General features: G+C 43.5%; 2 protein-coding genes across 16 annotated transcripts; both read right to left on the reverse strand.

Moving 5' to 3' along the window:
• Window positions 1-7,828: 7,828 nt before the first annotated feature.
• On the reverse strand, window positions 7,829-94,190 carry DCDC2C (doublecortin domain containing 2C). Of its 14 annotated transcripts, XM_053285930.1 has the most exons (16): window positions 92,468-93,484; window positions 84,823-84,874; window positions 81,290-81,366; window positions 76,977-77,108; window positions 74,822-74,959; window positions 61,898-61,946; window positions 55,203-55,238; window positions 50,667-50,838; window positions 48,689-48,789; window positions 38,387-38,449; window positions 35,835-35,876; window positions 30,167-30,230; window positions 14,718-15,125; window positions 10,836-10,935; window positions 9,453-9,556; window positions 7,829-8,356 (listed from the first exon to the last, which is right to left on the reverse strand). In XM_053285930.1, the coding sequence occupies exons 1-15, from the start codon at window positions 92,764-92,766 to the stop codon at window positions 9,547-9,549; spliced, it is 1,743 nt and encodes a 580-aa protein (XP_053141905.1). In that variant the 5' UTR covers window positions 92,767-93,484; the 3' UTR covers window positions 7,829-8,356; window positions 9,453-9,546. The 14 variants fall into 14 exon arrangements, with proteins under 14 accessions (XP_053141905.1, XP_053141906.1, XP_053141908.1 ...); XM_053285931.1 differs by lacking the exon at window positions 10,836-10,935 and having other exon boundaries at window positions 7,831-8,356; window positions 92,468-93,483; XM_053285933.1 differs by lacking the exons at window positions 10,836-10,935; window positions 14,718-15,125 and having other exon boundaries at window positions 7,832-8,356; window positions 92,468-93,481.
• A 1,207-nt stretch (window positions 94,191-95,397) lies between these two features.
• On the reverse strand, window positions 95,398-121,562 carry ALLC (allantoicase). Of its 2 annotated transcripts, XM_053285936.1 has the most exons (14): window positions 121,430-121,562; window positions 118,697-118,842; window positions 116,890-116,925; window positions 114,471-114,579; window positions 112,473-112,523; window positions 111,023-111,110; window positions 108,016-108,141; window positions 106,011-106,090; window positions 105,541-105,673; window positions 101,011-101,166; window positions 99,442-99,515; window positions 97,786-97,894; window positions 97,149-97,276; window positions 95,398-96,595 (listed from the first exon to the last, which is right to left on the reverse strand). In XM_053285936.1, the coding sequence occupies exons 4-14, from the start codon at window positions 114,558-114,560 to the stop codon at window positions 96,443-96,445; spliced, it is 1,188 nt and encodes a 395-aa protein (XP_053141911.1). In that variant the 5' UTR covers window positions 114,561-114,579; window positions 116,890-116,925; window positions 118,697-118,842; window positions 121,430-121,562; the 3' UTR covers window positions 95,398-96,442. The 2 variants fall into 2 exon arrangements, with proteins under 2 accessions (XP_053141911.1, XP_053141912.1); XM_053285937.1 differs by lacking the exon at window positions 116,890-116,925.
• Window positions 121,563-121,896: the final 334 nt, after the last annotated feature.

Genomic DNA, 121,896 nt, shown 5'->3' on the forward strand with positions numbered 1-121,896 from the left:
GGCTGAGGTCTGCTCTTTTAACAGCAGAAGTTGCCTTGCCTGCTCGGGCTGGGAAGTTTGCAGAGCTGGCCCTCCCTCACTATGGCCTTGAGTAGCAGAGTACCATCACCTGCTGATCCTGTTGCTGCTGCTGACCACAGTCTGAGTGCCCTGACAAGCATCAGCTGTGTGGGGGCTGTTCCAGCTGCCAAGCTCTAGAAGCCCACATGAGAAGGGGGGTCTGGGGGCTTTGGCTTAAATAGGGACCAGGGCTAGCCGGAGGTGCAGCTGCTGGCACAGGCCGCCTTCAGGAGGCCGCCGAAGCTGGCTAGAATTTGATGGCGGCCTTCAGGGGTAGGGCTGGGGTGTCGTAAATCCGTTAGCTCGGCTAACCCAACAAGATTTACAACCCCCTTCAGTACTCCCCCTGTGAGTTAACAGAAAGTAGCAGCGAAGCTACACAAAGGAAATAAAAGGCTCACAAAGAAAATAGTAAATGAATTAAGTCCCCTGAACTGAACTAGGTACCCCCCTCTAACAATAACTGAGTAATAACTGAAAAAGAAAACACAGAGCAAGGACTGAAACAAGAACGAATGACACCAGAACAAGGAATTAACAGAACAAAGCAGGAAAACGCAAACAAGGGCAAACTGGAACTTGGAAAAGTTTGGAATTCAAAATAGCACATGGTCTGCAGTCAGCGAAAGTTGCTAACAGCGTCTGAGCAATTGACAGACTGCTAAATAAATGGCTCAAGAGAACCAGCAGCCAATCAGGCTTCCCTGAGTCAGCACTTTTGCTTCCTCTCTTGTGATCTCCTGCGCCTGCATGACTCCCACTGAGCTTGCCTCTTGAGACATCTTCTCAAGACAGGTGAAATTCCAGCCTCTTCCTCATCAGAAATCATGTCTGGCAGCTGTTCCGAATCCTCAGCTCAAGTCTGGTCTCCCTGCCAAATCCTGTTGCTGTGCCTCTGAGCCCTCACTAGCAGGCGAATCCTCCCGTTCCTGCTCTGACTCTTCTGAGTCAGAAGTCTGAGCCATGACATGGGGCCAACATTTTTGGATCACTGAAAAGAGCCATGCTCACCTCATTGCTGTTAAGTTTTTAGTTAGGCTTGATACAGATATGCGTCTTGTGCTCCCCAGAGATGGGGAGGTGGGGGTGACCATGGGGCCACTATACCAGTGGTGGTGGGTAATCAACAAAGATTTGGTGTTGGTAGGCCAGCGGATTGTTATAGGGGAAGGGAATTAAGAAATTTAATTGCTATTACACCTTCCAGCAGGCCTACTACCTCTTTGACCTTGGAGAGCAATGCCAACCACTCACAGAACCTCACCTTATTACTCTGTAATGCCAGGTCAGTTCACAATAAATCTGAAGTAATGCATGACTTGATATGTATTACTGAGACCTGGTCTGGAGAGGCTAGTGGTCTGGTTTGGTCCCAGCTTCTCCCAGAGGGTTACTCTATGGTGGAGCAGGTGAGAGGATGTGGACGGGGAGGTGGGGTAGCTGTAGTCTATAAGAATACCATCTCCTTACCAGGATCCCTGTCAGGGATTTGGCCTATATTGAATGTGTGTACCTAAGTCTAGGGACCAGGGATAAATTGGGACTTCTGCTGGTATACCGACCACCCTGCTGCCCAGTGGAGCCCCTAATTGAGCTGACGGACCTGGTTGCTGAGTTGGCATTGGAGTGGCCCAGGTTGTTGGTGGTGAGGGACTTCAATGTTCATTTTGAGACCGGGTTGTTGGGAGTAGCCCAAGAGTTCATAGCGGCCATGACAACTGTGGGCCTGTCCCAACTGGACTTTGGACCAACACATGATGCTGGTCACACGCTCAATTTAGTTTTTTGCTCTGATCAGGGTGGTGTTCAGTGGGTGGAGACTCCTGTCATCTCCCCATTGTCATGGATGGATCACCATCTGGTTAAGGTAGAACTTACAGCCTCGGCCCACCTCTGCAGGGGTGAAGGACCTATTAGGTTGGTCCGCCCAAAAAGGTTATTGGATCCAATAGGAATCCAAGAAGCCTTGGAAGGGTTTAGGGTTGGCTCTGCTAGTGATTCTGTTGATGCTCTGGTGCAAACATGGAATAATGAACTCATTAGAGCAGTAGACACAATAGCTCCTAAGCGTCCTCTCCAACCTGCTTTAAAGACAACCCCATGGTATTCGGATGTTACAGGAGCTGAAACAGCGAGGTAGATGACTAGAACGCAAGTGGAGGAAGACTTGGCGCGAGTCTGATCGGGTACAACACAGAGCACATTTAAAAATCTATGCTCTGGCAGTGTGGGCGGCAAAGAAGCAGTTCTTTTCTGTCCACATTGCTTCTGCAAACTCACACCCAGCTGAGTTGTCTAGGGTTGTGAGGGGGCTCGTATGTAGCCCCTCCTCCTTGAATTTAAACTTGGAACCATCAGTTGCGCACTGTGACATTTTAAACAGCTTTTTTTGTGGATAAAATTTCTCATATTCGGGCCGAGCTGGATTCCATCGTTATTGCAGAGTCTACTGTGGAGGTGCCCAGCAACTCCTCTTATGGGATTAGATCAGATCATTTTCAGTTTGTGACTCCTAAGGAAGTGGACAAACTGCTTAGGACTGTGCGCCCTACAACCTGTTCTCTTGACCCTTGCCCAACTTGGCTTATCTCATCTGATAATTATATTATCAGAGAGGGTCTGGTAAATATTATAAATGCTTCTCTGAGAGAGGGCAGTATACCTCCTTATCTTAAGGAGGCTATTATCCAACCACTTTTGAACAAACCTGCACTGGATCCCTCAGAGTTGGCTAATTACAGACCTGTTTCTAACCTTCCATGGTTGGGCAAGATGATTGAGTGTGTGGTGGCCTCTCAGCTCCAGGCAGTTTTGGATGATGCAGATTATCAAGACCCATTTCAAACTGGCTTTTGTGTGGGCTATGGGGTTGAGACTACCTTGGTCAGCCTGATGGATGATCTCCAATTGGCTATCAACAGAGGGAGTATGACTCTGCTGATCCACTTGGATCTCTCTGCGGCTTTTGATACCATCGTCCATGGTATCCTTCTGGATCGCCTGAGAGGGTTGGGATTGGGTGGCACTGTTTTACAGTGGTTCCGCTCCTACCTCTCTGGTAGATTCCAGATGGTGTCGCTTGGAAACTGTTGCTCTGCAAAGCAAGAACTAAAGTGTGGAGTTCCACAAGACTCCATACTGTCTCCAATGCTCTTTAACATCTACATGAAACCGCTGGGAGAGATCATCATCAGGTTTGGTGCTGGGTGTTATCAATATGCTGATGACACCCAGATTTACTTTTCCATGTCAACCTCATTAGGAAACGGTGTATCTTCCCTAAATGCCTGCTTGGAGGCAGTAATGGTCTGGATGAGGGATAACAAACTGAAGCTGAATCCAAATGAGACGGAAGTACTGACTGTGGGGGGTCGGGGCCCGAGAGATGGTTTAGAACTGCCTGTTCTGGATGGGGTTACACTCCCCCGAAAGATCAGGTACGTAGCCTGGGAGTGCTCCTGGACCCAAAGCTTTCCCTGGATTCTCAAGATGAGGTGGTGGCCAGGAACTCCGATTCATCAGCTATGGCTGATTCATCAGCTACGTCCATTTCTAGAGGTGAGTGACCTTAAAACAGTGGTACATATGCTGGTAACCTCCAGACTGGACTACTGTAATGCACTCTACATGGGGCTGCCTTTGTATGTAGTCTGGAAACTACAATTGGTACAGAATGTGGCCGCCAGATTGGTCTCTGGGACAACACAAAGGGACCATATAACACTGGTTTTGAAAGAACTGCACTGGCTGCCGATATGTTTCCGGGTGAAATACGAAGTGCTAGTTATTACCTATAAAGCCCTTCACGGCTTGGGAACAGGCTATTTAAGAGAGCGCCTCCTCTGTCATGAACCCGCCTGCCTTTTATGATCTTCTAGAGAGGCCCGGTTGTGGTTGCCACTAGCTCATCTGGTGGCAACTCAGGACTGGGCTTTCTCTGTGGCTGCCCCAGGGCTTTGGAATATGCACCCTGCTGAACTAAGAGCATCTCCTTCTCTGTTTGTTTTCAGGAAGACCCTCATGACTTTCCTGTTCTTGCAAGCTTTTAATTAGAATTTTAATAATTTTAATAATTTTGTTATATTGTTTTTATCATGTTTTATGTATTTTAACCTGAGATTTTAATGTTGGGATTTGCACACCTCCTAGAGATTTACATATCAGGTGGTATAAAAATATGATTGATAAATAAATAAATATGGGTGAAAGCGGTCTGACAGGTACCTTGACCTTAAGCCATGTAGGGCTTTAAAGGTCAAGACCAGCATCTTGAATCTAGCCTGGAAATGGATTGATAACCAGTGAAGGTGCCACAAAATGGAAGTAACACTCATAAAGTAATTTGCACTCACGGGTGTCCTTGCTGTAGAATTCTAGATTAGCTGAAGCTTCTAAACCATCTTCAATGGCAGTCCTATGTAGAGTTCATTGCTGTAATCCAATATGCATGTCACCAAAGCATGAGTGACTTAGGTCTGGTCTGACTTCTCCAAGTAGGGTTGCAGCTGGCGTACCAGCCATAGCTGGTAAAACACACTTCTGCACACTGCCGCCACCTGTGCCTCTAAGGACAGTGTCTGCTCCAGAAGCACCCCCAAGCTGTGGGCTTTGTCTTTCACAGGGAGTGTGACCCAGCCCAAGGTTTAACTCACTATTCAGATGCATTTTACTAAACCAGAGCACTTCCATCTTATCTGGATTAAGTTCAGAGCAGAACAGCCTCCAAACCCTGGTTCAGAACATCCCGTTTAACTGTGGCACCTAAACTAGGATATGCAGAAGTAGTTATTTAATAAAATCTGTATTTGTCCCAAGCAACTCTGTTTCTGTTGTAACAATGTTACTTGTAAGGTAACCCCATTTACCCTCCTCCCCACATTTTCGGGCTGGCTCCTAGATCTAAAAACTTGGCAAAGCCTGATTTAAGGGATAATATATGCACATGCTATGTAAGCTCTCTGATTTAAGCATTGCTGAAGGGCTGAATCCACATATTCCCTTGGCTCCATAGAGTTAACCAAAATTTTACATAAAGGCTTAAGAATATTTGTTTATGCAAATTGTTTGGCAAACCATAACAAAAAATACCTTGTTTGTATGGGATATTTTGGTTCCTTTTTCTCATTCTTCCACATACCATCACATTACTTAGAAACAGCATGCAGAACTTCCCACTGTAGCTCAATGTCACAGCTATCAAAACTTCAAAACACTCTAATATGCAAGAGTGAGCCACAATTTCCAAATCAATTTCAGAAATCACTGGGAGGTGTTCTGATAAGTTGTTTCCTCTGGAACCCAAACTTCCTGCCCTGTTTCTCTGGGTCTGTCAGCAATTACAGCAGTGAGGCAGAAAAGTTACAAGAGAGAGACTTGTCTTCTTAACAGAGACAATGAGGCTGTTCTCACAAGCAGCCAAGCCTGGGCTGGGCTGCCCATGAGAACTGCCAGGATCCATGTGGATCCCGACAGTGCTGCGGCGCTAAACCCAGCCTCACAGCCTAGCTGTTAGTCAAGGTTAAGGGCGCAAACGCACGCTGAGCCCAGCTCCAAAGATCATGTGTCAGTGCGAGCTGCTTGCAGCTCATGCTGACACTGAGATGGGTGCTTAGAGCGCCCGTCTGCTGCGGGAATCCCCCCGTGCACTATTCAAGGCTCACAGGGAAAGCTCGATGCACTGTGGGATTCTCGGAGGCCAGGACGACGAGTGCTGGCCTCAGAGTGATCTGCAGTACTCCACAATGCACAGAGCAGGAGGGGTCGCGTGGGAGGATGTGCCGCGCTTCCTCCAGCTAAACAAGGATCATCAGGGAGAAGGCAAGGTTTGGGAAGCCTTCCCCCCCCCCCCATCCGGTAGGTCGTGTGAATGGCCTCAATGAATTGCTAAAAGCAATTCCAGGGGTTTGGGTAGGGCATGGTTTCTCAGCTGACTGTATGCCAGCTGTTGCTGAACTACAACTCCCATAATTCCCAGACAAAATTAAAACTGGGAATGATGGGAGTTGTAGCTCAGCAACATCTGGAGTACCACCAGTTGAGAAACCCTGGGATAGGGAACTACAGTATATGAGATATCAGCAAAGGTTAACCTGAACTTGGTGATCTGTGACTAGTCTGCATGATTTAATCCTTACCACAGGGCATCTCATACAAGACTTGATTTGGAGTTAGAATTCAGATGTGATTTGAAAACCTGAAAGATTAACAATTACTTGTTTGAAGCTCAGTTTTCAGAATAGGTTCATCAGATGGTGGCTGAGCGGGGGGGGGGGAGTCTCCCTTATTTCCCCAATCAAGGGGGGAATCCCCCCCCCGTTTAACAACTAACCTAGAATCCCCTGCATTATTGCTGAAATACTTCTCCTGCATTATTTTTGTACTTCTTTCTATAGTTGATGGACTATAAATATCTAGAACTCATGTTCTCCATCCAAACCTTATTCTAAAATGCAATTCTGCCTTGGCTTTGCACAGTCAGGACCTGGGGTCCTGATTCAGTGTGTGGGAGACTCTCTGCGGCAAAATGTACCGAAAGGGGATCCTGTTCCCAAAATTGATGTTTCAACTGCATCTGGGTTGTCTCTGAAGTCCACTGAAATCTCAGGGTTAGGGTTTCTGCCTCCGTTGGAGGCAGTAGGCTGTGCATCATGCCAAACATCAGTAGTAGTAAAGGTTCAAATCCATCTGAAGGGACATTAGGACAAAATGTGCTTGTTTTTTATATAACCAGCTGAAAGATCAGAGGGCCATTTCTGGATTTTAAAAGTGGTGGCTTGCATACTAACTAATGAAGTGTGTGTGGTAAGCAGGCATTATGGGGATGCGGAGAGAATGCACATCCCTCTGTCACAAGTTTCCACGGCAACAGTGGGTTTCAGAAGGAAGGGAGAATGATGCAGAAGGAGTCCCTGCTCACTCCATTGTGCAGCAATGCATGCAGAACATGGGCACATGGAGCAGACCATGTGTTCCTTCCACATCCCTGTAAGCCTGCTACTGCTCATGCTTCATTAGTCGGTATGTGAGCCATTCCTTTTAATTAACAAAAACCTATATACTTCTGTGTACTTAGGGAGTTTCCCCAACTGCCTTGTTTTTGGTTGCCCTGTTTCGCTTCCAAACTGATAATCACCTGAATTCACTATTAGAAGGAATGATAAAGAATTGGCCAGTGGAGGAAGTTTAAGTCTGGCTTTTCTTTCTAAGCGTATCTAGTGAACAGGGGAAACAACACATGGCCACTCACTTCATTTTCAAGATACCAAGAGATTTTGATAGCATGCTTGAGGAATAAATAGTTCCAAAAGCTGTTCTGCATCTGTAGCCTTGAGTCTGTTAGTTCTCATCTAGGATTTGGCTGGCTCTACATCAAATATTCGTATTTTATGAAAGAACAGCTACAGGTTCAAAAAAATAACACGCTATGTTTTGTTTTTTTTAAAGGCAAGAAGAAAAACACTAGTCCTTATCGTTAGGGAAAATATGGGTAGGAAAAGATCTGTTTTCTATGCCGAAAACAACAGATAATTCATGTTTCTTGCACAGAAGTCTGTCTCCTGCTGATAGGAATGCCAGGCAGCTAGCACACTTCAGATCCAGTTTAATAATTACATTTAGCAGCAAAATATGTTTTCTTATCAGGCTTGTGAGCTTTTTCTTCTAAACTTGGTGAATTATATTTTGTTCACCCCAGATCAAGGCTGGTATTTTTAATTTAACTGAGGAGAAATTCCTTCATTTTTCAAGATAATATAGTTAACTTTAAAATTTCTGTGCTATATTGTGAGTTGTGTGAAACTGGAATGTTTCTAAAACATTATTCTGTTCTTTAGTAAGGTCATCAAATTGCAGCAAAAGGATCAGCACGCCATCCTGCTTGGGTGTTTGAATGTTATTACTTCATTCTACCAAATTTAATCATCAAACTTACTCATCTCATGAGACGGTAATTTTCTTGCAAGTGCAATTATATTTCACAGCAGGCCTGCTGATTAGGCAGACACAGAGAAATAATTCATCAGGAAATCACAAAACGAATTAATCATCAACAACTTATATAGTAAAAATCACTATATGTGCCAGTTTCACTAAATATCGTAGCATTTTCATTCTCACCAAATCTTAATATGGAGCGTGTATACATTCACCAACAAATAAGCAGCATATATCCACAATTAAAGTTTATATTTCTAATTGTGCTGGAAAGATGACTTTATTCACTTCTTTTTTAAAAAGATGTTATAGAAGATATAACCAGTGGTAAACATGATATTTCATAAGTTGCATCATTAAAATCCTAAAGGGGGGTGGGGTGGAGAGAGAAAAATATCATATAGATTATTGCTAGTTATAATATGACTACTGTTATAATGATATAAAAATGACTGTTATAATAATTACAGATGTAATTGCCATAAAGTATACCCTTGGTACTTAAATCCCAGATGAGAAGGTGCTTTAAAGACCAGGACTAGCCTAATATCCTGAACTATCCTCTAATTGTTTTAGGAACAAGTGAATACTTCTTATTCAGGGAAGTCAGTGGTGAGGGCTGTATCTTATTGTACCACTAACAGTATCAATTTCTGTGTTATTTAAACAAAGTAAGTTTAGGTACATGTATTCTAGCTCAGGGTTCCTAACCTTTCCTCACAAGTGTATCCCTTCTGGCACAAACCTTCAACTCAAATACCCCATAGAAATTGTCTATGTGTATGCACACACAAATTTAAACATTACAGTTGTGGGACAGGTTACTCCAGTCACAGGCTTATATCCAGAGTATGTTGCGCATGAGTACTCCCACTGAAGTGAGTAAGACAAGTAGAGCCTGTCCCATTAATTTCAATAGGACTGTTTAAGAGTAACTTAGTGTGGGTGTGAGCCAGTGACTGACCAGTAGCCTGTCTCATCACCAACATTTAAATAAAAACTCAAATCTGCATGTTACAGTTAGGGAGACAGGCTACTCCAGTCATTGGCTCACATTCTCACCAAGATATTCATAAGCAGTCATTGAAATTAATGGGACAAGACCTATTAATTTCAATGGGAATACTCAGTACTAATTTTCTGAAGCCTATCAGGCTGAGGGGAGGGGTACACTGAGCTTCAGCATACACCCTCCTCCCTCCTCTTCTGCAGTGGACACATCACTGAGGACGTGTCAGCTTAAAGCTGGCAATCCTCAGAACAGGAAAAAAGAGCGTGGCTGCAGTGTAGGGAGGCAGAAGGACTCTTACCCCCTGAGAGCACTTCAAGTACCCCTAGAGGTACTTGTTGAGAACCCCTGGTCTAGCTCATTTTTGCAAGGTGCATGCATGCATGCATGGTATGTGTATGGGAGAGACTTATATTATACCTATAGAGTACAGTAAGGTCTTATACTATACCTTTATAACAACAGATGGGGAAATGTTTGAAATTGTCCTTCAGGGATAATCATATTCCTCATATACAGCTGATCCAGAATGACCTTTTCTATGTTTATCTGCTCCTATATATACATATATATATATGTATATTAAAAAAATGCAAAACAGTTCTGTGTTGTTTAAATATTAAAGCAAACACTATACATTGCATTGCAGTTAGCCTAATACTACTGTATTTTCACAAATATACCCTGCATATAGGTACACGCTGTACATGAGTGTAGCCCGCAGAAGACTGGCATCTGTGCTAAAAAAGAATTGTATATCCCACAGCCCTGTATTGCCTGCACAGGCAATAGTGCTTTGCATGAATCGGGTCATGCAACTGGCCAGTGTGCACGCGTGGAGGTCAAACAAATGGCCTCCATGCACGCACAGAGGCCTGAAATGGGCCGAAGGACTGAACCAGCACAAATCAGGCATGAATCAGGCCCTGGACACTATGTGGGGGGGAGGCCAGCGGGGGTTGGGGGAGCCATGGCTGCCGTCACCCCACGGCTGCTGTGAGTAACAATTTTAAACTTGCAATAAGGACTTTGAACCAGGCTCAAGCTGGCTCGGCCGGTTCAGCTCGAGATTGAGCCTTTGAGCTGAGCTGATTCGAGTTCAAGCTGGCTTGCACACCCCTAGTTTTCAGTGGAAACTTGTTTTTTGTGTAATGCCACCAAGACATTCCTGACTGAAATGAGGATCTAAACCTGGGCTTCTGTGGTCTAAGTGACCAAGGGCTTTTAGAAATTTGAGTTTCCCCCCTTTAGACAGCATAGCCTCATGCCACATCATAAACTGTTTTTCCTTCATTTCAAAAGGGTTGCACCTTGTGGCTTAAGAGTGCTGCTGTTCAATATGCACAACCCAAAAGCCCTCTTGGACGTATGGAAGTAGGCCTGTAACCAGACTGGCTCTCCATGGAGAAGGAGAGGTGGGATTTTAATACAGTTCTGCATGATTTTATTCAGACCTCTAACCTATGAACAGCAGCAGCAGCAGCAACCCTCCTGTTTGTACAGTCTCTTATTACATTTGCCAGTACCACACACATTCCAGCATAGTCAACAAATGAGGCAGAATTCTACAGCTGACAGCTCATTCATTACAATATGCTAATTCATTCCCAGGTTATTGTCCATACATTTTGTTGAATATTTCAGGGCTCCCATGGATGGGGTGAGGGGAAATGTGATCCTATTATTAAAGATATCATCACAACATGTATAGACAAGGAGAGTAGATACTGCATTGACTCCCTCTCCCGATTTATGTTTACTATTAGCATTCTTGTATTCTGATCCTAAGCATGTTTACTTTTAGATATGTCCCATGCATTTCAATGACACTTACTTTCTAGTAATTGTGCTTAGGATTGCAGCCTTGTAATATATTGGACAGTACCCTGGCTGCAACAAAGTTTTGGTTTTTATATTGGAGCCTGCCCCAATCCCTAGAGGAGAAAGAGACTAGAAGGAGAAATGAAATAAATAATATGTGCAAGTGTCAGAACTCAGTGGGGGTGGAGGAGGGGATGGATATATGCCTATTGGATAGAATGGGATTTTACACATAATTGCATTCCTCAAAATCACATAACCATTATTGCTAACATTTTCAGCCTGAGGCAGACCTAAAATTTTTCGACAACATGGCAACAGAAATGAAAATAAGGTCTTTGAATGTAAAGTGTTAGGCAACTTTACTGACCCAATATTAATACTATATCAGCAATATAAACAAAATAATAATACATGGTACTTACCTGCTAGCTCCTATAATTATACCTTTTCACTATGAGAAGCAACTGAAAGCAAGATGCATTTTGCATTATATTCACGATACCCGGAAATCTACCAAAAGCTAATCAACCAGGAAATGAAAGCTATATGTGAGAGGAAGGGTAAATAGCTGGGGGGTTTTGTTACATGATTTAGCAGTTCTAATATAGCAGTGAGAATTGGGTATTATAAAATTAACTGTGGGCTGTTTTAGCATCTCAGATCAAGTGTTTAGACATAATGTGCTCATTATCAATCCAAGAGAAATGTCTGGGAATGTGAAAGAAAGGCTGACAGTCAGAAAAGTTAAGTTCTATAGGGGAAGTGGGGGGCGGGGGGGTCCCATGTCCCAAAGACAATGAGTAGTCGTAGGGAATGAGCCAGTTCAGTTTGATGCAGGTGTGAAGGACATGCTCACACAACCAAGAACTGGAGTTGTGTTCCAGTCTACCCATCAGACAAGTATGTAAGGTGTGCAGCAGCATGTGCATTTCTAACAGGGCCATCAGAAAACACACAAAACAAAAACATGGGTAAAAACAGTCATCATCAGCATCATCAGAACTGTATTAGTCCAATGACCATCTGTGCAGTCCAGAAAACCACAACCATAGAACAAATATCAGAAAGCTCTCACTAAGACAGGTCTGGTCTTGATCACACTGTTTAAAAATTTGCCATTGACAATGTAACCAAAGAGTTATCCCTATTTTATTCAGAAAGGAAGTAAGCATTCATCAGATGTTCCAGGCAATGCCCTAATCAAAAGGAACAACAAATTCTCCCTTGTGTCTGAGTAGAATTTACAATAAAGAAGTATATATGAACCAAGAATTCAATCTCGTCCAACTCACATGGTCATAACCTTGTGACATAACCATGTAACATAACCACAATGCCTTCCAATGCCTTAAAATGACCATCAAGATGTTTGGATGGTATAACATTAAACCTAGCCAAAGAGAAAGCCCTTCTCTACTGACAAACTGAAAGAAATTTTGAATAGGATGCACTTTCATTATGGTTAGAAAAGATCAGCCCAAAAACCAATGGTGAGCAAACTTGATGGGCTAAAGTGAACATCTCCTATCTATTAATATCCAATGCGCTTGTCACTCTAGCATGAGCACTAACCATAAAAAGCAACATAGTAGGGCAAAAGCCCAGTGTTCAGATATTTTGAGACAAGAAAAACAAATAGATTGGCTAGACCAATGAAATGGGAGAAGTGCTAGAGTATGTGGAGCCCATGACTTATAGTATGTCTCCGGCCTAAATGCAACAAGTATAAGTCAATTTCTGTGATCAAAATGACCACTGAAACACATTTCCATAGTTCCAAAATGGATCTCAGGAAAGTTGCCTGAGAGCTGCGCAGCCCTCGGGGGCTTATTTTTGAGTGACACACAGGGCTTCCCGGATAAGGGAAGAATAAAAAATTGCCACTTGCCCACTGCACCAGTACAATTGGTTGGAAAGTGCTGTTAGGCTGCTCTCTTGCTTTGTATGTCAGCCACTGTTATTTGCTAGAAGCCTGTCTTGTTTCGCTTTGTTGTTATCACCCTGATCTAATGCATAGGTTAGCCCTTGGTCTAAAGATCCCATAGATACAATACTGTACAGATGTGGACAGAGTCTAGATCTAAAATAGTGCTTGGCAGATCTAAAACATGCCAAGATCTAAAACATCCAAAAAGCACAGATGGATAAGGGCGGAACCATAAAGACAAACATTTATTGAATAAGGGAGTGTTGGGAGTCGCAACGCGAGGACAAGGGGGGAGGGAAGAGACTTGTCCTTGGCGACAATCAGGCCCATCCGTGGCTATGCACAGGCTTCCCAGTGTCGCCCATTGATATTGTGGAAGCAGACCATATACATATAAATATATATATCCATGTATAACAATCTGTTCACACACACATCATGTAAGATAACTGCCCTGAGCCATTTTTGGATGGGCGGTATAGAAATGGAATGAATGAATGAATAATTCTGCATAAAAGTTATGTCAAAAGTTTTTTTTTTACTAAAATTACAATACAATAAATCTGATAACATTTACAATTAACCAAATATATGAATGTTTTAACACAACTATCAGTTGAACCTCCTGTAACAAATTTGCATACAATGATGAAACACACAAAATTTTAAAAGAGTTGTGAGAGAGATAATTTCCAATTCATAAGTCCCAAATGATGTTGCTTGAAGGTCAAATATGTCAACAGTTCCTTTGTGCATATAGATTGCCCACTGATATTGTGGCAGTTCACATGCCGGCCCTGGCAGCTGGCCATAGCCCCTTCTGGCCCTGTCAGGGTGGGGTAGGGACAGAGATGAGGCGGCAGGACTCGCGGCTCTTGCAAGAACTCACTATTAGTCCCAGTCAGGGCCCCGCCCTAATAAGAGTTGTAAGGCCTGTGTCAAGCTACTTAAGGGGAGAAAGGCCAATGATGAGGGATTGGAAACAGATGAGGGCTAAAGTGCTTACAAGCCCTGTGAATCTGTACCAGGCACGGTAGGAAGAGAGGAGAAGGGGACCCAGGTGGTGCAACCTCCCCTCTCCCTCTATTGGAATTCTGAGGCCACTGGGGCAGAAGTGGGCGTGCAGAGGAAGCCTGGGTATTCCAGAGTGGGGGACTTCACAGGGAACAATGGAAAACAGAGATGTAAGTAAGATATTCCCCTTAGGGGATGGAGCCGCTCTGGGAAGAGCAGAATGTCCTAAGTTCCCTCCCTGGCATCTCCAAGATTCCTGCCTGCAACCTTGAAGAAGCCACTGCCATTCTGTGAAGACAATACTGACCTAGATGGACCTATGGTCTGACTCAGTATATGGCAGCTTCCTATGTTCCTAACATTATTGCTCAAATGGGACCAAAAGTATCAGGTTTCAATGAGATAACAGCTGTTTGATTGCCTAGACCAATGGTTCTTAATGTGGGGTCTGCCAGATGTTGCAACTACAACTCCCAGCATTCCCTGCCACAATAAATTGAGGCCCATCTCAGTTATCCATGTCAATCCTGATATGCCATATTATCCATGAGATGTCAGTCCTTGTGCAAAGGATGGAATCCTGCTTTTATTATCTGAACTGTAAGGGATAAAAGATGGGCAGAAGATATGAGAGATGCACACTGCCCTGTTACATGGTTTCCAATCTCACACATAAGCGACCAGACTAAGCAACTGCACATAAGCAACTACATGATCACCTTACACCAGTAGCTTAGTGCAGCAAACCACAACTTACAGTGCTAGTGCCCACTGCATGCTGCCTGTACAAAAAATCCTAGTTCCAAATTATTCCACACAACTGCAAAGCAACTATGATGCTTCTAGTCTCTCTATAGCAATTAAGGACACACAACACCAGTGGTATCTCATATGTTCTCCTACATACAGCACGGCACAATATCCTGAACAACTTAGCACATGATGACTCACCATCCTGCCCAGCCACATTTAGGTCTTCACTTATCTTCTGCATCAGCTCAGGTTGCGGTGTGTTGTAGGTAGAGTCTAGAGCATTCTCTTGTTCATCAGTATGCCCTATCTTGTTCTTGGATACCAAATCTGGTGGTGCATCCTCTCCCTTTGTCTCTAGTGAATCAATGCCATCCATGCCTCCCTCAGTTTCCTCACTGTCATTCTTTGTAGACATAGTTTGGGGTACTTCAGTAACAGAGGATTGTAGTGGAGGGGCTGCACTGATATTACTGGCATTCTTTGTAGGCACATGTTTGGACACTTTAGTAGCAGACGATTGTTGTGGAGCAGCTGCATTAATATTACTGGCACTGCTATTACTTGATGATGTGGCTGTAGCTACACCAACTGCTACCTCTCGCCCATCTGTGGAAGAAAAATATAAGTGCATCCATGAGATGTAATCCAGACCCAAAGATAGCCACATGTAAATGCATAACCATGCAAGACTCTGGGTACCTCAACTCACCAGCTCATGATGATCAAGAATCGGCGTTAGCCAGCAGCCTTTCAGATGTTCCTGGCCCTCCTGTTATACAGAGGCAGGGGGCTAGAAGGCATTATGATCTCCAGATGCAACAAAGAAGGCTCCTTTGAGCCAATTCCACTTGTCCCCCCAATGGAGACCATCCAATGGAGCCTAGCTTCATTCAGAATGGCCAAGAAAGATGAACAAGAAACAAAGATCAGTCTGAAGTCACTGCTCTTAACAAGAGAAATCCTTGGGCTCCTTGGATTTCTCTAAATATGATTATGCTCTTGGCTTGGGGCCATGGGATATACTGGATAGGGAGATGTCTGCAGCTGGGGCCTATGCTGACTTTTCTATGATATGCTAACATACAGGACACAGACTCTTGGGCACATACCTTTCATAGGGTGGAACATCAGGAAACACAATGTCTTTGTTATTGCCATTGGCAAGCCAATTGTATGTGTTCTCCATCCTCAGTGGATTTAGGCCTGATCATTCAATGTACCTACAAGCCCTTTCATGCATGAGTGTTCACCTAGTGGCAGTGGGACACACAACTGATCAGGCAGGAGTGGGACACAAATGATGGTGTAGCATTGGGTATTTATGGTCAGAAAAGCTAGCCCCTGAAGCACATACAACCACTTCCTATACTGGGAGAAGAAATGTCAGTCTTGACAACATTTGCGCACAGTACCACAATAAACTATGATTGGCAATCACATGACTATAGCAGGATAGCAGTCACATTGTTGGGGTTTGTGATTATTTAGCAAAGCACCAAGGAAGCTACCACTCCAGTTACAGAATGCAGAGTTCAGTTGTTGCAGCTATTTGAGTAACAATTTATGGAGATCTTTGTAGAGTCTAAACTAAATTAGTTTATTGGTGAAGTGCATTTGAGATAGGAAAGACCTATCACATCTATCAGCTACATAATGAATAGGTAGGGAAAGAGAGAGATGTTTCCATCTTCTCTCTAGGAGGAAAGGAAGAGGACTGACTCAATACAGGAAGTATCTGAGAAGTCAAAGCAGGCGTCATAGAGCAGAGGAAAGCAGGGACAGGTAAGGAGACCCTCACTAGCTACCTCTACTCCCAATGCCCCTAGTGGTCATTAGGATAGTTGGAGCAAAAGGTCAATGCACTGGAACTCCATCTCCAAGACACATGACTGTTGCAGGATGCATAGTTGCTTATCCTATGGGGCTATTCACAAGCACAGGCAAAAGCAGGCTAAAGAAGCCCAGCCGGCTTTGCCAGCGCGTGTGAACCACCGGGAGCCATGTGGCTCCTAGTGGTGGCAAACCTGCTTAGGGAGCCCGCCACTTAGCCCGGGTTTTGGGTACGAGGGTGCCCTTAAACCGGGCTTAGTCCTAGTGTGTCAGTGCTGCGTGGCACCGACACACAAGTTGCCTCCCGGCCAGTGCCAGGAGGATCCCTATAATGCACCATGCTCTTGCGTGGTGCATGATAGGCATTCCGGGGGTTGGGAAGACACATCCCAGCCTGCAACCCTCTACACTGCCAGCAGTAGCTGGCAATCATCTGGGTGGGCGATCCATCCACCCAGGAAGGCACCCTCAATCGTCTGCTGAGGAGATACACATTTTATTGCTTCCTCCCCTGCGTATTGTAGCCCGTTCTCACTGATCGTGAGAAAGGGCTCAATGTTTATCCAGGATCCTGTTTGTCAGAGTGCAAAAATGTGACACTACATCTTCTTCAAGCATTCATTCATTCATTCATTCATTCATTCAATTATTTATTTATTTATTTATTTATTTGGCACATTATATATACCACCTGTAACTAGATCTCAAGGTGGTTTACAATTGATTAAAATATCTATAAACATTAAAACCAACAGTTATGCACCACAGCCCTGGGGCAACAACCAAAATGGCTCACCGCTGAGTCACCACCAGATGGTTAGTTGCCAGCGGGGTTCATGAGAATGAAGGCATTTTCTTTAATACCTTGGGTCCAAGCCATTAAGAGCTTTATACGTAATAACTAGCACTTTGTATTTTGCCCAGAAACATATCAGCAGTCCGTGTTCTTTTAAAACAGGAGTAATATGGTACCTTTACGTTATTTATTTATGTACTTAGTTCATGTAGCAATGGAAGCACTAGAACTACAGCTTCAATTGTCAATTTGTTCTTTCAATTTTGTTGCATGTTTTCCAGGACACTGTCCAGCACAGACCCAGTTGCATCTGTTGATGTCTGTTGGATGTCAGTGAAGTTCTTGAATAAATTGGTTCGATCACCACTAGATACAGGAGTATTGGTCGGCAACCATCATTCAGCCATCTCTCACATAGTCTTCTGTTTTTCTAGGTATTCTGTGCATTGGCTAGTAAATGTTGTGTGGTTATTAGCAGCAATCACCATTCCTCTCCACCTTGTGGCATACAAGTCTTGGCATATTTCTACTTTTCATCAGAATGTGGAAGATCTATTCTCCCTACGTTGAAGTAATGGCTCGTACACAACCAGTACAGGGAATCATGGAGGAGTGTGCTTTGATATTGTTATTGCCTTGACACAGTGAGCACTGTGCATGCAACAATGTGCCCAGTATCGCAACTGCATAGTATATTTATGATTGACAGGGAGAAGATGAATGTCTGAAACCATGGAGCATGGGTTGGATAATCCCAATGCCTTGTGACTGTTGTAGGGGTCACTACATCTAATTTGGTCTTCTCTTGTGTTCCAAAATATTGATAGAATGTTGATGATCAGTGATCTCATTTTATGACTGATTTCATGTTCATGTCAATGAGTCCATCTGTATTCCTAGGCAGCACAGAACTGCTGCTTTATTTGTGTAATGTTCACTATTGTCCAGGATTTCAGTGTTTACTTCCTACTCCTATTTCTTTCAAATTCAATATACTGCCTGTCTTAGAGCAAATATGACAAAGGGCCCAATTTTGTTTAGTTACCAGGTTCCCTGGGTCACAATTATTATGTCAAGGTCATATGTCAAGGACAAGATATATGGCCAGTGGACACATCACCATGGTTCACACAGCAAATACCATTTGTTACACTGCCACTGCAAAGCACTTTGCTACCTGCCATTATGTTATATATACACTTATAGCATTGGTCAGAGGCTGACACTGAAATTTACATGTACATGGCATTCAGCCCTCCCCTTTGCTGTCTTATATATATATACAAGCTGACCCCGCACAGAGCATCTGTGCGCTCTTTGGGGCCGGTTACCCCTCTCTCTCCACCCGCCCCCCGTCTCCGGCGGGGCCGAGTGCAGCCGCCACCGCCAGCGGCCCCAGTCCCGCCGTTGCCGCCACCATCGGGCCCAGTCGCCCCGCCGCCGCCGCCGCCACCCGCGGCCCGTCGCCCCGCCATCGGGCCCAGTCCCCCTGCAACAGCCACCATCGGGCCCAGTCGCCCCGCCGCCACCGGGCCCAGTCGCCCCGCCGTGGCTGCCGCCGCCATCGAGCCCAGTCCCCCCACCGCTGCCATTGAGCCCAGTCCCCCCGCGGCCGCCGCCATCGGGCCCAGTCTCCCCGCCGCGGCCGCTGCCAGTGGGCTGAGTGCCGCCTTAACATTCGCGGCTGGGCCAGGCGTTAATTCTCCTGGGTGCGCCAGCCAATCAGGTGCCCCCGCAGCCCAGCCAATCAGTTGGGCTGCCGGAACGCATTTTTGCCTGGCACACCCAGGAGAATTAAATATATAGATAATTTACATAGGACACCAAATGAGAGGGTTGAATGCCATGTACATGTTAAGTTCACACACACACACACACACACACACACACACACACACACACACACACACCAAGCTGGGTCTCACGATCAGTGAGACCAGGTTTTTGGAAGCTCAGAGGGGAGAGTGGGCTAAGCCCGCTCTCCCTGCAGACAATCAGGGCGGGAGCCCACATGATTGCCGGCTCCATGACAAAGCCAGTGGGGGCTGGGGAGTTCGGGGGCCATGCGGCCCCCGGAAGCTCCAGTATGCCCTGTGCGAGTGTGCAGGGCATACTGGGGAGACCCCTGAGCCAGGAGGCTGCTTTTCAGCCTCCTGCCGGAGGTCTACTCATGAGTAACCACAGCTACTCACAATTTTAAAAAACCAGGTTTGCAGAGTGCTCGCTCCACAAACCCGGTTTAAGGGGCGAGCTACTTGAGCGGGTTACTTGGCTCACAGCCAAGCCCGGTGGTTATCACAATTGTAGAAAATCGGGCTAGCAGAGGCTAGCCCGATTTTCTACAATCGTGTGTATAGTCTCATAAGCTAATAAAATATGAATATGATGGCTGATATACTGGGCAACAGTATGACAGCCTAGTAACATTGTGTTTGCCCATTATTTCCAATGGTTTTGTGTAATGCAATTTACACACATTTTGTGTTCGTAAAACCTGTGCAAATGCAACATTACTAAGCTGACATACTTGTGAACCACCCAGAGACACGAGTTTGGGGCAGTATACAAGTGTAATAGTAAGTAAGTAAGTAAGTAAATAAATAAATACTGTACAACACTATGTCAGCCATTTGTCCTGCCCTGACATTCCCATTATGAGACTTCACCTACCACACACCAAGTAGTTCATGGCCATGGTGAACCTACAGTGGAATGGGGACAAGCAGAATGCAAGGATTCAGATGCGTTTAGCTGTGCTACCCAGATGGTAGTTGTGGGATATAGTGCCTGTTGCATTCATGCATTATTGTATCCTGTATATGTCAACACCCATTACAAACCAAAGATTGGATCCAGAGAATTGGAAATGGTGCTCTGTTCATGGAACAGGATTTTCTTGCAGCCCCAGCACTCCTCCCCTGCCCTCACCAAAACTTGACACATGGCATGGGGGGCTGCTGACAGAGGAGGTAGTCAGTAGAAATCACACCTCTCACTGCACAATTAGAAGTGCCATTCTGCTTTTGCAGACCATTTTCAGGATCTAACCCTATGACTGCTTGAATTTGCAAGCTCATCAAAGATTCTGATCAGGGTGCCCTCACCTTCAGAAGCTAGGCAAGTAGCAGCCAGAGATGGCCTTCTTTGGATAGCACCCCTGTGGTGAAATATCATTCCCAGATAGAATTATATAGTGTTTATTCTGTTAACTTTTAGCACCAGATCAAGACAATTTTATTCTCCTGAGATTTTAACAGATTTATTTTGCACATTATCTGTTGCTATTTTATTCCTGTCTCCCTGTTGCTGTTGTTGCATTACTGCTGTACTAGATATTCTGGTGCCGTTTCAGGGGGGGGGAAATGCATTGTTTGAACTGATGGTTTTAATTTCATAGTTGTTAACCACCTTGGAAGATTTATGCTGAAAGGCCAGCTATCAGTGTCTTACATTCAGACCAAATTACTACTAAATAGTACTACTAAGGAGTTACTAAAGAACTATTTTATTTCAATAGGGTTTCTGTCAAGTAATTTATTCAGGATAGCAGCCATTATTTATAAATGCAATAAAAATTTATCCTTGCACAATTTGTGGCTAGTTAATGCCAACTGACAGTATATAATACAGTACAATAAAACACTGAAGTTGTGTCAAACATTTTCAGGGCAGAATGACTTTATGGATTGGACAGTGCTCCTCCTTGTCAAATTTGCCCAGGGGCAGGAGGGTGGGTGGATAAAATGTTCACAACATCAAATTAAAGGCTGTCACCAAAGCTTTTCACAGGTGGAAGTGAAGAGAAGGCCGGAGTTAAGCAACCAAACCAAAGGGAATGGCAATTTCAGGGGTCAGGTTGGGTTTGAACCCAGTGAAGCTTAAGGCTACCAGGGATGGGGAACAGAACAAGTATCTATTGTTGCTTCAGCAAAAATGGACAGCAATTCAAACCCTTTTGACAACAAGATAAAAGCTGTTTGTATCTTCCCTTCCACCCCTTTCTGCTACCCTTTTGTTGCTCCCCAACCTGCAAACCTCACTTAATTGATAATATTTTAATGTAAAGTACTTTTTCTTATTCTGCAGCCATTATGTTTATATTCATTTTCTGTATTTAGGTATATATTTCTTATTGTATGTTTGCTCTTTTAATCTCATTCTTGAAACAAGAAAATGTATTTAGTAAAATGTATGTGGGGGGAAAGGTGCTGATTAACATGGAAGGTTAGACAGTCTACTCTATAGCTGCATCAAACTGGAGGTTCTCCTATTTCCCTGAGGTTTTAAAAACTCTGGGTTGGAACAGGTTGTCATGGGCAAAGCAAAGCAAAGCAAAGCAGGTAAAACTGCAACAGTTCTGACACTGTCTAGGTGACATCATCAAAGTAGGCCCTGCCTGCTGTCAAGCAGGACCCACCATACAATAGACTGTCTGTCCTCCTGACTACTGTCCAAGAAATTGGACAAGTCTATACAATAATACTATCCAATAGAGATGAACATATAATACTATCCAATAGAGATGTACATATTAGATGGTATAGAAATATGATAGATAGATAGATAGATAGATAGATAGATAGATAGATAGATAGATAGATAGATAGATAGAGTTGAATAATGAAATCTATTCATCTAGCCAGGATGAACTTGTGTTTAGATAATTCCTGACACATTCCTGGAAGTGGAATACCGGTCTTCCAGAAGCAAGAATGAATTCCCTCCTTTGCTAAGCACACTTTGCTTTGTATTTGGATGGGTGACTACATGTGAGCACTGTCTGCTGAAAGATATTTCCCTTCAGAGATGAAGTCGTAGCTCAATGCAGGCAGAAGGTCCTAGCTTCACTCCCTGACATCTCCAGGTAGGGCTGGGAAAGATTGCTGCCTGAAACCTTGTAGAGCTGCTGCCAGTCAGTGTAGCCTTACACAGCTCAGCCTTCCTCACTGATTGGTTGTGAGGAAAAGCGAAAGGATATCACTGACTGGAGGGCAACCAAGGCATTGGGATGGGGGGTGGGGTGGAGAGCATGTACACAGAATCAAAAAAGAAGTATTTTGCACACCTTCAGCCTTCAAGCTGTTGTTGGACTACAACTCCTATCATCCCCAGCCACAATGGCCAATTGTCAGGGATGATGGGAGTTGTAGTTCAACATCTGCAGGAGGAATGAAGTTGTGCAGCCTTGATATAGACAATAGTGAACTAGACGGGCCAATGGTCTGACTTGGAATAAAGCAGCATCCTATGTTCCTGCCACTTTTTGTTGTGAAAGTGTTGTGAAATGCCAATGACATCTATCCCCTTATCTGTGTTCCTCATATTTACACTAAACATCTCTCACAGAGATACACCAGGAAGATCAGGCACCCCACAAAGGAAAAACCTGCATTTGTTCATAAAGCTAAAATATATATAAGTGAGAGTTACACACCCTCAAATGATTTATCAGGGTTTTATTAGTTAAAAATTTGCAGCCGTCTTTCCACAGAACTAGTTAACAAATACAGCTTCACTAAGACAGATGTGCATTTCTTTCTCTTTACAAATGAATACTGTCTAGGCTTCCAGTTGACAAAATGGATTTTAATAGCCATAACAAGAACAAAGATAATAATTCTCAAGACTGAATGAAACAGCTAATGTAAGACATGTTGAATAGGTTACCAGGCTTTAATACATTACCAGGGCGGGGGGGGGGGGGAGTCAGAAGAAATAAGCAATTTTTAGTGTCTGAAACAATATGGATTCCTTCAACAATACAATCTAAAAGGAAGCACTAGCTAATTTTGAGCTGCCTGTTTCAAGGTTTTCTGTCTCTCTTACCACTATAGAAGAGGCAAAAATGAGGTACAGCATATCAGCTGTTTACCTAAAGTTATTTAGTAATTTTTGGTTATTTAACATTTGTACTAACTTTTGCATTATCAAAGCTTTAGCAGGAATGAGACTTATGAGGAAGCGAGCGCTCCGCTAACCCGGGCTTTAGGATTGTGCATTGCCGCAGTGCGGCTCTGTGCCACAACTCACAAGTAGACCCCTGACCAGGAGGCTAAAAAGCAGCCTCCGAGCTCGGGGGTCTCTCCAGCATGCCCTGTGCACTCATGCAGGGCATGCTGGAACTTTCGGGGGCTGTGCAGCCCCCGATCCCTGCAGCTCCCGCCGGCTCCATGTAGGAGCCGGCAGTCGTGTGGGCGGCCGATCCGGCCACCCAGGGCTCTGCGGGTGCTTGTCTGCGGGGAGAGCGGGCTAAGCCCACTCTCCTCACTTAACCCCATCTGGCAGATTGTGGGAACCGCTTCAGTATAAAGCTGATGACAATTTTTAAAAAAAGATAAACAACATTTATTATGATCCCTTCCTTATAGTTCTAAACCTCATAAGGGCTGGTGCTACTTCCCTTCCAACTTCTTTGTCGAAAAACCAAGATGTACACTCTTCATTCTCTCATTAGCCAAAGTGGCCTGACACCACCACTCTCTCCTCTCTGTCCCTATCCAGAGTCATCATGACCCTTTGCTTAAATTTAAAAGAGCTCTTAAGTAATCCCATTTAGGTTTCTGTGGTCTGATGTCACAGGGGAATTGAGCTCCTTCAGAATTATCATTCCAAAACATGGAAATGATCTGATCAACGTTCTGTTTTCCCTAGCTGTCATAGATCACAAAGGAAAATTGAATCCAGGTGAGGTAGTTAAGTGTTGCCAATGTTTTACAGATGAAGTAACTAGGCTTGGGTCAAATTCTGTGCTCAATTACAATTCCATCAAAGTCAATAGGGATAATGATACCCATAAAACGTGACCCAGAATGACATGTATAGAGGCCCACTAGGGGTCCAAATCACTTTGAATATTCTGACTCTCAAGCTGATGCCCAGTGCTGCTTTACTATAGTCTGAATACCAGTAAATGTTATCTTGATTTTTACCATTTACAATACTGAAAGGTCCGAAGAACTTTATTTTAACAGTTGTGTACACAAAGAAACAAATCCTTTAAAAATGTAAAAAGCAACATGAGACATATTCTAGCATGTTGATCAACAGGCAAAACAGAAAAATGTAAAGGCACATAACTGATTTTGTTTACTAGCCTTGCAAGATTTAAAACAAAATCAGTTACATTACAAGCTTTTCATATATTATAAGATATCCATAGTAAAGAAAATGTTGATCAAAATCTTTAATTTAATCAGTCCTGCTGGATGCTCCCGTTATTACCAGACACCTGTTGTATATGAATATAATTACACATCTGAAATTTTATTGCCTGAATAATAATCACCAATCAAATAGGCTAATTCAGTTTTTCATTCGTACCATATATAGAGATTGTGAAAGTGCAGTTAAAAAAATCCTTTGCTATAAAGACATTGAAAAATCTAATGGAAAAATAATTAGCTAAAAATTGAAAGAGTTCATTACAGCGTTATTTTGAAATACATGAGTACAAGCAAGCAAAACTAAACACCAGAATTCTACCACCTTGTGATTAAGCTATACAAGTATAAAAGATTTTCCAAAGTAAATCTCTTACTATTAGAGATAACTTTTACTTTGGGAACAGTTTACATAATAACAGAGCTTGTTGATTATTTATATTCCATATCATACGAATAAGCATCTTTTTAAAAAAATTAAAAAGAAATTAACTTATTTTAGGTAAGTTATTGTATTGTTACCTAAAATAAGTTCCTCTCCTCCTTTAATTTCCAGCTTTGGATAGACTCCCCCGTGTTCTGCCTGGGCACTATCTTGATCTTGTCTTCATCGGGAAATGCCTGGACTCCGATTCCTCTACTATGGAAATTCTTTCTCTGATCATCACCCCATTTTCTTCAACACTGGACACAGTCCACCCTCCCCAACTCCTTCCTGCTCCTTCCATAATGTGCAATCTATTGATAAAGTAGCTTTGTCTGAAGCACTGCCACTCTGCTAGACCCACCTTAGGCTCTGCAGTTTCCACATTAAATTCTTCCCTATCCCCAAGACATTTATTTTAGTTTTTTCTTTATTTTTAAAATAATAAGCAATACAACTAAAATGCATAATACAATCACTTTGAAAAAGAAAAAAAGGAAAAATGCACATAACATACACATATAATTCCCCCTCCTAATCTGTTAGAGGGCTTGGAGGGGGGATTTCTTGATCTACCCCAGCTGCAGCGGAATTGCACAGGTAAGGAAAGCACTTCTAATTAATGAAACTCTTCTCACAATTTGTGAGAAGAGCTTCTGTCGGGTCTGCGGGGAGAGCGGGCTAAGGCCACTATCCCCGCAGACGCTCAAAGGGCAGCCCTGGGGTGGCCAGATCAGTCACCCACACGACTGCCGGCTCTGTCATGGAGCTGGCAGTGGCTGCAGGGATCAGGGGCTGCGTGGCCCCTGGAAGCCCCATGCTGCCCTGCGCAAGTGCGCGTGGAATCCTGGAGAGACCCCCAAGCCTGGGAGGCTGCTTGCAACCTCCCAGCCAGGAGTCTACTCATGTGTCGCCACGCACCACAGCGACACACGAGCAAAGAAATGAGGTTAGCAGAGCGCTCACTTATAAACCTCATTTAAGGGGAGGCTATTTAACCCTCATTAACCTCACCATTAACCTCATTTAAGGGGAGGGTGTTCTAGGCAGGCTAGCCGCCTTGGGAGCAACAGGCTCGCCCGGTGGTTCCCACGATCGATGGAAAGCAGGCTAAGGGAGCTTAGCCCGCTTTCCGTTGATCGTAGGAATAGCCTCAATGTCTGGGAGACATGAAGCCGGATCTCACGATCAGTGAGACCTGGTTTGTGCAGCAGAGTGGGGAGAGCGGGCTAAGGCCGCTCTCCCCGCAGACGATCAGGGAGGGAGCCCTAGGCGGCCAGATCAGCCGCCCACATGATTGCCGGCTCCGTGACGGAGCTGGTGGGGGCTGGGGGAGTGGGGGCCAATTGGCCCCCAGAAGCTCTAGCATGCCCTGTGCAAGCGCACAGTAATGAACTCTAGTTCATTATTCCAAAGTTCTTGTATATAATTAGTATCAGTCTTATCTATCTCTTTAAAGAAAAGTTACTGGTTTAGATACATCCCCTAAATGTTCCAGATCTAATAAAAGAGATCAAGTTACAGAGGTAGCAATTGCATCTGGATTGAAAAGCCCTGCTAACAAATGCTTAAGCTGAATAAACTGCCAATTTAGCTGCCTGTGATCATTCAAATATTCAACCCTCAAACTATCAGAAGATTTAAAAACAAAATCAGACGTAATAAGCTGATCCAACATATTAAGACTGCGGGAAGCCCAACTGACTTCCCTAACATGGGAAGGGCTTTTCGTGTACATAGCCTTAGTACCTTGCATAAGTGGAAGGCACTACTGTTCACACAAGCAAGGGTATTGGATTTCCAGTTATTCCCTTCCCCAGCTACAGCAACCTATGCCACACTGCATGCCATTATCAGGGGTCCACAATCCTCAAAAGAGACTGAACTGGAAAGGGGAATGGGAAAGCCTCCTAGCCCAGGCAGAACTCTGCTGGAGGCTTTACAGACAGGGCTTCTACCCCGAATCTCCTTCAGAAGAGTGTGTGTGCATTCACACAGCAGTCAAACCTACCCTGAAGTCCCTTCGAGATCCTTGGAACCACTCCACGCACAAATTGGGCTTTGTCTTGCGAATTCTAGCTTATCTCGAGGTATTTCTGGGTTTTTTAAACTCAGGTTTTAAGCTACTTTTTCTGAAAATGTGGAGCAAATAGGGAGAGGCACTGACGTAGAATCATTAGCATGATAAGAAGGATACTCTCTTTAGAAATGCAGATGTAGCTCTTTAGTACTCCCCACCCCAAATTGGCTAGAAGGAAAACAGAGGAAAACATGTGAACTTGCATCAAAACAAAACTCAAGAGCAGAGGGTTCTCTCAATGCTGTGAATGTGGTTCGAAGTTGTTTCGCTCAACATTTACCCCACAGCTTGAAGCCATATGCGAATAACTCCCTGGTGATACTTTAGATCAAAGCCAGGAAAGGAATACAAACATACACATGTTTTTTTTTCTTTGAAAAAAATGCCATAACATTATCCCTGCTAACTGAACCAAGAGGCACCTTTTTAAAATGATGATTCTCTTTATTTAGTAGTGGGAGAGCAACTGACCCTATCCATCCCCAGCACAGCATTCGTCCAGTGTCTGTTGCTGGTGTCTATCTTGTGTTCCTTTTTTTAGATTGGGAGCCCTTTGGAGAAGGAGCCTATTTATTTATATCTATGCAAACCACTTTGGGAACTTTGCTGAAAAGCGGTATATTTGTCATATAACATGAAATTCCAGAGTCCAAAATACCCAAGAAAATGTGCCAGATAAGTGAGAAGTGCTCTCTAATCAATTTAAACTAATTGGTAAGATAGCCTAGCAGACCTTCCTGGGAAGGATATGCCACAACTTGGACACAACTACTGTGAAGGTCATGTTCTGAATTATGCTGGATCACATTTTCTAAAAAGAGAAGGTCCAGAGCAAGGACCCTCCAGATAAAGGCAGAAAATGCAGAAAATGCTTCCTCCTGCCCCACTCTTATCAAAGGCTTTGCCCTGGCACAGCAATTTTGTCAGAATATTCTTTCTGCACTACCATTATCAAGTTCAACAAGATTTCCTGTGCAACAACTTTTGTCTAAATGATCGGAGTCTGCACAGGATCACTACTTGACTTATTGCATCTTTGATCAATAAAGTTCAATTTATATGCAAATGCAAATACAGATTAAGAAACAAAACACTTAGTTCAAAAAAGCCCTGAAAACAAGGAAACATATAATTCAACACTAAGGAAATCATGCTCACATTTACAAGCTCAAAAAGCAGCTAAAGATAATTGTGCTTAGAAGTCCAGAGACAAAATTTTAAATCTTATTAGTGACAATGGAAGTCACTAATTAGCAGATTCAAGCTGCAAAGCTTAGCATCTAAGCACATTAGGATCACTAGTCGAGGCAACTGGATCTTTTTAGCTTTGAAAAAGACAACTAGGGTCATATCACACGATTCACTTTTAGGTATGCATCTGATTTGTTTCAAAATGTAAACATACTAATATCCATATATTTAATCCCCGTAGACATGCCTCTGTGGGGATGTGTCCCGGCAACCCAGCGGATTGGCTGGGCAGCGGGAGCCGTTGGGATTGGCTGAACGAGCGGCAGGACAGGAGGCTGTTGAGTTGAGCTACAGCTGTGGGGGGAAATGGCGGCGGCTGCGGTGAGGAGGCGGTGGCGGCCGCTGCGGGCTGCTGTAAGGAGGAGGCGGCGGCAGCTGCAGCCCTAGCCCGGCCATCGCAGCCGCGGCCTGGGCTGGGAGGAGGCGGGAGACAGTGGGACAGACTGGCCCTGGAGGTGCCTGCAGGGGTGAGTGGGGAATGGGTGGTGGGGCGCAGCCCCCTCACCTGTTGCAGCCTGGGGCGGGAAGGAATTGAGCGGCGGGGCTTCCCTGTTCGCCGTCGGAGAGGAGGAGTGGCGGCGGGGCCCTTTTTGGCCGCCTGCAGCCCAGTGAGGCTCTATGTGTGGGGAGGGGGAAAGAACGGAAGGGAGGGAGGGCAAGAAAGCACGGGCCTGGAGGGAGGGGGGGAGAGAGGAGAGACCGGGGCAGGAGGGAGAGGGAGTGGAAAACAGCTGGCCCCAAAGTGCACAGATGCTCTGTGTGGGTCAGCTAGTAAAGTATGAATGCAACAAATATATATCATACAGGTACATCTATCCATGAGATATGACTGTCTGAAGCTTCATACTTAGTATTTATTTAGTAGCAAACCTAGGTTGCCTCTAAGTGAGAGCTGAAATTGCCTTATAGGAGGCATGATGGATTTAAAAAATCATGAGCGATATAAAGAAGGGAAAATTTATCTACTCATAACACAGAAAAAGTTAAAATCTTCTGATAAAACTAACAGGTAGAGGATTTAGGGCAAACCAATGGATTTTTTGTTTTGTTTTACATAATATATAATCATCCTGGGAAGCCACTGTCACCCATGCCTTAGTCGTGTTTAGATTACTGTGATGTGCTCTATGCGGGGTTGCCCTTGAAAAATATTCAGAAACTACAGATGGTGCAGAATGCAGCTGCCAGATTGATTTGCAGTGCACATATTATTCCAGTCTTGAAAGCTCTGCACTGGCTGTCAATATGTTACTGGGTACAATTCAAGGTGCTGGTTATTACCTTTTAAAGCTCTAAATGACTTGGGCCCCAAGTATCTTACGGACTGCCTGCTCCCAGCTGAATCTACGCACCTGACTAGACCAGCTGGGAGAGCTCTGCTGAGGCCCGTTTGTTGAGCACATGGGACAAGGCCTTCTCAGTTATTGCCCCCAGGCTGTGGAACTTCCTCTCAGCTGAAATCTGAATGGCTCTCTCTCTCCCTCAGCCTTTAGGAGGAAAGTGAAGTCTGCCCTTTCCATTCAAGCTTTTGGCCAACGAATTGCCCCTGCTCTCTTTTAATTTTAGCTGTGTTTGTTCTCCTTTTATACTTTTTTACTGAAATTTTATTATTGTTTTTATTTTGTGGTAAGACCCTGGGTCTTAGAATGAAGGGCAGTCTATAAAGATAAATAAATAAATAACCTCAATGGATATGGTGATGGTCACTGGTATAAATGGGTTTTAAAATATATTTGATAACTCCACAGTGGATAAGTCTGGAAATGATTACTAGCCCTGATATCAAGGGCATAATGTTCACATTAAGAGAGAATAAATTTCTGTCTTCCAGCTGCTGGGGATTAACCAATAGGACATGACTACTGGCATTGTGCTCTGCTTGAGCAATTCCCCTTAGCAGCTCTCTGGGTATCTTCTGTTGGCAAAAAGAACGATGAACTGGTCAGAGCTGTGTTCTGAACAAGTATGGCAACTCTTACATTCTCAGAGAAGTATTCCTACAATCCTAATTTGGTAACAACACTGACTGGTGCATTATATCTGTATTGTTGCATGTTTGGGTTGTTAAAAGGTATTTATGTTGCTGAAACAGAAAATACAACATACCTTTCTTCTTTGATTTACTGAAAAAGAATCCAAACATTTTTTTGAAAACGCCTTTTTTTTTCTCCTGAAACAGAAATCACTATTAATTAGGGATTTAAACTTTAAGCATAGAGAGCAAGTAAGATCATCACCATGAAGTGGTAAGATTTTGCAAACATTGCTAAATATACAGTACAGGATAACTAAGGAGAAAACACACTCTGAAAAATGCATCAAGTAAAAAGAAAAACCCACTCCATGCAAATATTCTGGAACTCTGAATGATGCCTATGAAGCCAATGGGTAGGGGTGTGCACAGAACATTTTTTGCATTCTGTTCCAAGTCTGTTCCGGACTCAGAAAGCACATGGAAAGCTTGGGACATTCCATCAAAGAGAGTGCGGGAGCCAGTCTCTCTGACAGAATGACCTGGCAAGAACGTTCCGGCCACCATTTTGAAATTCAAAATGACGTCTGGGACAATTTAAGACATTCTGGGCCAGAACAGGGTCGTTCTGTTCCAAGCTTTTTAAAGGGGGTTCTGTTCTGAACCCAGAATGCTCAGAACAGCCCAAAGTGGGACATTCTGCACACCTCTACCAATGGGGACTTTGTTTATATATTCAGAAGACAATTCAGCATAGAGGATGAAGAATTACATGCTTAAGACCACCTTCCCCTCATTGTACTAGATCCACTATCACACTAAAGTCCTGTTCAGGAGTTCAGAACAGTACTGAACACACTTAAAGGGCTTCAAATGGGTCACAAGTCCTGCCCGCTGCCTGTCACTCACCCTCCCAGCCCCATTCTTCACACTTACGGCAGTGTTCATCTGAAGAGACAAATGCTGTAAACATTATTGCACACCTTCCTGTGATCAGAAGACTGGATGCCTTTAGACCAATACTTCAGTAAGCATAAAGAGTGGGGCTGGGAGGGTGAGTGGCGGGAAGAGGGCTGAACATCCAACTCACTTCAAGCCCTATAAGCATGTTCAGTGACATTCTCCCGGATACCTGAAAAAGGCACCAGCCATTGCTTACTTTGGTGCAATTATTTGGGAAAGTTCCAGCAAAGAGGGCAAGCCCATTCTGCTCCCAGTATCAGATTCCTTCAAAATGCCAGCAACTCAGGCCACAATGATCCTTACCACACGACAAGGGAGTGGAACAGAAGTCACATCCCCAACTGAGGAGACATTTAAAAATAGACAACCTGTGCAGCATAACAATGAGTCAAATTAGAGAGGGTGTGTAGCCTACTGGCTAAAGGCCTGAGGACTTTTCCAGTCTGAGTTTCACCTTTGCCATGAACTCACTAGATGGTTTTGGGAGAGAAAACATGGAAACAGCATATCCCCATAAGTCAAAGGAGGTAGGGCGCAATAATATGGGCAGGAGATAGGGCAGGTTCATACAACTGCTGGCATGGCAGTAAGCGGTAACTTCTCTGTAAAATGTTGGGACATGAGAGCACGCACTCCTGGTGGGCATGACATCTGAACCCACCCAAATCTAGTTTTCATATAATGTTACCATCATTTTATTGTCTTCAAGCTGACTTCTTGACCAATTTGGTAAAATGTAATTAACACAGCGCAGAACATCAAATTCTGGGCAATGCAAGTCATTTAACAGTAAGACATGCTGTTCTGGTAGCTCCAGGTCTTAACACTCACATCAATTTTGGAGGATGAATACAACTGAAGGAAGCCCGGGCAGGTGAGCGGCTGGGGGACTCAGTCATGTGACTTGCCTCTGGGGACCCCCCCCCCAGGCAGTGGGCCCCCAGACAACTGTCTCCCCTTGCCCTATTATAGTTACGCCCCTGCTACCAAGAATCTACTGGCTTAGTGCCATGTGAACACACCCATTGTTTTAAAAACTATGTGGGTTAACCGTCATTAATCAGATATGGATTTCAAACCTACCTAAATGTATTAAAAGGTGGCATAATGTACCACCAGCTAGAACAATCAAGCGATTCAAATCCTACGAAATTTCAGTGTATTTCATAGATGTCACATAATTGCTATAATAAATACACTTTCATAAAGTGTGCAACGAGATGCAACTACTGTTTAAAAGTGTAAGATTTACTGTATAATAGTGCTGAATTTACTGAGGCATTCTTTCTTAGAAGATAACAGATAGCTGATGTATGTTTATTATGTAATAGTGAGACTCTGGTCTTCAAAGACCAATAGAATAACATAAGGAATTGAATAGGGAGACCCTGGGTTAGGATAGGGGTCTAAGAGAGAGATTGGACTGCGACTGCTTGAGAGCAATAATTTAAATTTATAATTATTAAAAAGGTGATGTGACCCATTCTGAACTCCAGGGATTAAACTTCTTTTTAATTAATTTCAGGTTGGCACATTATTTTTGTGCCCAAAGCACTAAAATGTGGGGTATGGATCCTTATTTCCTGCATCTGGTATATTAGAATTCCTATCCTATCTTTGACTGTGGGGTTATATAAGGAAATGTCGAATTAGAGAGCAAATAATATTTCTCAAATTTATATCATCGCTCATGATGAGAAGCCATAGTATATAAAGTCATTTTAACTAAGGTTTACAGATAAAGGCCTAAGCTGCAATCCTGTACAAAGTAAGGATGAAATCCCATTATTTTCCATTGCAAAACCCAAACCCTTATGGTTCACTGAAAGTTCTAGTCTAATCAGGATCAATCCTGTCTTCATGGAAGTTCTAAATACTTCACTTACAGCCACAGAACAGTATCAAGAAAATGAGTGGAGATAATAGCTTAAAGATATTATGTGGCCAATGAAGAAAATCAATACAGACTTGATTTTTTAAAACACAAAATTTCAAGAGGAAAGAAAATACTTCATCAAGCTATATGCAATTGATTGGCAAGTTTGGCATTATTAATTAAAGAGATCTCTGCTAGTTGCTGAAGTAATCAATAGTAATAAATTATTACTATAGATCTTTGCATATATTTAAATCCCATAGCTTGTTTAAGCAAATATTTGTAGCTCCTGTATTGTAACTGTTTCCACTGCAAATATCTGACATGTCATAACAATATCCTTTGCCAAACAGAAAAGAGTCTTTACCCAGAGCAGGCAATAAGTAGCTCAGCAGATACTGGTAGCTCCCAGGCTTATGAAGCCAGGCTCCATATCTGAAGTAGCTTTCCAGGCATTTGGGCTTCTTCTTTCCTTACCTTTCCAATCAGTACTGCAGAAGTGATTGGCTGGCTGAGTGAGAGTACAGCTATGCCATTTTTAATATCTTTCTTCAGGTACTCAGGGTTGTTTTTACTTCCTTTCCCATTAATTTCTCTCCCATCCCCCCTGCCCACCTACAAAGAAGCCTCTTCTGCTCCCTTCCCCTCATGCTGCAAAAGTTTCCTAGAATTCAGGGGTTGCGGTGTTGAAATTGTCAATGCAAATTTTTGTACAAGGGGCCATTTTGCAACTGGTTCTGTCTTCCCAAGCAGCCATTTTGTGGCTGGCTTCACCTCCCCAACCATTGTTTCATGTTGATAGCTTCCAAGCCTCTGCCCCCGCCCCGCCCCCAAGCAACCCAAAGCCTTAATTCTGCCCATGCCTTTTTTACCCCATTGCATTCAACTTTTGTCAGATTTAGCCCATTTAATACAGGGTAGTTATCCAATGGGCCCCTTAAGTGGTGCATCAGGGAAATGCTTGACTAACAAGCAGAAGGTTGCCGGTTCAAATCCCCCCTGGTATGTTTCCCAGACTATGGGAAACACCTATATTGGGCAGCAGTGATATAGGAAGGCATCATCTCATACTGCGTGGGAGGAGGCAATGGTAAACCCCTCCTGTATTCTACCAAAGAAAACCACAGGGCTCTGGGGCACCAGGAGTTGGAATCAACTTGACAGCACACTTTACGTACTTAGTTATCCAAAGTCCCCACATAACACTTGTACATAGTCTGCTGTAACTTTTTATATAACACTTGTTTGTTTATAGTAAACTCTTGTTTACTTATAGTAAACACCACTAGGTACTGGCTGACAGTCACACATGCAAGTGGCTCCATCCACATGGTTCCAATATTCACACCAGTATCTTGATACCTGCCTAAATGTAGTATTTTCAACTGCTTTGTTTTTATCATATTTTAATGTTTGCTGTATTTTTCAACACTGTTCTATCGTTCTATCTATCTATCTATCTATATGGCAGTTCACAAATATGACAAATTTAAAAATGTAAACAAAGTAGTTCCCCTAGTCAGAACCACCAGAAAATAGCATGTTCCCTGTCACTGAACTATAGCCCTTCTCCTAAAGAGAGGTATTTTACTAGAAAATCTGTCTCTCATAAATAGCCTATTTTTTATTGTACACTGCCCTGAATTCAGTCTTTTGGAAGAAATGCAGTATATAAATCTAATAAATAAATATATAAGAAATACTGCCCACTCACACTCTCCATGCACAAACCTTTTTGGAAACTATTTAAAAGAGGGCTGATATTTTGTTTCTCTTTTACATTTTCTATTAAAGAATAAGCACTTATTCATTGTGGCATCTCTGAGTCACCAGGCAATGGCCCTCATCACCCCAGGGACGTGAAACCCCAAAGCCTCTAGGTGTGGTCTACCTTGCTCCTGTTATGCCTGCTCTCTCCCCCTCCCACAGTCCAGGGAGAACTTTCTCTTCTTCATGGAGCAAAACTGAGCAGCCTTCTTCATCAGCCCCCTCCCCTTTCTTTTAAAGAAGAGGCTCCCATTCTCTGCCATCCAGGGCCTCACTTTGGGGAGCTGGCATCACTGTCATCAAGGCAACCAGTCCACAACTTGCTTGGCTGCTCACACTTGATGTTTCCTGGAGGTGCAGCCTGGCAGAGATGCTGCATGGCGGGCAGGAGCACCACGTTGTCTCTGCCGAGACTGGAACATCAGTGGGGAGCCTCATAGGTTGGCTGGGTCACAACCAAACAGGGCACAAGCTGGGAACTATTCCAGACATCCACCTATTGCCTCTACTCTATATGCTTTCGTTTGGATTGGGGAGACTAGGATACGTTAGTAGAGACAGGCTGGATGTGCGTGGGATGTTGACAGACAGTAGATATAGAGAGCAATAAGGCTGAGGGCAGATGGACACTCTTCTATTCCCCCATGCCACAAGACTTCCCCTAGGAACTTACTTTGGAGCATGGGGAAGACAGCAGCAGCAAACACTCCAGGCCTCCTCCGCTACTGCCTCCCTCTTTCCCCAGATAGGTTTTTGGGGAACCTGGGCAGAGGAGGCAACAGAGGTTTCTCCAGCCTCCCCTCCCCACTTTCACCTCTGCTCCAAGGTCCCAAAAACTTACTGTGGGGCAAGGAGAAGGGGAGGCAGTGATAACCAAACAGAAGTGTTTCACCCCGGTAGGAGTTGGACTAGGATTACAAGTCCCAATATCCCTGGTGAGAAAATGGTGTTCCAAATCAGAATATATGGAGAGGATGGATATTTTATACAGATTACATCACTTTTATATAGGAGGGAGTGAGGAACAGTACAAGGGGGGGGGATGCTGTTACACCACCCAAAATAATAAACTCACTTGAACAATTCTTCATTATAAAGAAATAGAGTCCTACTAGATAATTTTCCATACTGAGTACTTCAGCTTTTGTATATAGTTTTTATACACTGACAAAACACTAACAGTATTTAATACAGACCTTCTTCACTTCAGATTTCACACTAGCAAAATCTTCCTCAAGCTACATGAAAGAACCAGACAAACAATAATTAGTCACTTATCCTTCTATTATCTAAATTTGTGACTAAGGTGTATATTTGCTATGCTTCTTCTATACACTAAATGGAGGAGTACAGATTTTGATTTTACTACAAGTTCTTCCTTATGAATAAACTAGCTTCTTAGCTACATTTTGGGGCAGTACTTATGGTTAGAAGAGTACTTTATCTGATCTCCTTGGAGGAAGGACGGAATAAAAATGTAATGTAATATTCAAAGGGAAGTATATTAAGCAAAATGCTACTAATAATAATTATGCATATGCATAATTATGCATAAGACACCAATCTAAATGGAACTTTCATGATATGGTGGACTGATTTAAATCACATCCAGTACAATTCATCAAGAAAGAAATGGTCAGTTTAAATCACTGATTTAATCAAAATTTTCAATTCTTTATACACTTCCAAAAAAAAGTGTATACTAATTGATTGATCAGTACTTAAGAGTCATCAGGGTATGTATTCTACCAAAGAAAACCACAGGGCTCTGTGGGCGCCAGGAGTTGAAATCGACTTGACGTCACCTTTTACTGACCCCAAGATAACTGCAAAGATCACATCATTACTAGATATATAATTTAATTAATTAATTAATAGCTCTTTATACTGCCCTTCCTAATGTGGCTCAGGGTGGTTTACATTAAAATCAAAAACACATAACAATTAAGATCAAAAACCATTTAAAAGCAGATAAAAATTAAAACTAGATATCATTAAAAGCCAGGCTAAAATGATGGGTCTTTAAGGCCATCACTTGAAGGCCAAATTAGCCTTTTTAAAAAAGTAGAACAAAATCATGCAGTTGTACCTATCTACAACAGCATGAGTAACCTAGTGCCAGGGTGGATAAAGATTGATTTTTTTAAAAAAAATGATTGAATTTAAATTGATTTTTTTTTAAAAAAGTAAACAAAATATTAAATTTCCAATTCTCACATTAAGAATTACATGGTTAATATTAAATCTTATCACAAATATGATACACTAACACTTACAGGGTCCTAAAAATGAATTAGTGACTATCACACACATTGAGTTACATACCAATCAAACATGGGCATTCATTTCAATTTCATCTCATGAAAACAGCTCTAACCAGTAATGCCCAGCAACTACTAGCAATTTTTTTTTGGGGGGGGGGGGAGGGGGTGGAACTTCTGGGCTTTCCGTCTCTGTTTCTAAGCCTGTTTTTCATGTGCAAAGACACAGGCTAGATAATAGGGTGGTTGCTTTTTGGTGGGGCTGGGCCAAGGCTGAGGAGTTAAGACAGAGACACAATATAGGAAAGGAGGTGGAGCAGAAAAACATTGTGGAGGGGTGGGGGGTGGGGGCACAAGGCATTATTTAGTGCACAGCTTCCTATGTTGCCCCACATTTTGCCACCATACAACTGTCGTCGTTTCAGGGTATAAGAGACACACTATTTGGGAATACTTTGAAGAAATACCTTCCTTGGTTAAAAAGGAAAATGGGCTCAGTGTAAGCAGTGCAAGGACTCCTCCAGCCTGACACAGGTTCAGCCTGTAAAGATATTCATTACATAAACCGGGCATATCCTTCTAGATGCTGTAAAAATTCTATTGAGTTGCAAATTAACATGTTTTCCTGATTGTTTAAGACACTGTTGTTTAAAAAATATGCATGATTTAAATCAGTGATTTAAATTAAGGTTTTATCTTGGTGATTTAAATCACCTGGATTTAGATCAGTCCACCCTAGCCAGTGCTGATTCAAATAGTGCCTCCCCATTTTCCACCACTCCTTTTGCAAGTACTGAAACAAAACAAGTAATTTGCAAATGCTGTCCTTCCGTGGGTAGTGGAGGTCAGCTCTTGCCAGACACCCTTTTTTCCTCCTAGAATGCAATGGGCAATGATGCTGTATTATGATGTAGCATCTTCAATTGGCAGCCCCCTGCAACCACACTTGAAGTTTTAATGGCTGCTGCTGTTGCTATTGCTGGCACCCACAGGAGTGCAGCATTTTTGTAGAAAAACAAGAGAGACTAGTGAACCTGAATAATCTAACAGAATTTAATGGTCCCAAAAAACTTACTGAGATTTGCTGCAGCTCTCAAACCTTCTCCTCACCACCACCTTGAAAATGGCTAAAATTATATTTTATGAATGTATTTTAGTAAGCATTTATCTGAACCAATGCTAGCTCTTCAGCTAGAGCAGGCCTGCTCAACTTTGCCCCCCCCCCAGTTGTTTTTGGACGACAACTCCCATAATCCCCAGACAGTGTCGCCAATAGCCAGGGATTATGGGAGTTGTAGGCCAACATCTGCAGAAGGGCCAAAGTTGAGCTGTGGTAGGTTTGTGCTAATCCACTTCCATTGCTATCATATGAATGGCTCTGGCTGTGAGGATTCATTTTTATGCTTTATAAATTGGCAATGAAGACTTCAGGATTCCACTTTAATTGCACTTTATTCTGTAGTACTGTACTGTACAAACAAACCTACCTTTTCTTCTAAATGCTCAACATTGGAATATACATCCTCATCATGGACAACCTCAGCTGGAGCCTTGGGAGAGAAATTCCAAATAAAATTTGTACAAGGAAAACAGAAGGAAATAAAAGAAAAGCCTCCTTATGTGATTTTATCACAAATTAGCAAATTAAGCAGTCACCTTTCTTTTTCTCTCCTGAAAGCTACAGGTATGCCTAAGAGAAAGCTTGCAAGCACACCCTTTTTAAGGGCTAATCCTCATAAAAAGAAGCTGAGAACTAGCCCGTTACAAGAGGGAGTACTTGCAATGTGACAAACTGTTTCAATCCAGTGTTCGGGAGGAAGCGTACACGACTGACTTCAACCACATACACAAATCCCTAAACTCAAAGGAAGCTGAGATTAGGAAGGATTCTAACCTATTATTCTCCCAATGTGCTAGGTTTGCATGTGTGGGAATGTTTTTCACAGCGGAATACCTTTTCAAAAGAGCCTTCCCCCATTCCACAACAGTCTGAAGTGGTACAGTCTGGACAAAGGATTGCCTCTTTCACCACTGCTTGTGAAAATTAGGTCCAGGTCTTAGTAAATTCCAAGCATTCATAGAATCAAAGTACACCATCTATAAATCCAAAGAAGATATAGCTTCTTACCAACGGGGAGGAGCTAGACTTACCTTTTGTGACCATCCCCTTCACTACTTTGCTCATCATCAGTAACAACAGAAGGGATTTTTCTTACAAGGATCTTTAATCAGGCTATTAAACTTTACAACACACTCCAAATAGTTACATTCATGTTTACATTCTAATGTACTGTTTGGTATGATGGGAAACCAGGTTCATTCTGAGGGGCACAGGACTAGCTACAATGGCACCTACAACTCAACCCTCACAAATCTCATTTTCAAGGGCGTGCAGCAGCAGTCAGTGGGTAGGGGGCAGAACATGACTGGCATGCAATACAGTGGGGGGGGGGTGGCATCTTTAAGACCACTTTTATTTGGCTGCAGCGGGTGGCCCAGCGCAGCTGCCTGTGGTTCCCCCACAAAATTAGGACAGGCATTGTGTTGTGTGGGGAAAGGGTTGCCAATGTTCTTGTCATGAGAGCTCAGAGACAGGCAGCCACTATAGGCTAAGACTACTTTATTGTGTAACAGGAAGAGACAAGTTCAACAAAGGTACAGGTAGGAAGAAGGAAGGGAAGGGACTCTGCCTCCAATTAAATCACTACTGGTAAATGCTAGTGCCACCTACGGGCTGGACACATTACAACATTTCCACACATCTTCCCCCCTTTCTTAAACTGACAACAATTATTATTAGAACAGCATATCTAAACAATTGGCAATTTGTAGGTCTATTTACTCATCTCAAAATCTCAGGGGTTTCCAGATAATTTGACCAGAACGAGTAGTGAGCTGAGTACTAGTATCATTGTCATTTTTGGTGACTGGCCCCGGCATAGTCTTTATAGTGGAACTTGAGGTTGCAGGCTCTGTTTCCTCATCTAAAGGTTGTACGTTCTCAGGTATAACAAGGAGATGTCTGTGATTGCTGTTGAATGTTCCACTATCCGTCCCGACCAAATATGATCTGGGTGTTTCTCTCCTCCCAACAACTGTAGCAGGAGTCTGCCATGACTTTTCTCCATCATCTTTTATATAGACTCTGTTTCCAGGCTCTAAGTTTGGTGGTGGTTGTACTGAATGTCACATATTGTAGAAACGTCCATAGCTGTCCTTGGCTTTATGATCTGAAGATGCAACTTAGTGCAGATCAGGCCACTTTGGAGCCAGATTTTTCTCTAGGGTTGGAACCAATGTTCTGATTTGTCTGTCCGTTAACAGTTCTACTGGGCTATATCCAGTAGCTATGAATGGTGTGGGTCTGTAGCTCAGGAGAGCAAGATCTGGATCATCCTGGCGCAAAATTTTCTTAGCAGTCTGTACTAGCCTCTCTGCTTCTCCATTTGCCTGAGGGTAGTGAGGTCTTGTAGTAACATGGTTAACGTTAAATGACATGCAAAAGAGCTTCAGTTCTGCTGCTGTAAACTGAGGTGCACTGTCTGCCACGAGTTCTTCTGGGATGCCAAAATGGGCAAAGGTGTTCTTCAGTTGTGAAATGACACTGTGACATGTGGTAGTGAACAAGGAAAGTATCACAATATATCTGGAAAAACAGTCTATGATGACCAAGTAATGCCGGCCTTGAAATTCACACAGGTCTGCTGCAAGTCTCTTCCAAGGTCTAGTAGGCAAGCGTGTGGAAATTAAAGGCTCTTTTCGTTGAATTGGTCTATTCCTTCTGCAATAATCATAAGATGAGACCTTGGTCTTTAAGTCATTTCCAATACTGGGCCACCATACCATCTGCTTGGTACGCTCACGGCATTTGGTTAAGCCCTGAGGGCCTTGGTGAATAAGGTCTAGGATTTCTTTCCTCATTGTTTGTGGCACAACAATATGATTTCATTTTGTTATTAGGCTATCTGATTCACTGACTTGGCCATGTTCACCAAAGTACCACTTAGATAGCTGTGAAGTGTCATTGGTATTCAGGCCACCCATTTCTGATATACTTACTGTAAGACCTCTTGAAGTTCTAGATAATGTTGAGTAGCTGTTCTGATCTGAAGATGCCACTTTTCAGATGTTTCAAGTGAAGCAGAAGATGTGTACAGAAGATGTACACATCAGAAGATGTGTACAGCATCAACATAAGCTTGTAGCTCCTCCTCTAGGTCATAGGAGTTTTCCTGCTGTATGGGACTATGTGATAAAGTGTCTGCAAGTACAAACTTTTTCCCTGGAACATATTCAGTTATTGGGTTGAACTTCATCATTCTTAACTGCCCTAAGCCATTAACAGTCCTGAGCCATTTTTGGAAAGGCAGTATAGAAACCAAATAAATAAATAAATAAATAAATAATTCTTATCAAAAGACATTGGCATTGTAGTGGTGCTTGATCCAAATCTTTCCCCTTTATTAGGGTCACCAAGGGTTTGTGATCCTGAGCAGTCTGAAGGATAGTAGACCACACAAATATCTGTAGAATGTTTCGCATGACCAAACACTGGCTAGACATTCTTTCTCTATCTGTGCATACTGTTGTTCTGTTTTTGTAAGAGTCCTAGAGCAGAATCAACCAGCATCCACTCTGGCCTGTGTAACTGGAGTAGAACCCCACCCAGTCCATAACTGCTTGCATCAGCACTAACCACTGTAGGCTTGTTCGGATCATAGAGGTGCAAACCTGGGGCATTTGAGATCATGACCTTTATTTTCATAAAGGAGGCCTCTTGATCTGGCCTCCAGCTCCAGGATGTATCGGATGTATCGGTTTAGTGGCTGTGTCTCTGTGGAGAGGTACTGCAGGTATCGACTGAGATAAGTCACCATTCCTAGAAAGCATCTCAATTCAGTGACGTTTGTAGGTGCTTTCAAGTTTCTAATGGTTTTTACTTTCTCAGGTCATGGTTTCATACCCTGGTCTGTAATCACTTGTCCTAGGAACTCCAATTCAGTTTGGCGGAAAGTGCATTTTTCTTTGTTTAGTTTAAGCCCAGACTCCTGGATCAGTTTTAGAACAAGCATTAGAGTTTTATCCTGCTCTTCTAGTGATGTGCCATGTACTAAACTGTCATCCATGAAAACAATGGCCCTTTTATGCCCATAAGGAGTTCTGTCATCTTCCTCTGGAAGATCTCGGGAGCACTGGTGATCCTGAAGGGCAAGCACTGGAAACAGAATCTCCCAAAGAGTCTTATAAATGTTTTTGGGTTTTTTTATAACCCACAAACCTTTGAAATGACTCACTTTCCTGCACCAGAAGCTTTCACCTTTGACAATCCTGCTGCCCAGTACAGCAAATGAAGAAGGCCATTGATCAATGGAATGACCATGTCCGGTGAAGATAGGACAGAACGTACTTCACATCCAGAACATGCCAGGCCGGCTCTTCATCTCAAGTTGGTGAGGGAAAGAATACCAGAAGGCAAATGTCCTGCGAAACATAGTATTGGGACACCACCTTAGGTAAGTATTGACACAAACACAAGAGTACTTTATCCTGCTGGAAGGATGAGGGTCTGCTCTGAGGGGTCTGTCCTGCTCTGACACTCGCTGGGCTGAAGTAATTGCCAGCAGAAAAGCTGTCTTAATGGTAAGGTACTTTAAGGGGCATGTAGCCATGGGCTCAAATGGTTTGTGCATGAGTGAAGTCAGGACCAGCTTCAGATTCCTAGGAGAAGCCAACCTCAGAGTTGGAGGAAATAAGCACAATAGGCCTTTAAAGAACTGTTCATAGAGAAGGTATAGGTGCAAGACATGTAAGTTTTTTGGCAACATTTTGGTACTACGCCCTGTTCCTGTCAGACTGCGTCTGGTGACTCCCCTAGCACCTCTGAAGAGTGTAGTTCTCCGCTGCTGGGCAGCCGGCCAGCAGGTCATTACACTGGGGTTGATTCCTTCAGAGGTTGTGCATACATTAAATCATACAAATTTTGCCTTGTAGGAATGTTGTGTCTATGGCGTTCTGGCTTCAATGATGACCCTTAACCTCCAGGTTCCAGATTACTGGGGGGTGATCCTCCAGACGGTGAGGTGGAGACTCTGCATGAAATTCAATCCCCTGTTCTCTGGTAAGTAAGACGTGATCGTTGGGCAGAGGCAGATGCTGCCCCTTCGACAGAGTTAGGAGTGTAGAGAACCAGGCCTGTCGGGGCCACCAGGAAGCGATGAGAATGCCATCTGCATGTTCTTCCTCGATCTTCTGAAGTACTGTCAGTATATGGCAGCAGAGGAAACATGTACAAAGCTCTTTGTTCCATGGTAGTAGAAACACATCCCCTAGTGACTGGGGCCCGTGATCTGCTCCGCTGAAGAATTGTTCACACTGTTTGTTTTCTCCGGTGGCAAACATGTCTATGTGTGGGTCCCCCCATTGGCGGAACAAACTCTGCACTATGGAGTGGTCTAGAGTCCATTTGTGGGACTACATTTGTTCTTTCCAGCTCAAGGAGTCTGCCTATACATTCTCTTTCCCTGCTATGTGGATAGCAGATGGCCAGATGTGATGGCGGAGGCACCATTTCCATATGTTGATGATGAGCTAGGACAAGGTAAGTGAGCAGGTGCCACCTTGATGGTTCAAATTTGATTTCACTGTCACACTGTCTGTCATGACCAGCACAGACTTGCTGGTTAGGAGCAGCAAGAATGCCTTCATGGCCTTCCAGATGGCTAGGAGCTCTAGCCGATGGTTGTGGTAACAGAGTTCATGGTTGGTCCAATGGCCTGCCACCCTGTGGCTGGCGCAGTGTGCGCCCATCCCGAGTTGGAAGCATCCTGTGTGAGTGTCAGAGTCGATAAGGGCTGCATGAATGGACTGCCCTCTTGAAGACTGGAATACCTGGACCACCAGTGGGCAAAGTTTAGCAGTTCCTTTGGGAGCAAGTTTGGTACGAGGATGGTCCTCCTGCGGATGGAACATCAAAAGGAATCATTCTTGCAGTGGCCGCATCTGAAGTCATGGTAGTGGCAGGACGCTGGTAGTGGGCGCCATGAATCCCAGCATCTTCTGTATGGAATGCTCCAAATGAGTGTTTGAGGCAGGAATTCGGTGGGCCATTGCTCTGATGTTGATCATTCTATGTGACAGGGACACAAGCATAGTTTGTGAGGTGAGTATTGTGCCCAGGAATTCTATCAGCCTTGTAGCAGTCTATTTGGACTTTTCCCAGTTTACACATAATCCTAGATTGCTCAGTGAGGTGTTGATATGCTGCTGTAGTTTCTCTTTGGTTTGAGCCACCAAGAGCCAGTCATCTAAGTATGGAAATAGGTGGATGGCACGCTGTAGCAGGTGTGCCACCACCATGGCCATACATTTGGTAAAGACCCTTGGTGCTGTGGAAAGGCCTTGTATTGATAGGTTCTCTTCCGAAAGCAGAAGCAAAGGTATTTTCAGTGGTTTAGATAGATTAAGATATGGAAATAGGTATCCTTGAGGTCAATTGCCACAAACCAGTCATTGTGGAAAAGACACTGCAAAAACTGGCCAAGAGTGGTCATGCGGAAGCGATGGGGGCAAATGAAACTGTTGAGGCTTCGTAGATCTAGGATAGGGCTTAAGCCACCATCTCTTTGGGGGATTGCAAAGTAGCGTGAACAAAACCCCAAAGTAGTGTTGCTGTGTACAGCTTTCACGGGGAGAGTGCGTACTTCCTGCTGCAGGGTGGGGGCAACTGCGTACTTTGAATTACTGAGAAGGGTGGAAGAGTGTGGAATTCTACTGTGTACCCCATGCAAATAATGGCTAAAACCCACTGATCCATAGTGATGGACTGCCATGCTTCTGCATAAGGGAGGAGCATGGAGCCAAACAGAGTGTCAGGCTCTTTTTGCATAGGATGCCTTGGTCTTTGGGGTGGTCTTTTGTGTTTGAGCACCTGTCTTCCAAAAGGAACTATAAGAAATATACCTATTCCTCCTTTGCTCTTGGTGACGGAATGATTGTTAAGAAGATCTCTGCTGTGGCTGTGAAAGCCAAGGGCATTGTTTGGATGGCCTCTGCTGGTATACAGTGGGTATAGGAAAGAATCACCCCCTTTGATAGACCTTAAATTCTGGTTCCCTTACATCCTGAAAAGAAAACATAAAGAAAATTCCCTTCACCAGCTGTACTTATCCAATGCAACCTATAACATCCAACTGAAAAACATCACAATTACAGTCCAGAAAAAGTGTCAGAAATAAAAAACAAGAATTACTGAGATTGAAAAAGGATCACCCCCCCCCCCAATGTCAATATTTTGTTGAACCACCTTTTGCTTTAATAACAGCCTTGAGTCTCTTGGGATACTTCTCTATCAACCTTGCACATCTAGACGGAGCAATATTTGTCCAGAACTGTTCAAGTTCGGTCACACTGGATGGTAGGTGTTGGTGGACTGCTATCCTCCCTGGATCCAGTCGGCCCTCCAAACTGGATGGAAGAGCAAGGAGGAAACTGGTAAGAGAGGTTACCAAGAGGCCAATGGCCACTCTGAAGGAGTTAAAGGACTTCATGGCAAAGAGTGGTTGTTCTGTGCATGTGACAACAATTTCACGAGCGCTCCACAGATGTGGCTTGTTCGGGAGGGTCGCAAGGAGAAAGCCACTTCTCAAGAAAGGCCACATTAAAGCTCGTTTGAGCTTTGCCAGAAGGCACCTTGAAGATTCTGAAGCCAAATGGAAAAAGGTCTTATGGTCAGATGAGACCAAGATTGAACTATTTGGCCTCAACACCAAACAGTACACCTGGCGTAAATCCAACACAGCTCACCATCCACAACACACCATACCTACAGTGAAGCATGGAGGTGGCAGCATCCTGTTGTGGGGGTGTTTCTCTGCCTCAGGGACTGGGGCTCTCGTTAGGGTAGAAGGAAAAATGGATGGGGCAAAATACCGTCAGATTCTGGAAGAAAACCTGCTACCCTCTGCCAGACAGTTAAGGATGGGCAGAAGATTCACATTTCAACATGACAACGATCCGAAGCACACAGCAAAATTGACCACACAGTGGCTGAAGGAGAAAAAAGTGAACGTCCTCATGTGGCCCAGTCAGAGCCCAGACCTAAATCCCATAGAAAATCTGTGGAGAGATTTGAAGATAGCAGTCCACCAACACCTACCATCCAATGTGACCGAACTTGAACAGTTCTGTATGGAGGAGTGGGCAAATATTGCTCCGTCTAGATGTGCAAGGTTGAGAAGTATCCCAACAGACTCAAGGCTGTTATTAAAGCAAAAGGTGGTTCAACAAAATATTGACATTGGGGGGGTGATCCTTTTTCAATCTCAGTAATTCTTGTTTTTTATTTTTGACACTTTTTCTGGACTGTAATTGTGATGTTTTTCAGTTGGATGTTATAGGTTGCATTGGATAAGTACAGCTGGTGAAGGGAATTTTCTTTGTGTTTTCATTTCAGGATGTAAGGGAACCGGAATTTAAGGTCTATCAAAGGGGGTGATTCTTTCCTATACCCACTGTAACTGTATATCCATCAATGTAGCTGTTGTCTTCATCTTATGGATCCTTTCCGGCATATCATCTCTCTCCTTACCAAATAGGTTTTCTCAGTTAAAGAGGAAGTCCTCAATCTATATTTTCATTTGAGATGAAAGAGAAGTTGACTTTAGCCATGCATTTCCCTGTAATGCAGCAGCCACAGCCATGGTTCTGGAGCCACAATCTACCTCAATTCAAGCAGTGTAGCTGTTGCTTGGTGGTTTGTAAGCCTTCTGAAGAGAACATCATGGTGGCTTCCTTTTGATCAGGTTGAAGCTGCTGAATATTCCAGCTTCTCCAGAAGGAAATGAGTATAATGTGCCATGCACCCTTGGTAATTAGATATGCATAACTGAAGACTTGCAGTAGCGTAAATCCGCTTGCCAAATGAATCAAGCTTATTTCCATCCACATCAGATGGTGTAGACAATAGTTTTTGCTTAGCACTTTGCTGGGAACACTCTACCACAATTGAGTTGGGTTTGAGGTACAAAAAAAAAAATAAAAATAGGATGCATCGCCTTGGTGTATCCTACAGGGGTTCTCTAATTTCTTAGAATTAGGGTGAACTGACACTGGATTATTTCAAGCACCCTTGACCACTTCAGTGATGGTGGGCAGAAGTGGCAGAGATACTGGTGTTGTAGATGCAGATTGGATGAGTCCAAATACAGGGTCTGCTATGTCTTAACTGGTTTGCTGTGTTTCTAGTTCTAAGGCTGAAGCCATATGCTGGATCTGTTCAGTGTATGGTCTATAGTCCTCAGAAGAAGCATGGATCTTATCTGCACCCATGAGATCATCTGAGTGTGGAGAATCAGGCAGTAGCTCTGGTTCCTTAAGTACAGAGGATATGGTGTCTCTGTCTGAGTCAGGCATTGTCCTGACAGGGGCACCCCCTATGTCCTTCTGCACGGGCTTATTCGGCTGAAGAAGCGCCAAAGGTTTTAGTGGCTATCTGATTTAGGAGTAATTTGGGTGTTCTTTTTTGTTCTAGGTTTAGGTGGTGCCACCTAGGTTTAGATGGTCAGTGTCTTGGTCCTCTTATGGGATGATAGAGACCTTGATCTGGAACGGGACCCATAACACCTTGGACTGTGTCCATAGTGATGGTATCTGTCCCTCCCCTCTGCTCCCCAGTAGGTATGTGACCTTGGACAATATACTTCAGGCCTTGGTTCCACCCATATTTACTCAAGTTGAGGTCTATGGAAGTCTAATTCATAACATTCTGGGGAGGCTCTATAGAGATATTCTAGGGCGTAATAAGATCTATCCCTCAACCAGTGCTTAATAGAGAGGGAGCAGTATGAACCAAAAATGCTAAGGAAAAAGCAGAAGAACAAGGAGAAAGATAGAATGAATAAACAAAAATAATAAGGGGCAAATTATACAATCCTTATCTCCTCCCCGCCCCAGCTCTTTCCCATGTAAAAACATGACAGAAGGACCTCCAAAATTGCTATCGTGGTGATCAGAAGACTGAGGGACGCAATCAAGTGTGTATAGTGTCATCAAGGAGGTTACCACCAAAAACATAACAGCTCTAGAGGTGCTGTCTACACAGGCACAGACATCCTCAGTGTTAAGGACAATGAGACCACTTACAAAAATGTATGGTTATTCAGGAGAGCGGGGAGGAAGAAGTTAATCATAAACCCTGCTTAATTTGTTGTCTAGAGTTTGTGTGAAGAGGAAGAGATGGGGGACTGGTTTTTTGACCATTACAAGAGCCACCCTGGTGTTTTACAGCTGCTTCCCTCATAAACACAAAATGATATTATGCAGATTTAACTAAGGGTTTATTCAGAAACAACTCAATTTCCTCCTCCTCCTTTCCCTCCTTTTTTCTTTCTGACTCCACCCCCACACTCTCTACAGAATCCCCACTGGGACAAACTTCTCAACAACAAAACATAAAACATTACTAGATAGAATACAACACCCAGCTTTAACTTGAGTCATGTGGGCTGGTCATTCTACAGGTTGGAAAGTGAAATTAAAGCCGGGATATGGCAAGGAGAGATGGAGAGAAAGAGAAAGAGAGAGAGAGCTGCAACCTGTTCTGCATGTACCTGCCCTGTCCTCTGCCCCACACCCAGCCCCTGTGGCACCGGCTGCCACAGCTTAAGTGCACTGAAATTTGTCTGTATTGTGCCCTATCATTCCTGTCTAGGTTTTCCCCTAGCAAAGGCAAGTGGAAGGGAGAGTTGCTTTAATCAATTCATTCAAGAACCAGAAATGTGTTTTGTGTCTACCTGCTCAATAGGTAGGTCCACTTGCACATCTTTATCGTCTGGTATATCTTTAGCCCCTTCAAATTCACTTCGGTGCTTACCAGCTTTATAGACACTATGTCCTGAAAAATAATTGGAAATCAAGGGTTTTTAAAAAAAATACTAATAACTAGCTATCCTATACTGTGAAAACAATTGATGCAAACATTCTATCAAGTCATAGGCATAGCTGAAATTGAATATTTATTCTGCTGAACAAAAGTGAAAAACAGTGAAAATCACTACCTTGTTTACAAATGATGGCCAACCTAATGCATTTTACAATTTTGAAATGTTTTGTTTCTGCACTGAAGAGCTTTAATGATAACACTAGAAAGCAGCAAAAAACATTATACAAAGTTGTACATGTCAGCTGATGAAAATGCTGGATTGTATTCAGAGTTGTGTAAGTGAAAGGAAGTTCATGCAAGGAAGGAGTTGGGTTGCGTTCCAGGGGGAAGGGGAATTTCTGAAAATTGATTTGTGAGAGGAATTCCACATGTAGAAAATATTCCACTCAGTTTTCAGCAATTCCCACCTCCTCCTGCTGCCCTCATATCCTATCCCATCCCATTCCCAAGGGACTTTAAGGTTTTTCTGAGCATGGGAACATATGGGACAGAGAAGTTTCCTTCTGCTCACGCAACTCTGGATAAAAACCCATTTAAATTACTAAATGTTCCAGCCTCACCTACAAAGAGAAACCAGCAATTATTTATGTGACTGTAGAAAAATAATTAAAATTTTAAAAAAAATCATTAATAAGGATCTTTCATTTAATTAAAAAAATGAAAAGGATAAATACACATGCATCTGATCATAAACATGATAATGGGAAATGGAAAAGTGGGGGGGAGTATCATGCAAACACCCCATTTCCTTCCCTCTATTCTTTGGTTTTCTATATTGCTACCGTGGTGGGGAGAAATCAGGATTGTACCCATGGTAAGGGAGGAGGTGTTAACTCCTTTAAATGCCTGGTCCCAATTAAAATCACACACACACACACACGAGACTAGGGAGATAGGGACTACACACCAGGCTGCATGTGTGGAAGCAGAGTTGCTGTTCCACTTGAAGTGGAAAAGCAACAGCTGTGTACTGCTGAAACAACCAAGTCTGGAAGTGGCCTAGTTACCAATTAAGATATAGAAAGCTGCTTTGTGCTGTGTCCATAGGTCCATCTAGCTTGGCATTGTCAACACTGGCAGAAGCTCTCCAGGGTCTCAGACATGTGTCTTTTCCAGCCCTACACAGAGGGCAAGTTCAGGCGACCAGCCATAAGCCAGGTCTGTAAGTCAGTGACATCTTGGGAAAATGCTGGGACACAAGAGGCAGGCATAACATCTGAACCCGCCCAAGTCCAGTCCTGCGCTGTCCACCTGCCATTTTACCAAGATCCTCTGCCTGACTTCTGGATCTTAGGTATGAAAGTCAGTAAAACATCAAGTGGAGAATCTCCATGACCAGACTTGGGCAAGTTCAGACGTCAGACCCACCAGGAGCACTCTCTCTCTTATATCCCATCATTTTACTAAGATGTTACCAGCTTACACACCAGGCAGCAGTCATCTGAACCTGTCCAGAGAAGCCTGGAATTTAACCGGAGACTTTCTGCATACAACACATGTGCTCTGTTCCTGAGTTACAGCCTCTCCCCAAGTTCTTTAGATTGTGGCTATTAGTAACATAAAATATATGTTTAACAAAATAAAAATATATAAAAGTGAACCTGGGTACAGGATTCCTCCAATGCTGGGCACAGATTGGCAGTGTACTACTGCATTGCATTGAACATAATGTTCAACAGGGCTACTGAGTAAACTTATTCTGGCTCAAACAGCTGCTGTGTAGATTTTAGAAACCAAAGCAAGTACAGAGGATTAATAAGATCAGTACATGAACACTAAGCTTATGCTACTATGCTATCTTAGGTACCAGATACTGTATTTCATGTTACCATCATCAGATGACAGTGTTGTAGGAGCCCTTTCAGGACTTGCCTTCTTGGATCTTGCAAAATAAATTGAAGGCCTATCTCCTCCTCCTCCTCCTCCTCCTCCTCCTCCTCCTCCTCCTCCTCTTTCTCTTTCTGTCTCTCTTTCTCTTTGTTTTGGTGGCTGTATGGGAGACTGAATGAAACACAAACATCCAAAAGATGGATCTATTGCTTTACAGAATTGTGGCTAACAACTGATCTAATAACATGCTAACATTCAGAATGTAGGACAGTTCAGTACTGAAGAAGTCATTCTTAAAAAGCACATCTTTCCGACATATATTTTGGGCACTGCTGTTGTTGGATTTAAATGTCAGTGCTCTTATTTCTGTGACCCATGCCAGTGCAGAGGTGATTGCTTAATCACAATTAAGCAGTCAGGAAAAGGCTGTGAGATCCCTTCCTCTCCCTTCTAGGCTATGAATTCCCACTGCCAGGCTTAACAGAGGGAAAGCATTACTTCAGTAGCAACATTAACCATGATTAAGGATAGTCAGGGTTCCTGCTTTATCAAGATTTGAATTAACCCATTGTTTAAGGATGGTTTGGTTTCAAATCCTGGATTAAGACAGGAACTTGGCTAGCTCGAACAACAGTTAACATCACTACTGACATAATAATTAACCACAGTGAAGCAGAGTGCATGAATTGCCACACCAGAAGAAAAGCAGTATGGGAGGGAACACATTTCATCTCATGGCCTATGCCTGAATAGGGGTGTGTGAACCGGATCAAAATTGAGCCAGCTTGGCTTGAAGACTCGAGCTCAAAACAAACCAGGCCCATAAAGAATGGAGCCAGTCCAAGGTTGAGCCAAGCCTAGTTCAGTTGAGCCAGCTCGAAAGTGGCTCGATGGCTTGAGCAGCCATTTTGTGGAGGGTGAGTGGGGGTGGCCATTTTGTAACACAATGTGTCACTTCTCCCTATTGGCTGCCCTACCATTGCCCTGACTGGCCAGATGTTTCCTCTGCTCTGGGTGGCTTGCCATCACGCCATTTAGAGCCAATGTTGTGGCAACTGTCACCCCATTGGCTGGGGGGGGGAGGGATGAGGGGGTTGCAGCAGCAAAGGAGGGAGATTCAAATTGTATTTAAGGACATCCCCTGGCCTTATGAAATCACTGTTTCTCGGAACTGCTGAGAGAGCTGTTGCCTGATTGCGTTTGCTGAGTGGAGTCTCTGATCTTCACTGAGGTTTGCCTTTGCCTGCTGCTTGGATTATTTCCCTAATATTTTTTTCTTGGATGTTGTCTTCCCTGGCTGTCTGTTTGTATTTATTATTTTAAAGCAGAGCTGTGCCTGTGGCCTGCTGCCTGCCCAGCCTGCTGCCTGCCCAGCCCCAGCCACCCAGACTCTTGGTCCTTCAGCCAATTTTTTTTTTCCTTTAATTTTATTTTTCCCTTAAGCTGCTTGATTGTAATTTATATTTTTTAAGTAGCTTTTCCTGGTTCCTCCTCCTGCCTGTGCCTGCTAGCCAGCCAGCCAGGATCTGGGCCCGGGCCCACCTTCTGGGGCTTTGGCCCTGTTCTCGGTGCTCTTTGCCTGCTGCAATTTATTTTATTTTTTTAACTGCTCTGCGTGAATGACTGGGCCTGAGTAACAGAGACAGAGAGAAGCTTTTCGCTCTGTTTGTATTTTATTTCCAATTTCTTTTTGGTGAGGGGGGACTTTTGGCTTGGTCAAACTTCCTTAAGCTCTTCTTTAGTTTTTCTTTACATGCTTGCTGTTTTTGTAGTTTGTGTTTCTAGTTTGTCAAGTTTTGGTTAGTTTGTGGGGTCTGTAGTTAGGTTTGTGGTCTGCTTGGGTGGTGGTGTGTGTAGGTAGGTGTTTGGCTTGCTGAGTCTAAGTTTGTAGTTTGTTGTAGTTGTTAGTTTGGTTTGTGCACTGCTTTCTTGAAGCCCTGGTTAAGTTTGTGTTTTCCCTGTAGTCTGTGGTTGGAATTTTGGGTAGCGGTGCACCTCGGTACTTCAAAGTGGGTTGCGTGGCAGGGCATCATGGGTTCTGCCTACCACACAACCCACAAGGCAGTAGGGCTCTCAGGTGATTTTTTAAAAAGAGGATTTTTAGAGATTTTCCTGGTTTTTATTTCAACCATAGGGAATAATGGGTATTCAAAGCAGGCCCATAATTCCCTGCAGGTAGTGCCTAGGGACACCAAAATGGGTTGGGTGTTAGCGGCCCCACGTGTGCCAACTACCACCCAGCCCACAAGGCAGTAAGGCACTCAGGTAAATATTTTAGGAATTTTAATGTATTGAAGATTCTCGGTTGTGAAATAACTTCTTATGTCACAACCAAGAATCTACACTGTGTGTATATTCTCAGTTGAGAAATGACTTCTTCAGAAGGAAACCTTTTGAAGAAGTTATTTCACAACCAAGAATGTACACACAGTGCACATAGGATACACTTCTTCATAGGGATTCCCTATGTTATTTCACAACCGAGAATCTACAATACATACCTGAGTGCCCTACGGCTTGCAGGTTGGGTGGTAGTTGGCACCGGGGCCCTACCATCCCACTTCTTTTGGTGCCCCTGGGTGCTGGCTGTGTAGAATTATGGGCCAGTTTGAATCCCCATTATTCCCTATGGCCGAACTTTTCAAACCAGCTCTAGCATGGTTTGAGCTCAGGCCAAACCACAGGCCGGCTCAACAGAACCGATATTCAAGCCAGAGAACTGGTGGCAGAATTGGTGGCTCAAGCCGAATTCAAACTTGAACCGAACCAGGCAAACCGGTTTTGTGCATACCTCAATGCCTGACAGTTTAACCATGATTAAGCAATCAGTAGCATTACCTCTGCCCTCATCCACTATGCCTATACTACTTATTCAGGAAAGGAGAGAAAACATGCTGAATTCTCCAATTGGTTTCTTCCTTGGTCAGAGCTGCAGTGACCCTCCAGCAACCTTTTCTTGATCATGAAGGAAAGAAATTGAGCATAATACCTCCCTTCTGCTGGATATCTGCTTGCTCCACTTCTCTGCTCTACCCAACTACAGGGAGGCATTGAGGGTTCAGGACTGTGTGCCAGTACAACAAGAACAAACCTAAATCCTTGAATGGTTTAGGATTAGGTTACCTTGCACCTCATTAATCTGGGCAACTTCACATGGCTGCTGGCAAGTCTGGTGCCCGGGAAAATGTCATGAATGGAGAGAGAATGCTCCCAGCAGATGTGTCACACAAACCTGCCAAGTCCGACTCCCAAGCAATCTGCCTGACATTCTACTGACTTTCGCCCAACATTTTCTGTCCGCTTGGAACCAAGATCTGATGTTGGATGGAGAAAGTTGGTAGAACATCAGGTGAGCAGCTTGGGGATCGGACTTGGGTGGGTTTGCATGACACTCCTGACAGGAGCACATGCTCTCGGTTCCTGACATTTTCCCAGGAACCAAACTTGCCAGCAGCCATGTGAATCTGCCCTCCGCCACCGGCTACATTGTGCATTGGATGTCTTGTTCCATGTTCCTTAACTATCAGAAATTGTGTAACTGGACTCCAGTTGCCAGGGATGCAGGACAAAACCTTTTCTGTACCCTGCTTCTGGAACTCTTTGCTCTACAAGGCACATCTACACCCTTCAATGCTAGCATTTTGTTGGCTGTTGAAGACATCTTTATTTAGCCAGGCACTTAATATTAGCTGACTGAAGTGTCATCTTCCTTACATTCTATTTTATATACTGTTCTGTTCTGACAGGTGTTTGATTTTTAGTTTAATATGACCTGTTGTGTTTTTATTTGTAATTTTAGTAGTGAGTTGCCTTGGGGGTCATTGCAAGGGCCAATAGGAAATATAAAAGGCTGAACAAATACATTATATATATAGAGAGAGAGAGGGTGGGGAACATTTTAAGAAATCTTTTCTCCTTCTGTAACTGGCACTGCAACTGATAGTAAGAAACCAGGCTCTCTCTCCTGGGGAACAGTAGCTGGCAGTTCTCTGAACCTGTCAGTTCTCAATAACAGAAAAAGAAGGTATGAATCAGCATTGAGACACAACTGTTTCCTACTTCCAGATATAATTCTTCTGCTGGCTGAAGCCAAGTACATTGCACAATTTGGGAAGAATTTCATGTGGAGACTTTGGAGTCAACCACAGCTTGTCGTAACCTTCAAGTGAATAAGGAACCCCAAAATCTCTCTGTATCTCAACCAACTGCCACCACCTACAACAATTAAACCAAGGTTAGATAAGAATCTTATAGAAAAGAAATGACTGGACCCCATGACTTGTGAGACTAAAAAGGGACTCCTTTTGACTCCTGAAGTGAAATCTCTGGGTTAAAAACACAGAATCAGCAACAATGTAGAGTTTGGAGAGAAAAGATAATTTACCAGCATGGTCTCATTGTAGTAAAAAAGTAAAACTTACACTTACACTTACACACACACACACACAGTAAACAGATATTATAAGCAAATTAATAAGGATAGAACAACCAGCAAAAACATTTCCAAAGGAAAAGAATAGCAATTGTTTTACTACCTGAATATATGGTGAGGATCCCACGTGGCCTTGCTTCTTAATTGTAAACAAAAATAAAAATCCAAATTCAAGTCATCGGTTAAGTGAAAATGGCTACAAGCACACCTTAACCTGCAGAAAACAAAGGTGACTCTAAGGAGAGACCTCCCCCTCCCCTGTAAGTCCCTTGTGCTTCCTTCCTTGGAGGAAACATCCCATAAGATCACTCATCTCCCAGAGTAAACTAGAGAACTGAGCAAACTCCATTCCTTATTTTAGCCAGAAAACATTGGCTGACATCCTAACACTGAGGGCCAGGGATAGGTTTCTATTTTAACAGAGGGGCTTCTAGAATGCAGAAAAGCTCAAAAAGTATTTACGTCATTGCACAAGAGCATCTGTGCTTTGGAAGCATGGGGGCTAGCATGGTGTGTATGCTGATGGTAGGAGCAAATCTCCTTGGAAGAGATTTAGGGAAAGGAGCAGATTTAGAGAGGAAATGGGATAAACCTGTGAAGTATTCTTGCAATCACCACTGGAAATGCAGAAAAACAGACATTATATTGGGCTATCACAGTGTAGAAGTAACTCATGTTAGCCATCCCCAGAATATTCATAAGAATATAAGAACAGCCCTGCTGGATCAGGCCCAAGGCCCATCTAGTCCAGTATCCTGTTTCACATACTGGTCCACCAGAGGCCACTGGGGGCCTACAGGCAGGAGTTGAGGGCATGCCCTCTCTACAGCTGTTACTCCCCTGCTACTGATATGCAGTGGCATCCTGCCTCTGAGGCTGGAGGTGGCCTATAGCCCTCTGACTAGTAGCTGTTGACAGACCTCTCCTCCATGAAGTTATCCAAACCCTTCTTAAAGCCATCCAGGTTGTTGGCTGTCACCACATCTTGTGACAGAGAATTCCACAAGTTGATTATGCGTTGTGTGAAAAAGTACTTCTGTTTGCTGGTCCTAAATTTCCCAGCAATCAATTTCATGGGTTGACACCTGGTTCTAGTGTTATATGAAGGGGAGAAGAATTTCTCTCTATCCACTTTCTCCACACCATGCATGATTTTATAGACCTCTGTCATGTCTCCCTGCAGACGTCTTTTTTCTAAACTAAATAGCCCCAGGTGTTGTAGCCTTGCCTCATAAGAAAGGTGCTCTAGGCCCCTGATCATCTTGGTTGCCCTCTTCTGCACCTTTTCCAGTTCTACAATGTCCTTTTTTAGATGTGGTGACCAGAACTGTACGCAGTACTCTAGGTGCAGTCGCACCATAGTTTTGTATAAGGGCATTATAATATTAGCGGTTTTATTTTCAATCCCCTTCCTAATGATCCCTAGCATGGAATTGGCCTTTTTCACTTTCAACACTGCTTGGCTGTTTAGACTAGGGATGTGCACGAAACAGGATGTCCCCCTTCCCCCGACGGCCTCTGTAATTACCCCCTCCGGCACGTTCTTTGGCCTCTTCAGGCCTCTGTAGCTCAGCACATTGCCCAAAATGGTGACCAATGCACATGCACAAATGGTCTCTGCGAGGCCCTGGGACATGCCAGGCCTCACAGAGGTCATTTGCACATGAACGGCAGCCACCATTTTCTTCGCTGCTGCGCCAAACTACAGAGGCCCGAAGAGGCCAAAGAACCGGCCAAACAGGCTGGAGGGGTGATTACGGAGTCCGACAGAGTGAGGGGGAACCTCAGCAGACCACCCCTACTCCCCCAAGGAACTCCCCCCAAAAGGGAGAAAGGTTAAAAAGAAATTAACCCCCCAAAAAAATCGTGAATCCCCCAAACTATCGGGGGTGTTCTGTCCGATGTTGGACCAAACCAGGGGTGAAGGATTCAGTTCGACCTGAACCCATCAAAACGAACCGGTTTGACATCGAACTGGTTCAGGGTCGAACCTGTTTGCACATCCCTAGTTTAGACAACAAAATAACTGATTTGCCAGCACAGACATACAACTCCAAGCAATTTCAGACTGTTTGAAATGAAGCTTAGGCCTCAAAATGGAGCCTTTTTTGACCAACTTGTGCAGATGTCACTCAGGTTCTCCACACTTCACTTCTCCCAAATTCTTCTGTATTACTCAGCATATTACAACTTCTGTAAAAGCACTGTAGAAATGGCAAAATAGAGCTACAGTTTTTCCAAATAACTGCTGATGCTTGAATCAAGGATGGTCAGTTAGCAAACTTCAGGCAGTATCACAATGTGCAAGATTATTCCAGCTACCCTTGTTACAGAGCAGTGCTTATATTTTCTGAGAAATTGAGTGTTAAATGGGAAACCCCTAAGCTCTACCTTTCTTCAAATACCATGCCTGTCTCCTTCAATAAAACAAGATAAGGTAAGATTGTAGGGAAAAACATAGCTATGTACCCCACTCTGGGCTCCTTGGGGAAAGAGTGGGACATAAATGTGTAAAGTCTGTACAGGGAAACCTCGCTATCCGCGGATCCGACATCCGTGGTTTTGCATATTTGCAATCAGGTAACTGACACCCAACCTTGGCATATGCAGAAAAATGACATTTTAAAAAGGTTAATTCTGCAAATCTGCAGGTTCAGTGTGACCAGAAATGACCTCCGAGGTCATTTCTGACCACCATTTTGAGCACAGCAGCCATTTTGTGGCTCATTTGCATGAAAAAAAATTATCACAATTTTTCACCAAAAAATAGTGGAATTGGGCAATGGCTGAATGGGGGAGGAGCACTGCTGGACATCTGGGGACCTGCAGAGCATAGTACAACACTTTGTTTCTTGAATTTAGCAAGCTTTTAGCATTTTTTAGCCTTCCCCGCCCTCCTGCCAGGAACTTAACCCCCTGGGTCCCATTGATGCAATGACTCGGTATCCACCGTTCCATTAACTGCAGTTGTAGCAGAGAACAGAACCCCCGCGGATAGAAGGGTTCACCTGAAGTTCTCTTTACTGGGGATTGAGCAGGTTATTGTCATTGAGCAAAATACTATGGAACGCATAGAGCTGATGCCTGGAACACAAGCAAACCACAGCAACAAAATCTAAGCCCTAGGGATGGGGCTGCAGCTCAAGGGTAGAGCATATTTTCTTCATTCGGAAGATACCAGTTCAATCTCTGGCATCTCCAGAAAGACCACCATCTGAAACTCTGGAGAGCTGCTGCAAGTCAGTATAGACAATTCTGACCTAGAGGAACCAATGGTCTGACTCAGTAGAAGGTAGTTTCGTAAGCCCTCACTGTGTGCTGTTGCCTTTCCCCTCTCACTTCTCATCAGCTATTCATTTGTTCCTTTAATGGCCTCACTCCTATATTGGTAAAGCCACTATCCTTCCTGCAGCAAAAATATCTTCTCCACGAACAGGTGGCCACTCTCCACCACCTCCCTTCTGCCACAGGCTCATAAAGGGGAATGACCTAATCCTCCGAGGCATGACAACAGTCCTCCATTGGATAGTATGAGAATTGACCAGTTGCAAGCTGTAGGTGAAATTTGTAAACTTTTGAGGCAGGTACCCCTACTTTAAATGAAACCACATTATGATATAAACTGATTGGAAGAATTCTCAGTACATTTTAAAACCATTCCAAAATCATTTGATAACCAGAAAAAATAGTTTGAAGTGCCAAATGGATGAACTGTTCAGCAAGTCCACATGAAGGAAAGTACCGATCTAGTCTAAATCAATCCATCTAGGTATAACAAAACTGAAGGTGCATGCAAAAGACATCTGGCTGTTTCCCCCAAGTGAATCTCATCATTCGAGTGGGAGCCAGTGGTCTCCATCATAGGACATACTTGTAATCTCAACATTTATTAAAATGGAAGATTGACTAACATTTGAACTCTGATATAGCCTCTTTATGATCTTGATTGATGACAGGGAATGTTTCACATTTATTGTGAGATACTCCCTTGTCCCTGGAATTACTAATCTAAAATGTCAGCTCTGAAGCATACATTCTTCTCTGAACTTTATGTGGTCTGGCTTAATGTATTCAACTGCTATGGTTTATTAGTATGTCCCTATGATGTACTCACCCCGCTCCCATGAAACAAAAGCCACATGCTAACCTTATCTTTTCATCTATGACACCATTTCTCTAGGGAAGGGGGATTTTCAGTACTTCTTACAGATGGGTCCCCATCCCCAACGCCAAAAAAAAAAGTGTCTTATACTGTGTTCAAATTATGCCCATTGTTTAATAATTATGTTAGGCAAAATACATGTATGTTATAAATGAATAAAAGTTTTAAAAATCTATGCATGTGCAACTATTTCTTTACATTACAGGTTTTAATATTAACATGGCAGTATACAATACAGAAATGGAATACATAAATCATTTCCTATTGCTATTTTCTGAACCATTTCTTCATCTACAGTTTTACTACCCTAAAAGCCTACTGCAAAAGCAAAATAAGCAGGTAAACAAGGATGTAATCCACAAAAGTACTCCACTGCCCTTACACTAACCTCTTCCCTCCCCTGCACCAGTGGAGACAGATAAGCCCTATAAGTCCTAGAATACCTAAGAGCATAATACCAAGTGCGGTTTGTACCACTATTGATGCCATTACGTTCCTGACTAAGAGTCACAAGCTGTTTTCTAGCACTGCATCTCTCTGGCTGTCAGATATGTCTGGGACTTGCCAGGTCTTGGCTACCTACACTGGCATGAGGGAGGGTGCAATTGCATTGACACTATGACACATATTCATGCATCACACTATCGGGAGGGGGGAAATTCAAAGAGCTGCCAGAGAGGGTGATGGATTGGGATTAATAATATACTCTGTCTTTATTACATAGACAACACCAAGTATTAATTACCTTGCAAGTTCTTCCCATAACTCAGCTTCAAGAGAAAATATATGCACTTACTTGCATACAGGAAAAACTACCAAGAGTCATTTTGCATTTAGACCTAACAAATTTATAGCGGCATAAACTGTACTTGGCTACATCCTAATTTATCAGTTGCAACATCTAGTAACTTCTGGAGAAGTAGCTGAGTTGCAGCAAAAACAATTCTACTGCTCTACCCTGCTGCTGATCTGAAAATCTCCACTGTTCAGCAAAGACAGTTAAAGCGCAAACTCCTGTGGTGAAAAGTGATGGAATCAGAATTTATCTAGAGATCTGATGCTATTTGCTCAGGACCACTTTACTTCTACACTTGTGTATCATCACAGTCTACTCCTTTGATTTCAGTTACATACAGATGTTGCAGCCTTCTGGTTGAGCAGGAGCTATGGACTGAGGGAAGGTCCCTGGTGGAAACCCGGCTCAGCCATGAATGTGGAAGCCTTAGGCAACCCAGGATGTCTCACAAATGTCATTTTCTTTTACTATTCGACATTTGATGTTAAAACATTCCCCATCTCACATTTTATTCCTTCTCAATATAAATAAATCTAGAGTAATTGCAAGAACGTAAGATTCACCCAAATGAAAATGGCCCAAAATCAATCACAACAGAAAAACGGGATTATAATGTTAAGATTTGGAAGTATTTTTAAATTAACTGTTTTTAAAAACATATTTGCATCTTGTTTGCTACAGGAGGCAAAAAACTGAAATCAGCCTTTGAAATAAAATAAGACTGTAGTATATATCTCATTTCAATTTTCACAGAAATTTTGCATTAAAATTGAGTATGAGAAGTATACTGAACTCACTTTCTCCCCTGTACATTTACAGGGGAGAAAGTGAGACAAGGGGGCTACTCTAGGCAAGGCCTTCTTTTTCCAGCCACTAAAGATCTCCCTTAACACATAAACACCCAACAGGAACTAATCTCCATCCACTGCCTGCTTACCAGACAGTGCACAACCTGAAGATGACCATCACCCCTGAACTCCACAGTTCCTGGTTTAAGAGCCTGAATTGAACTGATAACCAATAAGCTGAATTTATTTGTTAATAGCAATGGCCCAGATTTAATGAACTACTTCAGGTGTATACAAACGTTTGGACATGCCCTGTAGGAGATTTGCCATGTGGCACAGTGGACTGCTGTTTGGGAAACAAAGCTCAAAGTCCCCTTTGGTGCACAGGACTAGCTGGATCCCAGTATAATAATCCCCAGCTTCAATAACACTGACATCTCACGCAGAGCTCCATGCAGGCATCAGAACTTTGGACTGGGGAACTGGGATTGTAACCGAATGACACCCTGGATTTGCAAACTAAAACTCAACTGAAGTTTGTCAGTTCAGCAGCAGGCAGGCATTAATGCAGATTTTAAAAAGAAACATCATTCAGGCCCAGCTGGGTTTCAGTTAAAGGGCTGGTTCACATAACCAGTATGGAGAGGAATACAAACTAAGCCTGCACATGCCCTTCTGTCTTTGGCTCCGTCCAGTGTGGAGCCATGACGGTCCTCATTTCGGTAAACACAGCTCTGCAGCTTCCTGTGAAGTCAGGCTGTGGTGTAATTCTGGCCCACAAGCCAGGATATGAAACCATAGTTTAAAGTCATTTCACAATGTGGCTTGTAAGCAAGAATTAAACCACTGGTTTTGGCTTTATACAAGTCGTGGAATCATGGTTTAACAAGCCAGGATGTCTGGTGATGTGCAAAATAAAGAAGAAAGGGAAGACGAGGGAAGGAGCATATGGGTTTGGTTTGCATTCCCAGTCAATAAGCCATGGTTTATAAATTGTGTAGCCCTTCCCAACATGTTTTAAGCCATTATGTCTCACAACATTTTATTCTCACCTTTTTGGCGGGGGACTTCTGTAGAAGTGCAGTTGAGTCAGAATAACTCCTAAAATACAAAATATAATTTACTGAGTAAATATTTATCAGTGTAAAATTCAATATTGTTATATAATCATCTTGACTGAAAACACTCTAAAGAAACACATTCTCTTTAAAGGTAACACAGACTACCCAAGTACTGCCCAATGTATACAATCAATATCAAATCGGTAAAACAAAGCCCATTACAATGTCAATATTGAACACGAACAAAAGAAAAACACTATTATGGAGACATAGCACAGGGTTCTTATACTATTCCCTGATATCGTTTAGCAGCTAAAGATTTAAAGAAAGTTATGAACCTGACTTACATTAGCTTCCTTGATACTTTGGCATCCATTTTTAAAAGCTGCAAACCCCATTTTGAGAAGCCAACAAAGTTGCCTAAAGGTATGTGGATTAGTTGTTTGTTACTATGACAACAAAAGCCTACCTCTTCCCCCTTTCCTGCTAACTGGGCAAAGAGGCACCCTTTTAATGTGGTGATTATTTAACAAGGGGATTATTTAACTGGCCCTATCCACCCCCAGCACAATACCTCCAGTGACTGTTGCTGGTGTCTATTTTATGGTTTCTTTTTAGACTGTGAGCCCTTTGGTGACAGGGATCCATTGTATTTATTTATTATTTCTCTATGTAAACTGCTTTGGAAACCTTTGTTGGAAAGCGGTATTATAGATAGATAGATAGATAGATAGATAGTTTCCATCCATTGCTCAAGTGCCTTTGACTTGCTCTAAAAGAATGTCCCAATTACTGGTCAGGCTGAACCAAAGGTAGTTCAAGCATCTTCCTGCTACCTTTGTTAGCATAGGGAATGGGACCTATTAGCAAAAGCCTCCTTGATTGTCTTTTACATTTTTAATGTAATCTCTTATACATTTTTAATTGTTATAGGGATCCAGAGGCAGGGATTAGGGGCAGTATTCCCTCTAAAGTGTGTGTGCACTCACACTTTTTTGATGTCACTCAATTAATTTTAGATCCCGCTCAGGTTGAATCAGGAAGGCCCCACTCTGAATGCATGTGCGCACACACTGCCTTGATACTGCCAGCAAGAACAAAATTCATTCCATACACAGATGAAAAAAAATTAGAGAGAACACTGATTGGGGGTGTGGGGGGGAACTTTGGAAGAATTTTTAAAAGGTAAGCCCAGGAATCTGCTTTATGTTACCTGAGATTTGCATGAGAACACATGGATGACTGGGTTGGAAAACATGGGAACCATGTGTTCACAACCGTTCTAGATTTATTTGGTCAAAATGTGGATGCTTTGGAGCCTGCCACTGCAAGACAGTGAGGTTGTTCACATGATCATAAAACCTAGGCTGTGGAGGGCTGGAGGGGGAAGGCAGGATCGCTCCTACCTTCCCCCACATGACTGCAGAGATCCTCCAGCCGCACCGCTCACCTGCCCACACGATTGCTGCTGTGGCAAACGGTGAGCCAATCTGGAGGCAGAGGAAACAATGCTCGCCCTCCAGAATCCCACAATGCACCATGTGAGCAGCAGGGTATATTGTGGAAACATTAAAGGCTGGGACACTCCTTCTCCTGGTCTCTTTCATTTCAATGGCTGTTGGCAGCCCGGCTGCCTACACAACTGGTCATTGAGGGAGAAGGGCGTGACACTCTCTTACCCCACTTTCAGACCAGGTAAAAACCTAGACTTCCCAACCAAGGCGTGCCAGGACTGCTTTTGATCCCAGCGGTTCTCAATAGCAGATCTATCTGGGTAGAGCTACACTAGCCCAGGTAGAGCTAGTCATGAGAACGACCTCAGTGTAATGTAGTGGTTAGAGTGTCAGACTAGGACTATAGAGACTCAAATTCAAATCGCTGCTGCGAGAGTCATTTCGCTTGCTTTACCATACCAAAACCATTTTGTTAGTTTGATACTAGAGTTGTTTGAGCAGAAATGCTTTGCAAGGAGAAAACAAGACAAGAGGCTTAGCACTGCAGGCAGGCAATGGCTAGCTTGAGGTTTTGGCTTGAAATAGGTTTTGGGGGAAAGGAGATTTGAATAACGCTTTAAGTAGAAAGTAACAGCAGCTGCGCTTTGCACAATCATGTCGAGAGCAATCTAATCATGCAGGGTAAATATGGTCTGTAACTTTCTTGTTTTAAAGTACATGTGTCAATGTCCAACTAAGTGATTGAAAATGTTTTAGCAACTTGAGTCCAATTATGTAACTTCCTCTTGACCAGATAAGACGGTGTGATGTACTTTGCAAGTGGTCTTTGCAGCTTGATCAGGTTTGTAACCTGTGTGGGCTCTCTCTTTCAGATTTTCATCTGAAACTGTCATTGTATCAATAAAGCAGTTACTTGAATTATCAAAACCACAACGTGAAGGCGGCATTTCTTCCACACTGCTCAGTCATGATGCTTATTGGGTGACCTGAGGCCAGTCACTTTCTTTCAGCCTAACCTACCTCACAAGGCTGGTGTAAGGATAAGCAGATGTTTTTTTAAACCAACATATTTATTTTTAATGCTGTGTAATTTCTCAAATAAAAGCTGATAAAGGACCATGTCCATTTTAAAAGAGCAATTATGCTGTCTTCCAGGCAATCTTTTTTTATTATGAGCACCTGTTACTATTGTTTAGTAGTATTGTTGTAGTATTGTATTGTTGTAGCATTGTTGTAGTAGTATTGTTTTGTTTATTATTAGCACCTGTTACTATGGCCTTGGATTTTACTATGTCCTTAAATTGTTTTATTACAGTTTGGTTTCAACTATACTGCTGAATTTTAATCGTACCTTGCTTTGGGAATCAACTGATTGAAAAGTGGGCTAAAAATTACCCCAATGAATGAATGAATGAATGTTCAAAAACAACAACCCAAAACATGGAAACACTTCCACAGCAACTGGCCTGGTAAGATGCACAAAATTGTCTACCTTGTTATCAAAGTCATAAATGCCACGGTGCTCAAATATTCAAGGAGCATTTAAGTGCATTGTTAGCTTCATTCTCTGCCTCCCTCCACTACCTCCATCCCTGCATTAAAAGCTAAGAAGGCTCTCACATTTGGGAAAGCCCTGGGTGCTGTACCCTTACGTCGTAAGGAAGGTGCTGTAGGCCCCTGATAATCTTGGTTGCCCTATTCTGCACCTTTTTCAGTTCTACAATGTCCTTCTTGATAACAGTGACCAAACTGCATGTAGTACTCCAAATGTGGCTGCACCATATATTTGTATAAGAGGGTTATGATATTAGCAGTTTTATTTTCAATCCCCTTCCTAATGTTTCCAAGTATGGAATTGGCCTTTTTCACAGCTGCCGCACACTGTCAACACTTTCAATGACCTATCCACCACAACCCCAGTCACTGGTCAGTCACTGACAGCTCAGACCCCATCAGTGTATATGTGAAGTTGCAGGGAGGGGTTTGCCCCAATGTGCACATTGAACTGCATCTGCCATTCTGTTGCCCACTCCCCCAATTTAGAGATCCTTTTGGAGTTCCTCACAATCTGTTTTGGATTTCACTACACTAAATAGTTTGGTGCAGTGTTCCCTCTAATAGGGATTTCCAGATGTTGATGACTACAACTCCCATAATCCCCAGCCAAAGGCCATTGCAGCTGGGAATTCTGGGAGTTGTAGTGAACAATATCTGGGAACCCCTGTTAGAGGGAACAGTGGTCTGGTGTCATCTGCAAATTTGGCCACATTGCTGCTTACCCAAATTCTAGATTATTAAAACGCACTGATCCCAGAACAGATCCCTGCAGGTCCCCAATTCCTGCCATTTAGAGAACTGTCCATTTATTCCTACCCTTTGTTTTCTGTCGATCAACCAGGTACCAATCCACACATGGACCTGTCTCCATATCCCATGACTGCTAAGTTTCTCAGAAAGCTTTTTGAAAGTCCAGGCATTCTGTGTCAACTGGATCACCTTTATCCACACACCTGTTGACACTCTCAAAGAACTTCCAAAGGTTGGTGAAGCAAGATTTAACTTTGTAGAAGCCATGCTGCATCTCAGCAGGGCCTGTTCTATATGCTTAACAGTTTTATCTTTGAGAATGCTTTTCATCAATTTGCCCAGCACAGACATTAAGCAAGCGGGCCTGTAATTTCCCAGATCCCCCCAGATCCCTCTTTTGAAAACTGTTATTATATTGGCTACTTTCCAGATACAGAACCTGACTGTAGGGAGAAGTTACATATTTTTGCTAGGAGATCAGCACTTTCACATGTGAGTTCCTTCAGAACTCTTGGGTGGATGCCATCTGGGCCTGGCAATTTGTTAATTTTTCATTTTTCAAGATGGTTGAGAACATCCTCTCTCATCACCTTAGATTGGCCCAGTTCTTCAGCCTTCAAGCCTGGCAAGCTCAGTTCTAGAGTGGGTATATGGTCAGTATCCTCGCCATGAAGACAGATACAAAGAACTCTTTTAGTTTCTCTGCAATCTCCATATTCCCATGCATTTTGGAGCGAAGTGACACTCTTGAGCTTCACTTTCAGGTTTCTTTTTCACCAAACTCCTCATTTTAGAGAAGTTTCCTCTTCTGAAGTTCAAAGTGTCTGTGTTAGACTTCCTTGGCAATTCTCTCCTTGCATACAGTGAGGGAAATAAGTATTTGATCCCCTGCTGATTTTGTCCGTTTGCCCTCTGACACAGAAATGACCAGGCTATAATTGGAATGGTAGGTTTATTGTAGCTGTGAGAGACAGAATAACAACAAACAAACCCTCAAAAGCCCAGTGCCCAAAAGTCAGCGATGGATTTGCATTGTAGTGAGGGAAATAAGTATTCGATCCCCTATCAACCAGCAAGATTTCAGGCTCCTAGGTGTCTTTTCACTATATGCAGGTAACGAGCTGAGATGAGGAACACGCTCTGTAAGGGAGTGCTCCTAATCCCAGTTTGTTACAGTACCTGTATAAAAGACACCTGTCCATAGAAGCAAGCAATCACTCAGCTTCCAAACTCACCACCATGCCCAAGACCAAAGAGCTGTCGAAGGATGTCAGGGACAAGGTTGTAGACCTGCACAAGGCTGGACTGGGCTACAAGACTATCGCCAAGCAGCTTGGTGAGAAGGTGACTACAGTTGGCACGTTAACTCGCAAATGGAAGAAACACAAAATAACTGTCAATCTCCCTTGGTCTGGGGCTCCATGCAAGATCTCACCTCGTGGAGTTGCAATGATCATGAGAACGGTGACAAAGCAGCCCAGAACTACACGGGGGGAACTTGTCAATGATCTCAGGGCAGCTGGAACCATAGTCACCAAGAAAACAAATGGTAACACACTACGCCGTGAAGGACTGAAATCTTGCAGTGCCCGCAAGGTCCCCCTGCTCAAGGCAGCACATGTACAGGCCCGTCTGCAGTTTGCCAATGCACATCTGAATGATCCAGAGGAGAACTGGGCGAAAGTGTTGTGGTCAGATGAGACCAAAATCAAGCTCTTTGGCATCAACTCAACTCAACGTGTGTGGAGGAGGAGGAATGCTGCCTATGAGCCCAAGAACACCATCCCCACCGTCAAACATGGAGGTGAGCACATTATGCTTTGGGGGTGTTTTTCTACTAAGGGGACAGGCCACCTTCACCGCATCGAAGGGACGATGGACGGGACCATGTACCGTCAGATCTTGGGTGAGCACCTCCTTCCCTCAGCCAGGGCATTGAGAATGGGTCGTGGATGGGTATTCCAGCATGACAATGGCCCAAAACACACAGCCAAGGCAACAAAGGAGTGGCTCAAGAAGAAGCACATGAAGGTCCTGGAGTGGCCCAGCCAGTCTCCAGACCTTAATCCCATAGAAAATCTGTGGAGGGAGCTGAAGGTTCGGGTTGCCAAACATCAGCCTCGAAACCTTTCTGACTTGGAGAGGATCTGCAAAGAGGAGTGGGACAACATCCCTCCTGGGTTGTGTGCAAACCTGGTGGCCAACTACAAGAAACGTCTGACCTCTGTGATTGCCAACAAGGGTTTTGCCACCAAGTACTAAGACATCTTTTGTGAAGGGATCGAATACTTATTTCCCTCACTACAATGCAAATCCATCGCTGACTTTTGGGCACTGGGCTTTTGAGGGTTTGTTTGTTGTTATTCTGTCTCTCACAGCTACAATAAACCTACCATTCCAATTATAGCCTGGTCATTTCTGTGTCAGAGGGCAAACGGACAAAATCAGCAGGGGATCAAATACTTATTTCCCTCACTGTATATGCTGAATTTGATCACACTACAGTCACTGTTGCCTAAAGGATCCATGACACTGACACCTCACACCAGGTCCTGGGCACCACTCAGGAATAAGTCCAAGGTCGCCTTCTCTCTGGTTGGTTCTATGATCAATTGTCCTATGGTACAATTGTTCAGTGTATCTAGAAATTTGGCCTCTTTGTCATTACTTGAATGTAAATTTACCCAGTCTATGTATGGGTAATTTAAGTCACCCATTATTGCAGCTCTGTCTCTCTTTGACGCCTCCCTGATTTCCTTCTCCAACTCCCAGGCTGCATTCAAAGACAACATGAAACCAGAGTAGGCCGAATCCAAGGTTAATTTTTATAACCATGAATCACATTGCAGATGTTTATCCAACCACACCCTGGCAACCTTCAGTTTCCGGGCAGGGGAGCCACCCCCTCTTCCCTGTTTGCCGAGGCTGCATTCGAGCAAGCTCTGTAGCACTCGTGACAACAGTCTGTGGGTGTCAGAACGTTTGTAGAGTGGCATCCATTGGCCACAATCTTCAAGCAGGCAGGCCGAGCACCATCGTGCCTTTTCGGAATGGACCGCCCACTCTTAGCAGGGGAATGGCATTTAAATCCTTTTAAATGCCATGCAAGCCCTTCTTCAGACAGCAATCAGCTTTTTAAAACTTGTTTTTAAATTCTTCTGATTATTTAATTGTTGTTTCACTATGTTTTTAATTGCTAGTTATTGTTTTTATGCTTTATTATTTTTGTTTTAATTATTAACTGATTTTGATGGTGTTTTATTGTAAACCGCCCTGAGCCTTTTGGAAGGGCGATATAAAAGTTTTAATAATTAACAAATAATAAATACATAAATTGTACCGCCGCCCTCATAAGAGCCCCACACCGAAACAGTCTCACACAAACACAATTGCAGACAATGGAGGGATGCCAAAGGACAGTATTTTTCTGTTACTCCTGGAAGATATCATGATGATTTCCTAAGAGATAATGAGGCTATTCACACGATGGGATGAAATCGGGCTAGCCTCCACTAGCCCGATTTCGTCCCATTGTGAGAACCACCGGGCTCGGCTACAAGCTCAGTGGTTCTTAAGCGGGCCACCCGCTTAAACAGCCCTCCCCTAAGCCCGGGTTAGCGGAGCGAGCGCTCCGCTAACCCATGCTTCCCAATCATGAGTTGCCACAGCGTGGCTCTGTGCCGTGGCTACTCATGAGTAGACCCCTGGCCAGGAAGCTGAAAAGCAGCCTCCTGGCTCGGGGCTCCCTTCAGCATGCCCTGTGTGCTCATGCAGGGCATGCTAGAGCTTCTGGGGGCCATGTGGCCCCTGAACGGCTTCGTGACAGAGCCAGCAGTCGTGTGGGCGGCCACTGCGGCCGCCCAGAGCAGACTGCTGCTTGTTTGCGGGGAGAGCGGAATAAGCCCACTCTCCCCACAAACGCCCTAGAGGTTCTTTTCACTAATTGTGAGAAGAGCCTCAATATGTATGAGTGAGGCCAAAGGATCCTGGGGTCTGCTCCACTGTGACCAAAGATGCTCTTGTGATGGCTGACCTCGCCCAAGCAGTCCAGGGACACCAAACCACACCCCTGCCCCCGTGTTAGCTTGCCACCCGGGGATTAGCCCTTTCATGAGAGGGCCAGTCCACTGGGGAGGTCCAGAGGCTCCTTCAGTCCTCCGCAGGACTGAACTCTCATGAGGTTGGTAATCCAAAAAAAGGAGGTCCCATTTGTGTGAGGCACCTATTATCTCTGGTTAATGATAAAACTTTTGCACAGCAACCCCCTCTTCTCCAGCCAACCCTTTCATGCACCAAAGGAGAATTTGCCGCTCCATGTGTCCAGGCGATACCAAGTGGGAAACACTGGGACCGGGGACAGATCTTCACTCTCATTCAAATTTCCTGGGTTCAGACCCATGTAGCGGCATATAGAGGCCAGCCACTGTGGGGAATCGCGGGAGAGGGGAGCCTCGGTTATCAGCAATCCCAGGAGAGTAAGGTCACCATGCCGGACAAAAATAAACATGGATAAGTTTCAATGGGCTACCGGACTGGCAGAGGGCCTGCTTGGGCTGCTTCTTCACAGCAGTTGCCAAAACAGGAAGAGGTGTTGCCGGGTACTCATCCCCACAGCTTGCTTGTGTGGAGCAAGCAGACTGGGCAGCATCTGCTGTCTGGCCCACATGCATGTCTCCATGGCCTTTCACTCTCATGAGAGAACGGCCTTGGGAGAAGGACTATCATCACACATTATTCGTGATTCAGCCCCATCCCCATGTTCCCATGGAGAGTTCTTCTCATGAGTTGTGAGTGGGTCTCCATGGCCTTCCACTCTCATGGGAGAGTGGTCTGCTCCGGAGCAGAATCCATCCTCATCACATAAGATGAATCTCTCTTTACATAGGAACATAGGAAGCTGCCATATACTGAGTCAGAGCATAGGTCCGTCTAACTCAGAATTGTCTACACAGACTGGCAGCGGCTCCTCCAAGGTTGCAAGCAAGAATCTCTCCCAGCTCTATCTTGGAGATGCCAGGGAGGGAACTTGGAACATTCTGCATGCAAGCATGCAGATGCTCTTCCTAAAGCTGCTGCATCCCCTAAGGGAAATATCTTACAGTCCTCAAGAATGCAGTCTCCCATTCATATGCAACCAGGGTGGACCCTGCTTAGCAAAAAGGACAAGTCATGCTTGCAACAAGACCAGCTCTCCTCACATAAGGAAGCAATGATGCTCCTGCTGGATGGTTCTTCTCATGAGTAAGGCTAGGGACTGCAAGTGTTAACCCAAGGGGGAGGGACTGGGTCCCCCTTCCCCAAATTTATTGTACAAAAAAACAGAGCGGAGCCATCAGAGAATTTCTGTTTGGGCCAGTCTTTTGAACCTGACATGGCTGCCACGCCATGTTATCTTTGCAATGATCTCTTCAAGCTGCCTGGTTCATGATGCCACCGGGAGTACATGTCTTTGTGAACATACTTCTTCCTCAATGTATTTTTGGTGAACAAAACACATAATGCCCCTCTTCCCATCCCGTCCCCTCTTTCTTCTATGTACCAGAGGGGAGGACAAAGGACACATTGGGAAGCGGGCATCCCCTATGTGACTTTCCCATTTGACAGGCTTAGAAGCTTGGGATGGGACGTGACAGCATCCCTGTTGCCAGGCAATGGCTTGAGTAGCTCGGAGACAGGGGGTGGGACAAGTACTCAGAGAGGTGGCCATCAAGAAACATGGCAGGCATGGAGCAGGAATGTTCCTGGGCAGGTCTGCGCCACACTCTCTATGAGTTTGATTCCAGAAACAGCACAAAAGTGTGGTTATGGTGGTGTCGGTGTTCGGACATAACACTGCCACCTCCCAAACCTCAGGTTGGAGCCATGAAACTCACTACGAACCGAAGGTTCAAATTAGAGTTTGGCAAGGGAAATCGCAGGTCACTCTGAGCACGAATTCGCTGTTTCATGCTTTCGGACATACAGGAATTCCAACCTCTGACCCATTAAACTCCAGTTTGGCATTACATGCAAATGGGGCCCCAGTCACTGCCAGAGTTTTGATCAAGAGGGCAATAGCACATTCCTAGTAGCACACTTCCTTTCAGGCCTTGTACTGCCCTCACAGAGTTTCTGTTGAGGACTCTGGTCTTCCTGGGTTTTCTAGCTTGTTAGATTCTATCCCTTCTAGTTTCTGTCCCTGTTCTGTAAGGTTCTATCCCTTTCTGTCTAGTGAGGCAAAACTGTCAATGTACAGAATGCATACAGCCCTGATAATACATTTTTTGCTGCGATCTCAGATTTGCTAACATTTGCTAAATGGCACAAATCGGCTGTCAAAAATTCAGCCAGAAATGCTAAACAACAAAAAGGAAAAGAGAGCTCTGAGTAGCCTAACATTCTGCAGAGTACTGCTCCATCGTTAGAACTACTTCTGTTTGTGGAGTTGTGCTTATACAAGGGCCCTTTCTGCTTACAGAAGGACCATTTGTGTAAACACTCCTTCAATGAACAGAAGGAGCTCATTGATAGATCCACACTATCTATACAGTCCTGTCCCCTCCTTATTGCAGTTTCAAAGCAGAGTCTAGATTTATCTGAAACAAAAGCATAATAGCTGCCCTTTCAGTCATATGCACAACTGAAAACAGTAATGTTGTAGGTAGCAGAACTCTTCAACTCAAACCCAGTGGATCCGGCTTCTTCGAACATTCAGAGCTTATGCATGAAAGTTGTACTCATCAAAAACTGGACACTTATAACATAATCTAGAGTACAAAAAGCCAGTAACCATTATTTAAAGCACAGACAGTCAGAGAATGAATAACTTATTATAGAGAACTATCTAGTCAAGGCCTATATCAAGATAATAAGGCTTAATGAAAGTGTGGGCAGAGCTCCAAGGAGTCAGTCACCTGATGTGTCTCAACTAAAGACAGAGGGAGTCTGAGGCAGAAGCATTCTAATAAAATGATCTCACTGACCTTCAGGGATGGACATCTTGAGCTAAATCAGAGCAAATGGAAATACACTGACGTATGCACTAGGACAAGTGTTTCCTGAAAATGAGCTGCCCTCAGCTCTAACCCCATAAGCTAGGAGGATATGAAAGAATAATTTGTGAGAGTGAGATCATGTGATACCTTCAGGAGAGCCTTAAAGACCTATCTTTTTAGCCTGGCTTTTAATGATATCTAGTTTGAATTTTAACTTTAATGAGTTTTAATCTGGTTTAAATGTTTTCTGATTTTAATAATAATTAATAATAATAAACTGTATTTGTTAGTTACTTCATAACAAACTGTTTTCTGCATACATATGCAAACTGCATACATCAATCATCTATATACAGTACTTATTTCTTGTAGACGGGCCATGTGCGGCGACGTGATAGGAAGGAGGCGATTGGCTGAGTTTGCAAGCAGAAGCACCTGACTGGGCAGTGGGGATTCCATATGCAGATAGGGAGAAGGAGCCTGTGAGAGCAGAAGCACCATGGTGATTGGGCAGCGGGGATTCCCTATGCAGATAAGGAGGAGGGGCCTGTGATGGTTAAGGTCAGTTGGAGTGCAGCTGTTACTGGTCCGAAGATGTTCTGGATATAAAAGGATAGCAGGCGGAAGTCTGCAAAAAGACAGGTCGTGAGGGAGGAAAGAGCCCCTTCAGGAGAAGGAGGATGCCATTGTGTGAATTAGATGAGGAAACAAGATGAACAAAATCTGTTAACTCAGGGAGGGAGGAAGAAAAAACATGAAGGGAGGGGGAAGAGAGACAGAAGGAAGGGCAAGGGACAGGCCTGAGTCTGTCAGCAGCCTGACAGGGGAATGAGCGGCCATGCTGGTACTGGCAGCGAGCCAGCCAGCTGCGGGGGGGGGGAGCGAGAGCGAGCCGGCCGGCCAGCTGTGGGGGGGGGAGAGGGAGAGCGAGTCGGCTGGCCGGCCAGCTGTGGGGGGGGGAGTGGGAGAGCGAGCGAGCGAGCTGCGGGGGGGAGGGCGAGCGAGCGAGCTGCGGGGGATGTCACAGGTTCATTACACAACTGCACAGATGCTCTGTGCAGGGTCTGCTAGTTATAATTAATTCTCTTAGCCAGCCACCACCAATTCGTGGGGATGTGGCAAGGCTATGCGTGCCGGCAAAGGAGGCGCCTGATTGGCTGGGCAGCGGTTGGTAACTGTTCGGATGAGGAAACGCAAGGACAGGCAGGAGAGGCGGCGGCAACGGGCCCAGCTGTGGCGGGGAGGGGAGGCGGTGGCAAGGCGGCGGCAGTGAGGAGGCAGCAGAAGTCCCGTCAGCAAGGAGGTGGCAGCAGGAGGGGAGGGGACAGGCCGGCTTGAAAGCCAGCCAGAAACTGCGGGGGGGGGGGAGTGGGCCATGTGGGTGTCAGAGACATCCAGGGAAAGAGGGTGCAGACACTCTGCGCCGCATCTGCTAGTTTTAATTGTTTTATTATGTGTTTTTGATTTTAATGTAAACTGCCCTTAGCCACTTTAAGAAAGATGGTATATAAACTGAACTGAACTGAATTGAATAAAATAAAAACCTACCCCATAACAAAGAACCACAACCTTGGAAAGTTAGGTTGTGGGATGAACACCAGAAGAATTTGTTTTACTTTATATTAATCTAATTGGAAGATCAGGTTGGAAAGCAGAAATAAAACCTGATCCATAGACCAACCAAACTTCTCTGTTTTCAGGAAGACCCTCAAGACTCTCCTGTTCTTGCAGGCTTTTAATTAGAACTAATTTGAATAATTTGTTTTAATAACTGTTTTATGCTTTTGTTTTATTGTGTTGTGTATTTTAATCTGTGTTAACTTTTCAATATTTTAAATTTACACCACCGAGTGATGTACATATCAGGAGGTATAAAATATGATTGATAAATAAATTAAAAAATAACAAAAGAAGCTAGGACTGAAAGGATATTGATAGATGATGTAAAACCACTAATCTGGTCAACACTGGTATAATGTTGGCCTTCCCATCCAGGGCAAAAGGGAAGGTTTTCATTAAGAAAACCTATTTCCACTAAAGTAGCTTGGACTGCAGTTCAGATCAGCACAAATCCTTATTCTAAACCACAGTATATAGAGCTCTTTCGGTTCAAGATCACAGTTTTCAGCACTACAGCAACATAACCTTCATTAAAAAACAAAGATATCAAGACTGCTTACCGCCGAACATCCTCAGGAACTTTAGGATTCTTCCAGTATGGCAAAGCTTGAAATCTTTCTCTACCACATCCAACATAATATTGGTTATCTTCTAATTCATTAGGGCCACGTACAGAATGACCATTTAAAGTGTACAACCTATAAGCACATTGAGAAAAAATAACTATCTTGAATCTACAAGCAGGATATAATCCTTCCAAAATGCACATTTAACAAAAAAGTTTTAAAAAATCATGTTAACTACTATAATTCTGGAATAAAAAGCAAAATACACATACTGTGCTTCACCTGAAGTTCAATTCTAATTTTCTGAAGCAATAAAGCAATATTCCAGTAATACATTGACTTGATGCAGACTTAATGCTGGCTTCCTGGAAACCAGGGTTTGCAAACCGAAAACCAGCTTAGGTAGTATATGCTCCTCCTCCTCAATCCTTCCAGCTTCAGAAAGATTTCCCTCCTCCCTTCTTTTCTCTGCATTAACAATGGTTTTGCATTATATATACACCAGTGGAAACCTAATGAAAACTATGGTTCTCTTATAAAGAGTAGAACTAGTCTGAAGTAGGTTTGAAGAGGAGAGAATGGAGGGGAAAGAGCACATGCTCCCAGTTGCTGGATTACCTGGGAGAAGAATGGCATATTCAGCAGCACTGAGTGCTTGAAAAATGTGATATTGTTATTGTTAAATTTATATACTGCCTTTCATTAAAGCAATCCCAATGTGGTTTACAGCAAAAAAAAATTTTAACACAAGATGGTAAAAAAGACACAATTAAAATATTAAGTGGGGGGGAAATATTAAACATATCTGATTAAAAAATTTAAAACAAAAGCATAAAAGCAATAAAAACTATAAAGACCAGCAGCGGAGAATCAAATAAATGCCTGGGCAAAAAGCCAAGATTTTACACTTTTTCTAAAAGCTGTGATGGAGACCAAGGAGCGAATAGCCACTGGGAGAGCATTCCAGAGTCTGGGGGCAGCAACAGAGAAGGCCCTGTCAAACGTGCACGACAACCGAGCCTCATTCATTGTCGGCACCTGGAGCAGAGCCCCCTCAGATGACCTTGTCAAGCAGGCAGCAACCCTTGGAAGCAGGCGGTCCCTCAGATACCCTGGGCCCAAACCGTTAAGGGCTTTAAAGGTCAAAAACAGCACCTTGAATTGGACCCGGAAACAAACTGGTAGCCAGTGCAGCTCTTTCAAAATGGGTGTGATGTGCTCCCACTGGGCAGCTCCGGATAAGACCCTAGCTGCCACATTTTGCACTAGCTGCAGATTCCGGATGTTATTCAAGGGCAGCCCCACATAGAGCGTGTTACAGTAATCCAGCCTTGACGTGACTAAGGCATGGGTAACCGTTGCCAGATCTGCCTTCTCGAGAAAGGGACGCAGCTGGCGCACTAGCTGAAGCCATGTAATATCTGTAACAAAAGACTACCTTGAGAGAAGACTTCCAGATCCTATACAACCAGTCAACCAGTAAGAACTACATAGTAATTCCATCAAAAAAAGCACAAAGGGGCCCTTAAACATTATGTCCCTATTGCCCTGAGATTTCTGAAGACATGAAGGCTCTTCTCAGGATCCGTGAGAAGAGCCTCTAGGCGGTTAGCAGGGAGAGCGGGCTTAGCTTGCTCTCCCCACACATGAGCAGTGTGGCAGCCCTGGGCTGCTGGCTCTGCTGCTGGCTCTGCCAACTGCTGGCTCTGTCGCAGAGCAAGCGGGGGCTGGGGAGTTTGCGGGCTGCTCGGCCCCCAGAAGCTCCAGCATGCCCTGCACGAGTGCGCAGGGCATGCTGGAGAGACCCCCGAGCCGGGAGGCTGCTTTTGAGCCTCCTAGTCAGGGGTCTCCTCATGAGTAGCTTCGGTGCAGAGCCGCAGCGCAGCAACTCGTGATTAAAAAAATGGGTTTGCGGAGCGCTTGCTCCGCAAACCCTGGTTTAAGGGAAGGGCTAGTTTGGTGGGTTAACCGCCTGGAAGCCACTGGGCTCGCCTGCGAGCCTGGTGGTTCTCACCATCAGGAGAAATCGGGCTAGGCTCCTTTAGCCCAATTTTGCCTGATCGTGGGAATAGCCTCATATACTATTAAAATATAAGGCTGTTTTTAATCTCGCTTTTTGGTTAGCTGTATTCATGGGTACAGTACTTACCTTTGAATACCCCCAGAGCGAGGAAAGACTTTTTCATTTATCAGGCCAAGGACACCATTCCAACTTTTCATTGTAAACTTGGGTATGAGGATTTTCATGGGTTGAATTAATGTATCTCCATTTGTGAAAACGCTATCAAAAGACACAAAGGTATTTTAGTATAGAATGTTATGGGAAATGAAAACAATGCCTGACATCCAGACTGACACTGCACTAGAGTAACAAAGATGCACACACGCAACAAGGTTGCATACCTGAGCAGAAGCTCAAAGCTGCACTTCCATGAATGCTGTGTTTGTGCAACAAGCCAGAAAACACACACACATAAAAACCAGGAAGCATTCACCAAAGGGTCAGTGAGAACAGACACAGCTCAAGGTGACTGTAAATATTTATGGATGTTTTATTAGAAGCCCAATCAATTTTAAAAGACCAAGGGTAATGATAATCATTTTTAAAAATTGCAAAGAGATCTCTTGAAATACTTCTCACTGAAATACTTCTCACTTGAATCCAACCGCTGTACATGTTTGCACAAGTGCAGCACTAGTCTGGATGTCAGTCACAGTGTTTGAAAATCACTTTGACATGATGTAATCTGTTACATTAAGGTTCAAGCTAGTTAGATTTCAGCAAAAGCTTTTAAATCTTATCTGTTTTATAAAACATTTAAACTCATCTGATACCACTATATATTTTACACATTCCTGCCTGCCATCATGGGGTAGCCCAAAGTGAAATATGTCCAGCTAGAGAACCCAAGAAAGATATAGCCCTTGAAAATTCAATTACTTTTTCCTCAAATATGTCCTCACAATTCCCAGAGGAAATAAAGCACAATCATTTTAAAGAGATAATAGAATCAATTGATTTCTTCACAGAAGCCCATATTAGAAAATGGTTCTTCCTCAACCTGCAGAGACACGTGGAACCACTTTGGGACTAAAACTGCAATCTTAAGTATACTGACCTGGAAGTTAAGTTTGAATGAAATCAATAGAACTTACTTCTGAGTAAACATGATTTGAACTGGACTGCAAAAGCAGTCTTTTTTTTTTAAGTGAATGTGTGGATAAATCACAAACCAAGATATCTGTTTAAAAATCAATATATTTTCACAGTGTGGACTCCACTTCTCCCCCTCTTTTTGTGTGTGGTATGAGGAGAAAATGTCTAGCACTGCATAGTGCTAATCAAAGTGCTAACTGCATAGTGCTAATCATAGTGCTAACTGCATAGCCTAATCAAAGCAAGGACCAACATACAAGAACCAACATACAAAACAAAAGGGTTTTGTTTTAACAGTGCTCTTCATTCTCTTGAGCATTTTGCTGCAAAAGGGCACGGAAGGCAACCTGACCTTCTGGAAGGCTTGGGAGTATATTCTCGTGATAGTGGAAGCAAGGTTCTAGAATGCTGGAAGATCAGCTATGCATACTTTACACTGACATGCTTCCTGTTTTCACTTCCTACTACAGTTCTATATAAGTATATAAATAAGATTACTTGAAACAGTGGACTGGAAGATTAGAGTATTGCCACAAAATATACAGGTGAAACTCGGAAAATTAGAATATCGTGCAAAAGTCCATTAATTTCAGTAATGCAAATTAAAAGGTGAAACTGATATATGAGACAGACGCATTACATGCAAAGCGAGATCAGTCAAGCCTTAATTTGTTATAATTGTGATGATCATGGCGTACAGCTCATGAAAACCCCAAATCCACAATCTCAGAAAATTAGAATATTACATGGAACCAAGAAGACAAGGATTGAAGAATAGAACAATATTAGACCTCTGAAAAGTATATAGTGTACTGTGCTTGATTGGCCAGCAAACTCGCCTGACCTGACCCCATAGAGAATCTATGGGGCATTGCCAAGAGAAGGATGAGAGACATGAGACCAAACAATGCAGAAGAGCTGAAGGCCGCTAATGAAGCATCCTGGTCTTCCATAATACCTCATCAGTGCCACAGGCTGATAGCATCCATGCCACGCCGCATTGAGGCAGTAATTGCTGCAAAAGGGGCCCAAACCAAGTACTGAATACATATGCATGCTTATACTTTTCAGAGGTCCGATATTGCTCTATTCTTCAATCCTTGTCTTCTTGGTTCCATGTAATATTCTAATTTTCTGAGATTGTGGATTTGGGGTTTTCATGAGCTGTACGCCATGATCATCACAATTATAACAAATTAAGGCTTGACTTATCTCGCTTTGCATGTAATGTGTCTGTCTCATATATCAGTTTCACCTTTTAATTTGCATTACTGAAATTAATGGACTTTTGCACAATATTCTAATTTTCCGAGTTTCACCTGTAGTGTAGGGCCCAGCTACTCTAACAACAAACTGAATGCCTATTAGTGAAGTGCAAAAGTATATTCTATTTGAAATGAAAGACATATTCAAAGATGCCTATACTCTTTTATATACAAAATTCCTATTATATCTGACTATCTCATGTGTTGCAAGACCTTTTTATACTTGGGCTACTTTTTTGTTGTTGGGAGCTAAGCTAAGACAGTTATAAAGGTAAGGTTTTTAGATTATGTTGTTGGACTACAATTCCCATCATCCCTAGCTAGCCACAATGGGCAAATGCTAGGGATGCTGGGAGTTGTAGTCCATCAACACCTGGGAAGGGAACCCAAGTTTGAGAACTCTGTGTTATGTTTTTAACTAATTTATACTGATTCCAAGTAAGAATTTTATATTTGTTTTTAACTGGTTACCTCCTTTCCTGAGACACTACAGAGCAGTAGGCACAGTCTAAGGAAAGGTTCATTTCTGGGCAGGTAGGACCACAACCATTGGTAGTAATCTGAGAAATTGGCTCCCACTTTCATTCCAACAATTCATTCTGTTACACCACAGAATCAGATTGGATTCTGGATTTTCTAAACTAGTCATTACTGAAATAATATTTTTCTGTTACATATTCGGAAATCAAACATTTAAATCCTGAGTGTTTTTATTTATGAATGCTTTCTCTAATCCAACTTTAAACATCTCAAGTGATGAGACTTCAGCTGATTTTTAATTTGCATTATAATGTTGTTATAAGTGCATATATGCAGCATTATCTAGTAAAAACATTTATGCAAACATCATTCTTACTACAATGATGAACCACACATACACACAAACTGCCCAGGTGCACCCTACAAGAATTCTGCTTTCAAACTTTTAAAATGATGCAAGTTGTTTTCAGAGGATATTTGGGGCCATCTAGTGGAATGTTCAGGACATAGATACAAAACATAGATCCTGCATTGAAATGTATGTTGTTTACAAATATTTGATAGCAATAATACATATGAATCACATAAGAAATAGAAAAGCCCTTGTTCTTTACAGTGGATAGATGGCAGCTATTGGTTCTCCTATATGAATTAGTTACATAGTCACAGAAGACAGGAAAGTATGGGCCTGTGATGTTATTGGCTTCATAAACTCTCCTGCAAATGTAAATCCTGGAAAATAATATAAATTGTTCAAGTACAAGTAGTTTTCAGTGCAGAATGTAAAAAATGCCATGCATACTTGGATTCAGAATTTCTTTTCTTTTACTGTTATTCAGCAACAAGCATCATTAGATCTTGGTCTTTGCTAAGATGGATTACTGTAACCAAAGTGAGATCCATGATATTGCCTCACAAATAAACTAAAGATCAGTTTGCTCTCATATACAAAGTGAACTGCCTTCAGTAATACATTACATTTGTCCCACACTTTCTCCATGGAGCTCAGAACGGTATATACAGTTCTCCTCCCTCTCTGCTTTATCTTCACAACAACCCAGTGAGGTAGACTAGAGTAAGCGAGAGTGGCTGGCCCACTGTCACTCACTGAGCATTAGGCCGAGCTGAATTGAACTCAGGTCTCCCTGGTCCTAGTCTGATAGTCTACTCATCTTTATAAACATTCTTCTTTCACCTGGAAGTTTTCCACACCCGGCTTTTAGCCCACATCTCCTCTGGAATTGAGCGGGTGCATTCACATATTGGCAGATTTGCCCCAAAGTCCCTGCGATCTATCGGGGAGCACTTCACACACAAGCTGGGTTTTTCACTGCTCATTAGAGTGTAACCTAATTTATATCAGCGTTTTTTTAAAAAAATAGACTTTTTGCATAGGGTTTTTTGGATAGTGTTGAGTTTGCAGTAAAGCCTCACAGGAAACTCGTGGTAAAGCCTGCTGTGTGGAGAACTCGTTGGGCATGGACTGCATCTGAAGATTTGTTAAATACTTAAATAGGAGCTAACAATTTAAAAACTAACTTCAAATTGCACTATACTTACTGAATATTGCGTGGCTTATTATAGAATGACTGAAATTTGGAAGGGACTTGTATATTACTATGGACTACAGGCCGAATCTGCAAAAACAGTAAAAGAGAGTTTATGCGAAGTCAGGAGTTTAAGTTTTCAACCTCAAAACTGACACAGTATAAGTAAATAGAGTATATCATTTTAAGCTACTTACTCAACAATCAAATACTGAATTTGGAGCAATCAAAAGCAGGAAAGCCAAATTCCTCTCTGTTTTACACTTCCTGCATACCATCTTTTCAGCCTCCTATGTACCATCATTTCAGTCTCCTTCAATTTGCAGACTGACACAGTTCAAGACACTGTCAGGTAGAATCATCTCTCCTTTGGGACGCTTAGAACTAGCCTTAGAGCAGCACTGCATACGGATGGCTGCATTGGTCACAGAGATGAGAAAGCCAACCTAACTTCCTCTCTCAGTGAACAACTTGCACCAGCTGTGTGCCCCACTCCACTTATGTACAGTCCTGTGGACCAATGGGAGAAAAATATTTTTCACAAACTTGTTTTTTTCATAAATGCTCTGGAATGTGTTCCTTTTGAACTGCTTGTACCAGGCTCAGGATGAAAGTGAATTCTAAAAGTCTTTTGTTACTTGCATCTGATTAAGAAGACTGTAGTCCGCAAAAGCCTCTCTCAGGCATACCCGTGGCTAATCCTGTGCATGGCAGCATGGTGATTGGGCAGTAGGGGTTCCATATGCAGATAGGGAGGAGGAGCTGCCTGTGACACCGTGGTGACTGGGCAGTGGGGATTCCATATGCAGATAGGGAGAAGCCTGTGATAGTTAAGGTCAGTTGGAATGCAGCTGTTACTGGTTGGAAGATGTTCTTGATTATAGAAGAGAGGAATCTATCTATAGATTAGATAGCAATACAGAATATAGCAGCGATATAGGAAGATGCTGAAAGGCATCATCTCATACTGTGTGGGAGGAGGAAAATGGTAAACCCTTCCTGTATTCTACCAAAAGACAACCACAAGGCTCTGTGGTCGCCAGGAGTTGACACCGACTTAATTGCACACTTTACCTTTATTGGCTAGGTTAGGGCATAACAGTTAAATTTATTTATTTTATTATTTTATTTGTTCGATTTTTAGACCGCCCTTACAAAATAGCTCAGGGCGGTTCACAAACATCAAAGACCCTTTAAAACAATTTAAGAGCACTGGAAGGCCAGACCGAACAGGTAGGTCTTTAGGGCTCTCCTAAATTCCAATAAAGAATTCAAATTATGGATGTCTGCAGGGAGCACATTCCACAGTCCAGGAGCAGCTACAGAGAAGGCCCGCCTCTGGGTCGCCACCAGACGAGCTGGTGGCAACTGGAGCCGGACCTCCTCAGATGATCTTAGCGTGAGGTGGGGATCAGACTGAAGAAGGTGCTCTCTAAGGTAACCTGGACCTAAGCTGTTCAGGGCTTTAAAGGTAATAACCAGCACTTTGTATTGTGCTCGGAAACATATCGGCAGCCAGTGCAGCTGTTTCAAAACAGGCATAATATGGTCTCTCCGGGTTGCCCCGGAGACCAGCCTTGCTGCCACATTTTGAACTAACTGAAGTTTCTGAACTATGTACAAAGGCAGCCCCATGTAGAGCGCATTACAGTACAAGCCTAGAGGTTACCAGCTCGTACACCACTGTTCTGAGGTCATCCTCCTCTAGGAATGGACGCAGCTGTCGAATCAGCCTAAGCTGATAAAAAGCACTCCTGGCCACAGCCTCCACCTGAGATACCAGAGTGAGGCCTGGATCCAGGAGTTGCATACCTGCTGCATACCTGCTCCTTCCAGGGGAATGTAACCCTATCCAGCACAGGGAGATCTAACTATTACTCAGCAAGTTCTACTCATCTGCTTTTAAAAAAAATACTTCTTAGTCTTATACAATGTTAATTAAAATAGCATGAGCAGTGCTAATCAACCACTCTAGAATGGCCACAGGTGGGGTGTTTTGGGGGTTGTTGTTGTTTTTTTTAAAATCATGATTCAACCATGATTTATGTTACTACCATGAGCTTCAGACTTGTGTACTCTCCCCCTTCCCTTCATGTGCAAGGCAGGGGCATAACTACCATTAGGCAAGGGGAGGCAGTCGTCTTGGGGCCTCACTGCCTTGAGGGGCCCCCCAGAGGCACATCACATGACTCCCCACCCGCCCATGTTGCACCCCCTATGAATTATGTTGAGTCTCTTGGAGAACAGCAGGAGCAGAGAGTAAAAAAACTAGATTCAATGTGAACTAGATATTCACCGTATTCATAATGGGGATGTGAGTGCACTATATATTGTGAAGTGTGTTTGTGTGTGTATATCAGCGAGGGGCCCATTTTAAAATCTTGTCTCTGGGCCCCCTCCAACCTTGCTACGCCCCTGGTGCAAGGAGCAGAAATGTGCTGTTTCTCCTCCTGATTTTAAAAATATCCATATGAATCCAGCAAATCTGCTCCCAGTTGCATATCCTGTCTTGTTCACAAACTGAAATTAGGACAAAATAGGATTTGCTGAATTCACAAACAACAATGAATCCTGATTTGATTAACCCAGAAACTAAAACAGAAATAATTTCCATCCCTTGAATAGCAAAGAGCCCAAGCCTCAAGTTAGTAATGCCAAACTATGGTTTAATCATAGCTTAGCACTATGTCTGAAACATAGTGGATGTGTTTATATTTATGCATATAGGTAGGGCAGAGTAAAAAAACGCCCCCCCCCAAAAAAATCAATAGATTTATAGGTAATGGCTGACATCCAGACTAATGAACTGCACATATAAAAGGGGTCTAGGGATGCTTCCAGGTGTTAGATTCCTTAAGACTTGGGACTGGCATGGTTTTCTCTATGTGCAGTAGTGTAGTCCTATACATGTTTACTCAAACAACTAATGGTGCGCTTATGCAAGGACTTTGCGCTAGCACTAGTTAGTTACACACTGTCTGAAGCTTTGTTCTAGACTAGTGTTGGGCTAGTACAAGCATGTTTTTGCTAATGCAACAAATGTCCAATCTGTGGCATGCCTCATAAGTTTTAAAGGGAACTTTGTACACATGTGCAATAGCGCAACTCGAAAAATCCCCATTTTTAAGCACAGCCACACAATGCTAGCACAACTTTGTACATTGTACAAGCGCACTGTTTGTCATGATATTGGCCAACGTTTACAATATTCTGAAGGTGAAAACAGTGACATAGGTAGTAAGATCTGACATACAGTACATAATGGCACCATAAACAAAATGGGCAGGTACCAGTCAATCCACTAAGCACCACATTAAAAAATTGCACAAATCAGTCATGATTAACTCAGGTCCCATTCATTTCAACAGTATTTAGTCATGACTGGTCTGGATCCTGTCCAATATATCTAAACCAAGCTAAAATTTAGAATAATATCAATGTTCAATCATGAACTTTTAAAAAAATCATTGTGATGAGTAATACATTGATAAAACTAAGCAATTGCTTCCGCCTGCTAATAAACAAAAAATGGAACAAAAAACTCACCGCCTCATCCCTTTTCCTTCCTTGAGGTTTCTTTGCCCCTATATTGAAGTAACTGAAGAAAAATAAAATTAAATGGTATGTTATTCATTATAGAAATTCAGTTAAACATTTTGGAGTAATATTCGTACCAGCAGTAATCTTTACATTTGAATTCCAGCACATTAAAAAAAAAAACCACCTCCATTTCCCTACAAAACCTGCCTTCCCTCATTCACTCTTACCATTACCATATTAATGTAAGTCTTGATCATATTTGTACTGCAAGTCTGATCATATTAATCATATCCCACACTGTTACCATGTCAGTTTTTAAGTGACCATGCACCTACCATTGTCCATACATAACTTGTAGCCCATCCAACATAATACTTCATCCAAGCCATCCTCAGAATGGAAGCTGCATCATCAGATATGGACATCTGCTTGTAAAGCAGATACCCTGTTTGAAGAGTTGGTTGGTGAGGTAAGCAGGCAGGCCAATATATGAGCCCCATCTAATATTACTAGATAGACTACAGGGTGATTGAATCACAGTACACACCCTTTTATTTATTAATATTTATTTTTAATCAGTTTAAGTCCTGACAAGGCAACCTTTAGCTTTTTTCACAGAAAACACCCATGTGCCAAAAAAATGATGTGGCACAGCCAGATCTATAAACAACATGTGCTGTGGATCTGAGGCCTTCGGTTTATTATGAATATACTGAGCAGGATCCAGACTAAGTTAGTCATAACTAATTTGCCTCAATTATTTCAGTGGTGCTTAGTCATGACTAACAGTCTGTCCTACACACTCTTTACAGAGGTTGACGTCCAGAGCAGTCTACTGGTAGAGTACCTGGAAGCCATGCCAGTGTGACAGAGAGCTTCTCCACTATCACTGCAGCCGCGCAGCCTCGGGAGCTCAGAAGAGGGGAACCAATTTTGGTGAATTTGCTCTGGGAGTGCCCTATGCCACCCAAAAATATGCCCCTGCAGACTACCAAATATGTTCTCAGGGACATATTTTTGGGTGACATAGAGCACTTCTGGACCCAGAGCAAAGAGTAAAAATGTGCTCTCCCCTGCTATGCGCATGGCCCCAGCACAAGTAGGAAAGTTCTGTGATGTGCAGATACAGCTTCCAAGTGTGGTACTGGAAGGCTAATCTGGATGTCAGCCAGTGTCCTTTTCAACTTTCTATACGAGGCAGCATACAGTTTCCACCGCTCACATAATCATTTAGAAGCACTTTGCAAGCTCAGAACCTATAACTGAATTTCTACAACATTTCATACTTACTCCAAATGTATGGAACTCTGTGGATGCAGGGAAATGCATTTGCTACTATAAGTTCTCCCCCACCCCCTTCAAGACTAATAAAAATAAAAATAATCATCCCAAGGGAACACGAGCAACAATTAACTTCATACATATTTCCAGAAAGGTGCACCATAGGTTATTCTGATGCACAAGCAGGAATCACAATTATAATAAATGGAGGCTTCCTTATATACTACAATCTCAGTCCAAAGCTATAAAAGTGGATGAATTTACCTATCAGTGCTGAAATTCAAGTTTCTTGACAGAACAATAAGGCATAACCAAGTAAACAAACTGCAAAGTATTTTTGATATGTGGTTTTTTTTTGGGGGGGGGGTAGGAAACTGAAAAATACTGAATAGGAGATACAGAATGTTTACAGTAATGAGAACTCATATTGATCCATACAGAAATTAATTGTGCAAATAGCAGTCGTTCTCCATTTGTGTGGACAAAAATGGGTTCACAGAAAAATCTGATCAAGGTTTGTACTTAAAGCACAGAGAAATATAAACATGACTCAATGAAACTGCTGTTCAGAATTAAAGAGAGCCAGCGTGGTATAGTGGTTAGAGTGCTGGACTAGGACCGGGGAGACCCGAGTTCAAATCCCCATTCAGCCATGAGAGTTGCTGGGTGACTCTGGGCCAGTCACTTCTCTCTCAGCCTAACCTACTTCACAGGGTTGTTGTGAGGAGAAACTTAAGTATGTAGTACATCGCTCTGGGCTCCTTGGAGGAAGAGCGGGATATAAATGTTAAATAAATAAAGTAAATGACATTGAAACTGTTTCAGGGTTTTTTTTAAAAAAAGACTGTACCTATGCAATGATTCCAGTTCGTGCCTGTCTCTTACTCCTAATTTCACCAAGCAAGAACAATGACAGGAACACAAGACCTTTATAATGCTTTATTGCTGTATTCTGAACCACAAAGATTAACATTTCAGTTGAAATCTTGTATTTTCACTATCAACCCTTAATAAAATCCTAAGTAATATAAGTAAAGCAGATTTGTTTGGTATATTCAGACAGCTACATTATTCTATATTCCATAGGTTCCCTTTACAAACACTGCAGCAGAACTAAATGGAACACAGCACACTAAATCCATAGTATCTGCAAGTTGACTCCTCATATTTTAACTAACTGAGAAGTCCTCTAACCAGAACCAGGAAGTTATTGTCCCTATGCTGCTAATCCAGTACAGCACTAAGTAGTAGCAGTATGGCACTTTTAAGTGACCAAGGGCTGATTCTAGAACACAGCTAAATGTTTGGCTTGCTACAGCACAGTTCAAAACAGCCATAATCTGTATGCAACACTGATGTTCCAGGAATCAATTTAATATGCATTCAAAATAAGGTCAACTTTCATCTGGACAACTTGCAGCTACTTGGCTGGGAAACATTTGGCACCTTCCTGTCATACATAATTTGCCTTTCAGCAGCAGTAACACAAATCCTACAAGCAATCTGCTTCTCCAAACCAATAACAAACTTGTTCCTTTTCTATGGTTCCTATGCCTGATTTGTGTTAGTGACAAAACCAGTTTTGCACATATACCCACGGGGAGAGGCACTTCACACAAGGAGTGCAAAGCAGCATAAGGGGCTTTGTGGGGAGAGCAGGGGCGTAACTACTATTAGGCAGGGGGAGGCGGCTGCCTGGGCGCCCCCACGCCTTGAGGGGCCCCCCAGAGGCAAGTCACATGACTATATATTGTGAAGTAAGTGTGTGTGTGTGTGTGTGTGTGTGTGTGTGTGTGTGTCAGCGAGGGGCCCATTTTAAAATTTTGTCTCTGGGCCCACTCGAGCCTTGTTACGCCCCTGGCGGGGAGAGCAGGCTTCCCCACACGCCCCTGGCGGGGAGAGCAGGCTTCCCCACACGCCCCTGGCGGGAAGAGCAGGCTTCCCCACACAGGCGGCTCACCCTGGGAGGCCAGATTGGCCACCCACACAGTTATTGGCTCCATCACAGAGACGATTGGGATAGCAGAGATTGTGGGCCTCCCGAGGGTGCAGGGCATTCTGGGGAGTCCCCCAATGCCGGGAGGCTTGTAACCTCCCCGTCAGGGGTGTACTCGTGAGTTGCCACGGCAACACACCACTAAGACACACAAAAAATGGGATTGGTGGAGCCTGCGCTCCGCTAACCTCATTTAACAGGGGGCATTTAAGAGGGCTGGCTGCCGGGAGTCGCATGGCTCCCATTGCAGCACACGAGCAGCAGAAACCAGGCTGGGCTCCCTTGGCCCAGTTTCTGCTGCTCATGAGAATAACCTCACAGTCTTTTTCTTATTATTACATTTCTAAGGAAATTGCCTCTTTAACAAAAAGAAAGCAAAGGAAGATGGGAAACACTTTAGGTTGGTGGTTTAAGTGAACCAGATTGGTGAAAGAACCTTGAAATAGTAAGTACAGGTTGAGAATCCTTTATCCGGACTGCTTGGGACCAGAGGTGTTCCAGATTTCAGATTTTTCCGGATTTCAGAATATTTTCATAAATGAGATATCTTGCGCATGAAAGGTTACTGGTTTGGGGTTTTTTTAAAGGTTTGGTTTAAAGTATATAACCAAATAAGCATTGAATTCACTCAAACATAGCATTTTAGGTGGAAATGAAACTCAGATGAAAATAATCTCATCATCTCGGTTGCTGAAGACTAGGCAGCGTTTCTCTCTTTCTCTTCTCATCTATTCCTGTTTGTTCACATTTATTCTGCTAGATCTTTACTCATCTGTTACCTCTGTGCCCCTGTTATCTCCTTTTTAAAAAACACCTTCTTTCGTCTTCCTCCCTCTCCCCCCCCCTTTCCTATCTTCCCTCCTGCTGGGAGCGAAGCTTAAGTAAACAAAAGGCAGATAGCAACTAAAAGGAGAGTTAATGAGCTGAGGAATCAACAACAGCAAGTTTAGGGGCCGTAAGCCATCGCTCCTGCAAACTGGAGGAGGTTGAAGCTACAAGCATTTCCCCCCCACTCTCTCGGCGTGGTGTCCGGATTTCAGAACTTTCCGGATTTGGGGAGTCCGGATAAAGGATTCCCGACCTGTATGACCATTGGTCATAATAATGTTAAATAGAACATTTTCAACCTGAAAAACGTAATAGTAATTAACAAGTATCCCAAATGTATATGGATATTTTTAATGTCCCCATTGTTATTAATCACTTCCATAGCAGATTAACTGTAAAAAGTGCTTGGCAAATTTTATTAAACATATAATATTAAAATTTACAATTTCACATGTTTTGCAAACTTGATCATTATTAGCACAACCATTCACATTATTCCTATTTCTTACATAAGGAAGTGAAGCTGAGAGACTGTGGCTGGCTCAGAGCCATCCAGGGACTTGGCAGCTAAGCACTGAGTCCAATCCATACTTTAATTTTTAAACTTTGATACACATTGCAAACAATGCATGCTTGTTTAAATGTTTAGATTTCCTGGCAATAAACACAGAAATAGATCATCCTTTAAAGGCATATGCACAATTGATGGCACCTTTAAATTCAGGTACTTTTTCTACCTAATTTTTTAAAAGTAAAGATTAAAGGATTCCAAATAGGAATTTAAACCCAGGTTAAGTCTCCAACCTACATTGGTTATGCACTATAATTGTAGCAGACCTATACTGTCCTATTTCTTGGTTTTTTGTTGTTAATTTTTTATAACAATACAAACTATTGTTTTACTGCAATTCTACACACATATACCTGAGAGTAAACTCCACTGAAGAAATAAGACTGACTTCTGAGTAAACACATATAAGAAATCTCTAAGAAAGTAACTTTCAAAAAGCCCCTTTGTTACCTCTGAAAACAACAGCACCCATAACATGGGTCTTTCCCACAGATTCATTCACAAGAGGGAGTTGGGAGGATGTAACCCTTCGGATAACCTCAGCCCAAACAATTTAGAACATTAAGGGTTAACACTAGGGATATGCACAGACCTCGGTTCATGCAGTGGTTCGAAATCAAACCAGATCATGGTTCGGTGAACTTGTTTATTCCGGTTCAGTCCAACCACGAACTGGTTTGGTGGTTCAAGAGTGGGACCAGAGCGACAGAAAGCAGCTCATTTAAAAGTGAGTACAGTAGGTCCTTACCTGTGTGACCGCCACTCCATGCAGCTTCCTGCTGTGGTGGCACTCCCCTCAACAGCCCACACCCCGCCATGCATATGGCCGCCACACATTCACAGAAGCCATTTGTGTGGTCAGCCTGGTGCTGCTAACGCTTTGCACAAATCTAACAAACAATTAGTCAGGTTGCCACACGTAGAGTCCATGAGAACCACCACTAGCTGAACTAGACTATTAATCAACAATTCAGTCTTATCAGGAGTGAGTTTATCAGTCTTCATCCAACCCTTTACTGATTCCAGGCAGCAATCAGAGAGTTAGCTGCTTCACTGGGGTTCAAGGAACATATTATTGACAGACAACTGATAACACCAAAGCCCAAATCTTTGCTATAATCTCTCCCAGCAGCATTATGGATATTAAATAGCATGGGCGCAAGAGAGATCTGTGGCATCCTACAGGTTAATAATCAGAAGGCAAGTTGCAAATGCTGCAGGAGAGAATTCCTTTCCCTAAAAATAATGGCTTACCTTCTGTGCAGCACCCCACCAATCCAAGAGCAGGAGGTGTGTGCAGGTTCTGTGAAACTCCAAACCCCATCCCCGAAGGCAGAGGCTCCCATGGGAGAATCATCTCTACAGCAATGATGCAATTCTCAGAAGCAGCAGAAGCTCTCCGCCATTGCTAGCAGCAAGGACAGGGTTTGGAGTTGCACCGAATGAGCAGGCACATTTGGATCAGTAGGGTGCTGGTGCACAGAATGTAAGCCAATAAATCTTTAACATTAGTATTCCTTTATGCTAGACATAGTGGTCCAAGGCTAGGATTTCTGTGTACTCTGTACTCTGACTAGTTGAGTAACACAAACCAAAGCAAAAGAATAGCTGTGCTGATGCCATTAGGGAAGAAGTGCTTTGTCACCTTATCACAGAAGCTATTGCAGGAAGTAGGCTGCTTCACTAGACGCAAATGTCAGTTGTCAAGGAGCCAGTGTTGTCAATCAGTGTGCTGTTTGGTCACCAAGGGTAAACAGAATACCAGCTCACTGAGGCTAGAATGCTAAATCCCAGTGAAATGTGGGACTTGCAAATAATTTTGCATGGGATTTGGCAAAAGGTCTTTGGCAGCAATGTTAAACTCTTAGAAATCCAGATGGTTGAAAAGAACTGATAGAAAGACCAATATACTTCCATCTTGCATGAACCATGAAGAAGCTACTGTCACAAATGAGAGACTGAAGCCCTCTTGAAACCAATGTAGGCAGGGGCTGGAAATAAATATACATGCACAAGTCCCTCAACAAATGGCTTTCCATTTGCTGGGTAACTAGCTATCATGTCTAGCCACCAGTTTCTCCACTACCCTCCACCTGATACAAACCAGTTTGGAGAAAAGGGGAAATGAGGAGGTATGTGGCCTCATGTTTGCCAGATACTCCTGAAACACTCTTCTTAGATAATTCCCCAGCTGGAGAGACTAAGCGGCACATAAAAAAGAGGAAGCTCTTCTTCACACACTCCTCTTCCACTACTTCTCCTTCTTTTCTTTCCTATCTGAGCAACACAAGGGGAGTGCAGAAGGCCTAGTCTGGGCCAGAATTGCAGGAGGCCACATGCAATTGATAAGCAATCCACAGAGGAGTGAGAGAGAAAGTTGGCTATTTGTGGGGGGAAGGGGGCAGACAGCACCCATGAGGGTTTATGAAGCTTCACAAGGAAAATAAAATAAAATGCCACTAGTTAAGGTTGCTTGTATTAGAATCTTAGACTACCTTCTCTGTGTGGGTCCTGTTTACACAGGGGTTTAGGTTGGGCTTGGATGCACTGATCCAATGCATCCAGCCCCTATAAGCCACATGGCAGCTATGATCACAGGTTCCTTCTAACAGAAGAGAACTGTAAGGTCAATGCAGGTAGCACAAGCCACATGGCAGAAGGTTGCACTAAGTCCTTTGCAACATGCAATCTTTAATATTCTGGTAGTGTTCCCCATTGTACACTAAGGAACCAAGACTGACACACAATGCTGCTGCCCGCTTAGCATTTTATTCTTTGGCAACACAAGAAACAATTTTTGCTGCATAGTCACTAAAATTCCCAGGACCAAGTGTAACTTAGAACTTTTACTAGCAAAACCAAAGCAATTTTTAAAAGGGAAATCTTGGGGTTTTGCGCATTTTGATGCTTTAGAGTAGATTTCTGTCACCCAAGTATGCCTTTGATTGCATTTGTTCAGTAATCTTCATACTTACTTTAGTTTCCTAAACCTTTCCCTCCCGGCGACCACATATCTGCCTCCCTGCTGCAGGTCAGTCAGTTCCAGAACAGAATGCCCTTGTCGAGGCGTGTACAGGTTCCGCACCCCAAAAGGTGTCTGCACACCCTCATTCAGCTGTATCATGAAGGCTTCGAAGTTGGGTACATAGCGATGGTTGATCACAAACTTCCTTCCCAAGTAGAAGGGATCACCATTCCGGTACACCCAAATGGTCCGGGCCGGGGTCGAATCTGTCAGGCTGTATACAGCGCGAGGCCGTGTTGCTGCCACCATGCTGAACCCACTAGTTTAGAGAGAGGGCTGGGAAGCAAGGGGCAGGATATAAACCACCACACTGCATGTAAAAACAAAACAAAAACACTACCCTCCCACCCCCAAAGCAAGGGGGCTGGGATAGAGGAGAGAAGGCTGCAGAGACTGCCTGAGTCCTGGCCCAGATGAGGGTGCTCCTCTCACCTCCTACTTCATAGTGACACCAAATCAGGTGCCCCCACCCCTAACCCTAACCCCTGAGTCTTCTAGGGGACAGCTTTGTCTGCCCTCTTTATCCTCTCCCCCATAGGGTATGACATCACGTGAAGGAGGAGGATTGTGACTCAGTGCCCATAGCAAGCAAACTAGCCTCCCGCGGCCCAGGGAGTGGGGAGGCGGCAGCAGGAAGAGACCCAGCGGTCGGTCACCCTGCCTGGAAACTTTTTGGACTAGGGAGGAGACCGTGGCCAGCCGGCGAGATTCCGAGTCTTTCTGGAGCTGGGCGGATTCGGGCCCTTGAAATAAAAAGCGGGAACTCAGGCGCTCCCTCTCGCCTTTGCAGTCGTTTTCCCCGTCCCCAGGGTTTGCTTGCTTCCGCGTCAGACTCTTTGCTGAATGTCCCGGCGCTTCGATCCCTTTCTTACTAGGGAAAACGCTACACGCAGCAGCATCTGCTGCCAGCTCTCCCCATTCGTGCCAAGAATTCCAAGTCCCCTCGTGGCATTCACTATACACCGTCTACAGTGCCCTTCAAATCTCCCTTCATAAAATAAAACTTAGCCCCCCCCCCGCTCCTTCTGCCTCCGCCTGCTCCAGATAAAAACACATCCCCCAGGCCCACCCGCCCCGTTCTCACTCACTCTTCCTAAAGTCTCCTGTTACTGGCACAAGGCAGCGTTCCATTCCCACCTTTCCCTGCTCTTCCTCCACACCATGGAGAGTAGAGCCGCCCCCGCGCTTTATGTTGAGCTCATTGCTATGCCTCCCGTCAGTCTTGAGCATTGCAAACGAAAGGGCTATCACCACACTATTAAGTGGAAGAGTTGCCCTCCCGACGAGTCTGCTGTCGCTAGGAGTTCTGTGTTTGCAACACAAGCAACCGTGTTCTTCTCTTCAGCAAGCAGACCCGAGTTCGTGCCGCGCTGCTTGCGGAAGCACCTACGACCTGTCAGATTTGAGGCCGCGGGGGAGGAAGCTGCCTGCCAGGGTGGCCTGCTAAATGAGGGAAATGTGAAAATGTTGCCGCATCGAATTAGCTGAACTTACTGATAAACGTTCACTAATTTTCATTTTGAAAAAATGGGTTCTTTGATGTTGTACTCAAGAATAGTTTGGGTTTAACATAGTCCCAAGTGGAACGTCGTTATTGTTCCACATGTGGGCACGGGGCGCGGGGGGAGGCTTAATTTTGGGTGCGGTGAACCAGGGCAATGGGACGGGAGCTGCGATAGTCCTTAACACACCAGTCGGAAGTTTGAACAAAAAACGTCTTAGCACAATCCAAGGAAGACGGGCCTCCTCCCTGCAGCCGATGCAGATAGCTTTATTTTTTAAACGTAATTGCCCTTCACTGCAGTGTGTGTGTCCCACTCTGACTAGTAATGTGCCATGCCCATGCTACTAGCCTGGCTCTAGTTTGCAGCTGGCTCTTGTAAGGCGGAGCGGCTTGCAACGTGGGTAACTTGAGTGAAACCCTCTAGGAAGGCTCATGGCCTGGAAAGGGACTTATTTTTCTTGAATGACTACCCTTTCATTTGCAAGCATGTGGTATGAGCAGAGCACTGCATGTGTCCCTGGCTGGCATAACTGTCTGGAAACAATTCACCGGAACTACTGCAAAATCTTGGGGTGGGGGCTTACTCCTTGCACCGGGCACGTGTATGCTGCACGCATTGGGGCATTCCTTTGGGAGTTGGGCACTTTAGGCACCTGACTCCCAGGGGAATGCCCCAATGCCCTGCACTAATCACACGGTGCACTATGGGATTCCTGCCTGGCGGCTGGAAAAAATTAATGAATCCTGGCCTCCACTGACCCACTCTGCTGGGAGCAGTGCAGATTGTGCGGGCAGAATTCAGCCACCATTGTCTGAGGGGAAGGTAGGTTCATCCCTGCCTGCCCACTTGGTCGTGTGAATAGCCTTATAGCCTATTCCACGATCCCTCTCCATCCCCATGAGCCAGATAATATCGACACAAGTTAGATAGAGCAGGGACTCTTGATTCTGTTTTTTCACCATGCTTAGCCACAGGCTCAGGTAACCCTTGCAAGCCAGAGATATGCTGCAAAATATCCTTTTTGTTGTGGATCCATACTTGTAATTCCAGGTTAAAATAAAACCAGATAAGCTAAAACCATATTCTCCAATATTTAGCAAATGGAAATAAGGATACACTTGTAACAACCAATCCTCATACCAAGGTTTACTGGTTTTTCACAAAAATTTGCTGGGAAGAGAGTTGTCAAAGTGTGTTATGGAGGACAGCAACCGTCAAAATTTTAGTTTGTTAGTGTGTCTCTGAATCTGGAAAGTCCTCCATCTGAAAGCACTTAGAAAAATAAAAGAAGTTTTAGTTCCATACTTTCTGAAGGAAAGTATAATGAAATAGATGAAAGCACATAAGATAAAGCATGTAAAATACACAACCAGAATCATAGTATTCTTTTATTGTAGCAGTATTCATAAAGTAAAAGCATTTTAGATTAGCAGAGGAAAATACAAACCCAGCAAATATAAGTGGAGAATGAATGAAAGATTCATTCAGACTCCAGTTGTACAAAGCTATATTTCTCAAATTATGATTCAATTTTTGCTATCAGTGGCTGATATCCAGACTAACATTATATGAGTAGAAAGACATTCTGCATGTGCAGCAGGGAGGGGTGTTTTTCACCAATCTCCCCTTCCCTTTGCAGCCCACTGGACCTTCCAAAAATATGTCTTTGAGAATTCCAGAACCCCCAGGGACATATTTATGGAAGGCACAGTGGACAATTTGGTGAAAATTGCTCTTTCCCTGGGAACTTCTTTCTGCACTCACATTAGTCTGGATGTGAGCCATTTTTTGAAAGATTACAACCACAGTCTGTAAACCCTTCCACTTGCATCACTTAATGCCACAATTCTAAGCATGCTTACTTGGAGTAAGTCCCATCAAACTCAAAGGGAATTCCTTACAAGGAAACATGCATAGAATCAGACTGTGAATCCAATATATGAACATCTGTTTTAAATTCCCACAAGTGCAACGCAACTGAACATTACACAAATAAGCTTTTTGTTGCTGATGCTGCTATGAGCAATATAGTCTTATTTTAAAATAGGCTGCAACATTTTGAAAGACAATCTACATGAGCGGGAGGGGAATCCCACGCCCTTATATACCATTCATAGGAGCTTGGGTGAGCATATAGGGCCACAGGATACCAGCAATTTCAACTGCTGCAGATGCAGCCTCTTATCATTGCTTAATTTAAAATAATGCAACTTCCCAAATCAGATAACCTATTAGCAAATATATGTTTTATTCATTTAGCTAGAGAAACCGTGGCATTATTGTACATCCATAACAAATTATTATGTTTGAAGCAGAGATGTGGAAAATGGTATAATTCAATAAATATATGCATAGCGATTAATGTATTCCATTTTGAACAACAGAGTGAAATTCTGCAGAAACCTTTTCCTGAGAAGATTTTACTTGCTCACGTGTGACAGAGCCCGTGCAAAACCCCAGAGATGCATCCTACTTATGCCTCCGTCGGGGGCAATTGTAAGTCTCACATGAGTAAACACGTCCAGTTTTTGTATGGCAATCCCATCAAAAAAATGTCTCATATGGGGTTTAAGCTGTGGGGGAGAAAGAATATGGTAAAATCCATCCATTTAAATGCTGCTTTCTAACAAGGAAGCTGGCTGAAATATTAGCTGCAGACAAAACTTGTCATTACAGTCCTAACATTGGTTAAAATGGGGGATGGTGTATGTTTGTGGTTTTTATATTCCTGAAACTTGTAGCATTTTCTGAAAGTGCCTTATCACCAAGACTATGTTAAAAGGAATAGGGTGCTTTGATGTCTAGTTAATCAAGAGGAGGACAGCTGGTTGTGCTCTCCCCCTCATGAATTGTCCCCTTTACTAAGCAGGATCTGCCCTGTTTTTCATTTAGATGGGTGACATATGAACACTATAAGATACTCCCCTTAGGGGATGGGGCTATAGCTCAGTGTAAGAGCATCTGCTTAAATGCGGAAAGTCCCAAGTTCATCCCTGGCATCTCCAGGTAGGGCTGAAACCCTGGAGAGCTGCTGCCAGCCAGTGTAGACAATACTGAGCTAGCTGGATGAAGGGTCTGACGCAGTATAAGGCAGCTTCCTATGTTCCTAAGAGATCCTAAGCTTACCTTTGTTACAGGCAGCAAGACGTTCCATTTTGGACCCTGTTTCAAAGTCCATTTTTGTGCTATGCATTCCTTTTCCCCTTGTGCACTCAAGACACAGGCCTCAAGTTTAAAAGTATCTGGAAAATTTCCTATGTAAAAGATAATTGGTTTTGATATTATAATGTCCAAATAAGTTAAGGCTGTAACCCTATGCATACGTACTTGGGGTAAACCCAGTTCAATTCAGTGAGATTTACTTCCAAGTAAACATGCACAGGATCAGTTTTCACAGGTTCAAAAGTACCGTGTGTGTGTGTGTGTGTGTGTGTGTGTGTGTGTGTGTGTGTGTGCGAATATAATATAATATAATACAATATAAGCTGAAACATAGGATAATTAATTATGTCCAGCATAGATCTGCTTTGTGAATCAGTTAGCTGCCTAAACAGCTTGATAGGAGAAAGGGAATGGAGGTAGCAAATATTTAAAACAAACATTCATACACTTTCTATTTTTAACAAAATCTGCCAAATTTACGTTTGCTCATAAATCCTAATGAACAGATTGGCTATAAATACAGAAAGTTAACTACTTCACATATTTATCCAAATAGAACAGGTTTAGTAGAAGAGCCAAAGAAATGAAAAGAAATATTCACCTTTAAAGTGACTGGTGTCAATTTCTATGTGTGTTATTACACCTGAATGCCCAAGTCGAAACACTGCCCATTCACTTCCTGGTAAAAGGATAATTCCCTTGTCATCAGCCTAGAATTCAAAAGAATAAATTATTTTGGTGATATATTTTCCCCCTTTCCCCCAAAAAAATTGTGCACTCATTTTTCCACATTGTCCACGCATGGATTCTGTTCCCTCTCACTGCTTCCCTTGCCTATAAACATCCATGCAGACAACGGAATGGGTATTTGGAGGGAATGGGAGATCTGTGCATGCATATGTTATATCTAGAGGTGCACCTAGTTAATTTTGGAGCCTGAACCTAAAGGCTTTTGGAGGCCTCCCCAACCCACCCACCCAGAATTTTTAACAAATTTTTAACACAACCACACCACCCGGGCAGACTAAAAAGGATTTGGGGGGCCCCAGGGGGTGTGGAGGCTGTGGACTTTGGCCCAGAAGTCCAAGGGTAAGAGCAGCTCTGGTTATATCTCATCATCCAGTGGTACTTCTCTGTGCCTTGCAAACTACTTGTGTGATCCCAGCACAAGTAATTGAGAAGAGAGGGAATAGCAATAAAGAAAAACAGGCCTATATTGGAATGCTAAATGTGTGGTTCTGCACCCAATGCAAATGGATGATGGCCCTAGAAAACAGATGGCAGATTCAAGGACTAAAGCTTTAGACTTAACAGGACATGCTGCCTCAAACACACAGTTATATGCTGATGTTCTTCTGGTTTGTACTTAAAATGCCTCTACAAATGTTAGGATTCAGACGTTAAAAACCCAACCAGCAAACATGCTTTCTTTTGAGCAACTGAATAACTTTAAATGGTTTCTATTTCTGATTATTAATCGTCATCTCAAATGTAAACATAGCAATTACTATCAATATGATGTATTTCCATATGCCAGTTATGTTAGTTAATATGCAATCTAAATACTGAGCCCAAACTAATTTAATGGGACTATTTATGAGTGAGTGTCTTCAGGACAATCAACCTGAGTAAATTCATTATAAGTTCGGATTCATTCATTCAGAACCTAATGCAGTAACCTAATATTAATTTAGTGTGACTCCCAGATCAAGTCATACATAATTTGTGCCCTTCAAACTTAATTTCTCTAATTTTGCTCGTGCCTAATTTTCTAAATATCAGGTCTGAATGTAGTGGTTTATTTTCTCTCACATTTGTATCACAGCTTTCATTATCAATAAGTTAAGAGCACAGATAGGGAAATTGATTTATGAAGTTCTTCAGTTTCTTTACAAGCTGTTGTAAAAGAAATTATATTGTAATGTTTACAACAAAAACGGAATGACTCAATGATCTCCAGGAGTCACTCCATACATTAATTTTATGGCATAGAAACTAATATCCATGTCTGTAAAAGCATATATTTTATAACATGGGATGGGAGGTGGCTTGTGTATTTCGCTAGATCAGGCAAGTGATATTAGACATCTCCTTTGGGTCTGGAGTAGGACTCATTTGCCTCTTTCACATATTATAAAAAGAATATAAAACATATGAACCACCTCTGAGTACAATCCATTCATACTTACTTATATAAAACTTACATTCTATTATAATTTATATTAAAAAAAACTTATACTGTATAATCCATTCATACTTTTAAAACTGGTGGTCTTTCCAAATTTCTTCTAGTTTCCCAGCCGTCTTTCATGGACTTTGCTCTTCCTATTCCTACCGGAACAAGAAGAAAATTATACTTAAGCAATTCAATAATGGGTAGCATCCACTATTGTCCTTAGTCTGAAACAGGAGCCCTTATTCTGAAACAAGGACAACTATGAGTCAGTCATTACTCTGACTAAGGACAACTGTGGATATAACTCAGTGTTAGCTATAAACCACTTGTAATTAGCAATAGCAATAGCAATAGCACTTACATTTATATACCGCTCTATAGCCAGAGCTCTCTAAGCGGTTTACAATGATTTAGCATATTGCCCCCAACATTCTGGGTACTCATTTTACCGACCTCGGAAGGATGGAAGGCTGAGTCAACCTTGAGCCCCTGGTCAGGATCGAACTTGTAACCTTCTGGTTACAGGGCAGCAGTTTTACCACTGCACCACCAGGGGCTCATATTTTTAGTTCTTCTGCAGGAGTTTAGGAGTAAGAAGGTTCCTCTTTCCCGGGGGGGGGTGTCTGTGTGTGTGTGTGAAAACTCAGTAAGTCTGCCAACTGATTAACTGAATTGTAGCTAATTACTCATAGGTTTTAATTGATTGATTGTTAATTTAGCTGCATAAATGTACAAATGAATACAATACTTTTGAAGAAAAGCATACTTCCTTTGTTTTTAGGTAATGAATATAAGTGTCAAAGCAGGCAGCAGCTTAAAAGAGATATTCCTTCCTGTTGCCCCAATTGTATTACTTATTTGTTTATTTAAACGTATATACCGTGTGTATATAAGTAGTGTACAACATTGAAATTACAATTAAAACATTTAAAAGTATTACAAACAAAAAACAGCCAGCAACGAGCACCATAAAAGCACAAACAACCTGTAAACTATTTAGTGTTCATGTTTATCTAAAAGTACAGATATATACCTGTATATTAAAGCTGTATTTAGCCAGATCTCTCTAATAGGAATTTTATTTTGGTCTAGATATGGTTTAAACCATATTCCTTTAAGCTTTCTGTTACTGTATGTTCCATAGTAACATATTTAGTCTCTCTGGCTGTGTCTGGGTTTAGACCAATGATCTGAGACAGTATAAGGCAGCTTCTTATGTTCCTGTTTTAATGTTGTCTTTAGCTGCATATGAAGGGCAATTCACACAATCTGCCCCCCACAATGCAATTATGTAACAGCAGGACAGTGCACTAGAAGGGAGGGCAGATTGTGCATGCTCACATCCCATATCACATGGGCGGGACAAGTTGGAAGTATAGTCCAGACAGTTTAATGCAATTGGAGTCTCCGCTGAAATGGTGCAATTCACCAAACACTGCAATTCTACTTTACCTATATGTACTTCAATTGGGTTTGCTCAGGAGCCAAACCTACATGCCATTCTAGTGAGCAGACAATTTGTGCCCATGAACAGCAATGGTTCACTGAGAAACCAGAAGTATGGTTTTATGACAAGTTCATTTTCTACTTCCTTACTTCATTCAATAAAACCAAAATACTGGTTATAAACAAGGCTAGTAATATTCTTACCTAAAATATTTTGGGGATGACCCAACTGAGCATCACTGAATCCAACACAGATACCTCCATTTACCATTGCCACCAAGTCACTCAAGTGATTCAGGCCAAAAAGTGACCAGTCTCTCAGCATTGTGCCATATACTCTTAAACGTGCAATTCCACCATCTATCAGGGAGGAAATGCATTTTAATTCTGACTTTATACTGGAGAGAGAAACGGATGCCATAGTGTAATTAGAGAGACCAATACATATGTACACACTTGTATACAGTTTAATAAAGTAATTATAGAATACAATGTTAAAGGATTAAGTAATGGCTGCTGTCTGCCAACTCTTTTGTTAGGCAGATTACTGATAATTGTTTACGGGGAGGTCCAAAACATTTTGCTTCCTAAAGTGAAGGACAATGTGACGTTCCCCGCCATCTGTGGGTGTTGGTGGCAGGAAGCCAGAGCTAACTACCCTCTGTGCCCTTCCTCCCATTGGTGCCTGTAGTGACCATTTCACCCTGCCTCATGGAAAGGCTGCCCCTGATGGTTTAATATGCTTCCTTAATGGGAGATAGCCTTCTTCTCTAGAAGACAAAGGGAGCCATCAGAATCTGGCAAGATGGTAGGTACTCAGTTTCACCTGCTAGGAAAGGTTGATGTGCAACTGTAAAGAGAGAACAAAATTCAAACATGATTTCTGGCAGATTCAGTATGAGATAGTCGCTCTGTACTGTGCTGGTGTCACAGTCTGCCTATTCACAAGAAAGATCTCATGTACAGCATTTGTTTCTGCAGACAAGTGCAGTTCTTGTGGACAGCTTGGGGATAGAACCACAGAGCTGATCAACATGGATAGTCTCCAGGCTCCCATCCCCCACCCCCCATCCCCATGTGTCCTGGCTGAACTGGGCTTGTCAGAGACTAGAGAAGAGGAAGAGGCTGAGCTAAGATGGCACCTCAGGGTACAGGGGTGCCTCTCTCATGTCTGTGATCGATTCGAATGCACATTTGTATGTCGGTGACCGATACGAATGCACATGTTGCTTCCTTCCATCTGATGCTCAGTCCTTCTGTCTGTAAATAAACCAAATGTTGCAAAGACACCATAAGCTTCCACTGGAATCCAGGCAGCACTGCCCCCTTGGAACCTCTCACCCAGTGCTGTAGCCACCATTGAGCAAGGATGTGCAGTGCACCCAGGCTGCAGGTGCCCATGGATATCTGGAGGCCATGCTTGCTGCCTCCGCTGCCTTCCAGGGTGCTCACTTTCACATTCGCAGCCCCACCGCCGCCAGACTGTGCTTGCTCCAACTCTGCACTGGCAGAGCCCCAAGCCTAGCAAGAACTGGTGACCCTGTTAAGCAGGCCTGTTCTCACTGATAGTTGGGGTGAGTGAAAGTGCAGGGGGGCGAGCAGTGAGTGAAGGGGCAATGCTTCAGGTGTCCCCCCCCCCCGCCCTGGCTGCCTCCAAACTTGCTACACTGACCGCTACACTTGGGAAAGTGGTGAGCATATGAAACTATATGCAATTATACTACAACTAGTGTTTTTAAGCCCGTTGGATAATGGGCACTAGTGGAGCTGTGCGCTCCGGACCCCCGCTGCCATTCACCCTCCCGCTGCCCGCGGCTCCCGCCGGGCCCGCAACCCACCGCTGCCCGCGGCTCCCGCCGGGCCCGCCACCCACGGCTCCCGCCGGGCCCGCCACCCACGGCTCCCGCCGGGCCCGCCACCCACGGCTCCCGCCGGGCCCGCCACCCACCGCCGCTCGTGGCTCCGGCTGGGCCCGACAACCACCGCCGCCTGCAGCTCCGGCCGGGCCCACCGCTGCCCAGGCCCACCGCCGCATCCAGTTTCCCCCGCCGCCTCGTCCGGCAGCCATGTTGGGCGGCCAGAAGCGGCCGCCCCGAAGAAGCCGGGTAAGCGGCGGCGCGGCCAGGCCTCGGCCATGGCTCCGCCGCGCCGCGTCCTCTGGCCGAGGTGGCAGCTTTGCCGCCGCCTCGGCCAGTGTCCCCCACCGCCGCTTACTCGGCTTCTTCGGGGCGGCCGCTTCTGGCCGCCCAAGATGGCCGCCGGGTGCTGGCGGTCGTGTCTCCCTTGCTCTGTTCTGGGCATGCGCTTCGCACATGCCCAGAACAGACCAGGGAGGCACGGACACACGCTTGGTGTCCGTCCACGGACGGACACCAAGCCTTTTATTAGAGAGGATAATAAAACCAACCACTCTAGTTATGACTCAGAGCGAGAGAATATGATAGCAAGGGATGAATGTGAGTGAACGGGGCTACATGTACTTGTTACAGTTGGGAATAAGGGTGAAGGAGTCAAGCCAAAGGTCTGAAGAAAAGGTGGATTGGGAATAACTTGAAAGAAGAAGAAGAGAGAGTTGGTGCTGTACTATTGTCTTAGTGCTTAGCTACTATTCATTCAATGTTCAGCAACAATTCAGTAAGATTCGTGAGTGAGAACCATGGTTTAATATCTAGTTTCTTTAAGGGTGCATTATAATAATTTATTATCTGTAGCTTCAGGAATTCTTGCATTGTGAGCAGCCATGAGCTTGCACAAGAGCAGTCTGAAGCACCCAGGAAGCTGCACTGCTTTGGCAACTCAGAGAGGATGTGGCAAAGGTAGAACATGGGAGTGGCAACTGCAAGTTCAGTTTTGTGCAAGGCAGCAAGGCTAAAGATCCCATTACATGTTGCAACTATAGAACATCAGTATTCACTCAAAATAACGAGATCATTCACACAATCAAAAACTGTTCTATCCAGGTTTGGGAATTATGTGTGCTCTCAATTTTCAGTTGCATGGGAGCAAGGTAGGAGGAATCCCTGGGTAGATCTTCCTCCTACCTTGCTTCCACACAATCACTTCTACCCAGGTTTTCCTCCTACCTTGATTCTACACAATGGAAAATTGGGAGCACACCCAGCTCCCTGGGTAGAACACAGTGAGGCGATTCTCACGACTGCAGGAAAGCGAGCTAAGGGAGCCTAGCCTGCTTTCCTGTGGTTGTGTGCTTCAGCAAACCGCACAAAGTACCCCTGCCCTTAAACGAGGTTAGCGGAGCGAGTGCTCTGCTAACCCATCTATCCGATAGTGAGTCACCACAGCAGCTCACAAGTAGACCCCCAACCGGGAGGCTACAACAAGCCTCCCAGCACGGGGACTTCCAGGGGCCAGTTAGCCCCCGATCCCCACCGCCCCTACCGGCGCCATGACGGAGACGCTAGTCATATGGGTGGCTGATCCGGCTGCCCAGGGCTAACTTGGGGATTGTCTGCAGGGAGAGTGGGCTAAGCCCGCTCTCCCTGCAGAACCCAGTAAGGCTCCATACACGGATTGTGTGTAGAGCCTCAATTTTTGATTGTGTGAATGACACCTCATAAGAGTGCCAAAGGCTACTGCCCCTCTGGGTGCAAGCTTAAAAAAGGATGTTCACTGATATACACTGTTGCAAGTACTAATGCAACAGTATCCCCTTACAGAAAACCATAGGATTTGGCTGAACATAAGGAAATACTGGGAAAAGGCAGCGTTCATTCATACTAATTCTCTGTTGGTGAATTAAGGATGGAACTATCAAAATACGGACAGTGGCTAACATCCTGCCTAAATTTACTAGAAGAATTAATGGAATTTCATAGTCCTTTAGAATAACTCCTGAGTAGTATTATTAATTGGTTTAATTAGGATATCAGCACTGACTACATACACTAAACCTTATGATTTCATAATGGTTAAGAAAGATGCCCTTACTTTACACTTTTGTTAACAACTCTTCCAATTCACTCTCTGTCCCATGCCTTCCTAAGCAAACAAGATTTCTCTCAGACATGAAAAAGAGAGGGATGCTGCACATCTCAGAGCACATCCCAAACTCCTGACCTGGCACTCTGACACAATGACAAGCATCCCCCTTCCCTGCACTCTTCACAGTTACAGTGTTTTCTGAAGAGGCAAACGTTGGGGCTATTCCCACGATCAGGCGAAATCGGGCTATGGGAGCCTAGCCTGATTTCGCCTGACCGTGTGAGCCACAAGGCTCGCAGGCAGTTAACTCACCTAACTACCCCTCCCCTTAAACTGGGTTTGCAGAGCGAGCGCTCCGCAAACCCGTTTTTTAAAATCGTGAGTAGACCCCCCAGCCTGGAGGCTTAAAAGCAGCCTCCCGGCTCGGAGGTCTCTCCAGTATGCCCCGCGCGCTCGCACAGGGCATACTGGAGCCTCCGGGGGCCGCGTAGCCCCCGATCCTCCCAGCCCCCGCCGGCTCTGTAACAGAGCCGGCAGTCATGTGGGTGGCCACAGTGCAGAGCAGACTGTCTCGCAAACCCCCTAGAGGCTCTTCTCACCGATCATGAGAAGAGCCTCCTGATATGTGATGGCTGCTTCCTTGATTGTCAGTACAAGTTGGTACAAAGTCATAGATACACACATATGTGGTATACAAATGTGGTAACGTGGATTCTGGTAATAGATGAAGTGAACGGAAACAGATCTGTCAAATGAGACTTTGATATAGTCTTAAAATTATATAGATCTTACCTGGATATATGTTAAGCCTTAGGTGAGTCCATTTTTGCTTGGAAGTCACAGAAAAATAGTTATGACTGGTATCAAGGTTTTCTGATTTTATCTTTGACATAGGAAGCAGTGAGATCCATTCATCTGACTTCACCTAAAAATAAATGTTAGTTGCTTGTTTTCAAGGCAATGACAGCCTTGCTTATATTTCTTTTTATACACTATAGTTAATATAGCACAAGGAGTTCTTATATATCATTTTATCTTTTTGTGTTTCCGTTAAAGTTGCCAGAATGCCCTTCTTTACTTGCAAGTTTCACCTGGCATTTTAAATTAAGTTGCAGCTATGCAGCACTTGTTAAAATTTCAGAATAATTATATGCACATTGATAGCAAAAATAATATGTCCATATTGAATTTAACAGTAATTTTAGCATCAAAAACTCAGAGCAATCCACTATCTGGTGTTTTCTAATCCGGGATCACAGTACCTCCTTGACAGCCCTAAACTCTTCATCTGAAGCTGCAGTTCCAGTCCTGTTTCCCCTGGGTGGCAGTGCAGGCATCTCTTCTGCAAAGGCAATATTCCCAACAAAAATGTAAACAGGTGACAAAATCAAATTCCTTTATCAATTTGCTTCTAATAAGCTGAATGTTTATAATCACTATTTTTAGCTCTAGCATTTAGAAGAGCTGAATGGGATGTGCTGCCTGAGAGGTTGTACTGTGCTATAGAGCTAAGAAAAGTTTATCTTGGAAAGACTCAGATGGATAGATTTTGCTTTCATTTTTACAGTCTGAGATATCTGCTTGCCATATTTGGAGTTAGGTAGTGCACCAAGAGAGAGCTCAGTATTTACATACAGGTAGTGCAGCAAGGGGGAACTCAAAAACAGGTTTCTCTTTATCATAGATCAAGGTGTGCAAGATGGCCCCCTTTGGACATCCTGCCAAATGGGAGGCAAGCTCACCACCAGTTTGCCCCCCCGCCCATTATGTCCGAATTATCAGAACCACAGTTCTCAGGCCCAACCACAGTTCCAATTTTGCGCCCAAACCATGGAATGACCCCTCATTTGTAGTGAGTTCCACTCACCCAACCACAGGTCTGTCCCCTCCTCCGTTATGTCCAGATTGGAATTTCATCCCAAACTGTAGGTAAAGGAGGAGGCTCCTCCCACCATCTGCCAGCCCATTGGCTGGCGTGGGCTGTCCTTCCAGGGTCGGAGAAAGCCCACACAGCCAGTCCCGCCTCCTTTGCCAGCTCCCAGGCTTCAGATTCTGATTGTCTGGGAGCACGCAAAGGGGATGGAGACAAATCATGGATCTGTTGGACACACAGTATAGCGTTCTGTTTGAAGGCAACCATAGTTTGAGCTTACTGTAGATTGGGGGAGACTTGGGTTTAAATCTCCAGTCAAACATGAAGTTTAGTAATTATCTTAAACCAGTCACTAATCTACCTCTCAGGGCTGTGGTGAGGACTAAATGGGTTGGAGATACCATGGGTGGCATCACACCTGAAATTTGGTGGAACCACCAGAGCCCCAGTAATACATACAAGCCTGAATCCCAGTGTCGGGAAGGGTATGCCAACACTGAGTCACCCAAGCCCTCCAATGTTGGCATATTCTACCCTACATGTGGTTCGGAATTCAGCATCTGCAACTAAGATCTGAAGTGAGGGATAGATGTCAGCATAGCCTTCCCAACATCAGAAGTCGCGCTTGGATGTGTTCCCCGGGCTCCCACAGCAGTGCCGAACTTCAAGTTCAGTGTAATGTGTGAAGCTCCTCCATGCATGTTTCCCTGAGAAGGAATTAAAATGTAATACTTATGTGCAATGGTATGTAGGTACTAACACTTGCTTAGTGCTATTCATACGTTCTGTTGAGCTTTGAACACAATAGCAGAAGCATAAAAAATAAAATGCCCCTGATGTGTGGGAGACATATTTCCTTACAACACTGTCATTATTAAATTACCATTACAGTTCCAACATTGTCGTTGCTAGTGTTCAGAAGGAGGCACCTGTCACACTGGCCCTGTGCAAGGTTGCTATTTTTGAGTACCAGCACAAATTTTGCTACCAACTATCTGCACAAAAAGTGGATCGAAATGGCAAAATATCATGATGGCATCCTGGGCCATCCCCCTGCCACTCCTTGAGTTTCTGTGCTTAAGAGCCCCTGCTCTCAAGCACTCAACTAAAAAAGTCTTTCTTTACTCCTTGTCCTCAGTCAACTAACTGCTTCCTGTTGAGATCTCTGGCATATTGTGTTACCTTCACAACTTTCAGTTATGCCTAGCCACATGCCCCACATGCTAAACTAAGTTTTGCACTTATGTACACCTCACAAGGGATCACAAGCCTTCCACCCGCTATCACTTCTACGGAAACCTCTTCTCTGTTGCCCTATCTTGTTTCCATAGGTATTTGTTTCTCTTTTCTTCCGCCATTCGTTTTTGTGATCTAGGTCTTCCTTTCTTAATTACCTGGTTTCAAGCAAGCAGCTTGGATTGCTATCTGAGGAGCACAGTTTCCAGCAAAATAAGATGTGTCTACTTCAAACCCATAGATAGTACCTGGCACTCCCAACTGAATTATGCACCAATCATAACCTAAAAAAATAAAAGCACTCATTATGTTCATAGCAACATCTAATCAAAGTTAATATAGATTCAGGATGACAGAAAATGATCTTTTTTGTATGTACTGTATATATGTATGTATACAAAACCATGTATGTATACAAAACCAAGAGAGTTAAAAGACAAACACACACACACTCCAGTTTGGAGCACCACTCAAAGACTGGATGTATTCAGAGATGTGCCTGTCTTTTTCTTCTTGCTAATGGCATTGAGGGGAAAATGAAGTATGAGACACTGTGGAAAATAATCAAATGACAGAATACATTCTAATATCTATATCTATATAATTCTCTTAAGGCATACCTGTGGCTAATCCCTTGTGTGGCAGCTCTTGCAAGAGTTAGCGAGCAGAAGCACCTGATTGGGCAGTGGGGATTCCATATGCAGATAGGGAGGAGGAGTCTGTTATGGTTAAGGTAAGTTGGAATGAAACCGTTTCTGGTCGAAAGATGTTCTTGATTGTAGAGGAGAGGAATCTATATATGTAAAAGGACAGTGGGCAGAGGTCTGTGAAGAGAGGGGTTGTGAGGTAGGAAAGACCCCCTTCAGGAGAAGGAGGCTGCCGTTGTGTGAATTAGATGAGGAAACAAGATGAACAAGATCTGTTAACTCAGGAAGGGAAAGAGAAAGAAAGAAAAAAGGAAGGGAGGGGAAGAGAGCAAGAAGGAAGGGCGAGGGACAGGCCCGAGCCTTTCAGTGGCCCAAGGGGAACGAGCAGCCATGGAGGCAGTGGCAGCAAGGAAGGGCTCAGTCAACCACTGCTGCTATTTGGGGCTACCGAGGCCATTGGTGGAGGCAGGCAGGCAGGCAAGGGACAAGCCCGAGCCCGTCAGCAGCCTAAGGGGAACGAGTGGCCATGCTGGTGATGGCAGCAAGGAAGTGCCTGGTCAACCACTGCTGCTCCTGCAGGGAGGAGCAGGAGTGGGGCCCAGGTGAGGGTGGGGAGGTCTCTGGGGATAGGGGGCTGCAGCTTGGCCAATAGGTGCCAGCAATGCTGCAGCCGCAACTAAGAGGGGTGAGGGGGATGGAGTAAAGGGATGCAGGAGTGATCAAGAGGGGTAAGGGAGATGGAAGCAACGGGATGGAGGAGGAGGAGCAGAAGTGTGGCTCTGATCAGGGTGGAGAGATCTCTGAGGTGAGGTGGGCTGTGACGGGGTGAGGGGAGCAATCAAGTACTAGCGCATAGATGTTCTGCGCGGGCTAAGCTAGTTTGTATTTATTTTATTTAGCTCATTTTTATACCACCCCATGTGGGCGGTTCACAATTTAAAAGCAGAACAACTATAACATTAGCACAATTAAAACAATTTAAAATACAGATAAAACTTAATGAAGCTACTCACACAGGCAGCCAAGCCCAGGCTTGGGATCAAGCCCGATCCCAGCGCTGCCTCGGTCCCAAGCCCAAGAATTTACCTCAGGCTTCAACCTGGGTTTAAGGGTGCAAATGCAGGTTTGGGGCTCCTGGCACAGTGCACTGAGGGATGCCAGAGGCTCCCTGCTCTGCTGCTCGCCACAGCACTGATCTTCTATCGGTCAAATAGCAGAGTAAAGAGCCCAAAGTTGCTCGTGTATGGGGAGGCAGGCTCCAGCCCTCCACCCTGCCCACTGACTTGGTCATGTGTAGGACCTTACTATAGGCACTGATTTTCATGTCGTATTTGTGATGTCTATATGTGTGTTTGTATGTAACTTTAGGTGAGTTTGCAAGAGTTAGTTCCCTTTCCCCTCTTGAGATCTGTGTGGTTGAGGCCTATCTCACTCTCTCTCTCTCTCTGTACTGTACGGAGTAGAGCCAGAATGCTCCCTCTTTCAGTATATAATGGAGTTGTTTAGGAACAGATGTTTATACATGACCAGAAAAAACAGAGAGAGACCTGTTGCTGAATATCAGAGTCTCCTATGTGCTGACTGCAAAGCAGTGCCATGAAGTCAACATTGGCCAACATTGGCCAACCGTACCAGGTAACCTTAACTCCCATACCTAGCAATTGCTGCTCATATGCAACCCCTATCCATTGCAAGACTACTAAAATGGGAGCAGCATTTGCTACATCCAGGTGGTTAATTATTATTATAATTATTATAAAGCATAATTGTATAAAACTTGGAAAAGAAAAGAAAAAGCAAATGCGTTTAAGAGAACGTCTTCTTCGCTATGAACCACACACCCCTTTGAGATCATCAGGAGAGGTTCATCTGCAGTTGCCACCAGCTCATCTGGTGACTACTCAGGGACCGGCCTTCTCCATTGTTGCCCCGAGGCTTTGGAACACGCTTCCTGCTGAAATAAGAGCCTCCCCATCTCTTAAAACTTTTTAAAAGGTAATCAATACACATTTGTTCACCCAGGCTTTTAATTAGATACTGTTTTAAGTGTTTGGTTTTTAATAGTTTTAACCTCTTAAATTTTAAATTGTTGTAATGTTTTAACCTTTTTATTTGTTGTTTTTATTGTTTTGTTGTAAACCGCCCAGAAACTTGTGTTTTGGGTGGTATACAAATGTGTTAAATAAATAAATAGATGACTGATTGATTGACTGATTGATTGATTGTCAGCCCCTTTAAATGAAAAGAAATGTAACTCTATAAGCGATTGATTGTGGGGGGCAGATTTCCCTTTAACATATACATTAATTTAGATACTTGAAAGAAAATATAAGATTACTGTAAATGACAAATTATCAATGAAAAAATTGGACAATCAATATCTATAGGTGAGGAAGAACTGCCCTATATTAGAGATTCTGCCCCCCGTAAGGTCACTTTCAAAAAATCTACTTCAGTATTCTCAGTGTTTGACTTTCTTCTGGATGCTTGCAATTTAGCTGCTAAAACCCTATTTTACCTGGAATTCGTTTCCTTCTGGTCTCCCATCCATCCCTCCACTTCCCATAATCAGTGAATAGGTCTGCATGAAATACTGGTCTTTGTTTCTAAACAAACATAAAAATAAAGAAGATGACCCAAAATCAATCTTATGTTATAATGGACTACCTCTAATGGAAAGATACTTCTGCTCACCAAAAGGTTGTTTCTGAGTTATCAGAAAATAGGCTTCAGCCTTTGGAGTGTGACACACATTAGCCTGATTCAGACATTATACGGTATGAGTGTACAGATGTCTGTACACTCTTGCACATGCTTGTAAGGGCTGTGTTCATTTAAAAAGTGTACCCGTGTTCATTTAAAAAGTGAACCTAAATACAAGCCCTTCAAACTTCTGTACCTGCATTCAACAGAACATGTGATTGACTGTACCTGTGTACACTGTATACTCGTACGAGTGTTGAACATAACATGTGAATGGGCCTATTGCTATGGGAGAGACCAAGAGATAACTAAAAGCAATTACAATTTATATTTGGAGACAGAGAATGTCAGAAAGCGGAGAATTGCTAGAACTGAATTTTTGTTGACGTCAGTTGATTTGGGGGAAGAATCCAATGCAGGATCAATGGTTGTGCTGCCTGTTGTAGAGTCTGTTGCTTCTGCTTGTATAGGTAAACAAAAATGGACAAAACATTGCACGTCTTCAGTGTTCTCTCTTATCCAAGATAAACTAAGTTCTCTAGCACTGCCCCTGGACTGCTCACTGCTTGGTAAAGTGAAGAACACCCAGAGGTTCACTGCACCATCCCACCCTCAGCCTGTTCCAAAGAGTGAGGACAGGGAAGCAGCAGGTAGTGATAAAACACACTTCCTGCTGCTCCAGCTGCCCGCCCCTGGCCACACCTTTTCCATAGACTGAGGGCTGGAGGACACAGTTAGGAGGAGAGAACAGCATGGGCAGTGGCAGCTGAAGCGCTGCAAGAAAAACACAGGGGTGGTGGCAGGATTGGTGGGTTGACCTTTATACACAGCAGGCTTTACTGCAAACTCAAAGTTGTCCCAAAAAACCAACTCAAAGAATGGATTTTTTAATCACTCCAGATATAAATCAGGCTACACTCTAACACGCAGTGAAAAACCTGAATTGTATGTGAAGTGCTCCCCAATAACTCGCAGTGACTTCAGGGTAAATCTGGCCGGTATGTGAATGCACCCCCTCCATTCCGGAGCAGATGCAAGTTAAAGGAAAAGCCCCGTGTGAAAAACTTCCAGGTGCCAGTCCATCACCTCTGCCAGGCAACTGTCTCACCTTGATTCGCCCCTGAGTGCACCTAATAGTATTAATCATGTACTCTGCAGCAATGTCTAGACATTAACCACACTAGATTGTTCTTGGCCCTTAGGAATGGCCTTTACCACAATCTATTTATAATCTCCCCCCAAAAAGCCATACAAACTATTCCTACCTTTAAGAGATTTTCTGCAGGAGCAAAGAAGTCATCCGTTGCAAATAAAACCTTTATAAAATAAAATAGCATGTGAGTGAGAATTATCATAGGCAGCTATTTACAGGGCCTACATTTATTTTACATTCTGGGAAAATGACATTGTAACTAACCCCAAAAGGGCTAATGTAGTCCACTGCTTAATAATTTAATGTGTTTGTTGCAGTTGCTAAAATACTTGCAAATACACAGGCCATGTTATCTCTTTTGTTTCTCTTATGTGCAGAGGTTCAATTTTATTACTATGGTTATTATTTTTTAAGCCAGCATCAGTCTACTGCTTTGCTCATCTGAATCTATTTGTAAAGGACCCTAAATAAACATATTTTTTTCCATAACAATGCCCTTGAAAGATGTATGTTTTTCTGAGAATTCTAGCTCAGAATGTGCACATGAACATTCAATTAAAATAAATAGTAATAAGTGTAGCAAATTAAAGCCTTTGACTCAGAGCTAGCTCATGTGAGGGAAAGAAAATGCCAAGTCATCCCTGCTGAGCTGCCTGAGTGGGCTTCTCATAAAACATTTCTATATTTTCAGTAGATTTAAAATGCTACCATCAAGTACCCTAAAATTTGCAGGGAACCGGACCAGTGGATTGGGTGCTTTAATCCAAAGTCCCTCTGTAACTGTGTATTGGGCAAATTTAAAAAAACCCTTCCATGTGTATGCCTACACAGGATGATAGCTGCTGAGCACTTGAGGGCGCTTTTGGACCAGAGAAATCCCCTTTTCTGCCCCTCCCTTTTTCCTGAATTAAAAACCAACTCTGAGAGGCCTGTGAAAAGAAAAGAACCAAAAAAAAAAGGTTTTATTCAGTTACTACAGACTGCTTCCATCTGAAGCTTTTAACTTTTGATACATTCAAAAATACTTAATAGATTACAAAAGTAGATTGTATTAGGCTTCAGTTTTAGGTTGCATTTAGGCACTTTTAGATGTTTGCAGAGTCTTTTGCAACACTCTAAGTGGGTTGAGCATAGGCTAGTGTTTCTTATTTTAACTATGTTGCAGGTAAACAATACTAGAACAGTATCAGGGATATATAAAGCACACACACAAAGAAATATAAGTTTCTAAAGCAAAGTCTGACTAAACAAACTTTTCCCTAAGTTAATCTTCCCAAAGCCCAGGCTTCCTTTCCTTGAACTCACCAAACCCCTATTGAGAATCAAGCCCCTGCAGTTCTTCCAAGAGCTGCAGTCATCCTGTTGCAGCAAACTCCATTACCACATGTCCCCCTTACTCCTCCAGAACAGAACTTCCTTTCTTGTTCCCAGAATTCCCAGCAACCACTCTCTAGGTCCCACGCCCCCCCCTGGTGGACTGATTGGGCAATCTCTGTAGGTCACCAGCCTGTCAGTCAAGACAAGGGTTCACTTCTGGCTAACTCTTTAGAAGGAGGGGAGAATGGTCACTACAATAAGTAATAACAATGTAATAACGATGACACCTTTAGTCTTTGCCTCATTCAAGAATTATTTTATTTATTCCAAATATTTATTCACCATCTGTCTACCAATATTGGTGCTTAGTAGTAGTAGTAGTAGTAGTTGTTGTTGTTGTTGTTGTAGTACACACCAATATCTGAAATATGGTTGTATCTGGCTCTGTGAATACCTAAGTAGAGATGATTATACAAAATCTGGGGTACAATTCTTTCCCAACCAAGTGCAGCACTTGCACATGGAGGGGTTCCCATAGAGACCAAGAGAATCCAGTGTGCTTCTCTTCCATCTTTGGTGTGGGCAAAAGTAGGCAAAGGAATGTCTCCCATATTCCCATCCAACACAAACAGCACATATTGGTGAGTGTGAAGAGCCGTGGAATCGTATTACTTAGCTCATTTTTTCTTGTGTGTAGACTTTTTTTGGAGGGGTTAACCCTTTCATTAAAAAGATCTAAGGGACATTTGCTTTTCTAAACCTTACTTGTTTTTGTGAATTGCACAGAATTTACCTTTCCCCCTATAGTTTCACATGCCAAGTCGTTCAGATGAAGAAAGTCAGGTAAAGTGTGAGGTTTTACTTCTTTGAGATGAGTAGTCATCTCTTCTCAAATGCTGAAGCTGAAATAAAAAGGATATTGTTCTGCTAAAAAAGAAGAGAAACAAAGTGGACCATATTCTCATGGCATTAAAATGTTTCTGGCTTCTTTAAAATAGATGTCACTTGATTAAAGAAATGTTATTAGAACACTATATCACATTATATTATTTTATTTTATTATCTTTCAAATGTTTGTGTGAGTTTTACAGCATGTTTTGCATATTTACTCAGAAGGAAGTCCCACAGAATACTGTGGCAGTCCAGGAGTGCTGTGTAAAGGATTGTAGCTGTAATTGTTTAATTAACTGATTACATTTGCAGAGCCACTCTGTCTCATGAGACTAATAATGCTGACCTACTTGAAGAGGATGTGGTAAGAATTACTGAGGTAATATACATGAAGTGCATTAAGCACTCCAAAATGCTGCATAAATGCTAAAAATAATGATTATTCATTTATAGCCACATATCACAATGAAGAGTTTGCAACAAAGGTCAATCAAATTTAAAGCATTCACAAAAATAAATCCCGAAAAATAAGCACCCTGCATTATATAACTTGAATGATGATGATGATGATGATGCCCTAGGTGCAATTCCAAAAGACCCTGAAGAGCACCTCAACACCATCACCACCAGCCAATTACAAAAAGCAACTTTACTGGGAACAGCCTATATTCTGCGACGATATCTATAATAATAGCAACAACATTGATAATAAAATTCAGCCATTCCAGGTCCTTGGGAAGGACTCAATGTCTGGATAAAACAAACCAGTCAATAACACCTGTCTTACTGTGTTAATAATAATAATAATAATTAATTAATTAATAAAATAACCAACTATATTTATTAGACTTATTTTGATCAACAAGTACTTACGAAAAAGACCTACCCATATGGGTTGATCATTCTTACTATGATACCAGTGTGTCTTTTTGCAACTTGAGTTACACTTATTCCAAAGCAGAGTAACAAAGCTTCAGATCAGTGAAGCTCAGTCTATGGACAACAATATTGCTGTGACTGCAAGACAGCAAGGAACTCTCGCCTGTCATATGCACCAGGCCAAAGGTCCTAGCATAGCATCCTGTTTCCAAATGCGGCCAGCCAGATGCTCCAAGAAGTCCACAAGATGGAAATAAAGGCAATAGCCTCCCCTGCTATAGGTCCTGCACCAACTGATACACAGAAGTATGAAGACTTTGAATCTGGAGGCTCCATTCAACTAATGTAAAAGCCATTGAGAGGCTCACCTACAACGAATTTTTCAAATTTCTAATTAAAGCCATCTAAGCCAGCAGCCATTACCCATCAGGACCTACACGGACTCTAACTCAGAGGATATCCCCCTCAGAGGAGGAAACCCCAGGGAAGACCCCTGGCCTTGATGAAAGCCCCCAAGATCCAGCAGATCATTAGCAGTCAGAGCTTGTTGGCCTTCTTCTAGATGCCCTCTCATTGAAGCCCTGGCGCTCTGGGAATCCAGGACCCCCACCCCAGTAGACTCCCAGGGCACCCAGAGCAGAAGCGACGCTGTGCTAGGGCCAAACTTCAACACAGGAGGCAGAGTGCTTGCCTGGCTACTGACTGATGGCCCCACTCTCAGTGGGCCTACTTGAGAGAGAGTGAGGCCACGTCAGGCACTGCTTTGAATCAGGGCCAACCTTTGCTTTAGAAAAGGCCTTCATAACTCCTCCATTTGCAGCCAGCCTTTGCTACGAGTTCAGCAACTCCTTCTTTGAGTTCTTGCTTTGCTAGATCTGGGTACAGACATTATGATATCTTGCAAATGTGAATTCTGTAAGTTTACCATGCGCTGTATCAAGAAGCACTTTCTTTTGTCCATCCAAAATGTATGGCATTGGCTAAACAATTTCATAAGAATCTGAGTTCTAGGTTACGAGAGAGGGCAGGAAAAACAAAATCTGTATCCACTTTACCCACCCCTTAATTTTATAAGCCTCTATCATGTTCCTGCTCTTAGTCATGTAAAAAAACAAAAAGCCCCGGACATTTTAGATATGCATACATCAATTGTGCCACAATAGAACTTAGTCCAGCATGGATCAGTTAAGTTTTCATTGTGAAAGACAGTGGTACATGTCATGCTCAATCACACATGCATATAATCATCAGATTGAAGCCCAGAAAAGGGCAGTTCATTCAGGCATGCACTAAATACGGGGGAGGGGGGATATATTGAACAGGAACTTTTTATACTTCACTGGCAAAGTAGGAAATACTGTCAGCTATATTCTTAATAATCTGTCTAAAATATCTTTGTCATAACATCTCAGGATAAATATATTCACATTTGTTAGTCTTACTCTTGTTAGTAGTGTTCCAGGTCAGTCCAGATGAATCTGCAGTGCGAAGAGATTAATGTTTGAAAGAGATCGTGCAGAGTCCAAAACAGGCAAATTTCACAATCAGTAGACAATCATTAGATTTTATTGATTCTGCAAGAGATCCATCCCTTTCCTGTCCACATGCCACCAGCTCCTCAAACAGATCTACAGACAAAGTTTGTAATTCCTTCCTAGATCTTAAATATGTACAGATGCATTTTGTTGATACTTTGATTTAAGCAGCATATTTTGAGTTAGCATAACAAATTTCATGAAGCGTGTTGTTTGGGGTGCATTTTGTCCGCATGCTTCTACCATGAGGCTTGCCTGCGTGGAGACTGCTCCTGGCACTATGCCTGAAAGATCCAGCAACTTTGCCATTAGCACGTCAACCACGGAGTGATCTTTCCTTTATCGCATGGGCCCTACCTTGGCAGAAAGGTGGTAATAATTATTGTACGTGTGTTTAGCCCGACACTACCCCATATGCAGGCTACTTGCTTAGGCTGTTTTATGCTGATGGCCAGTTGTCAGGGCCAAGCCAGCTCCAGCAGATTGCCAGTTAGGCATTTGCCAGGGCCACAAGAAGGGCAGAGAGTCTACCACCTCCAACGGTGGCACATCCTTTGCATAAAGCATCCAAGAAAGTCAGAGGCAGCCAGAGAGAATTTGAACATTCCACCTCTTCCAGATTAAGGGCTGCTGCAAGTCAGCCATCATTTGCTAACAACGTTTGTGTGTAGCCTCCATACATGCTCGGAATCCATCTTAGACATTCTGGCACCCTAGATGAGATTATAATTAAAATATCTCCCATATCTCTCTACCCCCACCCCCCTAACACAACTGTCTACTGCTTATCATTCAAGTTCGATTGCTTCTCACCTGTGTAGCAGCATCCTTTTTACTTTCGGAGCTGAGCATATATTGCCTCCCCAGATCTCACCCAGCCAATCAGGACTTGAGGCAGGCTGACCTGCCCAGGGTGAAGATGGAAGCTCCGGATTTTCCCTCCCCTCATCAACTGTCAAATAAGCAGATATGAGGAGACCCTGCTGGCACATCTCAGTCCATGCCCTATTTATTTACTGCCTATATAGGCAGTGCAAATGGTGGTCAGCAAACATACTCTAAGATAGATATGGCAGATTAGCGGCATCTGTAATGTGATCACTGACTGCCAATGAAACATCTAATGCAGAGAAGCCCTAAATGCCACCCTTTTAGGAAAATGAGGCTGGGTTCAGCTCATTTGCAGGTGAGGGCTTTCGCCCTTGCCTGCTGAGCCCTGCAAGTATTCTTCTTATTGACTGAAGATTTGACTAAGAAGCTCTTTTCTCAATAATACCTAACTTCTCGCTTAAGTGGTAGCTGCTTAACAAAAACAAAGGTAGCTGTATAGGACATTTAGGGAGCATGAAACTAAGAGCTATAGAAAGGGAGATGGGCCTATCTTTCTGTTTTTATCTGTTTCTGAGAAGAACTGGTAATGAGCTGCCGTGCTGAGATCTACTCCACCCACCCTCAATCTTACTTTATCTGTCTGTGTTTCTGAGAAGAAAAGTACACTTGTGAGATCTGCCGGCAAAGGGATTCTGCTGGGCCTGTTGTGTTTTTTCCTTCCCTTCCTTCCTTCTGACTAATTGTAACATACTTTTCACCTGGATTTACTGCCAGGAGGAGGAGTTGGTAGCCACTACACCTATAAAACCAGGGGCTATGAGAGGGCACGCCTGGGAGAACGAGCTGCAGTGTTGAGATACACACACACACCCGCCAAACTTACTTGGTTTGTTTTTCAGCTCAAATCTGACAGTTCTTTTCTTCCCGAATTGCTTCTGCAAGCTCACATCCAGCGGAGTTGTCTAGGGTTGTGCGAGGGCTAGTACATGCCCTGTCTCCCCTGAATGAGTATTTGGATCCATCAGTTACCTGTTGTGACATTTTTAATGAGTTTTTCACAGATAAAATATCTCGGAGCTGAACTAGATGTTACAGTTACTGCAGAGTCTACTGTGGACTCCTGAGGATGTGTGGTTAAATTGGATCAGAGTCAGTTTGTGACTCCTGAGGATGTGGACAAGATACTTGGGACACTGTACCTCACCATCTGTTCTCTCAAGCCTTGCCCAACATGGCTTATATGATCTAGCAGTGAGGTTATTGGAGAGAGCCTTGTTAAGATCATTAATGCTTCTCTGAGGGAGGGCAGGATGCCTCCTTGTCTCAGAGAGCCAATTATTAGACCACTCTTGAAGAGGCCTGCATTGGATCCCTCAGAATTGGGCAATTATAGGCCTGTCTCCAACCTCCCATGGATGGGCAAGGTGATTGAGAGGGTGCTGGTGTCTCAGCTCTAGGCTGTCTTGGAGGGAGCAGATTATCTGGATGCATTTCAAACTGGCTTTCAGGCAGGCTATGGGGTTAAGACAGCCTTGGTCGGCCTGTTGGATGATCTCCAATTAGGAATCGATTGGGGAGTGTGACACTTGATCCTTTTGGATCGCTCAGCAGCTTTCAGTACCATCCTGCTAACTAGGCAAAGAGGCACCTTGTACCATGGTGATTCTCTTTATTTAGCAGAGGGGGAGTAACTGGCCCTATCCACCCCCAGCACAGTACTTCCAGTGACTGTTACTGGTGTCTATCTTATGTTTGTTTGTTTTTAGCCCTTTGGGGACAGGGTTCCATCTTGTTTGTTTCTTATTTCTTTATGTAAACCGCCCTGAGCCATTTTTGGAAGGGCAGTATAGAAATCGAATTCATCATCATCATCATCATCATCATCATCAACCATGGTATCCTTTTGGAGTGCCTGAAGGGGTTGGGAATGGGAGGCATGGCTTTGCTATAGTTCTGCTCCTACCTCTTGGGTAGGTTCCAAATAGTGTCGCTTGGAAACTGTCAAGAGCTCCGGTATGGAGTCCCGCAAAGCTTCATACTGTCTCCAATGCTTTTTAACATCTACATGAAACCATTGGGAGGGATCATCAGGGCACACTAACAGTGTGGCAGGGCTGCTGCAGAATGACTATAATGTGCTTTCAGGCAGTAGCACAGGGCCCCTTTCCATCGTCTCCCGTGGAAAAGGCAGGCACACAGAGGCCTTGAGCCTCCACTGACACAGATTGTATGTGCATTGAACAAATGCACATCCCCCCACCCCCATTACCTTGTTTTTTAACAACTTTACATTCTTGCAAATTCAGTTCTTAAATATTGGCTCCTTTGAAGACAGAGGGGAGAGTGGGTAAAGAAAAAGGTGTGATGGGAATATGTTAAACTGCGTGTTAAAATTTTAATGTGAATGCATATTTGCATAAATACTTATTTTACATTATTACATTCTTGTGAGCTCAGTTGCTGTTTGTGCCCTCATGAACCCACATGTTAAAAATACTGCATGTCATGATGTGTGTGTGTGTAGGGGGATCATGCTTAATGGGGAGGTAGCAGCTCCAAAGGCCTTTAGGTGATGATGCTTGATTTGGCGGGGGGCGGCCTCCAAAGCCTTTAGGTCCAGGCTCCAAAATTACCTAGGTGCACCAATGGCAGGGGTGCATGCTTAACCGCCTCTTTTATGTTTTGGTGCTCAACCCCTTGTTGAAGAAGATTAATTCCAGTCCTTCTCTGCAAGAAGTTCTGTTGGGGAATGAAGGCAGAGAATTGGAGGAGGAGCCCAGGGGCGTAGCAAGGTTGGAGTGGGCCCAGAGACAAGATTTTAAAATGGGCCCCCCCCCATCAAAGTCCAGGGCCTCCGCACACCCCAGGCCCCCAAGGATTTAAGTCTGATATTCCAAAATAAGTATGCTGCCTGCAAATACATTTCACTGAATACACACACACACATCACAATATATAGTGATATACATTGAGTACTATACATTTGTATTACTTTTAATGCCTAGAACACACTAGAAAGATGAATTATTAAAATGGGCCCCTCGCTGCAGATTAGCAAAGGAGACTTTCAACCATGCAGGGTGAACCTATGTTTGTTTTCCCAGAATTCTGAACAAATTCAGTCAAGTTTGATTGCAGGAGGTTTTTCACAAGAGGCTTTTAAAGCCCTTTAAGACACATCTCCTCTGGAATGGAGGTGCTGCATTCACATGTTGGCCAGATTTACCCTGAAGTCCCTGCAAGTTATTGGGGAGCAGTTCACACACAAGAAAAATAAAATAAAAGCACCACACATGCTTCACAGTTCTCACTCAGACCTTCTGGGTTGCAAAACAACTTGAACATAAGTGCATTTATAAATGAATGAATGAATGAATAAAATTAATAAAATACTGTTCCAGAAGTTTTTGCAATTTTCTGCCATGAAACAAGCCACTTATAGGACTTTTTAGATAGTTTTTTTTAAGTCAGCAAATTTTCCAAGCTGTTTCAAAATAAATATTCAGAGACTTCTCGGTCCCTCCCCCCCCCATATCCAAGCCCTATGGCAAGCAGATCCCTATATATGGGGGCGGGGGGCGGGAAAGGTAACCACAAAAAGGAGTTCACACTCTACCTGGCAAATGCTGGTCTGGGTTAAGCAGGGCAGCAAGGGGTCTTCTGCTGCAGAGAACACTCTGGCTGCCTCCTCCTTCCTGGCTGGCTTGGGCCCTACTCGAGTTCAGGCTTCACTGCGGCCTACACGGAGGCCTCCGTGGAAGCCCCGCCCACCCGCCGATCAGCTGAGAGGCGGGAGAAAAGGAGCTCTTGGCAGCTTGCCTGCTGCTTGGATTGCGGGCCAGGAGAACAAGCTGGAGAGACGGCGAACAGGGCAAGTGGCTGAGGGGCCTTGGGGCTGGGCAGGGGGCAATGGGGAGTCACATGAGGTGCCTCTGGGGTGCCCCTCCAGGCAGTGGGGCCCCCAGACAACTGTCTCCCCTTGCCCTATCATTGTTACGCGCCTGGAGGAGCCAAAAACAGAGGGAAAAGTGACAAAAGTCACTTTTGACAGAAGTGACAAAAGAAGTGAAAATACTAGGATTA

This window comes from Hemicordylus capensis, chromosome 1, assembly GCF_027244095.1.
Source record: "Hemicordylus capensis ecotype Gifberg chromosome 1, rHemCap1.1.pri, whole genome shotgun sequence".
NCBI lineage: Eukaryota > Metazoa > Chordata > Lepidosauria > Squamata > Cordylidae > Hemicordylus > Hemicordylus capensis.

What these genes read in the sequence shown, in the direction of transcription:
- DCDC2C (XM_053285926.1), bottom strand. Translation starts at nt 92,766, where the DNA reads ATGGTGGCAGCAACACGGCCTCGCGCTGTATACAGCCTGACAGATTCG. An exon ending in AATAAGCCACGCAATATTCA is followed by an intron (nt 77,109 to 81,289) that starts GTAAGTATAGTG and finishes GTCTTTTGATAG; the next exon opens with CGTTTTCACAAATGGAGATA. An exon ending in AACACTGTCATCTGATGATG is followed by an intron (nt 48,790 to 50,666) that starts GTAACATGAAAT and finishes ATTATTTTTCAG; the next exon opens with GACATAGTGTCTATAAAGCT.
- ALLC (XM_053285937.1), bottom strand. Translation starts at nt 114,560, where the DNA reads ATGACTACTCATCTCAAAGAAGTAAAACCTCACACTTTACCTGACTTT. An exon ending in AGCTGCTTGCTTGAAACCAG is followed by an intron (nt 106,091 to 108,015) that starts GTAATTAAGAAA and finishes TTGCCTTTGCAG; the next exon opens with AAGAGATGCCTGCACTGCCA. An exon ending in TCATCCCCAAAATATTTTAG is followed by an intron (nt 99,516 to 101,010) that starts GTAAGAATATTA and finishes TTGTTCCGGTAG; the next exon opens with GAATAGGAAGAGCAAAGTCC.